Source organism: Hyperoodon ampullatus (genome assembly GCF_949752795.1).
Source record: "Hyperoodon ampullatus genome assembly, chromosome: 14".
In the NCBI taxonomy this organism is placed as follows: Eukaryota; Metazoa; Chordata; class Mammalia; order Artiodactyla; family Ziphiidae; genus Hyperoodon; species Hyperoodon ampullatus.
The window spans coordinates 53,308,427-53,433,965 of NC_136927.1; the positions used below are offsets into that span (position 1 = coordinate 53,308,427).

Here is a 125,539-nt window from a genome sequence, read left to right on the forward strand (position 1 = left end):
AATGTATCATTAAAGAAGTGGTTCTCCCAGTGTGGTCCTGGACCAGCAACATCAGCATCCCCGGAGACAGGTAGAAATGCAGACTCTCAGACCCCACACCTCCTGAATCAGAAGCTCTGAGGATGGGGCCCAACAACCCATTTTAACAAGCCCACTGTAGTTTGAGAACTGCTGCCACTTTGAATGAGAATGTGGACAATGAGATTCGGAAGCCTAGGAGACATCAGAAGCACCTGGAAGCTTGTTAAAAATACAGATTCCTGGCCTCAAAGCCAGAGATTGAGGTGGGACCTGGGAATCTATATTTTAACCTGCAGTTAGTTTGATGTGGGACCCTGCACCAGAGGCTGCCCTGAGGGAAGGTGATGGAAGGCGCTTCGAGTCATAGAAGGCTCCAGCCTGGGGAGCTGAGGGCTTCCCATGGGTGGAGAAGGGGATTTCAAGCTGGAGAAGGGAATTTGGACTTTACCCTAAAGTCCCTGTGGAACGGGGAGGAGTAGTGCCCAGTGAGGGAAGGGCGTGCCCTCTGTGGACACCTGCCCAACCCCGTGACGTCACCCCACGAGCCGGGACCCCTTGCGCTCCGTCCGAAGGGGCGTGGCCTCTGGGAAGTCGGGGGTCTCTCCCGCCTCCGCCCTCGGTCTAGTCGGACCTCCCTCCACGACAGGTGGGTGCGGGTGGGGAGAGGCCTGGCCCGAGGGCACCGAGCGCAGGGTGGGACCTGTGGGGGTGGAGGGGTCAGCGGGGCGGCCTCCGAGCTGGGGCACCTGGAAGACCGGCTGCCTCGCGGTCCTGAGCTCCGGTGCGCTGCGGTGCGCGGACGCCGTTACTCCCGCGTCGGCTCCATGGCCGTCTCGCCGCGCCTCACTGGGCCTCGGGTTTGGGAACTCGCAGCAGCCTTGTGGGGACGGCGGCGGAGATGCGGGTGGCCTCGCGTTGGTGTCCGCGAACAGGGAGGCGTACCGTCGTGAGCCCCTGAGCCCCGATCGAGGGGCCGGCTCCCCCCCTCAGCCCCGAGGGCGTTAGCCGATGGAGGATTATGGACGAGCTCCTACCCCGTATCCTTAAACACTCAGGGTCACCCGTGGTGACACGGGCCATTGGAGACACTGCTTTCACGGGACAGCTAATCTCTAGTTAAAACAACTCCTCAACAAGCTAGTGAAACCATGTCCTTTGGCCTGGAGCAGCCGGCCTCTCTCTCCCTCTTTCCCTCTCTCTGTGTCCTGCTCTTGTTGCCAAGTCCACCACCATCGGGGCACTTACTTCATGTCGAGCGAGATTTGCATCAGCTTCTCATTTAATCCTAAGGGCAGGCCGTCCCTTAGGCCCTAAAGGCATCACCCCCATTTTCCAAGAGGGGTTCAGTAACTCTGGCAAGTTTCCAGTTAGTGCTATGGGGGTGAAAAAATGTCTGCCAGGCCGGTGCCCTTGTCACAGACCACTGCTTTCCCCACCTCTCTGATTGGAGCCAGGGGTCCCTCCTTCTCTCTCCCGGAGCGCCCCTCCTCCATACCTCTGCTTGCTATTGTGCAGGTTGTACACTGCACAACTCCACAATCGACAGATGTATAGAACCATTAGGGCAATTTTCCATCAGATGGCAGTAAAGAGCTTTGAGGAAGGGGCACACTTTTCTCATTTGCACAAAGTAGCCTTCTAGGCTGCCCTGCTGTCCCTGCAGCCATCTCCCCACGTTTCTTTTTCCTCTCCCTGGCACAGAACTTGTTCCTGGTGGGGGATCTGACCTCATCCACCCCTTTAGCTGTCATTGCACCCACTTCATGCTTTTAGGGTTTTCTCTCCTGCCAAGGAGCAGCTGATCTTCAGCATCCAGCATCCCCCAAACCTGCCATTTCTGAGCTGTATCAGGAGACCTGCTGCTTTCTGCTCTGTCTGGTAGGCCTGACTGTTGTGGGCATGCTCTCTCTATGCAGTCATCCTGAGCTGCTGCTGCTGCTGGGAGTGAGGCCGGTGGAGGCTGGATGGGGAGGCTGCCTCGGATGATGGGGAGTGGGGGATGCTGGAGTCCTGGGGAGAAGTGGAAGTCCTGGATAGGAGAGAGGAAGGGGCTGGCTGCAGGAGATGCCAAGGAGAGGGGACTAGCCCCTGGTGGTGGCAAAGGACTGAAATAAGTGTGTGTGTGTGTGTGTGTGTGTGTGTGTGTGGTGTTGGGGAAGGGGATGTATTGTCTGGAACAGAAGGTGCTCAGAGATCAACTAGTATAGCTCCCCTCCCCCCCATTTTACAGATGAGGAGACTGAGGCCCAACGAGGAAAAAGATGGTGTTGCTGGGGGCCCGGGGATCCTCTGATTTCTGGTCCCAGGCCCAGTCCTCTGTGCGATGTGAGTCCCTCCTACTCCTCTCCCTGTCCCCCAGGGGCAGACTTTGGACCTGGGACTGTAGATGTGATCTCAGTGCTGTGGTCACAGCACACTGCTGATTGGTGTCAAAAGGCCTCTTTCTCCACCGAGTTCACTTCCTGCTAGACTACCCAGTCCCCGCCTGCAGCCTCCTCTGTCCCTCCAGCCCAGAATCAACCCAGCCTCAACCCTTTGTTGCCCAGGTAGCAGCCTTTCTTCGGCCTGGGATGCCAGCAGGAAATATGCTGGGCATTTGGGGGTTCTCTCAGGTTGAAGGATTGACACCATGTGTGTGGAGAGTAACTTGCAGGCAGGGGGCTGGTTCCTGATTCCTAGGTCTCTGCTAGCAGCCTACGTTTCCTAAAACTTAGTGTCTAAGGTTTCAGTTTCTTGAGTACCCTTTCTGGTTGCCACGGCAGCCTGACAGTTGCTGAGCATGATTGGTGACCAGCTGGGTGGCCACCCCCAGAAGCTTAAGATCTTGGGGGCCCCTGGGTGGGCATGGCTGGATGTAGACCTACCCCATCAACTTCTCCACACAACAGGCCGCCCCATGGCCACCCCTCCCCCTGTGCTGTCATGGCTCCCGCTTCCTTCTCCCCACACAGAGGGACCCACAGGCGGGCCAGTCATTCCTCTGTAATCCCAACACCAGGCTCCCCTCCCCAGTGCCCCCAACACTCCACCTGTCTCCCACCACCCACCCTTTCTCCTCCTGCCTTTGCCCTGGTTTCCCTTGGCAGCTCTCTGGAGCCTGGAGAAGCCCTCAAAGGAAAGATGGTCCTTCATGGCCAAATCCTTCCCACCACAGGGCCTCCAATCCCAGCCCTCCAAGGATGGGGATGCTGCCAAGGTGAAGGTGTGGGTGAGATCCTGGGGGACATCGTGGCCTGAGCTTGAGGTGCAGCCCGGACCTTTCCTTCAGCTATATTAGTTTTCTGAGGCTGTAGTAACAAATTGCCACCAACTCGGTGGCCTAAAACAACAGAATTTCATTCTTTCAGGGTTCTGGGGGCCAGAAGTTGAAAATCAGTTTCACTGAGTTGAAATCAAGGTGTGAGCAGAGCTGTGCTCCCTCCAGAGGCTCTAAAGGAGAATCCGTTCCTTGTTTCATCCAGCCTCTGGTGGGTGCTGTCACTCCAATCTCTGCCTTTGTCACATTGTCTCTTTTTCTTCTGTATCAAGTGTCCTGCTGCCTCCCTCTCTTAAGGGTAGTTGGGATTGAACCTGACATCTTTGAGAGGTCAGTTATTACACCAGCCTTCTGCCAGATACACACGTAAGTGTTGATCGCTTAATCCAGCGGTCCCCAACCTTTTTGGCACCAGAGACCGGTTTTGTGGAAGACGATTTTTCCACCAGTGGGGGGTGGGATGGTTCAGGAGGTAACCTGAGTGATGGGGAGCGGCAGGTGAAGCTTCGCTCACCGCCTGCTGCACACTTCCTGCTGTGCGGCCCAGTTCCATTACCGGTCTGCGGCCCGGGGGTTAGAGATCCCTGGCTTAGTCTACAAGTTGTGGGAATCAGCCAGGAAAGGAGTTGAGAAGTAAGGAGGAGAGGTCCCAGGACCAGCTCTAGGCCAGACTCTCAGTAGCTTCCAGGTAGGCTCACCTGGGAGTGGGGATGAGGGGCATGAAAGACCAGAAGGGCGATTGCATTTCTCCCCAAGTTGTGCAAAAGGAACTTGCCTAAAGGCCTCCTTCATGCCACCTGCCCTGCTCTTAGGTTAGGAAGCACTAGGGATTGTGGGTAAGAGCCTGGGCAGTCACACAGACCTGGGTGTAGACCGACACCTCACCCCTTACCAGCTGTGGTTCTCAAAGTGTGGACCAGGGGCCAGCAGCATCAGCATCTCCTGGGAGTTTATTAGAAACACTATTTCTAGGGCCCCACTCCAGACATACTGAGTGAGAAGCTCTATGGTGGAGCCCAGCACTGTGTTCAACAAGATCTCCAGGAGATTCTGATGCATGCTGGAGTTTGAGAGCCACTGTCTTAGACTCCTCAAAAATGTGCATGATAGAACCCACAGCAAACACACAGTGATTGGTAGGATTAAACAAAGCTGTGTCCACAGAGGACTTAACTGCAGCCCTAGATTTTCAGAGTAGGTGCTCAGTACATATTTGTGGGATGAATGAAAGAGCTTTACAATGAGTAATGGAATACAAGTGGTGTGGTTTTCATTCACTCAGCAAAAAATTACTGAGTGCTAGGTCCTCCCTGGGGCAGTTTTGAAGGTGATTCACTCCAGCCCGGTACACAGCTGAGAGAAGGTAAATTGATAGTCTCAATGCGGGGTGAGAAATGCCCCAGCTGAGGGATGGTCAGATGTGCTGAGGGAGCCCAAAGATGGAAGGAAGGAAACCATTGCTGACTTAGGTGCTTTCACACATGCATTATCTTTTTAGATCTACGAAAAGAGCCTTAGAGTGTAGTCCCATTTCCTATACCTACTTGCTGTGTGACTTTGAGCAAATCACTTGGCCTCTTTGTATGCGGATGTATTTCCCCATCTGCAAAATGGGGATGATAATACCACACAGGGTTTTGTTTCAAGCAGTTAGCATAACCCCTAGCATATAGTGGGTTCTGACAGATGTTAAATGTCTTCTTGTAATCCTCCCAGCGATCCTGTGATGTAGGTAGGTGTTACATTTACTTTTTAAAGTCTCAAAGGAGCTAAATGTGCTAGAAACCTAGGCCAATATGTCAGTTACTGCAATCTGGCCCAACTTTAGCATTGAGCTCCCTGGCAGCCACAGAAAAGGAGGAAAAGTGATGGTTACCTGGAGAGCTGCTTAATTTACATAACAAAAGGAGACCACCTGGCTCCTCGGGGGACCCTCAGCAGGGCTACCCCCAGGCTGGCTGTCTCACCTGCCCTCCCTCCTGCTCCAGTTCCCAGCTAGTGCGGTGGTTGGCTTGTGGGAAGCAGAGTTGTTTCAGTGAAGGCGCATGTGAGTCAGATTCAAGGGGAGGGGACGTACACTGCGCCTCTCAATGGAAGGAATGTCAAAGAATTTGGGGCCAATTAAAAAAAAAGTCATCATATTAGTCAAATCCTAAATTGTCAGAATCAAGGATAGTGTTTAAAACCTGAAAAGAATACTTTTTTTCTCATTTGGCAAATATTTATCTTCTCTCTCTGTGGTGGGCCTGTGCTGGGCTCTGGGGAACATGGCCACCCTCTTGCCTGAGCATAAATGGCGGGTGGGGAGAGGAAGGCTGGGCACCACACAGAGGAGGGTGCCTTGGGCTCAGGCCCTGGCTCTGCACCTACCAGCTGCTGGCCCTGTGTCAGTTTTCTCATAGACTCTAAGATCCCCTCTGCATTGCAGTTCCTGGGAGAGGGCTCAGTCTGGGCCTGGGCACCTCCTGGGGGCAGCTTAGGGGAGGTGGGGAGAGTGTGGAGGCAGAGACACAGGTTGAGATAAAGGGGAAGAGTTTGGGGAGCTGGGTCAGGCTTTGACGAGGGAGGGTGGTGGTCTGCGGAGGCTGGGACTCCCCATCCCAGTAGTTTTTGGGGAGGAGAGTCCTATTGCCCCACCCAAGCTTCCTATAGCCTCAGCAGCGGTGGACACCAGTGGGCTCTGGGCCAGGGTTCCTTCTCCACCATCTTGGAACCTCCTGCAGCCTCAGGACCAAGGCAGGACCTCAGAGCTTCAGTTCCCTCTCAGGCCTTCTCCCTTTTACCCCCGGCCCTGGTCCCTCCTCAAGTTTTTGCACAGCTGCCCAGGCTGAGGTTATTGCTGGGGAACGTGGCCCCAGCCTCTTAGTCACTTAATGATGTCCCAGCCCCCAATACCTTGTCTCTGCCCCCCTTGACCCCCCGTCTCTCCTCTTCGCCTAGAGCACCTCTCACCCCTACCTGGAAACTTTATGTTTCCCATCCCTTCCAGCATTCCCCCTCCTCTGCTTCCCCCGCCCCCACCCTGTCTTTTCCTGTTGGGTTGACATTTGGCAGATGGTCCTGGGACCACTGCAGAGAGTGGAGTCAGAGCAACTCTGATCCTTCTCTTCCACCAGCCAGCCTCGGGCTGTGCAAAGACCTCACACCAGCATCTCCCTGTTTGACCTAGAGGTTTCTGCGGAATCACCCTTCACCCTAGGGATCCCCCAGCATATCCTGTGTGCCCACCCTCATTGAGTAGCAGACTGCCCCCATCCCATTTTTTTGAGGTGCCGACTCTCAGCCAGGCAGAGATCTGTTAGGACCTGTATCCCAGGTTAAGGCCAGCAGTTTACCATGTGTCCCTCTGCATAGTTAAATTTCCCTTACCCGTGGCCCCATCTTCCTGGTTTATGGCCATACGTTTTGTGGCTCTAACCCCACCCACCTTGCTCATGGCCTCTATCCCCTTTCTTGTAGCTCCAGTGGTTTTTGACCAGCCTCTCCCCAGGCTCTTTTAGGCCCTAACCAATGGGCATCAACTTCTCTTCCCTATGGTGACATCAAGGACATCCCCTCCCCAGCAAGCCCAGGCTCGCAATCCAATACTCTCCCCTTTGCCAAGCCCAGCTCCACTGAATTCTCCATACCTCCAACCCTGAAAATCTGTTTCTCTCTGTTTTCCTAGTTTCATCCAATTTCGCCTTCTTCATTCTCTACCCCACCCAGACTGTGGACAGCTTCTTCCGAATGAGACCTTATTCCCTACCCTCAACTCTCCATCCCAGAAACTGGTCTCATCCCATATCCCTGGAGACTCAGACATAAGGGGTGTCACCCTGGCCCTCCTGTTCCTTTCCCTGCTTCTGGAGGGGCCAGGCCGAGGGGCTCAGAGTCAGTGCATTGGTGGACAGCCGGATCTGTGCCCTCGCCTCCAGATGTCGGTCTGTTCCTTCTGGGTTGGGAGAAAGGAGAGGAGGGCTCAGGCCCTCTGCCGGGGGGTGGTTTACCCTGCCAACCCCTGAGATTAGGTAGGATGGGAAAGTACACTGGGGCTGGGAGCCTGGATGTGTGTGTGGCTGAGGGGTGGGTTATAGCTGTTGAGTGCAAGGTCAGCCACTCCCATCCTCCAGCACCCACTGTGTGACAGGGACACCGTGTGGAAGTGTCTCTGGGTTGACCCCTCGGCAGCAGCCAGTTTGGGAGTGGGAGGCGGGAAGTGAGGGGTCCCTGCACATGGGGTTTGCAGAGGGTGGTGGTGGAGGGTTGCTGCCTCATCTCTTTGACGTGTCTGGGCCCTATTGGAGGGCACTTTCCTGGATGGAAACTTGGCTCTTCCCCTGCCTTCTCAGCTGGGGCGGGTCTTCCTAGCTGCCTGCTGTCATGGTCCCAGTCACACCACTGTGCTGGATGCATGCTGGTGCTACTCAACAGCATGGTCCCTTGAAGGACCTCTGACCCTGTCCTGTCTGCTGTCCCACCTTAGCCCACCTATAGTGTCTGGCCCAGCAGAACCTCAGGGATGACCCTGAATGACCCCTTCCAGCACCTAGCCTTGTCTTCCCCAAGCCAGGATCCGTGTCTGGGATTGCCTGTCCTAGATGACTAAAGGGAGCATCACTACCTGGTGAGTCTAACCCATCAAGACAAAACCCAAGAGCCCGAAGCATGACCTCTTCCTGGGGGTCCTCTTGTGCTCCTTTCCCTCTTCCTTCAGCATTGTTTCTTCTCTCCTCTCCCACCCTCCCCAGGATGGGAATGGATGCAGAGGTGGGACCTCCCCAGCCTGGGGAGTGGAGGGAGGGGCTAGTTGATGAGGGCTCGGGCAGGGCCCCCTCACTTGGCAATCTCAGTTAACAGGGTTCGGGGAAGCTTCTCTGTTTCTCCTCTCCTTTGCTTTGAGTAGGTGGTGGTGGGGGGTCAGTTCCTGGACCACATTTACAATCTCTCTCCTCACTCCCTCCTCCTGGGTTCCCCCTTCACACTTTCTACTGCCCCTAGTCAGGGCTTGGTTTGCTATGGTGTGTAACTGGAATCCATCTTTGCAGAAGAGGGTACAGCTCTAGAACATGCCGCCATGAGGGGACTCTGAAGTTCAGGATAGAGAAGGAATCTTCCTTGCTTATCAGTTCCGTCTTAAAGGGGGGACTTCTTTTTTTAGAGAGGAAGAGCAATATCAAATTGTATTAACATAAATATGTACATGATAATTAAAAAAAAAAAAGAGCACAAGCAATTCCAGCCAAAAAAATCTTAGGCAGAGTGGAGGTTGGACTGAGACCCCTCATTCCCTCACCTCCACTTACCCATCCTCATATTCATATTGTTTCTTTAAAGTTGATCGGTGAACTTTACACTTCTTGGAGGCCCATAACATAAGCTAGCAAACAGAATGGCTTGTTTTTTTTTGGCCCGTGCTGCATAGCTTGCAGGATTTTAGCTCCCCAACTAGGGATCAAACCCAGGACCCTGGCAATGAAAGCGCCAAGTCCTAACCACTGGACAGCCAGGGAATTCCCGGGAATGGCTTGTTTTAATCTCTGTATCCAGGCCTAAGAAGAGGTAGTGGCCAGATTTTTAAAAAATGTTTTATAGTTATTCTTTTTGCTTAAAAATCAATTATTTAATTAATTATTTTTAACGAAATACAGTTGATTTACAATGTTGTGTTAGTTTCAGGTATACAGAAAAGTGATTCAGTTATACGTACATTCATTCTCTTTACATCCTCTTCAATTATAGGTTATTATAAGATACTGAGTATAGTTCCCTGTGCTATATAGGCTATACAGTAGGTCCTTATTGGTTACCTATTTTATACATAGTAGTGTGTATATTTTAATCCCAAACTCTTAATTTATCCACCTTCCTTTCCCCTTTGGTAACCATAAGTTTGTTTTCTGTGTCTGTGAGTCTATTTCTGTTTTGTAAATAAGTTTATTTGTATCTTTTTTTAGATTCCACATATAAGGGATATCATATGATATTTGTCTTTGTCTAGCTTATTTCACTTAGTATGATAATCTCTAGGTCCATCCATGTTGCTGCAGATGGCATTATTTCATTCTTTCTTATGGCTGAGTAATATTCCATTGTGTGTGTGTGTGTGTGTATATATATATATATATATATATATATTTATATATATATACACCACATCTTCTTTATCCATTCATCTGTTGATGGACACTTAAGTTGTTTCCATGTCTTGGCTATTGTAAATATTACTGCTATGAACATTGGGGTGCCTGAATCTTTTTGAATTATGGTTTTCTCCAGGTACATGCCCAGGAGTGGGATTGCTGGATTATATGGTAGCTCTATTTCTATTTTTTTAAGGAACCTCCTTACTGTTCTCCATAGTGGCTGTATCAATTTACATTCCCACCAACAGTGTAGGAGGGTTCCTTTTTCTCCACACCCTCTCCAGCATTTACTGTTTGTAGACTTTTTGATAATGGCCATTCTAATTGATGTGAGGTGAAGTGGCTAGATTTTAAGACTGAGGAATTGAGTTTACTGAATTCATGGCTAGGGTTCCTGTAGGGCATTTATATCCATCATCACAGCCCAGGCCTGAGGGTTAGGGGATAGGGTGCAGTTTCAAGTTTCAGTTCCAACACTTCCTGGGTGCCAAAGCTATCTCAGCCTCCTTAAAAAAAAAAACCCAAAAACCCAAAGGTTTTTTTTTTTTTTTTTCTAAATCATAGAAATGTTCTAATATATACAAAAGTAAAGAAAAATATTATGATAAACCCCCATGTACCCATCACCCAGCTTCAACAATCACCCACATTTGGCTAATCTTGTTTCCTGTATACACCCACCCTCACACACTGCCCTTCTTCCCAGCCCCAGCATTACTTTTAATTAAAATTTTTATTGAGATCACTGTAGATTCACATGCAGTTGTAAGAAATAATACAGAAACATCCCTCGTACACTTTCCACAGTTTTTCCCCATGGTAACTGCTATAGACTGAATATTTGTGTCCCCTGAAAGTTCCTATAATGAAACCTAATCCCCAAAGTGTTGGTATTTGGAGGTGGGGTCTTTGGGAGGTGATTAGGTGATTAGTGCCCTTACAAAAGAGACCCCAGAGAGCTCCCTTACCCCTCTCACCATGTGAGGGCACAATGAGAAGATAGCCACCCGTGAACCAAGAAGTGGTTCCTCACCAGACATGGAATCTGCCAGGACCTTGATCTTGGACTTCCCAGCCTCCAGAACTGTGAGAAATCAATTTCTGTTGTTTATAGCCACCCAGTCTGTGGTATTCTGTTAATAGCAGCATGAACCAACTAAAGCAGTAACATTTTGCAAAACTATACTATACTGTGACAACCAGGATGTTGCCATTCACATAATACACCAATCTCATTAACATTTCCCAGTTTTGTACTCGTGTGTATGTGTGTGTATTAAGTTCTATATAGTTTTTAAATTTTTTTAATTTAATTTTTTTAATATTGGGGTATAGTTGATTTACAATGTTGTCTTAGTTTCAGGTGTACAGCAAAGTGGTTCAGTTATACATACACGTATACACATTCTTTTTCATATTCTTTTCCCGTATAGGTTATTACAGAATATTGAGTAGAGCTCCCTGTGCTATACAGTAGGTCCTTGTTGGTTATCTATCTTATATATAGTAGTGTGTGTGTGTTTATCCCAAGCTCCTAATTTCCACTCCCCCCCACCTTTCCCCTTTGATAACCGTAAGTTTGTTTTTGAAGTCTGTGAGTCTGTTTCTGTTTTGTAAATAAGTTCATTTGTATTATCTTTTTAGATTCCACATTATAAGTGACATCATATGATATTTGTCTTTCTCTGTCTGACTGACTTCACTTAATGTGATAATCTCTAGGTCCATCCATGTTGCTGCCAATGGCATTATTTCATTCTTTTTTTTAATGGCTGAGTAGTATCCTATTGTATATATGTACCACCTCTTCTTTATCCATTCCTCTGTTAATGGACATTTAGGTTGCTTCCATGTCTTGGCTATTGTAAATAGTGCTGCTATGAACATTGGGGTGCATGTATATTTTCAAACTATGTTTTTTTTCCAGATATATGCCCAGGGGTGGGATTGCTGGATTATATGGTAGTTCTATTTTTATTTTTTAAAGGAACCTCCATACTGTTCTCCATAGTGGTTGTACCAATTTTCTTTCCCATCAAGAGTGTAGGAGGGTTCCCTTTTCTCCACACCCTCTCCAGCGTTTATTGTTTGTAAACTTTTTGTTGATAGCCATTCTGAGTAGTGTGAGGTGATACCTCATTGTAGTTTTGGTTTGAACTTCTCTAATAATTAGCGATGTTGAGCATCTTTTCATGTGCTTTTTGGAGCACTGTATGTCTTCTTTGGAGAAATGTCTATTTAGATCTTCTGCCCTTTTTTTGATTGGGTTGTTTGTTTTTTTGATATTGAGCTGCACAAGCTGTTTGTATATTTTGGAGATTAATCCCTTGTCGGTAGCATCGTTTGCAAATATTTTCTCCCATTCTGTGCATTGTCTTTTCATTTTGTTTATGGTTTTCTTTGCTGTGCAAAAGCTTTTAAGTTTAATTAGGTCCCATTTGTTTATTATTATTATTATTTTTTTTTTTTAATTTTTTTTTTTTTTTGCAGTACGCGGGCCTCTCACTGGTGTGGCCTCTCCCGTTGCGGAGCACAGGCTCCAGACGCGCAGGCTCAGCCACCATGGCTCACGGGCCCAGCCGCTCCGCGGCATGTGGGATTTTCCCGGACCGGGGCACGAACCCATGTCCCCTGCATCGGCAGGCGGACTGTCAACCACTGCGCCACCAGGGAAGCCCTGTTTTTATTTTCATTACTCTAGGAGGTGGATCCAAAAAGATATTGCTGTGATTTATGTCAAAGAGTGTTCTGCCTATGTTTTCCTCTAAGCGTTTTATAGTATCTGGTCTTACATTTAGGTCTTTAATCCATTTTGAGTTTATTTTTTTGTATGGTGTTAGGGAATGTTCTAATTTCATTCTTTACATGTAGCTGCACAGTTTTCCCAGCACCCCTTATTGAAGAAACTGTCTTTTCTCCATTGTATATTCTTGCCTCCTTTGTCGTAGATTAATTCTATCCTGTTCCATTGATCTATATTTCTGTTCTTGTGCCAGTACCATACTGTTTTGATTATTGTACTATAGTTTATAGTATATTTTGAAGTCAGGGAGCCTGATTCCTCTCCTCCAGCTCCATTTTTCTTTCTCAGGATTGCTTTGGCTATTCAGGGTCTTTTTTGTTTCTATACAAATTAAAATTTTTTTGTTCTAGTTCTGTGAAAAATGCCATTGGTAATTTGATAGGGATTGCACTGAATCTGTGGTTGCCTTGGGTAGTATAGTCATTTTGACAATATTGATTCTTCCAATCCAAGAACATGGTATATCTTTCCATCTGTTTGTGTCATCTTTGATTTCTTTCATCAGTGTTTTCTAGTTTTCAGAGTGCAGGTCTTTTGCCTCCTTAGGTAGGCTTATTCCTAGGTATGTTATTCTTTTTGATGTGGTGGTAAATGGGCTTGTTTCCTTAATTTCTGTTTCAGATCTTTCATTGAAGTTCTGTGTAGTTTTATCACCTGTGTAGTTTCCTGTATCCATCACCACAGTAAAGGAAATAAACAGTTCCAACACCAAAGAAAAACTCTGGGGTTACACCTTTTATGACCACACCCACCTCCTTCCCACCACCTGCATCTCTTCCACTTCGTCCCTAACACTTGGCAACCACGGAATCTGTCTTCCATTTCTAAATTTTTGTCATTTCCAAAATGTTATATAAATGGAACCATATAGTATCTAATTTTTTTGAGTTGACTTTTTTTGCTCAGCATAATAACCTGGCAATTTATCTAAGTTGTTGCATGTTATCAATAGTATGCACCTTTTGATTGCTGATTAGTATTCTATGGCATTAAGTGAACCATAGTTTAATTCTTTACCTGTTGGAGGACACTGAGTTGTTTTCAGTTTTTGTCTATTATGAATAAAGCTGCTATGAACATTGGCATGTAGGTTTTGAAATGCCCAGGGATATGAAATTAGTTACCACATTCTGGGGGCCAGGGGTGCTTACTGGGTCCATCATTGCTTCTAAGGGCTTTTCAGTAGACAGAATTAGTATATGCTTTTAAATTTAAACTAAAATATTCCATGGGTTCATAAGATACTTCCTAAATTCAAGAGTATAGGGAATTTGCATAACATCATTGATTTTATATTTGTATGTTTTTTCTCCTATGCCAAAATTCCAGTTCTGATAACATCAACATAATTATGTTCTATCCTACCCATTTTCACTTATTCCCAACAATATGACTACTGAATATAATTTAAGATTTTATGGCAGTTAAGATTTTTTTAAACAGCAGTTAATTTTGTCTTTAGGGTAGATCTTTTGGATGTATAACTAAATTACTGTGTTTTTCAAGTCATTCAGAAGAGTTCCCATCTGTGTAGTTAGTTAGTTCCCATCTGTGTAGTAAATATACATTTAGGTTTATTTGTTTCATCTTACTTTCAACTTTTAGGGACTGATTTTTAAAAATTAATTTGTATCATATAATCATGTAAAACATATAAGTTTCCAAAGTCACATATACAAAACGAAGTATACAGATGGTCCCTGACCTGTGATGGTTTGATTTACGATTTTTCAACTTTATGATGGTGTGAAAGCAATGAGCATTCAGTAGAAACCGTACTTCAAATTTTGAATTTTGATCTTTTTCCCGGGCTTGCAATGTATGGTACCATACTGTCTTGTGATGCTGGGCAGAGGCAGTGAGTTGCAGCTTCCAGTCAACCTCGTGATCATGAGGGTAAGCAACGTGATACACTTAAAACCATTCTGTACCCACTTTCAGCACAGTATTCCATACATTACATGAGATAGTCAACACTTTATTCTAAAATAGGCTTTGTGTTACATGATTCTGTCCAACTATATGCTAAATTAAGTGTTCTGAGCACATTTAAGGTAGGCTAGGCTAAGCTATGATGGTCAGTAGGTTAGGTGTATTAAATGCATTTTTGACTTAACGATATATTTCTCTCAACATAACCCCATCATAAGTGGAGAAAGATCTGCAGTAGAGGGAATGGGCATACTTATTCCTGACTTTAGCAGGAAAGCCTCTAGTTTCACCATTGAGATTCTCGAAAACTTTTGTGTAAAATATGGGTAACACCATCCATTCTATCTGATCTTCCACAGCATTTCTTGGAAGATAAAGTATGTGAAAACAAACTGAAAAGTGACACAAAAACACGCCTGTTGACTGTTTACGCATTTTGGGAGAGCCTCAAAAGTCTTGAACCCAACTTAGTACATTTTACAGAAGAAGAAACAGAGGCTCACAGAACTGAGAGGGCCTACCCCAAGGAACATTAGGGAATGAGGCGAGAGCTCCCGTTTCCTGCCCTGCAGTCCGGGATAAATCAACGGAGCCTTTTTAAAAAAAAAACTGTACTTATATGCAGATATTTATTTTTTATATAGATGAATATTTTAGTGGATCTTCGAAGGGTTATAAGTCACAAAAGGCCGCAAGGCTGAATGAGGCTGCTGTCGCCCAGGCAACCACGGTCGCCTAGAAGGGAGCCCGGAGCTGGAGTCAGCAAGCCTCGCCCTCACTCAAACTGGGAAGCTCCGGTCAGAGTTCGGAGGCGACGGAACACCCGGAGATGCTGTGGAGGTACCGAGTAGGGAGGTCCAGTATGGGGACGCTGGACAGTTAATAGGGAGGACTGACACACTCTGGATTCCAGCGGAGGCCAGGTGTTGACGATTGGATAGGAAACGACGCTGTAGCGCAAGTTTCTAAATGAAAATGGTCCTAATGAGGACCCGTAGAGCTTCCAAGGGCTTCAGCTCTAAAACCCCGGTTTGTGGGCGGAAGCCTGCCGGGAGGCGGGGAGGGGGGCAACGGAAATGACGCTTAGGCGCACCAATAGGGCGGGGCGGGCGCTAACGGTTTTCGGTAGCGCCGTCTTAAGAGGGGCCGGGGAGAGGAGGTGGCGAGTCCGTGTCCCCTGACCCTTGGCCCCCAGCGACTCCGCACCCCTGCAGACACCCCAAGATGATGGGCTGTGAGGAGTCAGAGCTGGAGTCGGTGGAAGGGGGAGAGGCCGTGGCTGACCCAGGGCCACCCCCAGAACCCCGAGCCCCCGAGCCCGGAGCCCCAGTGCCGGAGCTCGGCCTGGACCTGAGCCTGAGCCCTCTGTCCGAGAGCCCCGGGCGCGGGCGGTCCAACTGCAGCCCGGGACGGCGGAAGGGGCGGGCGGACCGGCGGGGCGGGGCCCGCAAGGGGCGGCAGGTGAGCTGGGGGAAGGCCTGGCCGCTAGCCCGCCGACGACCCCGCGCCTACCTCTTCACCGCCCCGCTCTCTGCTTCCAGGTCCGCTTCCGCCTGGCGCCGCCCTCCCCGGTACGGTCCGAGCCGCCGCCAGCCGCCGCCGCACCGAGCGAGAAGCCCGCGGCGCCGCAGGACCTGGGGACGCCCGCGCAGCAGAGCAGCCTGGCCCTGAGCTTCGAGCTGCAGGCCGCGCGGGCCGCAGCCGGGGGCCAGTTCGATGCCGCGAAGGCCGTGGAAGAACAGCTGAGAAAATCGTTCCAGACCCGCTGCAGCCTGGAAGAGAGCGTGGCCGAGGGTGAGGGGGGCAGGCGGCCGGCCGGGCGCGGGAGCGGGGGTGCGAGGCGCCGCTCACTTCCGCTCCTCCTGCGATCTCAGGGCTGAACGTGCCGCGCTCCAAGCGGCTCTTCCGAGACCTGGTGAGCCTGCAGGTGCCCGAGGAACAGGTTCTGAACGCCGCGCTGAGGGAGAAATTGGCGCTCCTGCCGCCGCAGGCCCGAGCCCCGCCTCCAAAGGTGAGGGACCTGGGCTTGAGTCTCCCCTACCCCGTCCCCCCTCCTCCCCAACTGCCAGGGGTTCTGTCCCCTCCCCGAGGGTAACCTTGCTTTGTGCTCCAACTCCAACAGGAGCCACCTGGGCCAGGGCCAGACATGACCATTTTGTGTGATCCAGAAACATTATTTTATGAATCTCCACACCTGACCCTGGAAGGTCTGCCCCCTCTCCGGCTTCAACTCCGGCCCCGCCCTTCAGAGGATACCTTCCTTATGCATCGGACACTGAGGCGATGGGAAGCGTAGACCTGGAGGCTCCCTGGATTGCTAGTTCATATTTTTTTTGTTTTTAAACTGTGAGAATAAAGTGGTTTTGCTAACAAATGGGACTCTTCTTGGGAGCCTTGAGACGGGGTCAGGCCTCAGGTTGGAAGCTGCCAGAAAGTCAAGGTTTTGGCCCCCTTTAAAGGAACTTGGTAGTGATGAGAAATAGAGCAGGTGGGTGGTCTGGTCCTAAGAGTGCCTTTTTCTAGTTCCACTTCGACTCCACGGTTAACTTTTCCAAAGTTAGCCTTGTGCCCAAAGCTTACGTAAAAAAATTTTGTCAGTGTTTTTTTGGGGGAGGATAGATGGATTCTTCAAGTTTCACATCAAAGTTCACATACCCCTTTTTCCTGGCCTAGGGTTCTGTACACTTGTGTGTGGGTCTCGTTAGCATTCAACAGTCTTCCCAACCATTGAAAAACCTGCCCTCTTCCTTAAGACTATAGTTTGGGCAGAGAGGAAGCACAGGTTCTACCAGGAGGCACCGTCCCCACCCCCCACCCCCCACCCCCAAACTAGAATGTGCTAGACATAGGTGTGTGGGCCACTGCCCTAAACATCAAGTTTATTGTGCTGTTCTCACATTCCAAACCCAACCCCCTCTCTCAGTGAGGGACAGCAGAGGGAAGGATTTTCACAGTACCTGCATGCCTCCCCAGCAACGTCCCCCTCTTAACCCTCAGTCCATCTATCCGTGGTCCACTGAAACGCAGCTAGGGACAAAGGCCGAGGAGAAATGGGAACCTCTCCTTGGGAGAACAGGAGGAAGAGGCTAGAGAACTTGATACCCCCCACCTCCCATGCCCTCGGAGAACAGAGGGCAGCAAACAGTCCATGCCATCCAGCCCAGTGGGCTAGGGGAGAGGAAGATGATGGTGACTCCAGCGCAGCTGGGCTTGCTGCTTAGGTGCCAGAGGTGTAGGGAAGAGGCTGGGGCAGCAACACAGGAAAAGCTTTCTCTGCAGATCCAGGAGAGGAAACTATTTTTGGAGGCAGAAAGAAAAGACCTTGGGATACTTTCCTCTCCCCCCCCAGGTCCTCTGGAGCAGCGGGCAGCTTCACACTTTCTGTTCAGGGGGCCACTTAGTGGCTGGGGGAATGGGCCTTGTGGAACAGGTACACAGGACGCTGGAAGCCTGAGGGAAGAGTGTGCAATCAGGAGGGGTTTTGGCAGGACCTTAAGACTCCACAGGGTCTGCACCCTGCACCAGGACTGGCCTCCCTTCCTCCCCCAACAAAATAAGCCAGCCTTACCTCTGGAGGTGTTGTGGGGTGTGGCCACAAGCTCATAGCTGGAGAAGCCCACCTCTGGGGATGTCAGGTAGGAAGTGAACTGCTCTGGCTTCAACTGAATTCGATAGTAGTTCTTGTAGATTGTTTCCTAGGGAGGAGGGCAAGGGATCACTTTAGCTCGTTGCCTTCTCTGCTGGTGGAGGATGATGCCCACCCAGGGGCCCTTTTCACCTTGTTCAGAAAGTCCTCTTTCTGCTTCTTTGAGGCCTTCCTTGCCTCAACTAAAGGAAGGATAGGCCCAACTTCCACAGAAACCCCAACTCACCGTGAGAGTCTTTCTCCTGCCGTAGGATGACCAAGGCTGGGGCTCCAGGACCAGGATGCCCCCAGGATGTAGGTGCCGGTAGATTCGGCGAAACATGCGCTTCAGCCCCTCGTCTCCCCAGTTGAGATGCACCCACTTGGTGAGGCTGAGGCAGAGCACCACATCATACTCGGGTTTTTGGGCCTCCACCAGCTCATCTCGATCCAGCACATAGTTACCCTGAGAGCAAGAATCGGGGGTGAGGTCAACAGAGGCATAAAAACCACTGCCCCCTCACAACCCACTCTGCAGCCTCACTTTAGTCCTTGGCCACAATCTGCTTTGACACTCCTCAAAATAACTCCCAAATGGTACCCTGTTTGAGTCTCATTTTCTTGCTTTCTATTGGCGGTAAGCCAATCAAACATAAAAAGGGAGCTTGGGTAACTTTAAATTGAGCAAATTATCCACGAGATCACCAAAGCTGGGGTCAAATTGCACAGAAAGAATGGTGGGGTTCTCCCAAGACCCTGTCCACTACTTGTTCCCACCCCACAGTCATTAAGCTGAGAGATTCAACGTTACGCAAAGGGCTCCAACCCAGGTTTGAAAGGGAGACCTGTGGGTTCCTTCCTTGTAGTTGGGACTGGCAAAGTTTCAGGCCTATTCTTTTTCTCCCAGAGAAATGAAGAACCCCATCCCTCAGGAAACCTTTTCTAGATGATAAGCTCATTACCACCCTCTGCAAAGTCCATTCTTCTAGGTTGTAACCCAACACAATGCCAACTATTCCTGTAGCTGGCCTAACTGGAGCATTTTATGGGAATCCACCTGCAGTCAGGGGACAGACACTGACGACATGGTACTCTCTCCTGCTTCCCCAAGGTACTCTTTCTGACACTTCCCCATCCCACCATCTAGGGTCAGTGTGGAGATGACCTTAGGCCAAGCTGCTTAGGTTCCTGGCCACTGACAATCAATTCTGCATCTAATGCAAATAAGGTCCCTATCAAAGGACAGAAACTGTAATTAGTCAGCCACTACCCTAATCCTCCCCCCCCCATCCCAAGACATTCCATATCTGAAACCCATCCCTTCATGCACCTTCAGTAGGTTGGAGGACAAGTTTTCATCTGGACCACATCCTCTAACGGGGAAGGTGGACAGGTCTGGATTACAGTATTGGCCAAGAGCAGGGCAAGAGGAGTCTGCCCCAATTCTGGGGCTTGCAGTCATGAGAAAGGACTCCAAGTAGAGCCACCGCCCCCGCCCCAGGTTATAGGGGGGGAGACACACCCAGTGGAATCAATCGCAGATTCAGATCCTTCTCTGGAGGATTTGGTTTTCCTAGGGAGGGGTGCATGCACAGACACCCTCTGGGTCATAACCTTTCCCTGCCATGTTCCCATTTAATCTCATCTTCATTCCCGGCCCCTATCCCAAGAGCCTGTGAACCCTCTTACCGTGACGAAGACGACATTGTTGGGGAAGATGGATGTGTCTGCTCCATCCAAGGGCACTTGGGGTGCAGCAATGGGACCCCGGCTGGCTGTCAGTGAGGCTGGGAAGTAGCTTCTCTTTCGGACGGTTGTGGTCCCTTCCTCACTCTCTGCTCCTGGGGCCCCGTCAGAAGTCTGGGGTGGCAGACGCAGCTCTTCGGACAGGTAGTGTCGGATGTTTTGGCGGGCCGAGTGGATGAGCTGGGCATCAATATCCAGGCCCACCATGCGGGACGGGCCCCACTTACAGGCAATGCTCAGGGTCAAATGGCCCACATTGCAGCCCAGATCTAGGACGTCCCGACCCCGAAACCACTCAGGCTTCAACACCCGAAGGCGCCCGTCCTCACAGGAAGGATTGCGGTACCCATAGTACTTGCAAAAATTCCCATACTGGAACTTGCACTGTTGCTTTTTGAAGCCCGCAGCAGGTAGTGGGTGGAGGTGGTGGCGGCCTCCCCCACTCCCTCGGCCCTTTTCCCTGGGACCCTGGCCTCCACCCCTAGCCCCTGCCTCTGACTTGCTGGAAGTCCTGCGACGTTTGCGATGTCGTGAGGAGGAAGACGAGGGTGCAGAGGTAACTGAGGCAGCTGGAGGGGCTGAAAGGGAGCCTGAGGGACCCTGTAGGGCAGATGGAAGGGGAGACACGACCTCATCCCTGCAGTTGATGGCTGTGTTGAGTTCATAGGGTTCGGGGGCGTCCCGGTTCTGGCCTCTATGCTGCTGCTGCTGCTGCGGGGTGCCCTCCCCATGGAGTGAGGAAGTGAGGGGGGCTGTGGGCAGCACGGAGTGGCTATCATTCCCTCCAGCTGCCTGCTGCTGCTGCTGGTGGTGCTGTCCCCGGTGTCTATGCCGCTTCCGACCAGTCTTGAGTGGCGAAGCAAGGACTACTTGGGCCTCATCAGTGCAAGTATTGAGACTGAGAGGGTCTGTAATATCTTTGGGGATGAGGATCTCCACTGGATCTCGCCCCTTGGCCGGAAGTGGGGATGACTTAGGGGTCTCCGCATTGAGTGCGCGGCTCACTTCCTCATCCAGGAGACTATTCAGGTTCAATGGATCAAAGATATTGCCCCCCAGGAGGAAGTTGGAGGGTAAGACAGAGTCACAGTCCGAATTGACCCGCCTGCGCCTCTTGAAGGCCGGATGTTTGAAGCCTCCACCACCTCCCCCTACATTACAGCTATTTCTCCTCTTGCCCCCACCTCCCCCAGGGGGCCGGTGGGGCTGATAGCCATTACGGGGTCGAGGAGGAGCAGGGGGGCCCAGTTCTGTTCCGCCCCCTCCCCGTCGCTCCTCCCCCACGTCCGGGGGAGCGGCTCGCCCGGGGGGATCCGACAAGCGGGCCTCCGCGTGCGACTGCGCCTGGGGGCCGCCCCCTCGTTGCTGCTGCGACTGACCGCCCCGAGGGGTGGATGCAGCCCCGGGGCTCTCCTTGCCGGCCCCAGAAGCCGGGGATCCCGCCGAGTGTGCGCGCGGGCCCGGCCCACGCTGTGTTCCGCCGCGGAGCTCCCCGGAGGCTGCCTCTCGGTGCGGTTGCACAGTGGGGCCGCCCCCTCCGCCCGACTCATCTTTGAGCGGCGGCGGCGGGGCCGGCACCAGAAACGGCTCCTTCTCCGCCGCCATCTCGATCATTTCCTCCCCTTATTCCGTCCCAGTCGAGGGCAACCGGGGGGACCGGGGGCTTAACCCTCCTTCCTAGACCCCGCTCGCTTCCCCCCCCCCCACCTTTCGCGAGTGCGCGCGCAGTTCTGCTCTTCTCCCCTAGTCTCGCGCCCAAGCGCCTCCCCCGAAGCGCGCCCTACTCGCCCGCGAGACCAAAACAAGATGCCCGCGAGACCCGAACAACTCGAGGAATCAACCGCGCGTGCGCCGACCCCTTTCTCCACTACCACTACCGCTTCGCCGCGAGCGCGCACTGCTGGGGCGCGTTCCTCTCGCCCAGGAATCACGCATGCGCACTCCGCCACCACCCTGGTTGCGCGCGCATCGGAGTACGAACCAACTTAACGGCTCCGGGAGTTTAAATATAGCCCCTCTCAGCCCCCCCAAAAGCCCACCACCCCAAACTGACACCCTACTTCCCTTCGCAGCTATGTCCGTCCCTACTGATATCCTTTGTCTCTGCCGCGCGATCCCACCCACCGTAGGCGGGGGACGGGGAGCTGGTGTGAAAAGGTCTCCTTGACACCCGACCCTTGTTCCTGAGGAATGAGTCTCAGCGGTCTCCGCCCGGCTCTAAACCCAGCAACCTCCCCACCCCGCCTCCTTCCTCCCCCTAGCGGGCAGCGCCTGCGCACACCCTTTTGGGCTTGCGCGGGTAGATGCAGCACGTGCTGGAGATGACGCCCCGCCCTCCGCCCTAGGGGCGGGGACCGTTACGTTTCTTCCTCAGGTTTGGTACACGCATCATGCGTCAGCACGACTCGGAGGGGCGTGGCTAAGGAACGGGGCGGCCCTCATGAATTATTCATGGCCTGGTTGCCCCCTGTGTCCACCTACTTAGAAGGGCTTCCGAGGGAGCAGAGGGGTGAACCTAGAAGTAGGGGAGGGGAAGGAGCGGAGCGTACTGCCCGTCTTCCTACTAACTGTTCACAGTATAATACGACAGGTCATTTTAACTCACCCCTGGAAAATATTCTCTGCTGAACTGGAAAAAAAATACTAAAACAGGCAATGTTGTCCAACTTCCTCTTCCCCCGAAATGGCCGAGTAGTTCTCTCGCTCCTCCGCCTTCCCCCAATCGCAATCACCTGGGGATACTACGCCCTCCTCTCCGCCTCCCCACCCACCGCCCGGACACCAACGCCTCCGCCCACCACCCGACGTCTGCGCACGAGCCCCCGAGCCCGCGGAGAGCGACCCCGACGCCCACCACAGCCACCAATAGCAGTACACCCACCACCACCGCCCCCTCGTACGCAGGGCTTTCCGAGCACACGTTGCGGCTTCGCGCCGCCTTATATAAAAACGAATGTGGGCGGAGAAGAGGCTTTGGTCTGCTTTGGGGACCCCCCTGCCTCAGTCAGTGGGGAAGAAGCTACTCGACGGCCTTTCCAGAGGGTGCTTGGTGGCTCGTTCTCCTTGCCAACAGCGCTTGGGGTGCGGGTCCTGTGGCTGAGAAGAGGGAGGAAGAGGCGAGAATGGGGTTAAGGATAGTCTCAAAATAAAATATCAAAATAAGGGCATGAAGGACACTAGGTGGAAGAATGGGAATCAGGGCACGATTCCCAGGGGAAGGAAAAGGCAGTCTGGGGCACAGAGTAAAGTTAGTAAAAGGAAGATGTGCACCTTGAACGATCAGGCGCTATTGCTGCCACCTAAAAAAAAGTGAGGCCATCGAGGATTATGGGATTTGTAGTTTTACAGGGCGGTCTGTTGGAAGATGGCGGAAATAACTCAGCTGCGCAGACGCAGAAACCGATTCCAGTTGCGCATGCGCCTTAGCCCTGCGAGCAGGCCGCCGGTGGGGGTGGAGGTGGAGCTTGTGCGCGGCCTCGCGCCTTTCTCTGGTGGCGGGAAAACTGGCTCGAGGTTCGAGGGGGCTCGGAGAATCTCTGCATTAGCCCATTTTGCTCCTCGCGCTTAGGTTCTCATCTTTCCAGAAGGTAGCTGGTGCTTCTCCGCTTGCAGCTGAAGGTGCTAGGCGTGGCCAATCCTGGCACCTGTCGCCTGAGAAGTTTTCTCTTCAGGGTGCCGTCCAACTCTTAACCTCTGTCCTCAGAATCTCTAACCGTAAACTTACACCCAACAAACAAAAGTAACTCAATATCACGGCGGGCGACGACGGACCTGAGCGAGAATGCGGATCCTGGTGCCTCCGCGGGTTGGGGGTGGGAGCTGAGGGGAAATTCTCTCATGGTGGGGGAGTTGTTCATGGGGAAGAGAGGCTAGAAAGCCACTGTTTTACCCTTTGAGGGGAGTCAAGGACTTTTGGCTCTGTGGTACCTCCGGTCTTAAATGCAATTCTTAAGACAGAATTGGTGAGGGAAGAGAGAGGGAAAAATGTGGGTCCGTCAAAGTTCTTCCCTCTGGTTTATAAGGTGGAATCAGGCCTTTTATTCTAAACATCACCTTGGTGCTCTGTGAGGCAAAATGCTGCCAGAGTCTGGGAGTCCACGGGCATGACCCCTTTAAGCAAAAACAACACAAAAAGGCTAGTTTGAGGTCGGCAATAGTTTGGGGCAAGTATGGAAGCTTTTCGGGAGTTAGATAGCAAGGGTCTGAACCAGGATCAGGGTCCTAAAGAAAGAGTCTGTTCTGGTGATAAGTGCCCGTATCTCTGTGCTTCCTTGCACTCTCTGAGCCGAGAAGCTTTAATCACCGTTAATTTATTTATAAGATTGTGTAAAAGGTTTAGTTTAGGTACTTAGGACAGTAAATGTCTTGTTAGGTAGTCTGCTATGGGCAGTAAGCGTAGCGGGGATCATTTTTTCCTTCTGTCTTGTTAAACGTTTTAAATCGTGCTTGCTGAGTGCACATGAGAGAAAGAAGGAAGAAAGAAAGAGACAGGAAGGAAAGAAGAGAGAAAGAGAAAAAAACCTCTTACGGCGGAATGATAATGAGCAGGGATCTACATACCGTTGGACATTAAGACAAAAAGAAATCAAACTCCAGCTTAAAGGATATTTAAAATATAGTCTTTATTTATTTAAGAGGTTTTTTTTTTTTTTTTTTTTTTTTGTGGTACGTGGGCCTCTCACTGTTGTGGTCTCTCCCATTGCAGAGCACAGGCTCCGGACGCGCAGGCTCAGTGGCCATGGCTCACGGGCCCAGCTGCTCCGCGGCATGTGGGATCTTCCCGGACCGGGGCACGAACCCGTATCCCCTGCATTGGCAGGCGGACTCTCAACCACTGCGCCACCAGGGAAGCCCAAGAGTTATGTTTTATCTGGTGGCCATACTGAGGACTTCAAGCCTGGGAGGCAGCATCTCAAGTAACCCTGAGAAAACTGCTCCCAAAATACAGTCTTTATTTATTTATTTTACAATATATATTTACTTATTTTTGTTTGTGTCTAACTACTCCCACTAGAATGTCAGCTCAGTGAGAACAGAAACTCGATCTTTCTTGTTCTCTGCTCAAAATATAGTCTTTTTTTTTTTTCAAAATATAGTCTTTAAATACAGTTTTTTGAGGCTCAGGGAGTCTGTGTGTTAGAGGACAATTCTAAAGGGTTTCTTTTGTTCTTTTAGACCAAGGATTCCAGGGACAATATAAAGAGGGAATAATTGGATACTTAAGAGGGGAGAAATTTGTGAACATATTCTCAATGGGGGGAAGGGGGAGGAGGATTAATGCTTTTTGAAAAATATTGACAAGACTGAATTTATTTAGCTAGATCAATTCTCAAACATTTTGGTCTCAGAATCCTTTTATACTCTTAAAAATTATGAAGGATTCCAAAGATTGGTTTATATCTATTTATGGATCTATTGATACTAGTATATTAGAAATTAAACTGAGAAAAAAATTAAACATTTATTTATTAATTTTAAAATAACGATAATGAACCCATTACATAATGTTAACGTAGATAATATTTTAATGAAAAATATATTTTCCTAAATGAGAGAAAATTTAGTATGAAGAATGGTGTTTTACATTTCTGCAAATCTCTTTCATGTCTGGCTTAATAGAAAACAGCTGGATTTTCATCTGTTTCTGAATTCAATCTGTTATGATATCTTGTTTTGGTTGAAGAGTATGAGAAAACCCAGCCTAACACAGATAAGTAGTTGAAAAAGGGAGGGGGCCCTCAGGGGTCTTTGGATCACACTTTGAGATCCGCTGAGCTAGGTGATTTCATTCTATAATCAGTGTCATGATTTTTAGTGTTCTAAATGAAAGAAAACTATTTTTTGGAACAGCTCATTCACCTTCCCTTGGTTCCCTTTATTATTTCTAAGTTACTTCCCCCTTCTTATTCACCCTTCTTTCTTATGTCAGTTCAGTAGTTAGGATCTGGTATGGAACTTTCTGTTACTTTCACACTTAAAGCTTTATTGGATTTTTTTGTCTCTCTTTTTTCATCTAAGGTCAGAAAAAAGAAATTAAAACCTCAAATGTTATTCCTGGGTCTAGAGCCCCAGTTCCTGGGTCTAGAGCTCCCAGTCATTTCATAGCTGGCCAGGTGAAAGTTGGTGGTATTTTGTATATTTATTAACTTCCTTAAAATTGTTTTTCTCTCTCTGAAGTAGATTTCAACATTCATTATTGTGGAAGAAAATACTTCGCCTGAAACAGAGGAGCAGAGACTTGACTTGTCAGACGGTGACTACAGATTTTCCCTTCTCTATTGATCAGGTTAGAGATTTTATTTAAAGGTAATGTTCTTCATCACACCCTCACTGTAGATTAAGGAAAACCAGTATTCATTGCTGCTTGTATATTTACTACATCTTATTAACTCAACAATGATCCACAATTGTATCTAGTTGGTTGGGGCTCCAGTAACACACTTTTGCCTAGAGAGGTCAGTATAGGTTTAGATAATGATTTGAACCTAAATATTGGAAAAATTTTGCCTTTTTAAGTTGATTAAAATACTCTTTTTATTTTAAAAATAGAGTTTAAAAAATCACTTTGAAATGGTGGTATATGTATAAAATGCTAGGGTTACACAAGAGGGTACAGTAGAGAGCTCATTTCCACCCCCAGCCACCCGTTTCCACTCTGCTGAGACACTTTTGTCAGTTTCTTGTGTATTCTTCCAGAGATAGTTTACGGATACACAAGCATCTTATATAGATGAACATTTAAAAAAATCAAATTTTGTCATCTCAGGTACACTAATTTTCATTTTGTTTTTCTCATTTAGTATAGTTTTATAATTCTGATTGTCTTCATAGGGACTTCTCAGGATCATTTTTGGAATTCTAGAGTCTGGGAGAAGATATGTTTGTTATTTATTATTATTATTCCTTTTGCAGCCTAATTTTATCCAGTTTCCAGCTTCTATTTAGGATTGTCGTAAAGAAGGGACCAATTTGCTGCAGTGATTCTCCCCCAGTGTCCCACTTGCTTTTTTTCCAGTGTCAAATAAGTTTGGGAGTTGGTGGTGAAAAGTTAAGATGGAAACAATGATAAAATGTGCTCCTTAATATATAAGAAAAGTGGTTACTGCAGAATAGCGCATATCAATTATTTGCATTTATGGAATGAAGAAAAGGAACAGAAAAATACCAAAAAGAAAAAATTAAAAATACTTTATATTCAGCCATGCTGTGGCCACACTAAGTCAAGTCGCCAGTACCTTTTGAATTCATCTTGGGACCTGGAGGGAGGAATTCTACACCCTGAACAACTGAGTGTTTAGCTTGGCCATTTGAGGGTCGTAAAATATTCAGCCCCTTTAGAGGGAAGACTGTATGAACCCAAAGATCCATTTTATGCTGCTTTTGGATCTCTTTATAGTGGGAGATGGCAGAGTTGGAAGATTGAGTTTCAGGTCCAGGGCCTTCAAAGCACTCAAAACCAACAGCCAGAAATAAGATCACCGAGAAGAACAGACATGTTATTAGAATTTAGAAGCCAAAACTTGGGTTCATCTTGACTCTACCATGTATTAACACTGAGGTTTTGGGCAAACCACAGCTGGGTAGAAATAATATTAATGGTGGAAAGTGAAAACTGGAAAAATGTACAAGTTCTTGGAACATCACAAGATGAATCTTGGCCCTGTGCTGGGTCACAGATGACTTATAGCTGTGTAGAGATGTTAACGTCTTCAGCCTGTAGTGTGGCTGGAGGCCCCCCACTCCCATCCCTCAGTTGTATATGGATGTGGGCAGCCTGGTCCTTTTACCCTAGAGTACCTAGAAATATTTTCTGTGTTTCAATGTGTACTTTTAATGTATGCTTTACATGTGTGCTGTGATATTAAAATTATTGTGAAGCACTGAACTACTGAACTAGACGATTGGGATGCAGTGTAGCACAATTCATAACACAAACTTATAAATCAGACAGATTCTAATCCTGATTTTTACCACTTTATCGATTACTTAATGTCTCTAAATCCCTCTAAGCCTCAATTTCCCCAAATGTAAAATGGTATCGATTTCATAGATTTATTGGGAGAATTAAATGAGATGACATATTCAAAGATTATAGTGAGTGCTCAGTAAGTGTTATTCATTATTATTAGTCACAACTTTGGTAGAAATAATGAAGCATGCTGATATTGTGTAGAACATCTGTGAGTAGATAGCTACAGATAAACTATGGATATAGAGTGAATATGCTAGATTCTTATTACTAGCTTCTCTGGGGACCTCTGCTGATTACTAATTATTTCTGAGCCATGAATAGAAATTGCGAGAATCCAGCACATTCGGAAATTTATTAGACTAGAAGATCTAGGTAAAGGGAAGATACATTATAGTGATGTTAATAAAGGGGGTTCTCTATGCATAGGGATGTCTGAATTTGGTAGGAGAATTTATAGGTTATTTGTGTTTTAAGTATTTAGGAGAACCTTGTGAAATGAGGTTATCCCTCTGAAGAAAACTCTCACTGTTTAACTCCCAGGACTGTCCACACCCTACTACCACTACTCTGCTACTATTTATACTTCTGGCTGTTAAAAACGTGTCTTGCTTTAATAAGAGGCACCAAATGGGGTTGCTTATGCTAAGCCCCAAGTCACTAAACCAAGACAACTTAATTACAATGTTAGGTCTCCCAGAAATGGAATCTTAAACCAGTCAGTCAGGAATTGCCTGATCAACACTAGTTGGGTAATCTGCCTGATAGACTCCAGTAGTCCCTTAAAGGAAAGTAACCTTGTATGACCAACCTGCTTTTTTTTTTTTTTTTTCCCCCTAGTATTACTTCCTTGTTCCTGCTCCCTTCTGCCTGTAAAAGTCTTTAATTTTGTATAGCTCCTTGGAACTCCTGTCTATCTGGTAGATTAGATGCTGCCCAATTCATGAATTGTTGAATAAAGCCAATAAGATCCTCAAAATTTACTCAGTTGAATTTTTTTTTAATTTATTTATTTTTGGTTGCATTGGGTCTTTGTCGCTGCACGCGGGCTTTCTCTAGTTGCGATGAGCGGGGGCTACTCTTTGTTGCATTGTGTGGGCTCCTCACTGCGGTGGCTTCTCTTGTTGCCGAGCACGGGCTGTAGGTGCGCGGGCTCAGTAGTTGTGGCACGCAGGCTCTAGAGCACAGGCTCAGTAGTTGTGGTGCACGGGCTTAGTTGCTCCGCGGCATGTGGGATCTTCCCTCACCAGGGCTCGAACCCGTGTCCCCTGCATTAGCAGGCGGGTTCTTAACCACTGTGCCACCAGGGAAGCCCCTGAATTTTGTTTTTTAACAAATCACTACCACTATCATTTCTACCTACTTACAAGTGCCTACCTCATGTTGCACATGGTTCTAGGCACTTAAAACACTAAGGATTGTTGCTGATCTTTAAAACAGCAACTTTTATTATCCTCCAGCATGCTGAGGAGTAGAATTGTAGTCAAGAAGGCAGAAAATGTGGTTCAAGTGTCCCAGGCAAAGAGACCCTGAACCCAAGAAGACAGGGAGGGGAGAAAGTTTAAAATCATGTTCGATCAGCACTGTATAGCACAGGGAACTATATTCAGTATCCTGTGATAAACCATAATGGTGAAGAGTATGAAAAAGAATATATATAAGTTTAACTGAATCACTTTGCTGTGCAGCAGAAATTAACAGAACATTGTAAATCAACTAGGCTTCAATAAAATTTGAAAAATCATGTTCAGAGTAATAGCAGTTCATTTCTTTTTTCTAACAGGCATAAAGAAAAGTGTAGCTTCTGAGCTGAATGATGACAACCTTGCAGAGTAAAGAAGGTGAGTCAAGAGTCACTTTCCTCTTCTTTCTCAGCCCTTGGTCATTTGGACACCTTTCCCCCCAAAGGGAAACTCAATTCACATGTATTTCATGTCCACTTTGTTAAAGTTACTACTTTTCTAGACACTTTGAGTGAAATATATTTGACTTACAAACAGTCTTATTCAAGAAATGTATGAACTTGTAGGGAGAGAAGAGACATTTAGATATTTAAAACATAAATTTGAATGTGGTAAATGCCACAGGACAGGTACAAAGTATTATGGAAGCTCAGAAGAAAGATACATTACTTATACCTGGGAGGATCAGTACAATTTTCATTGCATCGTTTGTAGATTTTGACTAGGTTTTTAAAAATTTCTCTAATTTCCCCTAAAATTTTGTGCAAAGTTAAAACAAGCAAATTAAAAAAAATTTCACATTTGAATAATTCAGTTTCCTGCATACTTATATTTATCACCTTTGACTTACTCAGTGGTTCTTAAACCTGGTAGTGCATCAGAATCATCTAGATAGCCTCGTAAAATTACAGATTCTTGGGCTTCACTTCAAACTACTTCATCAGAATCTTAGGGCAGGGATGAGAGGGTGGGGGACTGGGAGGGTTGGGGAAGGAAGGCCTAGGAATCTGAATTTGTTGAATAATAATTTATTATTTTTTCATATTATAATATTTCATATTATAATATTGTTATTAATATTTCATATCCAGATAATTCTGATATGGTCAATCAATGGCAGTGTTTGGCAATTTCTGTGTTAGATTCTATATTTCATAAATTCCATTTGATGATCAAATTTCTTTCAGTATGTGGGAAGGGACCAAAGAAAACCTTTGCCCCACCTGCACAAAAACTGCATAGCCTGATGCCCTATAACCTTAACTCATCGAAGGAGGAGATCCCGGGAATCAGTTCCCCAGAGGCAGAGACAAGGCCAAGCCTGCTAAAGGCCAGGTTAGAGAAGAAGAAGGAGAAAACAACCAAAGAGAATGGTACAGGCAGTGGCCAGGAGATAAAAGGAAAGGCTCAAGACAACAAGAAAGCAGAGAAGAAAGAAAAGGTAAAAATCACAATGATGGGCTCTAGTGGGACAGTTTCTCCTAGTCACCCAGCCTGGGCAGACAGGATCTTTTCATTTCAGAAGACATTTAAATATTTATAACATAAATTTGAATGTGGTAAATCCCACAGGGAAAATTCATCCTGTAGTTTCAGTTTTTGATTTCTTTTTGGGGCTTCTGTTTTCTTCTCTAAGAGGTAAAAAGTGTTTTGATGAAAGCATTTAGCAGGGCGTACTGGGCAGGGAGGGGCTGAGGTGGGATGGAAGTGAGAGTAGAGGTAGACAGAAATTTTATAAACTTTTTCCTTTTCTTTGACTCCTTTACTCCCAGGAGATCTGGGATAGAATTTATGGAATCCTTAGGTTGAATTTATGCTCTCAGTCTTGTGAACTTACTGCCTCATCTAAAGGAGGCTTCCTTGACTAGTCACAGAGGAGGACTGGGGAAAGATGAGCAGTTTTTCTCCCCTACCCTTCTCTCTGCAGGGAAAATCAACTCTTACCAATACAGAATTTGAGGAGATTGTCCAGATTGTGCTACAGAAGTCCCTCCAGGAGTGCTTGGGTATGGCTTATAGTGGGAGAAAAAGAGTTTCAGTTTGGCAAAGAAACTGTTATCTGAGGGGTAGAGTAAGTCGATAGCTTCTCTCCTTCCCTCCATCTTTCTAAGTAAGGAAATATTAGATGAGACTTTGAAATATTTTTAAATACTTCATCTTCTATCAACAGGACTATAGCTAAACCACCTTAGACAGAGGGTACAGACTTTTAGAAAAGTAGATTACATTGACTTCAGAATATAAAAATAGTCTTATCTAGATTTTTAAAATGTAATTTAAATTTATTTCTATATGTTTACAATCTTCATAGAAAAGATAAATTATTTTCCCAGATTTGAAGAACTTAGTCTCCATCTACCCTTGTATATTTCTGTTTCTAATACTGCTCTAACATATGCTCAGGAATTTGATTTTAGAATAAGGAACTCTATAGCATAGGTCATGAGGCCTTCTCCATAAGGTCATGAGGCTAAGGACAGTGGTTTGACATTTTCAGCTATTCCTAGGTATACTTCCATTCCTAGAGAAAGTTTGAGGAACAAATGATATAAAACATGGTACATAAAATTTCTGTTATGTACACAAAATAAAATTAACATTACCTGGCTATCCTAGAATAGGCAAATCAATCTGGAAAGGCTTGCAGAAGGATACAGATTTGTAGTTTTTCCTGAGAATTAGAAAACTTGAAAGTTGGAACTTCCCTGGTAGCACAGTGGTTGAGACTCCACGCTCCCAATGCAGGGGGCCCGGGTTTGATCCCTGGTTGGGGAACTAGATCCCACATGCATGCCGCAACTAAGAGTTCGCATGCCACAACTAAGGAGCCGGTGAGCTGCAACTAAGTAAACTGTGAGCCACAGCTGAGGACCCCGCCTGCCGTAACTGAGACCTAGTACAACCAAATAAATAAATAAATAAATATTTAAAACAAACAAACAAACTTGAAAGTTCTGTGGTGTGGCAAAAGTCCAAAGGTAAGCTCTTCCAGGCAACTGATGGGAGATATTTTAATGAAAGTTTACAGTTTGGAAATAATGGAGTAGTTGTTTTCTTTAATTGCTTCTCTGCTTATAGTATTTTGTTTTGGGAGGGATGGAATCTAGCCTTGATTTTGCAGAGACTTCCTGTGCCCAGCCTACAAGATGTACCCAGTTAGACAAGGAGCCAGGAATTGCTTCTTCTACTACTACTACTAATAATGCTGATGGGTAAGTTTATCCCAGTGAGGCGAGTTGATCACAGGGTAGGCTTAATATTGATAAATGGTTATCCATCTATCTATCTATCTAGTCATTTTTCATACCTCTATAGCTTTCTCTTATCTCAGGAAAGATACTTGAGTTGAGTTGGGAAAAATAGGCCAGTAGATGGATCAAATGACCTCAGGAGGCCATAGAGAGCTTACAATTCTTCTGTCCTCCTAACTTTTATCCTTGGGTTTTTTCAAAAGAGGGGTACTACAAATTGCCCCTTTATACCTTTTAATTAAAAATCTTATTTGCAGAGAGAGGGTGGTGGTACCGCATATTCTAGAGATTTCAGCCTCTCAGGAAGGTGGAGTAATCCCTGAGATAAAGACATCTAAGCCAGGCCAGCCAGATCCTGCACCTTCTGAGAAGAAATTCAATAAACCCTCCTTAAGCAAAAGAAAGAAGGCCGCTCGTAAGTATAGTCAGATACACTTTGACACCTGGCTCAAGCACTTACTCCATGAAATTAGGGAATTGGACAGTGGGCATACTGAGAATTTTCAGCCCAAGACTTGAAACTATTGAGCTATGATTCTTCTTCCTTCTTTAACTGGCCTTTACTATCTACAAAGATTCTCTTCTTCATTTCCCTACCCTACAATGTTTTCTTTTATCTTCCCAGAAGGTGAGAAAATGGAGAAAGCCCAAAGTGGACATGAGCACAGGCAGAAAGACCAACTGAAGAAAACAGTTCAGGATCATTCTCAGATCAGGGACCGAAAAAAGGGAGAGGGAAGTGGTTTTGGTGAGTTCAGCCATGGTTTGAAAAACCTACCTTGGGCTTGAAAATTGGAGGTGGAGGAGAGAGGTAAGGGTTAGGATGTTAGAGGAAATTCTGCAAAGACTATAATTTATCCCTCACAGCTGCTTGTTAGAGGATATGGTGCTGAGGAAGAGAGAGAACTATTTCATTCATTCAGTTATTAACTCATATAATCCACAGGTGTTTGGTGCTTGCTAAATTCTAGGCATTTTAGGAGGTACTGAGTAAATGCAGAGGAAACAAATATAAGCCTGTCGTGCGAGAGAGAAGCTTGTGAGGAAGGCCAACAAGAAAACTACAAATTGGGAGTAGTCCTGGAAAAGTTTCCAAGAAAAAGATATCACTTGAACCAGATCTTTAAGTATAATTTAGTCAGACGAACTAAGGTGGGAGTGGAGGTCAGAGTGATAATTATTGGCAGAGTAACGGAGGAGGGCTAATGTTTGTAGCTTTTGGGTACTTTGGGGGGTAGGAGGTTGTAGGGATGGGGGAGATAAGGCTAGAGGCAAGTAAGAGCCAGATCTTAAAGGACCTTACAAGTCAGGCTAAGGAAGTTGGATTTTATTTTAAAAGTAAAGAGGAACGATTGACATTAAGTAGGCAAAACTTGATAAGATTTGCATTTTAGAAAGCTTGCTCTGGCACTAGCATGGAAGATAGATTGGCAGGAGAAAGACTAGACCCATAGAAATAATTATCCAGGCAAGGAAGACAGACAATAGCAGTGAAGAGGAAGAGACAAAATTGAGATCTTTAGGACGCAAGATCAATATGATATGATTGCTCCTGGATATGAGAGCTGAGGAAGAGTGAGGCCTCTAGGATGGTCCTGTTTTCCAGCATGAGTGACTGAGTGGATGAAGAATCATGATCTGAAGTGGAAAATATAGAAGAAAGAGCAAGTTGAAGATGATGGATTGAGCTTTGCCTGAGTTAGGGGGTCTGTGATGAGATTTAGAGCTCAAGAAAGGGGTCTGGGCTTTCGGAGATACAGATTCGGGAGTCATCTGCATCAATAGGAATAGATGAAATTTTCCAAGAAGAGGGTGTAGAGTGAAAAGGGAACATTGGATAAAAACCCTGGGGGAGCATAATGTTTAGGGTTGAGCAGAGGAAGAGCTACCCAGGGAGGAAGCTAAGAAGAACTAAGAGAAAGCTCAGAAAGGTAGGAGGAAAACTAGGAGAGTGTGGTATCACAGATTCCAGGGGAGGAGAGAATGTCAAGAAAGAGGGAGTGTTTCGCCGTGTTAAATGCTGCTACAGAGATGATAAAAAGAATAAAGATTTGAAAATCAACAGATACCACAATTAGGAAATCATTAGTGTTGATTAGAGCAACCATAGGGGTTGGTGAGGGTGAATGGCAGGTTATTGTTGGTTGAAGAATAGATACTTTTTTCAATTAGTTTAGATGTGAAAACAAGGAGGGAAAAAATAGTAAATAAAGGGGAGTGGGTATAAAGTAGATGGAAGATTTTTCTTTCTTTTTTTTTTAGCTTTCTTTTATTTATTTATTTATTTTTTTTTTTTGCGTTATGTGGGCCTCTCACTGTTGTGGCCTCTCCCGTTGCGGAGCACAGGCTCCGGACGCACAGGCCCAGCGGCCATGGCTCACGGGCCCAGCCGCTCCGCGGCATGTGGGATCTTCCCAGACCGGGGCACGAACCCGTGTCCCCTGCATCGGCAGGCGGACTCTCAACCACTGCGCCACCAGGGAAGCCCTAGCTTTCTTTTAAAAGAAAGATACTTGACCTCTTTATTGTCAGCATATTTATATGCTGAGGGAAAATTGTTTATGGAGAGGGAGAGATTAAAGAAGAGAACCAGAGGGTTTATTTTGAGTCAGAAAGGACCCAGCCTTTCAGATTGGATGGAGGGAAATAAGGATGCATATAGATTTATTTATTCTTTTAACAATAGCTTTTAATGCCTTATATGCCAGGCATTGTGCTGGGTACTAGAAATATATTAGTGAACAAAATAGATAACCCTTGCTGTCATAGCATTTACAGTTTTAGTGTGCTAGATAGATAACAAACAAATACATTGTGTGAAATAACCTTGGTAATATTGGGAAATTTTAGTATGATAAATAAAATAGATCATACAATATATTAGTATGTTTAAAATTTTGAAAATAAGTAGTCTTAATCAGGGGGAAAACAGGCTTGCACCAAAAAAGAAAAAAACCCAAAAACCAAAAACCAGAACCCGAAGATTAAGGAACAGTGGACTAAACAGTCAGCTGGTGTCTAATAGGCAAGTGTATATATATATATATATATATATATATATATATATAATTTGGATTATAGAAGAATAATATGGTTTGTACATACTGGAAAGAAAACTCTAGGAAGACTATGCAGGTACGAAACAAGGTAGTCTAGGGCAATAAACCACTCCTCATGTTGTAATGACATGGCAGTCAGTATAAAGAGCTGGAGGTATAAGTCTAATTTGGGCAGTCGGGTGGTCTGGGTAGTAGTGTTCCGTCTCCTGTAACTCTCAGTATTAAGGCGAGGGATAGATTTTAGACTGGGAGACAGAAGTTCACTCCTTTGGCAGTGCTTGTGAGTTGAATTGTGGTTGTAGTGACTGTGTAAACCTCTTCCTATTAATGAACCACTCTTCCTGTTTTTCACAGTTGCCAAGGAGAGGTGGGTGCTCCTGGAGCAGGAAGTAGAAAGGGAGTATCCAGTAAATAAATTTGCATTAAGTTCTGTGAAGGGAAGGAAAAGAATGTCATGAGAGGAAATGGTGGAGACCTAATTAAGATTGGGTCAGCTAGGGAAAGCATTTGTAAGGAAATAACATTTAAGCTGAAACCTGGAGCAAGACTAGAAGTTAGCCAAGTGAAGCGTAGGAGAAAGTTTTAGGTAAGGTGAAGATTGTCTTACTCCAGGTACTAAAAGAAAGCTGGTATAATTGGAATTCAGAGAGCAAGGGAAGCAAGGCTGGAAAGTGGCTCTGGATAAATGTAAGGAGGTAGGCAGTGGCTAGATCAAAGACCATGTTACGAAGTGAGAATTTTAAGTGTAGTGGGAAGCCCCTGGTGGGTTTTAACCAGGGAAGTGACACCATCAAATTGATGTTTTAAAAGGATCCCTTTGGTGATTAATTGGAGAATGGAGTATGGGGAGACAAGAGTAGACCAGCTAGGAAGTTAGTGCTAGGATTAGATATTTTGGTGGCTTGGATTAGGATGGTGAAGGAGACAAGAAGTAAATGGTTTTAAGATATGTTTTAGAGGTAAAATTATCAGAACTTGGTAATGAGCTGGATATTGGGAGGTGAGAGAGAGGAGAGGGTTTGTCAAAGATGATTGGCTTCTGGCTTGAGCAGTTATGTGAAAGGAGGTGGGAAAAAATAGTTCTGTAGGATAAGATCAAGCATTTGGGTTTGGGCCCATTAGGTCTGAGATCGTTGTGAGACATCCAGATAGAGAGATCAAAGAGCAAGATGGCTATAGGAAGCGGGAGCTCAGAACAGAGGCTGTTAGCGTACTTCTGTGTGTTGTCAGGTGTGAAAGTGGATTTCAAAGCTGAGGGAGTGGATGAGCCGGCCTCAGGAGAAAGTGCAGCATGGGGAGTGAAGACCCATGATTAGGCTTTGGAACTCCAGCTCAGAGATTTAGAGATTGGACAGAGAGCGAGGAGAATTCAGTAAAGGAGACTGAGGAGGGAGTTACCAGAAAGATGGGATGGGGAAGCGGGAGAATGAGGGATCACAGAACCCAAGGAAGCTAGTGTTTCAAGAATGAGCAGTCATCTCACACCGGTCAGAATGGCCATCATCAAAAAATCTAGAAACAATAAATGCTGGAGAGGGTGTGGAGAAAAGGGAACACTCTTGCACTGCTAGTGGGAATGTGAATTGGTACAGCCACTATGGAGAACAGTATGGAGGTTCCTTAAAAAACTACAAATAGAACTACCGTATGACCCAGCAATCCCACTGCTGGGCATATACCCTGAGAAAACCATAATTCAAAAAGAGTCATGTACCAAAATGTTCATTGCAGCTCTATTTACAATAGCCCGGAGATGGAAACAACCTAAGTGTCCATCATCGGATGAATGGATAAAGATGTGGCACATATATACAATGGAATATTACTCAGCCATAAAAAGAAACGAAATTGAGCTATTTGTAATGAGGTGGATAGACCTAGAGTCTGCCATACAGAGTGAAGTAAGTCAGAAAGAGAAAGACAAATACTGTATGCTAACACATATATGGAATTTAAGAAAAAAAAATGTCATGAAGAACCTAGGGGTAAAACAGGAATAAAGGCACAGACCTACTTGAGAATGGACTTGAGGATATGGGGAGGGGGAAGGGTAAGCTGTGACAAAGCGAGAGAGAGGCATGGATATATATACACTACCAAACGTAAGGTGGATAGCTAGTGGGAAGCAGCCGCATAGCACAGGAAGATCAGCTCAGTGCTTTGTGACCGCCTGGAGGGGTGGGATATGGAGGGTGGGAGGGAGGGAGACGCAAGAGGGAAGGGATATGGGAACAGATGTATATGTATAACTGATTCACTTTGTTATAAAGCAGAAACTAATACACCATTGTGAAGCAATTATACTCCAATAAAGTTGTAAAAAAAAAAAAAAAAAGAATGAGCAGTCAACCGAAATGCTCTTGACCTGTGTCTATGACATCAGCCTTCATTATCACAGAGCCACATCGTGAGCCTCAAACACTGTTTTCAAACACCTCTTCTCTTCTTTCTAAGTTGCTTGAAAGGAAACTTTAAGGAACTGTATGTCTTTAAAAACTGTCATTGGAAAGTTCATCCTAAACCATAAATATCTAGTTTTATAGCATTAGGATGATTTTCCCCCACTCATTTCCTCATTAATATTCATTATTTTTACAACCACCATTTATTTGATTCATCTCTGTTCACTTTTATGGTCCCTGGCCCTTTCCCCCACTCTTTTTTTCTAGTCTTGCCAGGTCACCTCTGTAAACATCCAAAACTATCATTGGAAACTGTCTTTTCAGACTAATATATCATTCTCAACCAGTACTTTATTCTTCAAAATAAAGTAATTGAGAAGGTGATCCATAATATGGGATATTGTGAAGGGACCCAAATGTAAGCCAACTGCTTTTCTGAGGGATGATTTTGGTGGGATGGAGGGCATCCCTTATTCAAGGTAAAATTTGACAGTGGGAGAGTGAACTTACTAGAGAAACATATTGGTTGATATTGTTAGCTGTGAATATATATAGTATACCTAGGTGGCTGGTCAGTGATTTTTCTCTAGCAATGCTCAGTCAAATGAGTATAGGCACAGAAAAAGGAGAGTGGGTTCATTCAGAATTGTGTTTGCTAGCTGGGTGGGAGGAAGGACAGAGGGAAAGGGAGTTGTTGATGTCTGCAGGAGAATCTAAGGAAATCAAACCTGCGTAAGTACAGAGTGAAGAAAAACAACCTTAATTGCTACTAGATTGAGAGAAAGGTAGGGGCCAGTGGATTGGAGATCTAGATAAACTAAAAGTTGCCACAGGGGTCTTGGAGCAAGTAAGGTGGAAGAATGGGGCATTTTTATCAGAGAGGGGTTTAGATAAGTGGTTCAGGGGAGTGCATGGTCCCTGCAGATGACTGGGTGTGGCATGCAGGGTGGGAGTGGGTTCCTGAGGTGAGGGGGTGACCGAGGTGGCATGGAGGAGAACATACGGGGTGCCTTGTGAGTTACCCCTGTGGCTGTAGCCGTCATCTACGAGGGCAGGAGGTGGAGAGGAGAAGTCTGAACCAGATGACAGCATCGTGACAAGGGTGATGAGAGGGCAGTGTAGTCCCATGGCATAGACCTTGAGGGAGGAAGGGTTTTATAGGAGGGAGGATAGTAATGGTCTGCAAGTGTCAATGGGGAGTAAGGATGATGCTGACCCCACTTTCTGGCGTGGGGTATGTGAGAAGGACAGGCTCTTCTTAGAGGGCTTCAGCAGTGGGGTGGGGTTGGGTTGGGGCAGTGTCATTAGCGCATCACCAGATTTCAGAAAGGAGGCAGAATTTCAGAGAAGAGATTGAAGACGTGGACTTTTGTTGCTGTTGTTTGGAATCCCAAAGACTATAGTGGAAGAGTCTGGGAGGGAAAGAGGAGAGGCTGTGTGGGACGTTGGGTCAACTTAGAAGATGTGGGGGTAGAGAAAGGTGGGGATGAGAGTTTGGAAGGTAGTGGATAAAAGGAGTGTTTGGCCATTGAGCGCAGCCTGAAGTAAATAGTTTGAGAAACAATAGGCTTAAACCTGTCTTTTGGAGAGGGGTGAACTCAGGGCTGTGGGTCCCAAAGGCTGCAACTTGGTGATTTGGTGTCAGGTTAATTTGTTGAGGTTGAAACAGGAACTCTGGATGCTGTGCACAAAAGAGGTGCTGGTTAGCCCTTCAGAAGAACTTTTTAGTGACATGCCCTCAGAGAAATGAGGCACTAGCCAGAAATATGCCAGACAACCTTTTTAAGAACTGTCAATACAGGAAACACTCCTTTCTGCCTTAGGGGAGGAGAGATGATAGCGTGGTATAGGAGAAAGATTGAGATGTGAGACCTGGGCTCTAAGTTCAGCTTTGCCACCAATTTAGACTGATCTTTAGCAGTCAGTTATCTCCTCTGAGCTTTTGGTTTTACCATTTATAAGTTAGGGATTGGATGAGTTGATCTCTAAGGCTTTGTGATTCTGGCAGAGGTGGTGGTGGCAGGGAGTATATTGATTTTAATTAAATTGAAGAAGGAAGAACATATTTTTGAGTCTCATATCAGTTTTTTTCCTGTGACAGGTCAATGTCTAGTCTGGGTCCAGTGTTCCTTCCCAAACTGTGAGAAATGGAGGCGGCTACGTGGGAACATTGACCCCTCAGTCCTCCCAGATAATTGGTCCTGTGACCAGAACACAGGTAGAATGGAGTGGAAAATTTTTTTTTTCAGTTTTTATTGTTCGTCCCTTTCTTTGCCTGCTTTCATCCTTTAGATTAAATATGACAAAAGTACAGTTAGGATTCCAGGGGTCCTTGTAGTTAGTGTTTGGGGAGAGGGGGGGATCTTGCTGTCATGTCAAGATGAATCTGGCATAAAGGGCTAGAGGAAGACACCCTGAAGAGCTATGTTGTGAGGAGAGTCCTGGGATCTAAATGTATGTTCTGAGTGAATTCCATCTTCTTCAGCATTGGTTTGAGCCTGTCAATCTGATTAGATTGTTGGTATTGGGTTGGCAGATAGGAAGGGATATGGGATGTATGGGGAAGAGCCAGTGAGAGAGATTCAGTGTCTTAGAATTCTAGAATGTTTGAAGCTACTTGAAAGAGATTATGAAGCTCTAGTCTAGCCCAACTATTTTACAGATGAGAAAACAGAATATCAGAGAAATTACCTTCATGATGTTACACTGATGGAAGCAGGGTCAGACGCGTGGGATGTAGGTAGAAGTTTGGAGTCTCTTTCTATAGAGCGTAACGAGGCAACTCTCCTACTTCTCCAGGCTCTGGCTGCATTTCCTTCATGGGTCTCCCAGGTGTCCTTTAGGTCCTACCTGCTGCATATACCAATTTCTTCTTGTCCTCTCCTCTTCCCTCATCCAGATTTTCACCTTATGAGGCTCTTTCCGTCCCTTCATTCCTCCTCTCTTTTGGCAGATTTGGAGTATAATCACTGTGATATCCCTGAGGAGACCTGGACAGGGCATGAGAGTGAAGTGGCCTATGCCTCCTACATCCCAGGATCCATCATCTGGGCCAAGCAATACGGTTACCCCTGGTAGGGCGCTATGGCAGAGTCAGAGCATCCTTCATGAACTTGGGAGTGGTAGATTCAAGCAGGGAGGGAAGGAAATGGAAGGGATTTATAATGGAAATGGTACCTGCCTTAGAAAGAGCATGGGTGAGGGAGAATATAAAGTGCTCAGCTTGGAGGCTTTGAAAGAACCTGTTTTCTAGAGGTTTCACGATGGATGTGGTATCTCCCCGGAAAAAAAGGTGGGACAGTCCTACCCTGGATGGGTAGAAAGAGAAGAGTGGCTCTAAGATATTTTTTTAGACATTGGGAAATGAGAGATATACAAAGTAAAGAGAACAAGGAAGGGTGGAATAGCTTCTTTTTTGGAGATGTCCCTAGTCAAAAGCTTTTGTTCTCAGGGTTTCCAGAAGGCCTAGAAGGATAAGGTATTTTTACTAGTAAGATTTTGAGCTTCTTTGTACATTGATGGAAGTCACTTCAATCATTTGGTAGCGACCACTGTGGAGGGTTGACAGAGGGGTCTATTTTGGGGGTCCTTTATTTGTGAAACATATTGCCCTTTTATGTACATGTATATTGATGAGTTTGTGTTCTGTTCACCTAACCCCTTCTCTTCCATTCCCTACACCCATCTGTCTTCTCCAGGTGGCCAGGCATGGTAGAATCTGATCCTGACCTGGGGGAATATTTTCTTTTTGCATCTCATCTTGATTCCCTGCCAGTGAGTTCTCCTGATTCAGGGTGGGTAGGTGCTCAGGCCAAAGTAATGAACAAATCCATCCTAACAGATGTACAGAGTTAGAAATACAGACACAGCCAGCAGACACAAGCAGAAACAGATTCTTAGCTAGAGTGACAAAAAGATATAGAAACAAATTTGTATCATTACTAGGGCATTTATGTTTTGATAAGTATGCTTTGGTTAGGACTCCTGAGGTCAAGATTGAAGGACAGTGGAATAAGGTGGGATATGTGGGTCAGTTTAAAGGAACAGAGAAGGCCCAGCCCCTCCTTCCTTGTGAATCCTCAGTTCTTCTCCTGCCTTTTCTGGCTAGAGGGCCAAAGCAAGAAGAAGGACAAGAGGCTATAACAGAACCATCTTTTATTACAGTCCAAGTACCATGTGACATTTTTTGGAGAAACAGTCTCTCGTGCTTGGATCCCAGTCAACATGCTAAAGAACTTCCAGGAGCTATCTCCGGAGTTAGCTGGAGTGGTGAGCAACCCTCAGGGGTCAGTTGTGATATAGGGAACTTGCAAAACAAAATCCTCTCTTTATTAAACCTGATTTCTCCCAGGGGAAGCTGTGTGAGGAGAAAGTACATATCTGACCAAGTATGCAAGGGTGAGGTCATTTATGAGGTACACTTCTTTCTACCAGGATTGCAGCAGGATAATGATTTTTCTTAGTCTCTTTCCCTGTCTGCAGATAGAGGGCCTTCCTAAAGACCATGGTTTTCTACAGTTTAGCCAAAGCAGGTGTGATAGAAATGAAGGCACAGATTAACTTAGGGTTTCTCAGTCTCGACACTTGATATTTTGGGCCACTTGACATAATTTTTTGTTGTGAGGGGATTCCTAGGCATTGTAGGAGGTTTAGCAGCACCCTTGGCATCCTACTGGCATCTAGCCAGTAGGACCCCTAACCCTAGCTATGACAGCCAAAAAATTGTCTCTAGACATTGCCGAATATATTCTGGGGGGGGGGGGTGGACATCTCCCCTGGTTGAGAACCACTGAATTAACTAAATAATATTTTTTCCCTATAATCAGTTTGTCTTGATGAGCCTTGCAAATGAGCAGAGGTTTAGGAGCTCAGGGACCTTAGAAAATCAGGCAGTGAGTACTAAATCAAGCAGCTGGATCTAAAGAAACTTGTGACGAGCTTAGAAGTACAGTCATCTGAACTCCTTTAATTTTGCTTTTACAAATTTCCATGGGCTTTACTTTGGAGAGGACACCAAAATGTTGGTTGAAAATTTTGCTAGAAATTGATGAAAGGTTTGTTTGGGTATAAGACGGGATTGTGTCTCTGAGCTCAAAAGATTAAGAATAGGAGTATCATATCAATACCAGAAACTGGAAATAAGTGTAAAGCTAATGTCTGGTGAGTAGCAGTTTGTTGGAGTCACTTTTCTGAAATCTTCTTTCATTTCAGAAAAATTGCAGGAATAAGGACTGCAGTCAGAAACTGGGGGCAGCCCTGATGATGGCTCAAGAGGCAGAGCAGATCAGTATTCAGGTGGGAAAGTTTGGATCATATACCTGCTTCTCTTTGGGACTTGGGACACAAAGCAAGTTATGCATTTCCTACTGTAGAAAACCTGCTGTCCTTCCCCATTACACAGTCTTAGTCCTAGAACTAGTCTTTTCTTCCCAGGCCAGCTTCCCTTGATGCCTTAAATCATCCATTCTTTTCCCTACCCTTGGACAAATGGGATCTTTTCTCAGTCCAAACAGGGACTGTTGGTAGGGGGAATCCCACCAACCTATTTAACTTCGAGTCTCAGGTGTATGTACCTTATCTTCTCTCTTATGTGGAGTCAGTTTTTACCCTCAAATTCTGCTTTTGGGTGGGGTAGAGAATGACAGTGAATTTCCCCTTCCCAGTTATTAACTGAATTAAACAAACTGGAAAAAGAAGTTATAATAATATTGTATATTATAATATTATAACATATTATAATAGTTAAGCTCTACAAAATCTAGATAGAAAGTACGAAATTTCAAGTGAAAATGGTATGAAATATGAATACAAATTCTGTAACTAAAAACCTTGAAGACAGAGGACAAAAATAGGCCCTGGGAGAGTAGTAGATGATGCTTTTGTTTCTTGGTTCCCTCAGGAGCGGGTTAACCTGTTTGGTTTCTGGAGCCGATACAGTGGATCTGACAACAGTGGGGAAGAAAAAGGTAGGATAAGTAGGAGGTTAAAGACTAGAGAGAGAGGGAAGGGATTCCTTCATGAGGGCAGCAACTGAAGCTTTTATTTTATATCCAATATCATCAACCTAGTTCTGGATTCTATAATAGGATGCTCTCCACGAATGCCATTGACCAAGTGTCCAGGATGGATGGATACACAGATGGGTAGAGAGAGGAATGGAGAAAAAAAGGGAGTAGGGAGGGAGGGTGCATGTTGAATAGTGACGGGACTTTGAAAAGGGTGGAACCATGATAATCTAGGATCAGATTTTGTGGAGAAAATGTGACTTGGACCTGAAAGGCAGAATTAGAAGACTGATTCTCTGGGATCAGCTCCACTAACTCATCACCTATTTTATCAGATAAATTATTTAGCCTTCCCTTCCTATTCCTGTTCTAGCCGTAATGCTCTCTGGGGCTAACAGCTTAGATTCCTGCTTGGAGGGAGAAGAGGAGGAGTTAGAGTTGGAGGAAGAGGAGGAAGAACAACAGAAAAAAGTAAGATTGATCTTGGGGATTCCTTTTAGGAGATTGCTGTAGGGCATCTGGTTAGCATGGATTTATATTTTCTAAGGAACCGTCCTGTTCCTGCATCAGAGTAGCCCTGGCTGGCTGGCTGGTTTTATCTCTTAGCAGGTCTTCAGGGAAGGAGAGTCTCCTCTTTCCTCAGTTATTCTCTCTAATATCTCATATCTCTAGGAACTTATCTTTTGATTATAATCTCAGTTCCTACTGTAGTTCTTTGGTTCCTACTGGAGCAATTTCAGAGAATAGCAGGTTGCCTCTCTTCACTCTCCTTTCTTCCCTGTGTGAACACTTAGGATATTCATTATTTTATTTCCTTAGTCTGTTTTCAGGCATATGAAATACATATATTTTTCATATTTAAAGACTTTTTAAGAGCAATTTTATGTTCACAGGAAAACTGAGAAGAAGGTACAGAGAGTCCCTATGTACCTCCTGCCTCCACACATGTATAGCCTCCTCTGTTATCAACATCCCACCAGAGTGGTGCATTTGGTTACAGTTGATGAACCTACATTGACACATCATAATCACACAAAGTCCATAGTTTACATTAGGACTCACTCTTGGTGTTGTACATTCATTCTATGGGCCTGGACAAATGTATAATGACACATCATATCCATCATTATGGTATCATATAGAGTATTTTTACTGCCCTAAAAATTTTGTGTGTTCCATTTACTCATTCCTTTCCTCCCATACCCCTCAACCACTGACAACCATTGATTTTTTTTTTACTGTCTCCATAGTTTTGCCTTCTCTGAAATACCATATAGTGGGAATCATACAGTATGTGTAACCTTTTCAGACTAGCTTCTTTCGCTTACAACTATGCATTTACTATTCCTCCATGTATTTTCATGGCTTGATAGCTCATTTATTAATTTTTTTTGGCTGAATAATATTGTATTTTTCTGGATATACCACAGTTTATTTATACATTCACCTACAGAAGGACATCTTGGTTTCTTCCAAGTTTGAGCAATTATGGATAAAGCCACTATAACTATGGTTTTGTGAGAACATAAGTTTTTAACTCCTTTGGAGTAAATATCAGGGAGCTTAATCACTGGATTGTATGGTAAGAGTATGTTTTGTTTTGTAAGAAACCATCAAACTGTCTTCCAAAGTGGCTGTACCATTTTGCATTCTCACCAACAATAAATGAGAGTTCCTATTGCTGCACATCCTTGCTGGCATTTGGTATTGTCAGTTTTCTGGATTTTGGCCATTTTAATAGGTGTGTAGTGGTATCTTGTTGTTTTAATTTGCATTTTCCTGATGACATATGATGTGGAGCATCTTTTTATATTCTTATTGGCCATTTGTATATCTCCTTTGGTGAGATATCCATTAAGGTGTGTGGCCCATTTTTAAATTGAGTTGTTTATTTTCTTATTGTTGAGTTTTATGAGTTGTTTGTATGTTTTATTTTATTTTTTATTTTATTGAAGTATAGTTGATTTATAATATGTTAGTTTCATATGTATAGCACAGTGATTCAGTGCCATGTATATATATATATTCTTTTTCAGATTCTTTTCCCTTATAGGTTATTACAAAATATTGTGATATATAGTAGGTCCTTGTTGGTTATCTATTTTATATATAGTAATGTATATATGTTAATCTCAACCTCCTAATTTATTCCTCCCCCCTTCTCCTTTGGTAACCGTAAGTTTGTTTTCTATGTCTATGGGTCTATTTCTGTTTTGTAAATAAGTTCATTTGTCTTTGTTTATTTTAGATAATAGTCCTTTATCATGAGTCTTTTTTGTTGTTGTTGTTTTTTGCGGGCCTCTCACTGTTGTGGCCTCTCCCGTTGCGGAGCACAGGCTCCGGACGCTCAGGCTCAGCAGCCATGGGTCACAGGCCTAGCCGCTCCGCGGCGTGTGGGATCTTCCCGGACTGGGGCACGAACCCGTGTCCCCTGCATCGGCAGGCGGACTCTCAACCACTGCGCCACCAGGGAAACCCTGTAATGCCCTTTTTTATCCCTGGTAACTTTACTTGCTTTGAAGTCTGCTCTGTCTGAAATTAACATATAGCTATTCCTGCTTTCTTTTGATTAGTGTTAGCATGGTATATTTTTCTGCATGCATTTACTTTTACAATCTATATGTGTCTTTATATTTAAAGTGGGGTTCTTGTAGGGAATATATAGTTGGGTCTTGTTTTTTGATCCATTCAGGCAATCTGTGTCTTTTAATTGGTCATTTTAGACAGTCATTTAGACTGTTGATGTTCAAAGTAATTATAATACAGTTGGATTATTATCTACAATATTTGTTACTGTTTTCTATTTGTTGCCCTTGTTCTTTCTTCCTACTTTTGTCTTCCATTCTTTTTCTGCCTTTTGTGGTTTTGATTGAGCTTTTATATGATTCCATTTTCTCCCCTTCCTTAGCATATCAGGTAAGATTTTTTTTTTCCTTTGGCTTCTTTCAGGACTTTAATTTTCTGTAGTTTGAAAATAATATTCGTTGGTGTGGCTGTTTGGCATTTATCCTTCTTGGTGTTCTCTGAGCTTCCTGGATCTGTGGTTTGGTGTCTGACATTAATTTGGGAAATTCTCAGTCATTATTGTTTTCAATATTTCTCTTTTTCTTATCCTTCTGGTATTCCCATTACACATATCTATACATTCTGTAGTCATCCTACAATCTTTGGATATTGCATTCTTTTTTCCAGTCTTTGTTCTCTTTGATTTTCAGTTTTGAAGGTTTCTTTTGAGATATCCTCAAGTTCAGAGATTCTTTCCTCAGCTGTGACCAGTCTACCAATAAGCCCATCAAAGGCATTCTTCGTTTTAGTTACAGTGTTTTTGATCCCCAGCATTTCCTTTTGATTCTTTCTTAGGATTTCCATCTCTTTGCTGACATTGCTCATCTGTTCTTGAATGCTGTCTATTTTATCCTTTAGAGCCCTTTGCATACTAATCATATTTGCTTTAAATTTCCAATCTGATAATTCTCTAGCATGTTTGGTTTTGATACTTTAAAAAATTTTTATTTATTTATTTTTGGCTGCGTTGAGTCTTCATTGCTGCACACGGGCTTTCTCTAGTTGCAGGGAGTGGGGGCTACTCTGTTGCAGCGCGCAGGCTTCTCATTGCAGTGGCTTCTCTTGTTGCGGAGCATGGGCTCTAGGTGCACGGGCTTCAGTAGTTGTGGCACGCGGGCTCAGTAGTTGTGGCTTGTGGGCTCAGTAGTTGTGGCTCGTGGGCTCTAGAGCGCAGGCTCAGTAGTTGTGGCTCACGGGCTTAGTTGCTCCATAGCATGTGGGATCTTCCTGGACCAGGGCTCGAACCCGTGTCCCCTGCATTGGCAGGTGGATTCTTAACCACTGTGCCACCAAGGAAGTCCCTGGTTTTGATACTTGCTCTGTCTCTTCAGGTTGTGTTTTTGCCATTTGATAATGCCTTGTAGATTTTTTCTTGATTGCCAAACATGATGTACCAGGTAAAAAGTACTGCTGTAAATATACCTTTAGTAATGTGGTGGTAAGGTGTCAGGGGAGGGGAAGTGTTCTATATCCTGTGATTGGGTCTAAGTCTATTAATGAACTTATGCCTCTGGACTGTAAACTTCACAGTGTTCCTTAGTTTTTTCCCACCCCCTTAGGTGGGACAGGGTGATTAGAGTGAGCTGAAGTTGGATGTTTCCCTACCCCCAGGACAGTTAGGCTGTGTTAACACCCTAGTAGGTTAGGCTCTGGTTAACTGGTTTCTCCTGAGGGTAGGTTTTGTTAAAAAGAACAGAATGCTCTGGTATATTTCAAAATGTTTCTTTCCCCCTCTCCCTGCTGGAAGCATGAAGGAGTTTTTCTTTGATATTTTCTGTGAGAATCTGGTTGAGCTCCTGGAAGTAAAACTCACAAAAAGTCTGGAAGTCCCCCATGACTGGGTATCCCTGGAGTTTTTAACTCTCAGACTTGTCCACACTGAGCAATTCCTTTATTACTGTTGAGGTTTTCCTATCCTGACACTAGTTCTCTTGGTGGTTTCTGCTTGTGAGTGTATGTTCTGATAAGCATGACTCCCTGTATTTGCCTGTGTATCTTCAGTTTTGAGGGCAGAGGTTTTCCCTGTGTCCTTACCATCCTTATGGATCTAAGAAGAGTTATTGGTATTTCAGTCTGTTCAGCTTTTTAGTTGTTAGAACACAGTTACAGCTTCCAAGCTCCTTGTGTGTAGATCTGGAAACTAGAAGCTCTGAAATGTAGATTTTTCACTTTCTCTTTTAATTTTTAATTTACCAGTTTTTATCATGTTTGTGGCCTAACTTTATTTCCTTCTGTTGTGCATAAAGCCTTACATTGACTAATAACAAATAGAATGGGAAGGATGAACATTTTTATCTTTGTTGTCATTTATTTATATATTTTTAAACATTTAAAAAATTTTAATTTATTTTTGGCTGCGTTGGGTCTTTGTTGCTGCGTGGGGGCTTCTCTAGTTGCAGTGAGGGGGGCTACTCTTCATTGTGGTGCACGGGCTTCTCATTGAAGTGGCTTTCCTTGTTTCGGAGCACGGACTCTAGGCACGTGGGCTTCAGTAGTTGTGGCATGTGGGTTTTAGAGCACAGGCTCAGTAGTTGTGGCACACGGGCTTAGCTGCTCTGCATCATGTGGGATCTTCCTGGACCAGGGCTCGAACTCGTGTCCCCTGCATTGGCAGGTGGATTCTTAACCACTGCGCCACCAGGGAAGTGCTGTCATTGATTTAAATTGTATCAGACTCACAGAACCTAATTTGAACTCCCTTAAGTGCACTCATCATTTCTGTAGCATCCCACTCTATTAAATCACAATTATGTGACTTCATTTATATTTTCCTATTTTTCTCTCCTTATTTTTCTCAGGATCCAACTTTGCCTGGTCCCAAGCCAGCCAAAATTCAGACAAAAAAACCCAAGGCAAGAGGTAAGCAAGTCAGCTGGAAATGAGACATGTGCTACAGTTAAGGCAAGGCAGAAGCAGAGAGTGGGAGGGTCTGCATGTGGCTGGGCCTTACTGATGTCTCAGCTCCAGAACCTGAGAAAATGAGCAAGACTCATGCTAGGGGCTTCCCTGGTGGCGCAGTGGTTGAGAGTCCGCCTGCCGATGCAGGGGACATGGGTTCGTGCCCCAGTCCGGGAAGATCCCACAAGCTGCGGAGCGGCTGGGCCGTGAGCCATGGCTGCTGAGCCTGCGCGTCCGGAGCCTGTGCTCCGCAACGGGAAAGGCCACAACAGTGAGAGGCTCGTGTACCGGGAAAAAAAAAAAAAAAAAAGACTCATGCTAATGTCGTTAGGGAAGCTGTAGCCTTCTCACTTCTGTGAGTTGAATTATAAAATCTTAGGTTAGAGGTGGAATGAATGTTTTAAATTCTTAGCCAAGAAGGATGACTTCTTGGAGGAGGTGGGTTCTGAGGTGAACTATAAAGAGAAGAAGACCCGGGGTGGGGGGGAAAGGAAATATTTGGGGAAAAGAAAGGAACCAAGAGGACTCACTAGATTGAAAATGAGCATAAGATGCAAGGCGGAGAACAAATATGGGGAGTCTATGGACCCTAGCCATGCTGTCACTCAGTGAGAAATAAACCAATGTCCTTCACGGTTGGGGGTTGGGGGTGATGCAGGTGGAGCACATGGACGAGATGGGACCCCGCAAAGGAAGACAACGAAGAGATCTCTGGGAAATGAATCTGCAGCTCCATCTTTACCCATAATGGGAGGGGAAAAAGGGCATGGGAATTCAGAACCTGAGCAGCCAGGTAAGGCTCAAGACTTGGGGAAAACTGTGGGGAAATGAGGTTCATGTCTGCATTTTCCCTCCTTTGATCATTTTTTAACAATTTCACAGCTTTTCATTACTTAAAAAAAAAAGTTTGGCCAAAAGCGTGTCATCCAAATTGTAGAACACAGCACACACTGTAGAAACATTTGGTGGTTATTAATTGATTTGATTCAGGGACATTCAGGGATAGGAGAATGGTAAGGAGGTGGGAATTAACATTTATTGATATTTCCATGGGCCGGCTAGATAGATACTTCTATACTTGTTCCCTTTAATTCTTTCAGTATCTCTATGACTGGATATTTGCCATTTTACAGATAAAGAGACTGAGGTTTAAAGGGTTTAAAGTTTGCTCAAGACCCATGTCTAGCCTGTGGATCCAAGTCTTTCTGACTCCAAACCCCATTTTCTTTCTTTTAAGAAAGGTCATCTTTTCCAGAGATTGTTTTGGTAATAGAAATTTAGGAGTTTGACTTGTAAAAGGTGAGGACAGATGACCCAATAAGTCTCTCAGTTTTATCACTTTTTCATTTAGGCCCTAAGAAAAAATTTAAAGCTCCCCAAAGCAAGGCCCCAGTAAGCAGCTCATCTGAGGAAAAAGAAGCTAGAATACTGCCAGAGGTCCTGACCCCACCAGCTCCTCCCGGGGCCTGTCCCATGGTGGGGAAAGAAGGGCCTGCACCCCAGGAGCCATGGCCTCAGGAGGCTGGAAGTGTCCTCTCTGATGATGGAGCCTCCAGTGACCTGGACCTGGACCAGCTCATGGAGGATGTTGGAGAAGAGCTGGAGCAGAGGGAGGAGCCACAGCACAGAGAGGACGCAGGGGAGCTCGCCGTGTCCTGCTGTGAGGAATAGCTGTGGCCTCGCACCTCCTTCCTGCTCTCTCATCCCTTCTGTGGGAGCAGGAGGCAGAGCCTCTCAGAGGATCCCCGAGAAGCTGATAAATGTTGGGGTTGTTCATTGGCTCTGAGGTTGTTGGCTAAAGTCAGAGTTGTGCAGTTTATATTAATAAACCAGGTTACTGGTTTAGTTGGTTTGGTTCGTCTCAACCACTTGCTTTCTTTTGGCTTCTCTCCCTCCTCCTCCATGTCACTGTGGCACATCATGCTTTCTGGTGGGAGGCCTGTCAGTATAGGGATCTGGGAAGGCGATGACACCTGAGTCCTAGGAGAAGGACACTGAGAAGGGCAGGTCTGGGTTGAAATCCTGCCTCAGCCACTTACTAGCTACATGGCCTTAGGAAAAGCACTGTAACCATTCTGGGTCTTGTTATCCTGCCTCAGATGGTACATCCAGTGCCATATAGGGTGGTTGATGATGCTGAAATTAGGTGATGCACGTAAGGCACTAACACAATACATGCTAGTTATCTTCCTAAGGAAAGCAGAATGGTTAAAGTTGGGGGACAAACCTTTGCTTCCAGACTGACTACCAGTGTTTGGGGATTTATTGGTCCCTGGCCTGAGGCGGTCACTGAACAAAGGTACTAGGGGAGGGATCTTGGGTGTGAGCTATCTATTATGGTTAATATATGGCAAGAAGGACAGAAGTGGAAGGTGATGTCAGCTTTCTCCTTAGATGCATTCAGCCAAATTGTACAGGGACTTTTATTTTGGTGGTCAAGGGCTAGGAAGTTGAAGAGGGATCTGGAGCAGGTGGCTGTGTGTCTCTCAGGTCCTTGGTGGCCTTCAACACCTGCTGGCTTCTGAGTCGTCTGTGTCTGTCCAGGGTGATTATGAGAAACTGAGATCCCTGTGTGCAGCTGACTCTAAGCAGGTCCTCACTCAGTCCCACTCCTTAGGCCTTTAAGACAGAGTATAGGGTCTCTTCCTGGGGGCCCTCTTGGGGAGGCGGGTGGGGAGGCGCTGCTGGTGAGGTCAAGCTGGAGAGGGCGAGGGAGGCATACAAGATGCCGTCATCCTGGGGGAGAATGGAAAGGGGAGGGTGTTAGGCAGCAGAGGCGGAGCTGTCCCTTCTCAGAGCCGCAGTCCCACAGCTGATGCCCTGCCGAAACCACAGTCCCCCTGTTCTTCCACCCCACCTTCTCCAAACTTCCCTTTAATTCTTTCAGGCCCTAATCTGAGCTGCTTACCTTGGTGTCCAGCTTGGGGCCTGTATGTTGTCCTAGAAAAAATCAAGATGTGCCAGGGTTAGGTGGCCTGGCAGCAAGGGTAGAGAAGTGGGCAGGGGGCTCCAGTAGTGAGGTCATCTTTAGGTCAGGAACAGGGTCTGGGGGAGGGTGGGTGAGGTGGGGGAGAGAGGAGGATGCTGAGGGCACGTGTGTAGGGAGGGGGTGTGTGGGGGGAAGGACGGCCCAGGTGGAGAGCGGGGATGATGGCGGCAGGACCTACCTTTATTCCCAGTGTTCTCGTATTTCTCCTCCGGGTTTTGGAAGGATCCCCTGTGTGGGAACAGGAGGGGGGCGATGTGTCAGAGGCTGGGCAGAAAAGAGTTACCACCTGCATCGGACTGGTTCTCTTGGTGGGGGCTCTGTGACCTGCCTGGACACACTCGGAAGATGAAGGCAGAGGATTGAGGCTCTCAGAAGGAGACTGCCTGGACGGGGTTGAGGGGTCATTTGCGGTGTAGCCCTGTCTCTGAGTGCTGACTGAGGTGGGTTGCTCTGGAGAAGCGGCTTTACTGCAGGGGCACAGGGAGGAGAAGCAGGAGGGGGAGCTTCTGTTCGCTCTGCCGCAGCACCTCAGTTAAAACTGGAGCCTGAGAACCAGGAAGCTAATCTCAGGTCCCCTGGGCGGTGCTCAGGCCTTGGTCCCTAGAGGAGATGCCATCACCATGGGGAGGGGTCCGAGGAGGGCAGCTGTCAAGAGTCAGGAGGGAGAGAAAAGAGGGAGGGGCTGAGAGAAGGAAAAGCCTGGAAGTGGAAGGAAAGATGGAGAAAGGGAAGAGGTGGGCCATGAGGAGGGTAAGAGCTCAGGAAAGGAAGAGGAGCTGGGGCCCGAGGAGAGGGAGCCAGGCTGGAAGCCAGGAGGGAAGTTGCTCTGAGAAAAGACAGAGGGCGGAGCAGCTGGAAGTCCCGCGTCACAGGGGAAAAGGACAGATTGGATGAGGGGCAAGAAAGAGGACAGAACGTGGAGGTGGTAGGTGTGTTCAGGAAGGATGAGGTGGAGAGAAACCAGGATGAACAGAGGAAAAGGCTGAGAACTGGGGGTGAAGGAGGAAAGAGGCAGCCAGAGAAAGACAAAGGGAGATGTTCTGGGAAAGAATCAGAGTGCTGGTCCACTGTTCTCGATTTTTTAAAGAGCTGGAGCCTCCGGAAGTGAAGAGCCTGGCCTGTTAAGGGGACTTGGGAGGGTGTGGATGGAGAGTCCAGGAGGGGAGGGGCTGTGAAAGGCTCCCCAGTGCTGTTCCCAGAAGGAAACTTCCTGCTTCACAAAACAGCACCCCCCTCCCCCCTTGGAGGAGAAGCGCTCACCTGGCTGGGGTTCTGGCTTTAGTCTGCAGACCTGTAGGGGGAGCAACAGTGTGTCAATGTGTCATCCATGGAGGCCTGTCTCCTGCCTGCCTTCTCTGCCCCGTCCCACTCTGAGCTCATCCTTGGAGAGACCAGAGCAGCGAAGCAGCTCGGCTGAAACCCACCTGGGAAAGGCCTGGGACTCTGAGCCTGCACCCAGCAGGCACCCTGAGGCTGCCCACTCCTGTCCTGCCTTGTCCTCAACACACATCAGGAGAGCAGCTCTTCCCTGCACCCTGCACCCCTTCACCTTCTGAACACATTGGACTTGCCCACTTCCCCCAACTCCAGTGACCTCTGCTCCACTCAGCCACACCCTGGGCCTCTTTTTTTTTTTTTAATCACTGGAGCTGAGACCTCTGACCTAGTAGATGCTAGTATCATTTTTATGCTACTACAGTCTTTCCTTCCAGCTCTCTTTTGTCATCATCCCTCTGTACCTGTGCTTAACCTCACTAACTCTTGTCTCTTGATGATCCACTTTCTTTCAGGTTATCCAGGCTCCCTGCTGAGTCCTCTCCTCTCCATCTCTGCCCCCTCACTGGCTCCTTGACCTCCTGTGTTCCCCTGTCCTTCTGCCACACTTGCTGACACATCTTCAATCCTGGATGTGTCCTAAGGCAGGGAATGCTATTTGCTTATCCCAATATCCATTTGCTTCTTCTTATTCAGTTACAGAACCTTGATTTTATTTGGAGTGGCAGTGTGCCCCCCTACAGATAGATATGGGACCTATGACTAAATATAGCCAGTGAGATATAAGGGGAAGTTGTAGGTAGGACTTTCAGGAAGGCTCTTTAAAAGGAGGACAGAGAGCTGGGTCATAGTCTTTTTGTCCTTTCCTCCTACATCCTGTTTCCTGTTTAGATTCACAAATAATGCCTGGAGTCCTAGCAGCCATCTTGCACCTTAAAGCAGCCTTCAGGATAGAAGTCAGTATCCAGGACAGTGAGCAGAAAGGTAGGAGCCTGAGTGCCTAAGGACGGTGTCCTCTGCTTTCTGGCTCCAGATCCTTTTAGATGAGGAAAAAAGAAACCCTCTGTGTTACTTAACCCACTGTTACTTCTGTTCTCTGATGCTAGCAGCTGAACACAACTTTTTTTCTTTGGCTGTGGCACGGCTTGCGGGATCTCAGTTCCCCAACCAGAAATCGAACCCAGGCCCTCAGCAGTGAAAGTACAGGGTCCAACCACTGGACTGCCAGGGAATTCCCTGAACATAACTTTTAATCAGCAATTCCTAAAGGTTTCTAAACCTGCATGGTTGAATACTGCTGAAAAAAAACATAGTCATGTGCCATGATGCTTGTACAGCTTTATGGCTTCTCATCTGAGTTGACCCTCAAATACCATCTTGCATTTCCTCAGTGACTATGTCACATTTTCGCTACATCTTGAACGTTCATCCTCACTCTCAGGACACAACCACTGTGGGTTTTGCTCTGCAGAGCTAAAATAACAATTTTAGAGTGACCCCAGCCTGGCCCACCTCTGGCCCTTCCACTGCAGACTCTGTATCTGCAAGGCCAAGCTGAGGTTGCCACTTTGCTTTATCACATTGCTGCTGGGATCAGAGGCTCTGGGGTGTGATTTCCAAGGTCTCCTTCTCTCATCTTCTGCCTCCTCCACAGCTGTGAGCTACTTAGAGTTCCCAGCATGGTTTCCTTCCCCTGGAAGGACAGTGACCTCTACAGCACCCTCACCACCTGGCTAATTCTTTTTCATTCTTTGAGACTTTTTGCAGGCGTCACTTCCTCTGGGAAGTCCTCCTTGATTACCCCTCCTTCCTCCCAACCTACCATAGCTCTTTGCAAATGAGGCCATTAGCCCTTGAGGCAACTGTCTTCCCCATATCCTCCTATCCCCCAGTTCCTTGAAAGCAGGGCCTGTGCTTTATTTACTTTTGCATCTCCAATTATAACCCAGACCCTGGAAAATGGGTGTCCAACCAGTGCTTGCTGAGTGGAGCCACCTTCCTGTCCCTTCTGTTCTGTCCTTACATTTCCCAGGGCAGACCCTCCCTACCCTTGCACCAAAAGGTGAGGACAAATGAGAAATGATTAAGTCAAATGAAAAGAACTGGAAACGATCATATTTGTGGAGAGGGATTGGTCTTGAGCGGTGGTTCCCAAACTTGACACACAAATACCACCTGAGGAGACCATTAAAAATGCAGATTCCCAAGCTCAGATCTCAAGCCCAGCAGGGATCTGCATTTTTAATGGGCACCTATGGTCATTCAGATGCAGGAGTGTTCTGAGAAACACCCAGCTGGGAATCCTGGGTAGAGATTGGGGGTCCCAGCCCACTTACCTTTGATTCTCTTCCACCTGAGGTACACAATCAGTCCCACAATTGCAGTTAGGAGCACAGCGCTGGCCAGTGCCAACCCAACTGTAGCTTCAGTACTCAAGGGCCAAGACCATGAACTCCTTTTGCCCTCTGGGACCCTGAGGCCAGATGTGGTGGTGATGGTGGTGGTGGGGCCTTGAATGTTTGTCTTGGTGGTTGTAGGGCCTTGATTTGTCTTGGTTGCTGGGAAGACATGAGAAATACACAAATTCTTCACTAAAGGGCTGGAGGTATCTGGGTGAAGCTGTCACATTTTGTTCCCTAGTTTGGGGAATGTGGGGGTGTGGGGAGCAAGTCTCTGAAGCTCTCCCACAGGGAGGGGAGTAACAAGGGCAGATGCTGGAAGCTCTGAATCCTCATCACTCTGTTTAAATCCTGACCCTACCACTGACCAGTGCTGTGATCTCAGAACCTCATTTCATCACCTACAAATAGGGACAACTAAGTCACAGGATCAAAAAAAATTATTGTGGTAAAATATATGTAACACAGATTTACCATTTTAACCATATTTAAGTGTATAGTTCAGTGACATCTAGTGTATTCACATTATCATGCAACCATCACCACCATCCATCTTCCGAAATTTTTCATCTTTCCAAACTGAAACTCTGTCCCCATTAAACACCAGCTCCTTATTCCCCCTTTCCCCAGCCCCTGGCACTCACCATTCTACTTTCTGACCCTAAGCATTTGACTACTCTAGGTACCTCATAGAAGTGGATTCAAACAGTATTTGTCATTTTACATGATTGTCTTAATATGTGAGAAAACATCTGTAAAGCACCTAATGTATATTGGAAATATATTATTACGGTTAAATTAATATGTACTGAACTTTAGTTCCTACACACAGATTGTATCTTTGTAGATGTTTAAGGCACCATTAAAAAATTGACATAATACTAAGCCACATACAGAAAATCCAACTCCATTAAAATCTTCAGGTTAGTGTGGACTGAATTTTCTGTCTGCTTGTAGAAATTAATAATAAAAGTGTGAATCCCATCACTCAGTTGAGATAAAAAATTTTAAGTTCTTAGTCAAAGAAATATATATAATGACATGCTATTTAGAAAATAAAAACAAGAGCAAGGTGTATTTTTTAAAAACTCCTGGAATATGACTAAACCACACTCTAAGCTAAATTCATAGTATTAAATGCTGTAATTATTTAAAATGGGAAGAAATTTTAAAAATGAATGAAAAGTCAATTTCCAAAGAAAAAAATTACCAAACAGAGAGAAGCCAGCTCTAAGGAAACTCATAGTTTGAAAGTAATGAAAACCTGTGTTGGAATAAACGTTTTTATGAAACAGAACAGCAGAAGGAGTAACAAATACAGGAAGTGGTTAGAGAAAAAACAAACAAGAAGACAGGTAAGACTCCTGCAAATCTAACAACCACAAAGAGTCTGTTGAAATCATGAGTGAGTGTGTGCTCAATCATAGGCTGATAATTTTAAAAATTTTCTGTGAAATTGATGATTTTCTGAGACAAATAATAATTTGTGTGTGTGTGTGTGTGTGGTACGCGGGCCTCCCACTGTTGTGGCCTCTCCTGTTGCGGAGCACAGGCTCCGGATGCGCAGGCTCAGCAGCCATGGCTCACGGGCCTAGCCGCTCTGTGGAATGTGGGATCTTCCCAGACCGGGGCACGAACCCGTGTCCCCTGCATCGGCAGGCGGACTCTCAACCACTGCGCCACCAGGGAAGCCCCAAATAATAATTTTTAAAAATGGATTTAAGAGGGACTTCCCTGGTGGCGCAGTGGTTAAGAATCCACCTGCCAAAATGTAGGGGACACGGGCCCAAGTCCTGGTCTGGGAAGATCCCACAGGCCACGGAGCAACTAAGCCTGTGCGCCCCAACTACTGAAGCCTGCGTGCCTAGAGCACGTGCTCCACAATAAGAGAAGCCACCACAATGAGAAGCCCGCACACTGCAACGAAAAGTAGCCCCTGCTCACCGCAACTAGAGAAAAAGCCCGTGCGCAGCAACGAAGACCCAACACAGCCCAAAATAAATAAATAAAATAAATTTAGAAAATTTATTTTAAAAATGGGTTTAAGAAATAGTAAACTTTAACTTATGGGTAGACAAAGAAGAAATTGAGAACACTATTAAAGAACTACCTTTCGTAAAGATTTCAAGCTCAGGAGATTTAATGGGAAAATTCTTGTGAAAATTTAAGGAACAGATAATTCCCAGATAGATGATTCTAGAACAGAAAAATATGGAAAAGTATGCAATTCCAATTCATTTCGTAAAAAGATAACCCTGATGCTAATATCCATTCATAATTTTTAGAAATGTAGATTAAAAGAATAAAAGGCTGTTTTTGTTTTTGCGTTTAACTGACCTGAGTGGGGGAAAATACCCAGTATTGACACAATGGGACACAATTGACACAAAGGCACAACTTTTGGGAATGCATTTCGGAATATCTATCAAAATGTAAAATGTGTGTGCATGCCCTTAGACCCAGTGATTTCTGTGCTAGGAAATTATCCTATGGAAATGCTGGTACAAGTGTTCAAAGGCCTGTGTTTAAGGGTATTCTCTGCAACTTTGTGATATGACAACAACCTAAATGTCTTTAAATATGAGAGTGATTAAATAAATTATGATCCATTGCTACAGTGGGAGACCATGCAGCCATTTAAAAAGATAGGTGTAGGGGGTGCCCTCAAGATGGTGGAGAAGTAAGATGTGGAGATCACCTTTCTCCCCACAAATACATCAAAACTACATCTACATGTGGAACAACTCCTACAGAACACCTACTGAATGCTGGCAGAACACCTCAGTCTTCCCAAAAGGCAAGAAACTCCCCACGTACCTGGGTAGGGCAAAAGAAAAAAAGGAAAAACAGAGACAAAAGAATAGGGACCGGACCTGCACCTCTGGGAGGGAGCTGTGAAGGAGGAAAAGTTTCCACATACTAGGAAGCCCCTTCACTGGCGGAGACGGGGGTGGGGGTGGGGGCGGGGGGGAAGCTTTGGAGCCATGGAGGAGAACGCAGCAACAGGGATGCAGAGGGCAAAGTGGAGAGATTCCCACACAGAGGGTCGGTGCTGACCAGCACTCACCAGCCTAAGAGGCTCGTCTGCTCACCCGCCAGGACAGGCTGGGGCTGGGAGCTGAGGCTCGGGCCTCGGAGGTCAGATCCCAGGTAGACGACTGGCATTGGCTGCATGAACACAGCCTGAAGGTGGCTAGCGCACCACAGCTAGCCGGGAGGGAGCCTGGGAAAAAGTCTGGACCTGCCTAAGAGGCAAGAGACCATTTTTCAGGGTGTGCAAAGAGAGGGGATTCAGAACACCGCCTAAATGAGCTCCAGAGATGGGCGCGAGCCACGGCTATCAGCACAGACCCCAGAGACAGGCATGAAATGCTGAGGCTGCTGCTGCAGCCACCAAGAAGCCTGTGTGCAGGCACAGGTCACTATCCACACCCCCCGGGAGCCTGTGCAGCCTGCCAGTGCCAGGGTCCCGTGATCCAGGGATAGCTTCCCTGGGAGAACACATGGCACACCTCAGGCTGTTGCAATGTCATGCTAACCTCTGCTGCCGCAGGCTCACCCCGCATTCTGTACCCCTCCCTCCCCCCTGGCCTGAGTGAGCCAGAGGCCCCTTATCAGCCGCTCCTTTAACCCTGTCCTGTCTGGGTGGGGAACAGATGCCCTCAGGCGACCTACACACAGAGGCAGGGCCAAATCCAAAGCTGAACCCAGGAGCTGTGTGAACAAAGAAGAGAAAGGGAAGTTTCTCCCAGCAGCCTCAGGAGCAGCAGATTAAATCTCCACAATCAACTTGATGTACCCTGTATCTGTGGAATACCTGAATAGACAACGAATCATCCCAAAATTGAGGCAGTGGACTTTGGGAGCAACTGTAGACTTGGTGTTTGCTTGCTGCATCTTATTTGTTTCTGGTTTTATGTTTATCTTTATTATTTAGAGCTTATTATCATTGGTAGATTTGTTTATTGCTTTGGTTGCTCTCTTCCTTTTTTTATTTTATATATATATAAATATTTTTTCCTTTTTCTCTTTTTGTGAGTGTGTATGTGTATGCTTCTTTGTGTGATTTTGTCTGTATAGCTTTGCTTTTGTCATTTGTCCTAGGGTTCTGACTGTCCATTTTGTGTGTGGGGTTTTTTTTTTTTATTTTTTAGTATAGTGTTTAGTGCTTTTATCATTGGTGGATTTGTTTTTTGGTTTGGTTGCTCTCTTCTTTCTTTCTCTTTTTTTAATTTTTAATAATTTTTTTCTATTTTAATAACTTTATTTTATTTTTTTCTTCCCTCCCATCCATCCTTCCTTCCTTCCTTCTTTCCTCTCTCTCTCTCTCTTTCTTTCTCTTTCTTTTTCTCCCTTTTCTTCTGAGCCGTGTGGTTGACACTGTCTTGGTGGTCTGGCCGGGTGTCAGGCCTGAGCCTCTGAGATGGGAGAGCTGAGTTCAGGATATCGGTCCACCAGAGACCTTCTGGTCCCACGTAATATCAAATGGTGAAAGCTCTCCCAGAGATTTCCATCTCAACGCTAAGACCCAGCTCCACTCAACGACCAGCAAACTACAGTGCTGGACATACGCCAAAAAACTAGCAAGACAGGAACACAAATGCACTCATTAGCAGAGAGGCTGCCTAAAATCATAATAAGTTCACAGACACCCCAAAACACACCACCGGACATGGTCCTGCCCACCAGAAAGACAAGATCCAGCCTCATCCACCAGAACACAGGCACCAGTCCCCTCCACCAGGAAGCCTACACAACCCACTGAACCAACCTTACCCACTGGGAGCAGACAGCAAAAACAACGAGAACTATGAACGTGCAGCCTGCAAAATGGAGACCCCAAATGCAGTAAGTTAAGCAAAATGAGAAGACAGAGAAATACACAGCAGATGAAGGAGCAAGGTAAAACCCCACCAGACCAAACAAATGAAGAGGAAATAGGCAGTCTACCTGAAAAAGAATTCAGAGTAATGATAATAAAGATGATCCAAAATCTTGGAAATAGAATGGAGAAAATACAAGAAACGTTTAACAAGGACCTAGAAGAACTAAAGAGCAAACAAACATTGATGAACAGCACAATAAATGAAATTAAAAATTCTCTAGAAGGAATTAATAGCAGAATAACTGAGGCAGAAGAACGGATAAGTGACCCGGAGGATAAAATAGTGGAGATAACTACCACAGAGCAGAATAAAGAAAAAAGAATGAAAAGAATTGAAGACAATCTCAGAGACCTCTGGGGCAACATAAAATGCACCAACATTCGAATTATAGGGGTCCCAGAAGAAGAAAAGAAAAAAAAAGGGACTGAGAAAATATTTAAACAGATTATAGTTGAAAACTTCCCTAATATGTGAAAGGAAATAGTCAATCAAGTCCAGGAAGCACAGAGAGTCCCATACAGGATAAACCCAAGGAGAAACACGCCAAGACACATATTAATCAAACTATCAAAAATTAAATACAAAGAAAAAATATTAAAAGCAGCAAGGGAAAAGCAACAATTAACATACAAAGGAATCCCCATAAGTTTAATAGGTGATCTTTCAGCAGAAACTCTGCAAACCAGAAGGGAGTAGCAGGACATATTTAAAGTGATGAAAGGGAAAAGCTTTTGATTTCTCCATCGACAGATGAATGGATAAAGAAGATGTGGCACATATATACAATGGACTATTACTCAGGCATAAAAAGAAATGAAACTGAGTTATTTGTAGAGAGGTGGATGGACCTAGAGACTGTCATATAGAGTGAAGTAAGTCAGAAAGAGGAAAACAAATACTGTATGCTAACACATATATATGGAATCTAAAAAAAAAAAAAAGGTTCTGAAGAACCTAGGAGCAGGACAGGAATAAAGATGCAGACATAGGGAATGGACTGGAGGACATGGAGAGGGGGAAGGGTAAGCTGGGACTAAGTGAGAGAGTGGCATGGACATATATACACTACCAAATATAAAACAGATAGCTAGTGGGAAGCAGCAGCATAGCACAGGGAGATCAGCTCGGTGCTTTGTGTCCACCTAGAGGGGTGGGATAGGGAGGGTGGGAGGGAGACGTGAGAGGGAGGAGATATGGGGCTGTATGTATATGTATAGCTGATTCACTTTGTTATACAGCAGAAACTAACACACCATTGTAAAGCAATTATACTCCAATAAAGATGTTTAAAAAAATAAATAAATAAAAAGATAGGTGTAGATGTATATGTGTTGAAGTGGAAAGATACTTGAGGTCCATGAAGTAAACATAGCAAGCTGAAGAGCAGAAAAGTATGCAGTTTGATTCTGTTGTGTTCCATCTCTATATATCTGTAACTATATCTACATCTGTAGAGACAACATTTCTGCAGAAAGAGATAATGGCTGAGAGATAAAGTGGAGAGAGGAACTTGTTTTTCATTTGATTCCCTCTGTGTGTTTGACCATTTTTAAAACTATGCACAAGTATGTATTACCAGTACTTTTATTATTTTAAAACGTAATATTTATTTTTATATAAGTTGTATAGGCACATAATTTAAAGAATCAACAAATTCCCTACAGGTTATAAAAACAGCACCCCCTGCATAAGCCTCCTCACTCCTTTCCCACTCCCCAGATGGAACTATTTTCAGCAACTTTAGCTATTTTTTGTCATTAACCTCATATTTCTAAGTCACTGGCTTTTACTGCTATTGTTTGACCTTGTTGTTTTAGGTAGTATCTAGTCCTTCCTACTATTGAAATCCAGGATTTAGATCTCTTACACCCCCTTTTCTTCATCTTACTCAACATCTCAGCGTTTGATATACTCCCTTTCATGAAACATGTTCTTCACGTGGCATCTGGGACACCATCTCTCTTTGTTCTTCTCCTGCCTCACTAGCAGCTCCATCTCAGTTTTCCTTGATGATTCCTCCTTGTCTTCCCACCTGTAACCATCAGCGTTCAGTGCTGGGACCTCCTCTCTCTACACTCACTTCCCAGATAATCTCATCCTGCCCTATGGCATTAACCACCAGCCATACACAGAAAACTCCTGAACTTACACATCCAGCCATCTCTCCCCTTGCACTTGGAGTCATATATATCTCACTGCCTCCTCACACCTCCTCTTGTTTGTCTGGTAACATCTCAAATTTAAGATGTTCAAAACAGAGCTCTTCATTTCTTCTCAAACCTGTTCTTCCCTCAACTCCCCCTCTCAGTAAATGGAACCCCATCCTTCAAGATGCTCAGGCCAAAGGCCATAGAGTCATCCTTGCTTCTTTCTTTCTCTTCTCCCATCATCTGCAAATCCTGTCTGCTCTGTCTTCAGAATATAACCAGCATCTGGCAACTTCTCACCTGCCATAGCTGACACCCTAATCAAGCCTCACCATCTCTCACCAGTCTCCCCGCTTTGACCTTGGTCATCTGTGCAGTCTTATTCTCCACACAACAGCCGGAGGGACACTTTTACAATGTAAATCCAATCACGGCGCTCCTTTGCAGGAAACCCTCACCTGCTCCCATCACTCTTGGAGTCAAAGCTCTCTCCTTGGCTTTCAAAGCCACACGAGACCTGCCTGTTCTGCCCTCACCTCCTGCCACCCTCAACCTCTTCCTCTGTTGCAGATACACTTGTCCCACCTCACGGCCTTTGCCCTTGCTGCTCCCTCTTGACTGGAACCTTCTTCTCCAGACCTCTCCCTCACTTCCTGCACATCTGTGCCTAGGCTGGATTTTTTTGCTCATTTCTTCAGATCCCTCCCCAGCTCTTCTCCACCCTGCTTGGTGCCTTTGGAGGCTGGTCTTAGTGGACTCCAGCCATGGGCTCAGGGGGAGAGGAGAGTGAGTCAGGGCATAGCCCTTGGGTCCCTCCCTGATGGGCATTGTATTAGTCAGTGTTCTCCAGAGAAACAGGAACCAACAGGATATACAGAGAGAAATAGTTTTAACATGAGGGATTGCTTCTTCAATTATGATGGCTGAGAAGTCCCACGCTCTGCCATCTGCAAAGGGGAAGGTTCAGAAAGCTGGTGGTGTCGTTCCAGTCCAAACCCAAAAGCCTGAGACTACGGGGGCAATGGTGTAAGTCCCAGTCTAATTCCAAAAGCCCGAGACCATGAATTCTGATGTCTGGGTGCAGAAGAAGATGGATGTCCCAGCTCAAGTGGAGAGCAAGTTGGTCCTTCTCCTACTGTTTTGTTCCACTCAGGCCCTCAAGGGATTGTCTGGTGCCCACCATCTGCTAATCTCCTCTGGAAACATCCTCACAGACACACTCAGAAATAATGTCTTAGCAGGTATCCAGTCAAGTGGACACAGAACTAACCATCACGGGCATGTGGACTCTCTCTCCCCAGAGGCCACAGCTCCTCTCTGGGTCCCAGTACCTACTTACTTCCCTGCTTCTTAGGCCTGTGGCTGGTCCCAGGTGTCTCACTGTCCCTGACTGGTTCCCTACCCTGTGCCCCCCTTAAAACTCTCCTCAGTTACCCTGTTTGAGGAGCTGCCTCCTGCCGGGACTCTGACAATGTCCCCATGGCCTTCCGTGTTCCATCTGAATAAAGCAGCACCCCCAGCCCCTCTATCCACAGATTCTACTCCATTTTCCTGCTTTTCTCTTCTCACCACCACCTGACACACAGAATAAATTTGTTTGCTTTTTTTGTTGTATTCTCAAGCGTAAGTTCTATTGTTAAGGACATTTTCATTTTGTTTTGTCTTAACTGCTTTATCCCAGTGCCCAGATTAGGACTTGACATATAATAGGCACTCAGTCAGTACTTGTTATTTCATTTGTTAAATGAATAAATGAAATAATTTTCCCTTGGAATTTCACAACATTCAACCTCTGTCTTCCAGCTTCCTCTATTGCTACTGAGAGAGTCAAGCCACTCTGATTCCTAAATCTCTTTATGTGGCCAGTTTATTTCCTCCTTGGAAATGTATTGTATCTTCCTTTATCCCTGGTGTTTTGAAATTTCATGTTGCAGTGGCCCAGGGTTGGTCGCTTTATTTTTATCCATTTTGCTGGGTTCTTTCATTCTGGAAAATTTCTAGAGTAATTTTGTTGATAATTTCTTCCCCATGGGCTTCTTTTTTCTCTGTTTTTAAAACTCTATTATTCAGGGGTTGGAACTCTTGGACCATTTCTCAATTTTTCTTATCCTTCCTTATAATTCCTATATTAAATTTCTATGGCTGCTATGACAAATTGCCACAAACTGGGTGACTCTAAACAACAGAAGTTTACTCTCACAGATCTGGAGGCCAGAAGTCAGAAATCAAGGTATCAGCCACGCTGCACTCACTCAGGAGGCTCTGAAGGGGAATCTGTTCCTTGCTTCTTCCAGCTTCTTGGGGCTGCTTCATTACAGTCTCTGCTTCTGTGGTCACACTGCCTTCTCTTCCATCTGTGTCAAATCTCCCACTGCCCCTCTCTTATAAGGACACTTTTATTAGTATTTAGAGCCCACTCAGATAATCCCAGATAATCTCATCTCAAATTCCTCAACTGAATCACATCTCCAACAGTATAAGGCAGTATTCACATTATTCAGTATAAAGTTCTGGGGATTAGGATGTGGACATGACCTTTGGGGGCTGCTGTTCACCCACTACAATATCCAAATCTTTGCATTTTTTTCTACCTTCTGAGACATTTCCACAAACTTCATCTTTCAATTATTTATTGAGTTTTCCATCTTTGCTAGTATACCTCTAATTTCCAAGATCTTTTTTTTTTGTTTCAGAAGCTCCTTTGTAAAGCACCCTTTTGTGTTATATACATGAAATTCCTTAACTTTCTGAGGATGATAGTTATTTGAAAATTTTAATCTCCTTTCATTATTTTGGATTCTTCCAGATGCCCTTTCCCCCCAGATTGTTCTGTTCTCTGCATTTCATGGGAAAAGCATTCTTTAAATGTTTAGTTCAGTCATTTTTAAAACAGCTTCTGTAGCCTCAAGCAACCTGGGCACAGCTGAGGTGAGGGTACAATCCTTCATGCAGGGGATTTGGTGCAAGGCCGAGACCCCAATCACCTTACCCCTTTGGCTCCCAGCACGCAGGAAGCTGTGTGTGTTATAGCAGAAAAGGCATGTCAGTTAGTGGGCTGTAGAGTGTGATCTGTTAGATTTCTAGATCTTTTCAGGCCCATCAGATAGATATCCCAGAGAAGAGTCTCCTAATATTCTGCCCTTGGTGGGTGGGTTGTGGGTACCAGCCTGGCTACCTGCATCCTGGGAGGCTCCCACAGGGGTCAAGTTGTTTAAGGTCTCATCAGTTCACCAAATCTCCAGATTTAAGAAATAAATCCTTGTCGCCAGTTAGGCCCCAGGGTACTCCCCACAGGCTCCTTGTGGATTATCGTTTCTAGAAAGCAAATAACCACTCTTTGGCTGGGGTGGTGGGTGGGGGTATGGAGGTGTCTCTGCTTCTTAAATACATTTCAACTAGTCCTCTAGTTTTCAGACCCCCTTCCACCCCCAGTTTCACGAGTACTAGGAGCTGCCATTCCTGACCCTTTAAAGGGTTTTGCAGTGTAAATCGCCTTCCTTCTGGGTGTCGCTGCTGGTGGCTTAGGGTTTAACTCCTCTGGTCTCCTGAGCCAGTTACATTAGTCTATCTGTTTCCAGCGTCCTCAGTTTTGTTTTTGTTCACCTGGATTGCAAATACTTTGTCCTTGTGGGTTTTTGTCTTAAAAAATTCCCTTTGCTGTCATTTTAGTAGATTTTGGGAGGGAGTGGAGGTAAACATGTGCATACAACCCAGCATCTTGGCCAGAATTTATGCATTACTTTTAAAATGAAACATAACAAGTATACATTTTTTAAAATGTTGCACATTAATAATAAAAGTAGAGAATAGGAAAAAGTCTTGTGAGGTATTTACATGATCTTTGGAAGAACATTACAAAGGTTTACTGAGGGATATAAAATAGGACCCGTTCCTCAGTGAGAAGATTGCACATCATACTGATTTCAGTTTCTGTCAATTGCTTTATAGGTTTAATGCAATTCTTATTTAAAAAATCAACATAAGCATTTTTCTAGGTACTTGGCAAACTTATTCTAACAGTTATGTGGAAGAATAGGTGGGCAACAATAATAAAGTTTTTGAGGAAGAAATATGTGGTTGTGATGGAAAAAGTCTTAACAGTCATTGAAACATGATAAAGTTATAATAATTAAAACAGTGTCGTACTAATATAAGAAAACACAGACTAGTGAAACAGAATAGACAGACCAGAAATGGATGCTATTCTACAAAAGAACTTAAAAGCTAGGCCTATGAATCAATGGAAAAAAGAAAAAATATTCAATAACTGAAGTAAAGACAACTGATTTGTTTCTTGGCATAAAGATCAACTTAGTTCTTTATCTCACACCATATACCAAAATAAATTCTCACTATGTTGAAGAATTTTATTATGAAAAGTAATCAAATCTTACAAAAATTAGGAAAAAATATTTTCATTCCAAGTGGGATGTGGGGTTTTCAGCTTAGAAATAAAAGAGAAAAACTACAAATGAGAATATAATTAGATTTGGCTACAAAAGTAAACCGTTTGTAAAAAAAAATTAATAAGCCAATCTCAAACTTATGAGATATGTTTGCTACAGATATTCCTTTGGTGTGATTTTTTGCATGGTGGTACTTCACTGGGATTAAAAACATTTCTTTTTATTACTTTCTTGTATCTTTTAAAAAGTAATGAGCATGACCATCCAATTAATTGAATTAATTGAAAAAAATTAACTTATTGATGAAAAAACTCAGAGTAAGTGTGACTGAAACACAGAAATGAGAAAAAGAAGGAAGAATTAGGAAAGGAAGAAGAGGGATTTAAGGCGAGACGAAGTCCCTCAGAAAAGGCCATTTAAGGAAATACGGACGAGGTGCAGGAAATATTAATCCAAGGCTGTCTTGCTTAATTCAGGTTGTGAGTCACTATCTATTTGCTTTAAAACGAGCATAGTGGTCAAGAAGGGGCAATGGTTTTCTGAGGGGGAGACACGGGGAGTGTCCATCCCAGCCGGGAGCAGAAATTCATCACTGATGCTGCTTAGAATTGCCAGCACAAGTGATTATAAAAATCAAACAATCGTAGATGATTTTCAAAAAAAATAATCTACAGACAACACACCTCTTTATTGTCTGTGCCTGGGGGAGAACCCCTCACCTCTGCCCTGGAGTCAGATACACTGAGGTTCAAGTTCCAACGCTCCACTGAATGACAGAGGGAGATCCGTTGATGCTACACGTCCATTATTAGGTGAAAAATAGTCAAAACAAGATGATCAGGTCAGTACCTGAGGCCAAGCGGCTCATGGTTAAGAGAAGAGGCTCTGGGGTTAAACTGGGGTCAAACCCCACCTGCACCAGGAGTGACTTCGGGCAGGTGTTTGCTGTGCGAGCCTCGGTCTCCCTTCCTGTAACAGGAGGATGGCAGAAGGGCCGACTGTTACCGGGGTCGTGGGGAAGGTTAGCTGGGGTTCAGCTGGGGTGACGCTGCCAAGGTGTCCAGCCGGGACGCAGGGCACAGTCAGCAGGAGCTGCCGTTACCGCTGCTGCTGCCTCGTCATGACCAGGACAGAGGAGCAAGATCAGGGTGAACGACGGGGACAGTGTGACTAGAACCACACAGGGAGAGGTGGAGGGAGGCAAAGAGGTAAAGAGGATGGAAGCGGGGCAAGAGGAGATGGGAACGAGATGGGATGGGGGTGGGAGCGTTGAGGGCCACGTTCTGGGGAGCAGAGCAGCAGAAGGAAGGGGGAGATGGGAAACAGGTGATGGGGACACGGGACGCCTCGGGCCACCATTGGTGGCCACCACACACCTACTGTGTGTGTGGGCTGAGCTCATGGCCGTGGGGAGACAGACATGGGGTAGCTGAGCCTCCACACATGGACACACGACAAAGGGGAGGCGGCCACATCCCAAAGATGTCAAGTCACCTGGAGGACATGGGGTGAGGGCAGGGGAGCGTGCAGCCCCAGCTTGGAGCAAGAAAGGAGAAGAGCTGGGAGCCCAGAGGGCGGAGGCCTGAGGATGAGGGAGGGCGCTGGATCTGGAGGGCAGAGAGGAGGATGGGCAAGGGAGGCAGCCCAGGGCTGGGGTAGATTAAGGTGAAAAGGGGTTGAGAGAGGCCTGGGGAGGAGTAGAGGGGGCAGGGAGAGGAGTTTGAGAGAAGAGAGGAAGAGGGGGCCTGGGCCAGGCCTGGGAGACAAGACCCCAGTGGCCTCCAAGAGCCTCAGGCAGGACAGCTGGACTCACTGGGGGTGATGGTGAGTGTGGTTCCCTCGATGGACTGCCACATCTGCTTGCCTTGTCTCAGTGTGCGCACCTCCACCCGGCAGAAGTATGTACACTCATCCTCCCTCCGCAGTTTCGAGATCTGAAGGGAGCCGTTCTTCCCACCCTTTTTCCAGTTCAGGAGGAGCCGGTCCTTGAAATCCTTATGGATGAACAGCGGGGTCGTGTTGTAGATGAACTCCCCATGGAAGTGTTTCCATCTCCAGGATAGTCTCACGTTGGGAGCCTTGTTTAATTCCCAGGAGTAATAGAAGGAGAAGGGGATGTGGATGGAGCCATCCTTGGAGGCTGAGAGTTTCTTTGGTTGGTTTATCCCATAGTCAGTGTTTGGATTGGGTTCTGCCAAGTGACCTAGAGGAGAGAGGGAGAGGGAGAGGGAGAGACTTTGAAGGTGACCCCAGACCGTCAGCCACCCTCACCTACAGGGGGATGTGTGACAGGTGGTAGGACTGGCCCTCTGGCCTGGGTGAGCCCCTCTCCAGGCTTGGGGCGGGGAGGAGGGTGCGGGGTTGGTGGGACCCGGCACTGTGGGACCAGCTCTTTGTTTGTTGGGGGTGGGAGGCCTGGCCGGCTACCCCAGGGGACACTTCTACAGACACCCAGCCATAGCCCCCCCCCCGGGGGGGTGGTCCCTGCGGCCCTGGGCAGACAGGACAGTCCCGGCCTCTCACCTGCCTGCAGAGATGCCAGGGGCAGCAGCAGGGGCAGCAGCAGGGGCAGACCCATGGCCTTGCCCTCCTCCCGGGATGAGAAGACAAGCAGAGCCTTCAAGGCCAGAGGGGAGGCCTGTGGAGGGGCCGCCTGTGGGGAGTCTCAGCACCAGGAGAGCGAGGACCAGGCTCCTTCAGAGGACTGAGGAGGGTAGGGGCCTTCCCCAAACCCACCCACCCCTGCCGTGACTGGCAGTTCCTTTATCAATCTGGCTTCTTTTCCTATATTGCAAAAGGGCCTCTCTGTGGTCAGTGCAAAGGGAACCATGACCTAGGGCTCCCTGCCCTCCTCTGCACACTGAGGGGCTGGTCCTGACCTGGGCCAGCTGGGGCCTCTCCTCTCTCCCTCAGCTCCCTGCCTCTGCCACCCCCTTGGCATCTCCTTAGGAGTCAATCTCTGTGTCTCTGTGTGTCTCTCTCTCCTTTTCTCTGCTTCTCTGAGTGTCTCTCTCCTCCCAGGGAAAGGGGTGACAGCAGGACCAGTTCAGGCTCCTTCAGGGAGAGGTCCACGGCCCTGAGTCCCTGCCCAGCTACAGCCCCTTAGAGAGAAGGAGGAGGAGGGAGCTGCTGGTGCTCAAGCCTCAGCCCCCAGCCCAGGCACCAGGGGCACCCAGCATGCTGGTGGTCTCTCTCTGCAGGTAGGGGACACTGCAGTGCCCGCTTCAGTCTCCAGGCAGAACCAAGGCCCAGCAGGCCCCTCCCGCCCTGCTCTGCTCCCTGCAGTCTCTCACCCTCCCTGAGGTGAGGAGGTGAGGGTGGGCGCAGGTTCCCAGCTACCCAGAGGGTGGGCCTTCTGGAGGCCACGCCTCCACCCAGAGATGCAGGACTGCATCTGCAGGGCCCTCTGTCCCCACACTCTACAAGGAGGACACCGGGGCTCAGACACGCCCTGCCCCACGCCCAAGACTCTGAGGTGGCGGGTCCAGGACTTCAACTCCAGTGTTTCTGAGCCCACAGAGCCTTCTGCTCCTCTGGATGCTTCCTCCTGGCTGCACCACAGAATCTCTGGGCCTCACCCTGTGAGTGCAGAGCTCTGGGGGCTGAGCCTGGAGGCTGTTTTTTTTTTTTTTTTTTTTTTTGCGGTACGCGGGCCTCTCACTGCCGTGGCCTCTCCCGTTGCGGAGCACGGGCTCCGGACGCGCAGGCTCAGCGGCCATGGCTCACGGGCCCAGCCGCTCCGCAGCATGCGGGATCTTCCCGGACTGGGGCACGAACCCGTGTCCCCTGCCTCGGCAGGCGGACTCTCAACCACTGCGCCACCAGGGAAGCCCCTGGAGGCTGTTTTTAATAACGCTTCTCAGGGGGTTCCATCAGCACCTGTGCGACCCTGGCTCATCAGGAGCCTTCCCTGGACAGAGGGGATGAAGGTCAGAGCAGTCATGATCCACCCTGGTGACAGTCCCTGGGACCCTCTCTGATGGAGGCCCTGCCCGCCTGTGACTGGTAGTGGGCGGGGTGAGAGACTGGGGGCTGGGAACTTTGGTGGCCCCCCAGGGCTGGCTGGGATGGAGGCTCTGCTCACCCGCTCTCCAGGATGGCATTGGCATTCGTTCACAGAATGGACCATGAGGGTGGGAGGACATGATTTGAACTTCCTTTTTCCTTTTCTCAGTTTTTTTCCCAATCCTAATAGAGTTTTTGCACAGTTCTCTCATGGCCAGCCAGGTAGTCCTGGCTTTTTCTCTATGTGCCTGCAGTTATAGGCCGCAGAGGACAGATTCTGCCCTTTCATGGAACCCTCTTGTCTGAGTCAAGCCCTAAACCTGCGTTTTCTCATTTTCAGCTTTACAACATTCTGTGGTGATGTATCCTTATGTCCATTTTACCCAGGAAGAAACTGAGGCCCAGAGCCTTAATGTCATGGAGAGTCCTAAACTCCCCCATTCCTGTTGGGGGAAGGGAGGATGAACTCCTGTCACCAATTCAGCCCAAGCGTCTTCCACAGTCCACAGGGAGGTGACCTCACTTACTCTGGTTCCCTCCAGGTCTGGATTTGGACCGCACTCAGGTCTGTCTGCCTCGTGAGTTTGGCACTTACCCAAGATTGCCCCTCCCCCACCAACCACCCCCATTAACCTCCCTCACTTCCCCTTCCTTCCACAGCCCATCCTGGGGGGTCATTCACTGTGCTTCATTCAGCTGGCCACTTCTCAGGGTCTGGGGAAACAAAGGCAGGAGGGATGTAAGTGTGGCCCCTAAGGTGAGGCAGGACACACGAGGCAAAGAAAAGAGCACAGGGAAGGGGGAGGGACAAAGGGCAAGGTCTTGGTCTCTGCTCTTTCCCATGGGCTGTCCATGGGCCTCTGCTGACATCAGCACTCTGTTTACTTCCTCTTGTTTTCCAGGCAGGGAGGGGCCCAGAGAAGGCTTCTCCTGCCCTGGTGGGTGCAAGCGTGCAGTGAGCCCTCCAGGAACTAGAGTCCAGCTGGGAAGGGAAGACTCTCAGCTTACTTCACTATGTGAAGCAAGTAGAGGGAGACCCAGGCCCCACAAAGTTGAAACAGGCAGGGATGACATCTCCCACTTCCTGTGTGTCAGGTGCTTTGCACTCGTGTTGACCATGTTTTCTTATTTGCTGTATTCTTGATGCTGTGACATCTGGGGCCTCACTGACCAGGGAGATACTGTCCCTCCCAGGCCTGCCAGTTCTTAGAAGAGCAGTGGACGTGCCCAGGAGCTCACCTGTCATATGCAAACCAACCAGTCCAGAGCCCACACTCCCCACCACCTCCTCCATCTGGCTCTTATGCTCCAGGAGGCCCATGTTCTTCTGCCGTATTCATCCCAGGGCCAGGTACCAGGCAACTAGGGACAGCCCCTAATCCCCAGAGCCCGCAGACATTATTCATACCAGCTGATCCTAAACCTGCCTGCTCTCCCTTGCCTTGTCTTTCTCACAGAACCTACAACAAAGGCTCCTGCCCATGTTTCCCCCTCCCTCCCTCTGCCTCCTGACTGACCCTGGTGCCTCCCTGCATGGCCCTGCGTGGAGTGCTGGGCATCTTGTTTTTATGGTTTTGTGAATATAAACTGCTTCCTTCATAACAGTCATTTGCATGTGTCACTTACCATACCTGATTAAAACAAATCCAGGTTATATTTTAAAATAGCTCTTAACTCTCCCAACAACCCCAGGAGGTAGGCAGGGTTTATTTTGATCCTCATTTTTATGCAGGAAGAAACTCAGGTCCCAAGTGAGATTATGAGATTCAACTGAGGTCGCATCGCATGTAAATGTCCGCTGCGGCGTTGGGTCTGAGCCCAGAGCCCGTGCTCCCTACCACTTCCCCACGCAGTGACGAAGGTCAACAGCCCTCTGGCCCCATTAACAGCCAACGCTTCCCTTTTCTGTGTTGTCTTCCTGCTACACAGGGAGAAGCTTGAGGACTGACTGGGACACTGGCGCAGGGGGCTTTGGGTCCTTGTCAGGTGGCACAGTGAGTGGGGCAGTCAGTGCTGACTGAATGTTTATGGAAGAAGGAGAGATCTTTAAAAGATGGGTATCTGTGTGATGATCCATGTAGCTTTCCAGGCCGTGTGCAGGGTCCTCAGTGTTACCTCATCCTGTCCTCACTGGGACCCTCCAGGGGAGGTACTGTTACTACCCCCACTTTACAGATGAGAAACCCGAGGCTCAGGGAAGGGAAGTCATCTACACCACAGTCGACTCCAGAGCCTGTGTCTGTAGTTCCTGCTTCTGTCATATTCACAAGTTTCATCTTTGTGGGACCGAGACTTCCTCTCTTGTCAGCCTCCTTTTCATGCCACCAGGATGCATTTCAGCTCCTGGTCAATCTGACAAATGCTGATTGGGCTTCTAGGAGATGAGAGCAGAGGGATGAGAACTGGGGATCAAAGGTTGACCCCCAACCTTGCTGAGCTCCCAGGCTGGGAGAAGTGAAGGATACCCAGAAGAATGGGACCAGGAGATCATTGTCTGCACTTCCCCTCAGAGCAGTGTGCTGGTACGTGTTCACCAAACCATCTCCAGAAAAGGAGTCCTGACTTGTAGGCTTTTCCAATTTCCAAGTGTCAAGTTAACTGTTGTAGGACTGACTGTTTGTGTGCCCCTCTCACCCCATATCCATATGTTGAAGCCCTAACCCCCAGTGTGGCTGTATTTGGAGATGCGCCCCTAAGGAAATGCTTAATGTTGAATGAGGTCATGAGGAGGGGGCCCTGGCCCAATAGGAGTAATGTCCTCATGAGAAGTGACCCCAGAGTGCCCCCTCTGCCTCCTCCACGAGTCTGCACTCAGAGGCCATTGTGAACACAGGGCAAGAAGGCAGCCGCCTACAAGCCAAGGAGAAGAGGCCTCAGAGTGAAACCTACCTTGTCAGCACCTGGATCTTGGGCTTCCCACCCTCCAGAACTGTGAGATATAAATTTCTGTTTTTTAGCCACCCTGTCTGTGCTATTTTTCTCTGGCAGCCTGAGCAGATAATACGGCTACCAATGTGAAATCACTGAATGTGAGTCAGGAGGAAATGTACAGTATGTGTCATTGTACAGCCTTCCCATCATGTGGATACAATAGCACAGTAATCTCGAGAGCATACGTAGTAGTGAAATATGGTGAAATAAGTAGGAAATGATGAGCTTCCCTCATTTTTAATATAATTTATTTAATTGTAAGTTTATATTATTTTATTTTTTCTTGATTAATATTTTTTGTTGTGTAAAATATACATAACATAAAATTTACCATTTTAACCATTTAAGTGTACAGTTCACTGGCATTAAGTACACTCACACTGTTGTCTACGTATTATTTAATTTTTAATAATGGCTGTGTTTAACAACTGGCTTGCAACATTCCTCCAAATTTAACAATCAGCTCTAGCACATCCCTGTCTGTGGGGTCTCCCCAGCAATCCTCAGGTTGCTTGGCAAATTTAGGATAAAAAGCCACAAAATTGTCTTATTTATGTGTATTTCACAGAATTCAAATTTATGATAAATTATGATTGATATATAAATCCTCCTTTTTCTTTCTCTTTCCCCTCACTCCCTCCCCTTCCTCCCTCCCTCCCTCTCTCTCTCTCTCTTTGTAATACCTTTTTAGTAATCTCTCACTCTGAAAGGCTGATAATTTGCTTCCAAGTCCTGAATTGGCAAATGGATCTCAGTTAAGGTCCTGAACACTGGATGCAGTTCATCACAGCCCACAAAACTTCACGTCATTGCATGTCACTGGTCCCTGGTATTTATCTGTTTTTGGTTTAAGACAACAGAAATTTATTCTGTCACAATTCTGGAGGCCAGAATCCACCATCAGGATGTCATCAGGGTCATATGCCCTCTGAAGCCTCTCAGAGAGGATGCTGCCCTGCCTCTTCCAGCTGCTGGTGCTCCTGGCAATCCTCAGCATTCCTTGGCTTGTAGACGCATCGCTTCAATCTCTACCTCCCCTGTCTATTTTTTAGTGTTACTATTGGGCTTCATTACATTCCTGATTCACAAAACTGGACCAATGGCTCTAGAGTGATCCACTGAAGGACAAAGCAAAATTGTGATGAAAAGAGTTAACACTGAAATGAACACAAGCATGTGAGGGCAGATGAGACGCCAGGGGAGCAGGGAGGGAGTTTGTATCTGCAGAGATGAGTGAGTGAGGGTGGTGACACCAAGGACCGAAGGAGAGAAAGGCATCTCCAAAATCCAGGGATGATATCTGAAAATTGGGAGTGGCCCACACCTCCGGTGCTTGTGCCCAGGACACAGTCTGTCATGGGACTTTATTAAACTGTGATCTCTGTAGAAAATTAATTAGGTACAAACAAAAAACAATGTTCCTCAGTACAAATTGGTGAATTTTGTTTCTAAAGGTGAAGAAGGTGGGACTTCCCTGGTGGCACAGTGGTTAAGAATCCGCCTGCCAGTGCAGGGGACACGGGTTTGATCCCTGGTCCGGGAAGATCCCACATGTCGCGGAGCAACTAAGCCCACATGCTGCAACTACTGAAGCCCACACACCTAGAGCCGGTGCTCCGCAACAAGAGAAGCCACTGCAATGAGAAACCTGTGAACTGCAAGGAAGAGTAGCCCCCGCTCGCTGCAACTAGAGCAAAGCTTGTGCGCAGCAATGAAAGATCCAACGCGGCCAAAAAAAAAAAAAAAAAAAAAAGGTGGAGAAGGTACCAAACCTTGAAGCATTACTCAGCTGTGCTTCCTGTAGCCTAACAGGGTAAAGTCCTCCTGTTGGGCCTCTGATGATAAGGCTGCCTCAATGTGCCGGATGTCTCCCCTTTTCCCTCCCGCGCCTACCCTGTGTGCTTGTCACCCTTGCCCTTACCCGGGGGTTGATGGACTATTGCCCCATTGTGCTCAGACAATGGGAGCAGCAGAAGGATCCTGATCAGAGGGAGGGAGGACAGTGAGGTCATTGAGGGGGTGTCTCCTGGCCCCTCCTGGGTGTGGCCCCCAGGGTGTGGTCAGGTTCACTGCGGGCTGGTCACCTTCCTTGTGGACCATAGGTTTGTCCCTACCAGTCATGGGTCCCTGGCCCAAGCACAACCAGAGGCCCACATGCCTTATGTCAAAATATTTGAGTCTGCTCATAATTTGCTTAGTGAGAGATGTGCTCTATCTCTGCCTTTCGAAGTAGATCATCTTAATACAAAACTAAGAAATATGTCTTTGTACCAGTGAAAGTTAGCAAAACAGAAACAACTGTATTTAAGTGTTATTGCGTGAGCCTCCAGTTTCTGTTAATATGTTGGTGATATTTGCAAGACTTTTAAATTAAAGACATACGGAATTCTTAAATTATTACATATTTATTTTGTGAAATTTATTTTTTTTCTTCTCCCAGTAAAATCACTAATTATGTTGTTACAATCAATACTTCACATAATTTGTTTTCCATTAACAGTAATGCCAAATTAGACAACACTTCTTGAATCATTGTAGTTCGGAGTTGGTTTTGGTTTATTCATTTCCGTTTGGAGAAACTTCTCTCTGTTGTGGCAGCCCCAACTAGGATCATCAGTACTTTTCTTAAAGGAACACTTAGATTGGGAAATGTCACACATTTAATGCGATATGTTCATGTGGTGCGGTGTGGTCACATATCAGAAGTTATTATTGCAGAAAATATTACAAAGTGTTTTTATTTCATGATCTAAATTATCAATTATGCCATGATTTTAATCACTTTAAAAAGCAACATTGGTAGTTTGCTTTATACATATGTCAAACCCATATATATTATATATTTTATATATGTATATATATACTGTATATATATATGTTCACACCCAGGCATGTATATAGATATATAATAGGACTTGTTTTAAGTTCTTCCATGCCATGTACAACTGTTATGCACAGCATGTTAATTCGTGAGCATCTCTGGAGCCAGGAATTGGAACATGGAAAGAAGAAGGTAGGTAGTGGGTGTTTGGCACGGTTGGGGGGCAGTTACTTGTTATACAAAAATCGATTGCCTGCAAGTTATCTGAGGGAAAGACTTCACAAGTTAATTTGTCTTTTCTGTCAGTTTGTACTCCTCTGCTGTTTCCTTCACACAGGCCCATGCACTGACAGTCCTCAATGTCAACAAGGGCACGACCCCCAGGTCCTTACAGCATTTGGGTCCTGTCCCCTTTGCGTCAGGACATGGGGTGAGCTATGGGGAGAAGTACTTCTCTGGGCCCAGAAGGGTGTTAGTCATGAGTTCCCTCTTCACAGCTCCCAGGTTGCCCTGGGCCAGCAGTGAGGGGCTGGATCCCAGTGACCCAGGTGTTCATGTGTCTTCTATGAATTCACTTGTGTGTTTGTTTGTTTATTTATTTATTTATTAAAAAATATTTATCGGGACTTCCCTGGTGGCGCAGTGGTTAAGAATCCACCTGCCCATGCAGGGGACATGGGTTCGAGCTCTGGTCCAGGAAGATCCCACATGCCACGGAACAACTAAGCCCATGCAACACAACTACTGAGCCTGTGCTCTAGAGCCCGCGAGCCACAACTACTGAGCCCACATGCCACAACTACTGAAGCTCACATGCCTAGAGCCCGTGTTCTGCAACAATGAGAAGACTGTGCAATGCAACTAAGAGTAGCCCCTGCTTGCTGCAACTAGAGAAAGCCCGTGCACAGCAATGAAGACCCAATGCAGCCAAAAAATTAATTAATTAATTAAATTTTTATTTATTTATTTGGCTGCACTAGGTCTTAGTTGTGGCATGCGGGATCTAGTTCCCTGACCAGGGATCAAACCCTGGTCTTCTGCACTGGGAGCTCGGAGCCTTAACTACTGGACCACCAGGGAAGTCCCTCACTTGTGTGTTTATGTTCAAGGCTTTCCAGAGCCTGGGGCCAGGGTAGGATCCCTCTTGCCTGAATGAAGCAGCCTTCTCCCCACAACACACACTCTCCCCCTCCCCCTCCCCCTCCCCAGGACTGCAGGTATAAAAGCAGACTTGTTGGACTGGCCTGAGGCCACCACCCTGTCTCTTAGCGTGCTTCTATACCCTGCCACCCCTTTCTCTCTAAGCATCCCTTTCTTCAGCTCTGTTCCAACTGCCTTCATCTGAGAGAGCCACCTGTTTCCAGCCAAGACCCACCCGCTTCATGTCCGAGTCTGAATCCACTGTTGGCAAATGTGTGGTAGATAGAAAGGGAGACATGATCAGCAGATTTTTTTTAATATATTTATTTATTTATTTATTTATTTGGCTGTGTTGGGTCTTCATTGCTGCACACAGGCCTTCTCCAGTTGCAGCAAGCGGGGGCTATTCTTCATTGTGGTGCGTGGGCTTCTCATTGCGGTGGCTTCTCCTGTTGCGGAGCATGGGCTCTAGGTGTGCGGGCTTCAGCAGTTGTGGCTCGTGGACTCTAGAGCGCAGGCTCAGTAGTTGTGGCGCACTGGCTTAGTTGCTCCACGGCATGTGGGATCTTCCTGGACCAGGGCTCGAACCTGTGTCCCCTGCATTGGCAGGTGGATTCTTAACCACTGCACCACCAGGGAGGCCCTGATCAGCACATTTTTGTCCTATTTTTTGCTGAAAAACCCCCGCTGCATGATAGCTGAGCTGCAATGTAGACTGGAAAATGTAGACAGGAAGGAAAGGGGTCTACAGTCAACCAAAGAAATGGCAACTGTATTTCTTCATTCTTGGATCTGAAGTGTACCGGGTAAAGTAAATCCTTACGACTGTGTAACAAACAGCCCAAGATGCCAATGGTTGAGCACAATGAAAGTTCCGTCCTGGATCCTATAACATTCCAGTGTGGATGTTCCTGGTCAAAGGCTTCCTGGGCATCTCTCCTCCCATCAGTGATTCTGGGACCCGGGCTCCTTCTGTCTCACAGCTTCACCTCCTCTGGTTCCTTAGGGTCCTCTCCATTCACCTGGCAAATGAGAGACAGAGCTTGGAGGATTGCACAAGAGGGTTTTACAGCACTTCTTGTGGAGGTTACATACTTCACTTCCTTCTACACTGCATCGGCCAGAAATCAATTGCCTGACCCACCCCCATCTGTATGAGAGGCTAGGAAATGTGTTTAGATGTGGAAACAGTATTAGAGTGAGGCAAGCGAGGCACTCATCTCAGACTGAAGGTTTCAGGGGATGCCAAAAAAACTCAGTAGGTTTTGAGTGTCTTGTTGATGTTTGCTTCCATTAAAGCCAGGAAGGTAAAATTATAATAAATTCTGGTTTTGGTATAAATAAAGTCTTTAAACTTAAAATAGTGTTGTGAGTTTTAATAGACCTCCTTTTCAATTTTTCAATATTTTTGCCAACTCTTTAGTATTCTGTTAAAAATTATCCATTAAAAATACATGTAAGCATGTACATAGGGGCCCACACTTCTCTGTGTCTGGTAGGAAATGTATCTAGATCTTGAGGAACACGTAAGAGTCTCTGCCAAATCCCCATACTTTATTCTCATCCTTTACTTATTTTATTCTTCATCTTTCTTCTTTAATAATGAATGCCTTTAAGCAGGACACTTTCCTCTGCATACATGCTCATTGTGTCCAAGGTTTTGGTGTTGTGTTTTCCTTCTTATTGCTTCCTAAGGGGTTTGTTATTTCTCTTTTGATTTCTTTTTGATCCAAGAGTTATTTAAGAGTGCATCTCTTTATCTCCCAGTGTATGTAGTTAAGATTTTTTGGTCCCATTAAAATAAATCAGCCTTATTGAGCTATGAGTCACATACCATACGGTTCACTCATTTGTTTTTTATTTATTTCAAAAATTTTTTTGTCATTCAACAAGTGTGCCTGCTGTCTTTATTTTTCTTAATTAATTTTTATTGGAGTATAGTTGATTTACAATGTTGTGTTAGTTTCTGCTGTACAGCAAAGTGAATCAGTTATACATATACATATATCCACCCTTTTTTAGATTCTATTCCCATATAGGTCATTACAGAGTATTGAGTAGAGTTCCCTGTGTAGTAGGTCTTTATTAGTTAGCTATTTTATATATAGTAGTGTCAGTTCACTCACTTCAAGTGTATAATTCTATGGTTTTGGTATACATTATTAATTTTTAAAACTTGTGGTAAAATATACATAACAAAATTTTCTGTTTTAGCCTTTTTTTTAGTGGCATTACTTACACTCACAATGTTGTACAACCATCACCACTATCTATTTACAAAACTTTTCCACTACCCCAGACAAAAACTTCTTTCTTTTGCATGTAGATATCCAATTCTCCCAGCACCATTTACTGAAGGAAACTTGTGTAGTTTTTTAATCGTTGCTCTAGGGATTATAATATATGTACTTAATTTTTCAGTTCAGTTAAAATTAATATTTTACCACTTCAAGTGACATGAAGAAAACTTACAACCATAGAGTTCTCTTTACCCTTCACTTTATGTTGTAATTATCATATGTATTAAACTTATAATCATGGAAAATCTCACCAGTAATGTTATAATTTTTGCTTTTGATAGTCATATATATTTTAAAGAATTTAAGGGGAGGGCTTCCCTGGTGGCGCAGTGGTTGAGAGTCCGCCTGGCGATGCAGGGGACACGGGTTTGTGCCCCGCTCCGGGAAGATCTCACATGCCACGGAGCGGCTGAGCCCGTGAGCCATGGCTGCTGAGTCTGTGCGTCCGGAGCCTGTGCTCCGCAACAGGAGAGGCCACAGCAGTGAGAGGCCCGCGTACCGCAAAAAAAAAAAAAAAAAATTTAAGAGGAGAAGATAACCTCTTCTATTCACCTAGATAATTACCATTTCTGTTGCTCATCCTGCATCCCTGAAGTTCCAAGTTTCCCTGGGGTATCGTTTCTCTTCCCCGTGAAGAACTTCCTTTAGAATCTCTTTTAGAGCAGGTTTGCTGGCCATGAGTCCATTCAGTTTTCCTTCATTTGAGAATATGTACTTCGTCTTCATAACTGAAGGATGTTTTTGCTGGATGTAGAATCTGGGTTGACAGCGCTTTTCATTCAGCACTTTAAACATGTAGTTCTGCTGTCTTCTTGTCCTCCAGGCTTTCTGATGAGAAATCTGCATGTGTTTCAATTATTGTCCCCTGTGTGTCATGCTTTGTGATTCTCTGGCAGCTCTCAAGATTTCTCTCTTTATCTTTAGTTTTCAGTGGTTTGATTATGATGCGTATGGAGATGGTTTTGAGTTTATCCTGTCTGGAGTTCACTGAGCTTCTTAAATCTTTAAATTGATCTCTTTTAAGTATTTGAGAAGTTTGCAGCCATTGTTTGTTCAAACATTGTTTTCTGCATTGATCTCTATCTCCTCTTCTTCCAGAATTCCGATGACACATATGTTAGACCTTTTTATTTTGTCCCCTGGGTCTCTAAGGCTCTGTTCATTTCTATAAATCTTATTTTTCCTGGCTGTTCAAGTTGGATAGTTTCTTTTGATCTGTTTTTAAGTTTACTGACTCTTTCCTCTGTCATCTCAATTCTGCTACTGAACTCTTCCAATTAGCTTTTTGTTTCAGCAAGATCATGTCTGTCAGCTTTAAAGTTTTCATTTGACTCTTTCTTATGGGTTATATTTTCTGCTAAGATGTTTGTCTTTCCATCCATTTCAAGACTGTTCACCTTTATTTCGTGGAACAAGGTTGTCATCGCTGTGTTAAAGTCTTTGTCTAACAATTCTAACAATTGTGTCATCTCGAGGTGTGCGTCTTTTGCCTTGTGGGTTGTTGAGATTTTCCTGTTTCTTTCTATCTCAAGTAATTTTGGACTACATCCTGGACATTTTAACTATTGCTCTATGAGATGCTGGGTCCTATTACAATCTTTGGAGAGTGTTGATTTCTCTGTTTTGGCAGCAAGTTGAGCTGACTAACTTCAGCTCAAAGTCCCAACGTGCCTTCCGTGGGCTGTGATTCTAAAGCCATTTCCATTTTCAAAAACTTGGCTGTGGAGTTTGGATCTGCCCTGTGTGTGCATCCCACCCCCTTCCTCTCCTTCTCCGCCTGCCCCTCCACTGCCCATGGGCCACCCTGGGACTGAGTGGGGATCTACAGCACAGTTTAGTTCTTGAAGCCTTTAGTATGTTTTTAGGATCAGTTCCATGTATGTGTATCTTGGACATGGGTTCCATATGCAGCTGATGGAATTCCTCTTTCAAGCTTCCTCCTCTTAAAGACAGAAAGCCGAGATTTTAGCTTCCTCATCACTTCTTGCATGCACTTCTTGTAACTACATCTGCCTTTAGGGGAAGCAGTGAGAGGGAGGGGAGAGAGAAAAGCAAGGGGGGTGCCTCCCAGGCTCTTTCAACAACAAGGGCTCTCTTTCCTAGTTTCTGTGGTCAGGGAGAAGGATTTTTTTCTCTCTCCTAGTTTCTGTCAGGGTGAGCATGGCTGCCGCTGCAGCTGGGTTGCGTGAGAGTGCATCTTTGGGTCTTACCTCGGGGCAGAGCTGGGTAGGATCACAAAATAAAGCCAGGGTTCTCCTCCTACTCTCTCTGTAGTCATCCTCTGATTGGAGAAGGAGGGTTTTTGTTGGAGCTTTTTCTTCCTGTGCATGCTATGCAGTTCTGGGATTCAGGATGCTCTGAGTCTGAGCTGAGAGATATGGGAGGAAATCAAACCAAACCAAACCATAAACTCACTGCCATACCTTTCCATGAGTTTTGTTTTCTCTCTCCAATCTGTCTGCTATTCCTTACTTTTCAGGGTCCTCCAATTGTTGCTTCATGTATTCGTCCAGGGTTTTAGTTGTAATCAGTGGGGGAGATATAGGGTGGAGTGTATTTACTCATCTTAACCAGACCTGGGACTCCTACCTTGATATTTTCTTTTTTTTTTTTAACATCTTTATTGGAGTATAATTGCTTTACTACCTTGATATTTTCAATCCCACAAATTAGACATCGTTGGTACTGTTTTATAAGCTCAGTATTACTTTTTTTTGAATTTTATTTTATTTTTTTAATTTAATTTAATTTTTTTATACAGGTACTTTTTTTATACCACCACCACTCCCCCCCAACCGTTTGCCCTTGGTGTCCGTACATTTGTTCTCTACATCTGTGTATCTATTTCTGCCTTGAAAACCGGTTCATCTGTACCATTTTTCTAGATTCCACATACATGCATTAATATACGATATTTGTTTTTCCCTTTCTGACTTACTTCACTCTGTATGACAGTCTCTAGTCCATCCTCGTCTCTACAAATGACCCAATTTCATTCCTTTTTATGGCTGAGTAATATTCCATTGTATATGTGTACCACATCTTCTTTATCCATTCTTCTGTCGATGGGCATTTAGGTTGCTTCCATGACCTGGCTATTGTGAATAGTGCTGCAATGAACATTGGGGTGCATGTGTCATTTTGAATTATGATTTTGTCTGGGTATATGCCCAGTAGTGGGATTGCTGGGTCATATGGTAATTCTATTTTTAGTTCTTTAAGGAACCTCCATACTGTTCTCCATAGTGGCTATATCAATTTACATTCCCACCAACAGTGCAAGAGGGTTCCCTTTTCTCCACACCCTCTCCAGCATTTGTTGTTTGTAGATTTTCTGATGATGCCCATTCTAACTGGTGTGAGGTGATACCTCATTGTAGTTTTGATTTGCATTTCTCTAATGATTAGTGATGTTGAGCAGCTCTTCATGTGCCTCTTGGCCATCAATGGAACAGGATAGAAAGCCCAGAGATAAACCCACGTACCTATGGTCAATTAATCTATGACAAAGGAGGCAAGGATATACAAGGGAGAAAAGATAGTCTCTTCAATAAGTGGTGCTGGGAAAACTGGACAGCTGCATGTAAAAGAATGAAATTAGAACACTACCTAATACCATACACAAAAATAAACTCAAGGGCTTCCCTGGTGGCGCAGTGGTTGAGAGTTCGCCTGCTGATGCGGGGGATGCGGGTTCGTGCCCCGGTCTGGGGGGATCCAGCGTGCCGCGGAGCGGCTGGGCCCGTGGGTCATGGCCGCTGGGCCTGCGCGTCTGGAGCTTGTGCTCCGCAACGGGAGAGGCCACAGCGGTGAGAGGCCCGCGTACCACCAAAAATAATAATAATAATAATAAATAAACTCAAAATAGATTAAAGACATAAATGTAAGACCAGACACTATAAAACTCTTAGAGGAAAACATAGGAAGAACACTCTTCGACATAAATCACAGCAAGATCTTTTTTGACTCACCTCCTAGAGTAATGGAAATAAAAACAAAAATAAACAAATGGGACCTAATGAAACTTAAAAGTTTTTGCACAGCAAGGGAAACTATAAACAAGATGAAAAGACAACCCTCAGAATGGGAGAAAATATTTGCATATGAATCAACAGAAAAAGGATTAATCTCCAAAATATATAAATAGCTCATGCAGCTCAATATTAAAAAAACAAAGAACCCAATCAAAAAATGGGCAGAAGACCTAAATAGACATTTCTCCAAAGCTCTGTATTACTTCTGATTTACCTACATCCTTGCTTCTTTTTTCTCACCATTCCCTTTTGCACCTCAGACCTTACTTCTTTCTGTTACTTTTATTTTGTCTGTAAATGTGTTTATTTTGCTAGTGTTCTTGAAAATAATTTATCTGTGTAAATACTTCTAGGTTGACTTTTTTTTCTTAACAGTTTAGAGATAACACTGTACTTTCTTTTGGGTTCCAGTGAGGAGGTAGCTGGCTCATTCTGTAGATACTGATTTTTCATTTTGCCTGCTATTAACATCTCCTCTTTGTCTTTGGTATTTTACAGTTGGACTAGAATGTTTATAGTTGTGGACTTCTTTTTATTTATTATGCTTGCTTGGTGAATTTATTGGGCTTCCTGAAAATTCATTGTCTTGTCAAATAGTGCATATTTCCTATTTTCTCTAATCTCTCTTTCTGAAGTCGTATTATTAGACACAGCAGAATTAAAAAAAATTTTATTGGAGTATAGTTGATTTACAATGTTGTGTTAGTTTCAGGTGTACAGGAAAGTGAATCAGTTATACATATACATATATCCACTCTTCTTTAGATTCTTTTCCCATATAGGCCATTACCGAGTATTGAGTAGTGTTCCCTGTGCTATACAGTAGTTAGACACATCAGACTTTTTTACTCTTTTATGTTTGACTTTTTTTTCCTTCATATTTTCCCTCCCTGTGCATCCATGCTGCATTCTGACAATGTCTTTGGACCTATCTTAAGCCAACCCACAAATTTTATCTCCAGCTGTATTTAATTTGCTGTTTAATGTACCCATTTACTCTTTTATTTCAATTTTTATATTTTACATTTGTAGAGTTTCTATTTGTGTTTTTTTCCCCCAAATATGCCTGGTCAGTTTTACATTCCCTTGTTTCATCATACTTCCAATATCTTCTTTTATTTCTTTAAACCTATTGATTTATGAACAATGCCATCTAATACTAATATCAGCAGTCTTTGAAGACCTAACTTTGCAGTTGTTTCTGTAGTTCTTTTGCTCATGATCACTTGTTTTGTTGTGTTTTTAAATTGATATTTCATCTTACTTGGAACTTAATCTGTGGGAATTCTTTGAGACCTAGATGTAAGTGCCTTCCTCCAGAGGGGATCTGTGTTTACATCGCTGGGTGCAGGTATACTACCTATTGAGGGTCACTTTAAATGAAAATTTCAGCTTTGTATTTTTTAAGGCTCACAGGCATTGTGAATTCTGGCCTAAACCCTTGAGAGTGTGGGTGAAGGTTAGGGACGCTCTGGAAGACATTTTTCATGCTTTTCTCTAAAGCTATGCCTGAAGAATCAATCTCCACTACCTCCCCCTTCATGGCAGTTCTTTTTCTTCTGGCTCACTGTCAGAGGGTCAGTGATTTAGGGGTCCTAGCTTTATGCAGAGGTCTCGTCTGATCTCCATCCTGCTCTGGCCCAGGCTTTGTCTCTTGTCATCAGAGATTTGGAGGCTGGCTAAAGCCCAGGCTTTACCTTTGGGCCCCTGGGGTCTGGATGATTGATGCAAGGTATCTTCCAGGATACATTCATTTGCAACTTGCCTCTTATTCTTGCGATATTGTGATTGATAAGAAATATATATATTTGGTGATTGGGATGACCAAAACATATTTCTCATATATATGTGGTTTTCCTCCACAGTTCCTGACTCACAGCTCCCAAAACCCTTGGAAATTCCTGAGCCATAAGAGCAATAGGAGCATTTTTTGTTATAATATTTGGTCTCTTATCCTCAGTTCTTGAAATTGTTTCAGAGCCATAAAGGTGAAATGGGCATCTTGTTATTCATAACAAGCCCCTTTTCACCACAGCTGGGTTTATATTAATGAGGTGACTTTTAGAAAGCACCACAGGATGGGGGCCGGTTGCCAGGGGAATGAACCATGACCTCACCCCCTGATTTCTGTGGCGAGCAGAGGGGTTGGAGGTTGAATTAATCACCAATAACCAAAATTTAATCATACCTATGTAATGAATGCTCCATAAAACCACAAAAGGATGGGGTCTATAGGGCTTCTGGGTTGGTGAACATGTGGAGGTGGATGGGAGAGTGCTCCAAGACAGCATGCGAGATACCTGTCCTTTCCCCTACCTTGCCCTAGCATCTTCTCCATCTGGCCATTCCTGAGTTATATATCCTTTGGTAATAAACTGGTGATCTGGGAAGCAAAATGTTTCTCTGAGTTCTGTGAGCCGATCTAGCAAATTAATCAAACCTGAGGATGTTGGCGCCTCTGATCTATAGCTGATGGGTCAGGAGCCCAGGTGACAACCTGAACTTGTGATTGGCGTCTGAAGTGGTGGTATGGTGGGAGAGGTAGTCTTGCAGGACTGAGTCCTTACCCTGTGGAATCTGACCTTGTCTCGAAGTAGATAGTGTCAGAATTGAGTTATTCTCAGCTGGTGTCTGAACATTGCTTGGTGTGTGGGGAAAACCCTCACACCACACTCATTGGAATTGGGGTCAGAACCATTTTTAACTTTACACCATGATTTTCAGAGGTTTATCCAGTGTTGATAGATGAACTGGAGTTCATTCATTTTAAATGCTGTTAAGGGGCTTCCCTGGTGGCGCAGTGGTTGAGAGTCCGCCTGCCGATGCAGGGGACACGGGTTCGTGCCCCGGTCCGGGAAGATCCCACATGCCGCGGAGCAGCTGGGCCCGTGAGCCATGGCCGCTGAGTCTGTGCGTCTGGAGCCTGTGCTCCGCAACGGGAGAGGCCACAACAGTGAGAGGCCCACGTACCGCAAAAAAATGTTAAAATAAATAAATAAATAAATGCTGTTAAATATTTCAATGTGAATATTTACCATGATCCACTTATTCATTCTCCTATTGATGGGCATTTACATTATTCTGAGTCTTTGACTATTGTAAATAATGCTGTAATAAACATTTTTTTCCATGTTTCTTTGGGTATGTGTGCAAGAGTTTCTCTAGTGTATATACCTAAAAGTGGAATTTCTAGGTCACAGAGTATGTGCACTTTGAAATTTTGGAGATTATATTTAATTGTTCTCCAAGCAATACCAAGACACACACCCACCACTGTTCACTTTGCCTCCAACATTTAAATTTTTACCAATCTGATGTGTGTGAAAATGACGATTTTCATTGACATGTCCTTGATTGCTAGAGAGAAGAGCATGTCTCATGTTTCGCTCATTTTGGTTTTCTCTTCTGTGAACTGCCTCTTTGTATTTATCTTGTGAATATTGGAAACCAAGGGTAATCATTAGTTAGATCCATTACACCTGTAACCTGCACTCACTGATCAAGCTCACTTTAACTGTTGCTGCAGAAGGTTTGCATGTCTTCCAAGCTTCATGCAGCCTAAATAATAAAGATATTTGCCCAAGTTGTTTTTCAAGTAACTTGGAGTCAGCTGTGTCCAGTTCGAGCTTGAGCCAGATGAAACTGACTACTGACCCTCCAACTGGGCATGCGTGAGTATCCACTCAGGGACCTTTAGATGCCAGAGGGCCCAAAACTCCACCATCAGAGCATGGTAACACCATCATTTTCTGAACATGTGTCCCATGAAGAAGCCACAGCTTAGCTGCACCTGTGCAGAAGGACAATTGCCTCACTTTTTCTTTTCTCCAATCACCTTATCACCATTCCCTGTGCCCTCCATGCCTCAGCTTTATCCCATCAATATCCTGTGCCCCTCCCCTTCCGGGAGACAGATTTGAGATCCATTCTCCCCTTTCCTGTCTTGGCCGCCTCGTGAATACAGTTTTACTCTGCTGCAAACTTTGGCATCTCAGTGTTTGGCCTGTTGCCTGTCCAGCGAATGAGCCAGGTTTGGTAACATAGTTTCCTATTTCTAAATTGGTTTGCCATTCATTAGATATTTGAAATTCGAATTCTTTGTCAATCATATATGTTACAAACGTCCTCTTTCTGTCAGTGGCTTGTTATTTCCCTTTACTTTTGAACTATAGAAATTTAAATCTGATCTCAGACTCATCAAACTCTTTATGTCTTTTTAAGAAATCCTGTCCTCTTTTTTTTTTTTTTTTTTTTTTTTTTTTTGTGGTATGCGGGCCTCTCACTGTTGTGGCCTCTCCCGTTGCGGAGCACAGGCTCCGGATGCGCAGGCTCAGCAGCCATGGCTCACGGGCCCAGCCGCTCCGCGGCATATGGGATCCTCCCAGACCGGGGCACGAACCCGTATCCCCTGCATCGGCAGGCGGACTCTCAACCACTGCGCCACCAGGGAGGCCCCCTGTCCTCTTTTTTTAAAATTTATTTATTTATTATTTTTGGCTGTGTTGGGTCTTCATTGCTGCACGCGGGCTTTCTCTAGTTGCGGCGAGCGGGGGCTACTCTTTGTTGCGGTGCGAGGGCTTCTCATTGCGGTGGCTTCTCTTGTTGCGGAGTACGGGCTCTAGGCACGCGGGCTTCAGTAGTTGTGGCTCGCGCGTTCTAGAGCACAGGCTCAGTTGCGGCGCACGGGCTTAGTTGCTCCGCGGCATGTGGGATCTTCCCGGACCAGGGCTTGAACCCGTGTCCCCTGAATTGGCAGGCGGATTCTTAACCACTGCGCCACCAGGGAAGTCCCTGTCCTACTCTTAAGGTCATAAAGACAGCCTCCTGTATTTTATGTTAAAAACTAAAAGTTTGCTTTTCATATTTAAGTTTTTCATCCAGTTAGAACTGTTTTTTGTGTAAGGTGTAAAGTTGGAATTTAACTATTTCCAGATGGATAGCCACTTCTCCTTGGCATCCTTCCCCACTGAATTATAATGCCATCTCTCTAATATATAAAGTTTCCATTCCTAGGCTCTCTTCTCATTGCTCTATTTGTGCCAAAGCCACATTTTCTTAATTTCAATAACTTTTTAATTAGTATCACTATGTGAGAACTGGTATGTGAAACCCTCATCTAATTTTGGTTCTTCAAAATCTCATTTAGTCTAGGTGTTTTTCTCCTCCATTTGCATTTTAGAATCTGCTTGCCGATTTTCATGACAAAACCTGTTGGGATTTTTATTGGAATGGTATGCATTCATGGACTAATTTGAGGAGAATTGACATATTTATGATATTAAGTCTCTATCCATGACCATGGTGTAAAATTAAATAAATTTCAATAGTTATACAAATTTTTCAAGAAGGTCTTACATATCTTTTGTTAGATTTATTCATTTATTCCCTATTAGCATATTGCTTGTTTTGTTGGATAATTGTACTTTAATTAATTCAGGTCTATTGAGGTATGATTTACATACAGCAGAATTTATCTTTTTTTAGGTATTACAGCTCAACGAGCTTTTAAAAGGTATAAGGTTCCGTAGCCACGATCACAATCAAGACACAGTATTCCACTACCCCGAGTTCCTTCATGTCCCTTTATAGTCAATCCTTTCCTCCCATTTCTAGTCTTTGGCAATCACTGCTCTGAATTCTGTCCTTATACTTTTGCTTTTTCCAGAACATCATATAAATGGAATCATACAGTATGTAGCCTTAGTTTGGCTTCTTTCACTTAGCAAAATATTTTTGAGGTTTGTCCACATCATTATGTGTATTGGTAGTTGATTCCTTTTTACTGCTGAGTCATATTCATTGTATGGATGTACCATGACTTGTTGACCCACTCACCAGTTGATCAGTTGATGGACAATTTCTTCCCTCCGTTTTGGATGATTATGAATAAAGTTGCTATGAACGCTGGTGTACAGATTTGCATGAGAACATGTTTTCATTTCCTGGGGTAAATACCTAGCAGTGGGATTGTTGGGTCATACAGTAATATGTATTTACATTGATAAGAAATTGTCAAAATGTTTTTCAAACTGGTTATGCCATTTTTCATCCCCATCAGCGAAGGGTGAGAGTTTTACTTCCTCTGCATCCTGACCAATTCTTGGTATTGTAGTGGTATCTCACTGTGGTTTTCTTCTGCATTTTCCTAATAAATAATAATTTTGAACTTCATTTCATGTGATTATTTGTCATCTGTGTCTCTTCTTTGATGAAATATCTGTTCAAATCTTTTTCCAATTTTTAAAACTTGAGATTTTTGTAATTGAGTATTGAGACGTCTTTACATGTTGTGTTGCAAGTTCTTTATCAGATGTGTTTTACAAGTGTTTTCTCCAGTCTGTAGGTGATCTTTTTATTTTCTTAATAATATCTTTTGAAAAGCAGAAGTTAATTTTGATAAAGTCCAGTTTGTCAATGTTTTTCTTTTATGGGTCATGGTTTTGGTGTTGAATCTAAGAAATCTTTGCCTAACTCAAAGTCACAAAGATTTTCTATTTTTCCCTCTAAAAGTTTAATAGTCTAAGTTTTTACATTGTCTATAATCTATCTTAAGTTTTTAAAATATATAATGGAAACTATGGGTCAAGGTTCATTTTAATTTTTTTGCACATGGATACCCAATTGTTTTAGCACCACTTGTTAAAAAGATTATTCTTAACTTATTTAATTACCTTGGCTCCTTTGTGGAAAATCAACTGAATATACAGTCCCTTGGTGACTGTGAAGGGGATTGGTTCCAGGACCCTTTGTAAATACAAAAAACCCAGGATGCTCAAGTCCCTTATATAAAATGGCATAGTATTTTCATATAAGCTACACAACCTTCTCATACAATTTAATTTTTAATTATTTATCTTTTATTGAAACATAACTGACATACAATATTAGTTTCAGGTGTACTGCATAATGGTTTGACATTTGCATATATTATGAAATGATCACCATACGTCTAGTAACAATTTATCTCCATGTAAAATTATTACAATATTATTGACATATTCCTTATGCTGTATATTACATGCCCATGACTTATTTATTTTATAAGTGGAGGTTTGTACCTCTTAATCACCTTCACCTATTTTGCCCCCACTCCCAACCTTCTCTGGTAACCACCAATTTGTTTTTTGTATCGATGAGTCTTTCATTTTGTTGTTTTTTACATTCCACATATAAGTGAGTTCATATGGTATTAGTCTTTCTCTGTCTGACATATTTCACTTAGCATAATACCCTCTTCATACATCCATGTTGCCAAAAATGGCAAGATTTCATTTTGTTATGGCAGAGTAACATTCCATTGTTTAAATATACCACATCTTCTTTATTCATTCATCTATTGATGGGCACTTAGGTTGCTTCCATCTCTTGGCTACTGTAAATAATGCTGCAGAGAATATGGGGGTGCAGATATCGTTTCCAATTAGTGATTTTGTTTTCCTCAGTAAATACCCAGGAGTGTAATTGCTGTATCATATCCAGTTCTATTTTTAATATTTTGAGGAACCTCCACACTGTTCTTCACAGTGGCTGCACCAATTTACATTCTCACCAGCAGTGCACAAGAGTTCTCTTTTCTCCATGTCCTCCCCAACACTTTTTTTTTTTCTTCTTGATGACAGCCATTCTGGCAGATATGACGTGTTATTTCATTGTGGGTTTTATTTATTTATTTATTTATTTATTTATTTATGGCTGTGTTGGGTCTTCGTTTCTGTGCGAGGGCTTTCTCTAGTTGCGGCAAGTGGGGGTCACTCTTCATCGCGGTGCGCGGGCCTCTCACTATCGCGGCCTCTCTTGGTGCGGAGCACAGGCTCCAGACGCGCAGGCTCAGTAGTTGTGGCTCAAGGGCCTAGTTGCTCCGCGGCATGTGGGATCTTCCCAAACCAGGGCTCGAACCCGTGTCCCCTGCATTGGCAGGCAGATTCTCAACCACTGTGCCACCAGGGAAGCCCCTTCATTGTGGTTTTGATTTGCACTTCCCTGATTATTAGTGATGGTAAGCATTTATTCATGTGTCTGGAGGCCATCTGTAGGTCGTTTTTGGAAAAATGTTTATTCAGGTCTCCTGCCCATAAAAAAAATTTTTTTAATTGGGTTGTTTGATTTTTTGATGTTGAGTTGCATGAGTTCTTTGTGTATTTGGATATTAACCCCTTATCAGATGTATCATTTGCAATTATCTTCGCCCCATTCAGTAGGAGATCTTTTTGTTTTATTGATAGTTTCCTTCACTGTGAAAAAGGTTTTTAGTTCAATGTAGTCCCATTTGTTTATTTTTGCTTTTGTTTCCTTTGCCTGAGGAGACAGATCCAAAAAAAAAATATTGCTAAGACTGATGTCAAAGAGTCTAATGTCTATGTTTTCTTCTAGAAGTTTTATGGTTTCAGGCCTTTCATTTAAGTCTGTAATCCACTTTGTGTTTATTTTTGTATATGGTGTGAGAAAGTAGTCCAGTTTGATTCTTTAGCATGTTGCTGACCAGTTTTCCCATTACCATTTATTGAAAAGGCTGTCTTTTCCCCATTATGTAGTCTTGCCTCCTTTGTTATAGATTTATTGCCCATATAAATGTGGGTTCATTTTGATCTCTATTCTCTTCCATTGATCTAGGTATCTGTTTTTGTGCCAGTACCTTACTGTTTGGTTACTGTAGCTTTGTATTACAGTTTGAAATCAGGAAGTGTGATACCTCCAGCTTTGTTCTTACTCAAGATTGCTTTGGCTATTCGAGGGGTATTGTGTTTCCATACAAATTTTAAAGTTTTTGTTCTAGTTCTGTGAAAAGTGTCCTGGGTATTTTGATAGGGATTGCACTGAATCTGTAGATTGCCTTGGGTGGTATGGTCATTTTAACAATATTAATTCTTCCATTCCGTGAGCACAGTATATCTTTATATTTGTTTGTGTCATCTTAAATTTTTTTCATCAGTGTCTTAGAGTTTTCAGAGTACAAGTCTTTTACCTCTTTAGTTAAATTTATTCCTAGGTACATTATTCTTTTTAATGCAATTGTAAATGGGATTGTTTTAATGTATTTTTCTGTTAGTTCATTTTTAATATATAGAAATGCTATATTTCTTTGTATTAATTTGGTATACTGCACTTCACTGAATTCATTTATTCTAGTAGGTTTTTTTGCTATCATCTTTGGGATTTTCTATATATAGTATCATGTCATCTGAAAACAGTGACAGTTTTACTATTTTCTTTCCAATTTGGATTTTTTGTTTTTCTCTACTGGCTCCTGTGGCCAGGATTTCCAATATACTGGGTTGGCCAAAAAGTCAGCTCGGGTTTTTGTAACATCTAATGGAAAAATCTGAACGAACTTTTTGGCCAACCCAATACTATGTTGAAAAAAAGTGGTAAGAGTGGGCATACTTGTCATTTCTGATCTTAGAGGAAATGTTTTTAGCTTTTCATCACTGAGTGAAAAAATTGGCTGTGGGTTTGTCATATATGGCCTTTATTATGTTGAGGTATATTCCCTCTGTAACTCACTCTGGAGACTTTTTATCATACGTGAATGTTGAATTTTGTCAAAAGATTTTCCTGCATCTATTGAGGTGAGCATATGATTTTTATTCTTCAATTTGTTAATGTGGTATTACACATTGATTTGCTGATATTGAATCATCCTTACATCCCTGGAATAAATCCCACTTGATTTTTGTGTATGATCCTTTTAATGTATCATTGTGTTTGGTTTGCTAATATTTTGAGGACTTTGCATCTATGTTCATCAGGGATATTGCTCTGGAATTTTCTTTTTTGTGGTTCATGTGTCTGGTTTTGGTATCAGGGTGATGCTGGCCTTCTAGAATGAGTTCAGAAGCATTTCTTCCTCTTCAATTTTTGGGAATAATTTGAGAAAGATAGGTTTAACATTTCCTAAATGTTTGGCAGAATCCACTTATGAAGCCATCTAGTCCTGAACTTGTGTTTGTTGGGAGGGTTTTTTTGCTTTTATTACTTATTCAATTTCATTACTGGTAATGTATTCATGTTTTCTATTTCTTCCTGATTTACTTTCTAGGAATTTATCCATTTCCTCTAGGTAGTCCACTTTATTGACATAAGTTGTTCATAGTAATCTCTTTTATGGTGTCAGTTGTAACTTCTCTTTTATTTATGATTTTATTTATTTGGGACCTCTTTTTTCCTTAATGAGACTGGCTAATGGCTTATCAATTTTTTATCTTTTCAAAAAACTAGCTCTTTTTGGTTCTTTTTAATTTTTTTAAAGTCTCAGTTTCATTTACTTCTGCTCTGATCTTTATTTCTTTTATTCTACTAACTTTGAGTTTTGATGTTCTTCTTTTTTTAGTTCCTTTAGGTGTAAGGTTAAATTGTTTAGTTGAGCTTTTTCTTGTTTTCTGAGGTAGGCTTGTATTGCTATAAACTTCCCTCTTAGAAGTGCTTTTGCTGTGTCCTGTGTATTTTGGATTGCTGTGTTTCCATTTTTATTTGTCTCCAGGTATTTTGTGATTACTCTTTGATATCATCAGTGACCTACTGTTTCATAACCTATTGTTTACCCTCCATGTGTTTGTTTTTTGTAGTTTTTTTTCTTATAGTTGATTTCTAGTTTTATACCCTTGTGTTCAGAAAAGATGCTTGATATGATTTCAATCTTCTTAAATTTATTGAGACTTCTTTTGTGGCCTATATATCCTGGAGAATGTTCCATGTGCACTTTAAAAAAATGTGTATTCTGCTGCTTTGGATGAAATGTTCTGTATGTATTAATTCCATCTAAAATCTACTGTGTCCTTTAAGGCCAGTGTTGCCTTCTTGATTTTCTGTCTGGATGATCAGTCCATTGATGTAAGTGTAATGTTAAAGTCCGCTACTATTTTTATGTTACTGTCATTTTCTCCCTTTATGTTTGTTTATATAGAAATTTTTTTGTTTTTTTATTTTTATTTTTAAAAATTTTGGCCGCACCATGCAACATGTGGGATCTTAGTTCCCCCACCAGGTATCGAACCTGTGCTCCCTGCAGTGGAAGCGTGGAGTCTTAACCACTGGACCACCAGGGAAGTACCATATGTTTGTTTATATTTTTATTAAAATTTTAAAATTGAAGTTGATTTATAAAGTTATATTAGTTTCAGTCGTATAACAGTGATTCAGTATTTTTATAGATTATACTCCATTTAAGGGTATTACAAAATAATGATTATACTTCCCTGTGCTGTATAATATCCTTTTTGCTCATTTATTTTATACATAGTAGTTTGTATCTTTTAATCCCTTAGCCCTATCTTGCACTCCCCTTCCCCCTCCCCACTGTTAACCACTAGTTTGTTCTCTATATCTGTGAGTCTACTTCTGTTTTGTTATATTTATTTGTTTTATTTTTTTAGATTCCTCATATAAGTGCTAACATACAGTATTTGTCTTTCTCTGTCTGACTTATTTCACTAAGCATAATACCCTCTATTTCCCTCCACGTTGTTGCACATGGCAGAATTTCATTCTTTTTTATGGATGAGTAATATTCTGTGGTATATATATACCACATCTTTATTTATTCATCAGTTGATGGACACTTAAGTTGCTTCCATATCTTGGCTATTGTAAATAATGCTGCTATCAACATTGGGATGCATGTATCTCTTCAAACTAGTGTTTTCATTTTCTTTGGATATATACCCAGGAGTGGAATTGCTGGATCGTATGACAGTTCTATTTTTGTTTTTTGAGGAATCTCCATACTGTTTTCCATAGAGGCCAAACCAATTTACATTCTCAGTAGCAGTGTAGGGGGTTTTCTTTTCTCCACATCCTCGCCAACGTTTGTTATATGTAGACTTTTTGATGATAGCCGTTTTGACAGGTGTGAGGTGATATCTCATTGTGGTTTTTATTGCATTTCTCTGATTAGCTACATTGAGCATCTTTTCATGTTCCTATTGGCCAGTGTATGTCTTCTTTGGAAATATGTCTGTTCAGGTCTTCTGCCCATTATTTAACAAACAACCTTCTGGCCAGGTTGCTTGTTTTTTTTGATTCTGAGTTGTATGAGCTGTTGATATATTTTAGATATTAACCCCTTATCAGTCATGCCATTTGTAAATATTTTCTCCCATTCAGTAAGCTGTCTTTTTTTTGTTGATGGTGGTTTCCTTTAGTGTGCAAAAGCTTTTAAATTTAATTAGTCTCATTTGTTTATTTTTGTTTTTATTTCCTTTGTCTCAGGAGACTGATCCAAAAAATATCGCTACAATTTATGTCAAAAAGTATCCTACCTATGTTTTCTTCTAGGAGTTTTATAGTTTCAGGTCTTACATATAGGTCTTTAGTCCATTTTGAGTTTATTTTTGTAAATGGTATGATAAATTGTTCTAGTTTTATTCTTTTGCATGTAGCTGTCCAGTTTTCCCAGTACAACTTATTGAACAGACTGTATTTTCTCCATTGTATATTCTTGCCTCCTTTGTCATAGATTAGTTGACCATAATTGCATGGGTTTACTTATGAGCTCTCTATTCTGTTCCATTGATCAATGTGTATGTTTTTGGGCCAGTACCATTCTATTTTGACTATTTTAGCTTTGAAGTATAGTCTGAAGTTAGAGGGTGTGATACATCCAGCTTTCTTCTTTTTCTTCAAGATTGCTTTAGCAATTTGGGGTCTTTTGTGGTTCCATATAAATTTTAGGATTCTTTTTTCTAGTTCTGTGGAAAATGTCATGGGTATTTTGATAGGGATTGCATTAAATCTGTAGATTGCCTTGCTAGTATGGACATATTAACAATATTCTTCCAGTATATGAACATGAGATATCTTCCCATTTCTTTGTATCACCTTCTGTATCCTTTATCAGTGTTTTATAGTTTTCAGAGTATAGGTCTTTCACCTCCTTGGTTAATTTTATTCCACCTATTCTTTTTGATGTGATTTTAAACAGACTTGTTTTCTTGCTTTCTCTTTCTGATAGTTCATTATCAGTGTATAGGAAAGCAACAGATTTCTGAATATTAATCTTGTGCTCCACAACCTTATTGAATTTATTTATTAGTTCTAATAGTTTTTTGGAGACTTTAAGGTTTTCTATATATAGTATCATGTCATATGCAAATAAGTGACAGTTTTATTTCTTCCCTTGCAATTTGGATGCCTTAAAAAAATTTTTTTATTGAAGTATAGTTGAATTGCAGTGTTGTGTTAATTACTGCTGTATAGCAAAGTGACTCAGTTATACATATATATACATTCTTTTTCATGTTTTTTCCATGATGGTTTATCAGAGGATAGTGAGTATAGTTCCCTGTGCTATACAGTAGGACCTTGTTTACCCATTCTATATATACCAGTTTGCATCTGCTAATTCCAAACTGCCAATCCAACCCTTTCCTACCCCTTGGCAACCACCGGTCTATTCTCTATGTCCCTGATTCTATTTCTGTTTCATGAATAGGTTCATTTGTGTCATATTTTAGATTCCACATATAAGTGATATCATATGGTATTTGTCTTTCTCTTTCTGATTTACTTCACTTAGTATGGTAATCTCTAGTTGTGGGTGCCTTTTCTTTTTCTTGTCTGATTACTATGGCTAGGATTTCCAACATTATGTTAAATATAAGTGGCAAGTGTGGGCATCCTACTCTTTTCTTAATTTTAAAAGAAAAACTTTCAGCTTTTTACCACTGAGTAGGATGTTAGCTGTAGTTTTCTCATAAATGGCCCTTTTTATGTTGAGATATGTTCCCTCTATACCAACTTTGAGAGATTTTATATGAATGGATGTTGAATTTTGTCAAAATTTTTTTCTTCATCTATTGAGATGATCATGTAATTTTTATCCTTCCCTTTTTTTTTTAAAATAGTGTAATGTAGGGCCTCCCTGGTGGCGCAGTGGTTGAGAGTCCGCCTGCCGATGCAGGGGATACGGGTTCGTGCCCCGGTCTGGGAGGATCCCATATGCCGCGGAGCGGCTGGGCCCGTGAGCCATGGCTGCTGAGCCTGCGCATCCGGAGCCTGTGCTCCGCAACGGGAGAGGCCACAACAGTGAGAGGCCCGCATACCACAAAAAAAAAAAAAAAAAAAAAAAAAAAAAAAAAAAAAAAAAAAAAAAAAAAAAAAAAAAAAAATAGTGTAATGTATCATATTGATTTTTTGTAGATATTGAGCCACCCTTGCATCCCTGGCATAAATCCCACTTGATCATGGTTATCCTTTTTATATATTGTTAAATTTGGTTTGCTAATATTTTGTTGAGGATTTTTGCACCTATATCAATCAGAGATATTGTCCTGTAATTTTCTTTTGTAGTGTCTTTTTCTGATTTTGGTATCAGGGAAATAGTGGCCTCGTAGAATGAATTTGGGAGTGTTCCCTCCTCTTCAATTTTTGGGAGTAGTTTGAGAAGGATAAGAATTAGCTCTTCTTTACATGTCTGGTAGAATTTCCCTGTGAAGCCATCTGGTCCTGGACTTTTGTTTGATGGGATTTTTTTTTTTAAATTACAAACTCAATTTCACTACAAACTCAATTTCATTACTAGTGATTGTTTTGTTCAGATTGTCTATTTCTTCCTGATTCAGTCTTGGGAGGTTGTATGTTTCTAGAAATTTGTCCATTTCTTCTAGGTTGTCCAATTTGTGGGCATATAACTGTTCATAGTATTCACTTATGATTTTTTTTGTATCTCTGTGATATTGGTTGTTATTTCTCCTCTTTCATTTCTTATTTTGTTTATTAGGTCCTCTCTTTTTCTTGATGAGCCTGGGTAAAGGCTTATCAATTTTGTCTTTCAAAAAAAAAACAGCTCTTGGTTTCATCTTTTCTTTTTTTTTTACTTTTTTTTTTTTTTTTTTTTTGGTCTCTATTTCCTCTCTGATCTTTATTTCCTTCTTTCTGCTGACTTTGGGCTATGTTTGTTCTTATTATAATTCCTTTGGATGGTAAGTTAGGTTGTTTGAGAGTTTGTTTGTTCCTTGAGGTAGGCCTGCAGAGCTATAAACTTCCCTTTTAGAACTGCTTTTGCTGCAACCCATAGATTATGGAAAGTTGTGTTTCCCTTTTCATTTGTCTGGAGGTATTTTCTGATTTCCCTGTTGATTTCTTCATCAACCCACTTTTTTGCTTTGTTTTGTTTTGTGGCATGTTGGTTAGTCTCCATGTGTTTGTGCTTTTCCCATTTTTCTTCCTATAGTTGTTTTCTAGTTTCATACCTTTGTGGTTGGAAAAAATGCTTGATGTAATTCCTATCCTCTTAAATTTGTTGACACTTTTTTGTGGCCTAGAGTGTGATCTACCCTGGAGAATGTTTCATGTGTACTTGAAAAGAATGTGTATTCTGCTGTTTGGGGATGGAATGTCCTATAGATATTTATGAAGTCTAACTGGTGTAAGGTGTCATTTAAGACTGTTTCCTTATTGATTTTTCTGTTTGGACAGAATGTCCATTGATGTGAGGTATTAAAGTCTCCTACTATTATTGTATTTTCAATTTCTCCCCTTATGTTTGTTAATATTTGCATTATATAATTAGGTGCTCTTTTATTATGTGGATATATGTTAATGAGTGTTATATTCTCTTGTATTGGTCCCTTTATCACTATATAATGCCCTTCTTTGTCTTTTGTTATAGACTTTGTTTTAAAATTTATTTTGTCTGAGTATTGCTATGCTATCTTCATGTCATTTCCATTTGCTTGAAATATACTTTTTCCATTCCCTCACTCTCAGTCTGTGTGTTTTCAGCTCTGAAGTGTGTCTCTTGTGAAGAGCATATAGATGAGTCTTTTTTAATCTAATCTGCCACTCTGTCTTTTGATTGGAGCATTTAGTCCATTGATATTTAAAGTGATTTTTGATATGTATGTACTTATTGCCATTTGTTACTTGTTTTCTGGTTGTTTTTGTAGTTCTTCTCTGTTCTTCTTTTTGTTTCTTCCCCCTTTGGTTTGGTTTTCTTTAGTGGTGTGGTTGTGTTACTTTTGCTCTAGTTTTATATATCTATTGTAGATTTTTGACTTGTCGTTACTGCAGGGTTCATATATGTTGACCTATATCTATATTTACTTATTTTAAACTGGTAGTCATTTAAGTTCAAATGAATTCTAAAAGATCTACATTTTAAAAATTCCCCCACCCACATTTTGTTTTTGGTGTCATATTTTATACCTTCATGTTTAACCCTTTACTGTTTATTGTACTTATAGTTGATTTTACAATGTTTTTTCCTTTAATCTTTGTACTAGCTTATGTAAGTGATTGATCCTCAGCCTTTACTATATATTTGCCTTTACTAGCTAGATTTTCCCATTTCTATAGATACTTCTTGTTATAGCCTTTTCTTTTCCACTTAGGGAAGATCCTTTAACATTTCTTTTAGGGTAGGTTTACTATCAATGAACTCTTTTAGTTTTTTACTGTATGAGATGTTTTTTAAAATCTCTCCTTCAATTCTAAATGATAATCTTTTTTTATAGAGTATCCTAGTTAGCAGGTTTTTTTCTTTCAGAACTTTAAATATATCATGCTACTTCCTTCTAGCCTGCAAAATGTCTGCAGAAAAATCGGCGGATAGCTTTATAGGGATTCCTTGTATTTTAGTCTTTGTTTTCCTCTTGCTGCCTTTAGAGTTCTCTCTTTAATTTTGCCATTTTAATTATGATATATCTTGGTATGGGTCTGTTTTTTTTTTTTTTTTTTTTTTTTTGTGGTACGCGGGCCTCTCACTGTTGTGGCCTCTCTCGCTGCTGAGCACAGGCTCCGGACGTGCAGGCTCAGCGGCCATGGCTCACGGGACCAGCTGCTCTGCAGCATGTGGGATCCTCCTGGACTGGGGCACGAACCCGCGTCCTCTGCATCGGCAGGCAGACTCTCAACCACTGCGCCACCAGGGAAGCCCCAGTCTGTTTGGGTTCATCTTGTTTGGGACCGTTTGTTCTTCCTGTACCTTGTTCTCTATTTCCTTCTTCAAATTTGGGAAGTTTTCAGCCATAATTTCATCAAATATATTTTTGACCTCTTTCTCTCTTCTCCTTCTGGGAGCCCTATAATGTGAATGTTGGTACACTTGTTGTTGTCCCCTAGGTCTTTTAACTGTTCTCATTATTTAATTTTGTTTTCCTTTTTGCTGTTCTGATTGGGTGGTTTCCATTATTCTATCTTCCAGGTCACTTATGCATTCTTCTGTATCTCCTAATATGTGTTAATTCCTTCTAGTGTGTTTTTCATTTCAATTATTCCTCAATTCTGACTGGTTCTTTTTTATATTTTCTAGTTCCTTGTTAAAATTCTCACTGTTTTCATCTATTCTTTTCCCTGATTCAGTTAGCATTCTTATTAATAATAGTTTGAACTCTTTATCTGGTAACGTGTTTCATTAGTTGTCCTTTCAGGGTTTCTCTCTCTCTCTCTTTTAATTGAAACAAATTCCTCTGTCTTATTTTGCTTAACTTTCTCTCTCTCTATGAACTTGCTTGAAACAGTTATCTATTGCAATCTTGAAGGAGTGTCCTTGTGTTGGAATATCCCTATACAGTCTGCATGTACCCAGTGGCTTTGGTGGGAGAGCTGCATCTGACATGAGCACGAGTCACATTTTCACCAGGGTGTGCTTGCAACTATCACCTTGGTAGAAAGTGGGGCTGAAGATAGAGGGGCTAGAGCCTGATCCAGATGTGAGCCAGGGCTTCTTTTCTGCTCATTGTCCAACACCACCCTATTAGGGGCAGGACTGTGCCCCAAGTTGCTGGAGCAGAAGCCCTGAGGGTTGGTACGAGCTGGCCCTGTTCCCTCTAAGTGTGTGCTCTCTCTCCTCCCAGCACTAGCACCCTTGCCCAGAGTGTGGCCATACTGGAACTAGAGGGCCTGGAGCAGGTGCTTAGAATGGATCTGGGCATGAGCTGTGGCAACCCTGGCCCCAGTCATAGTCCCAGACTGATTCTGATGTGCTGCCTCTGTAAGCCCCAGTAATGCCTGCCCTTGACCCGTTCAGATGCTGTCCTGGTTCTGGGTTGGCTCTGCCTCTCAGAACTGAGCACTCCCCTTGGCCACTGCAGCCTTCACTCTAGTGTGGAGCTGCACCATGTAGCAAGCAGGACTGGTGCAGACATTCACCTCAGGCTGGAGCCCACTCTGGGGTGGCCATGGGAAACTGGCTAGAGTCCCATGTATTGATAGTCTCAATGTGCTTTCTCTGCCTTGTTTTGGGAGCAAGCAAGTGTGTATGCGTTCTTCACAAGAGGAGTCTAAGTTTCTTACAGCCCTCCTGTAGTCACACTGATTTTCTAAGTAGCTAAGAAGACTTGTCTTCCCAGTGCTGGTATCCAGGGCTGGGGTGCCCAATATATGGCTTGAACCATTCACTCCCCTGCGTGTATCCCCCTCCTCTTTTGTGTCCCCTCCCAGGGACACAGGTCCCGACCTGATAGCTTCTCTTCCCTTCCTACCCAATTCTGTGTGGATGTTTCTTACAGCTTTGGTTATATAAGAGTCTTTCTGCCAGTCTCCAGTTAGTTTTTGGTGAGAATTTCTCCCCATGTAGATGTAGTTTTGATGTGTTTGTGGAAGGTGAGTTCTGCATCCTACTCCACCATCTTTTTTTTTTTTTTGCAGTACGTGGGCCTCTCACTGTTGTGGCCTCTCCCGTTGCGGAGCACAGGCTCCGGACGCGCAGGCTCAGCGGCCATGGTTCACAGGCCCAGCTGCTCCACGGCATGTGGGATCTTCCTGGACCGGGGCACGAACCCATGTCCCCTGCATCGGCAGGCAGACTCTCAACCACTGTGCCACCAGGGAAGCCCATACTCCACCATCTTGATCTTAATCTTCCCTTTTATGTTTACTAATGTTTGCTTTATGTATTTAGATGTTTCTGTGTTGGGTGCATATGTATGTACAACTGTTATATATTCTTGTTGGGTTGATCCCTTTATCATGATGTAATATTGTCTCTTGTTACAGTTTTTGTTTTAAAGTTTGTTTTGCCTGATACAAGTATTGCTACTCTAGCTTTCTTTTTGTTTCCATTTGCATGGAATACCTTTTTGCATCCCCTTACTTCCAATCTGTTTGTGTCTTTAGATCTGAAGTGTGTCTCTTGTAGGTGACATATATAGGGGTCTTGGCTTTTATCCATTCAGCCACTCGTGATTAGAGCATTTAGTACATTGACATTTAAAGTAAATTGACATTTAAAGATAGTTGATAGTTATTGCCATTTTGTTCATTGTTTTCTGGGTTTTTTTTTTTTTTTTTTTTTTTTTTTTTGCCGTACACGGGCCTCTCACTGCTGTGGCCTCTCCCATTGTGGAGCACAGGCTCCGGACGCGCAGGCTCAGCGGCCATGGCTCACGGGCCCAGCCACTCCATGGCATGTGGGATCTTCCCGGACCGGGGCACGAACCCGTGTCCCCTGCATCGGCAGGCAGACTCTCAACCACTGCGCCACCAGGGAAGCCCTTCTGGTTATTTTTGTAGTTCTTTTTTGTTCCTTTCTTCTTTTGCTCTCTTCCCTTGTGATTTTATGACCCTCTTTAGTGTTTATGTTTGGATTCTTTTATCTTTTTGTGTGTGTTATCTATTATTGATTTTTGGTTTGTGGTTACCTTGAGGTTCATATATAACAACATATGTATGTATGATTTATTTTAAGTTGATCTCTTAAGTTTGAGTGTATTCTAACAATCCTGCATTTTTCACTCCCCCTCTCAATGTTTAATGTTGTTGACATCATATCTTATACTTTTTGTATATCCCTTCCTTAACTACATATTGTGGATATAAATGACTTTACTACTTCTGTTTTTAACCTTCCTTCTAGCTTTGTAAGTGGTTTACCTACTTCCTTTACTGTATGTTTGCCTTTACCAGTAAGATATTATAATTTTCATCTTTTTAATTGTGATTTTTTTTTCTTTTTTTTTTTGCTTAGAGAAGTCCCTGTTAACATTGGTAAAGTTGGTTTCATGATGCTGAACTCTTTTATCAATAGCTTTTGCTTGTCTGTAAGACTCTTATCTCTCCTTCAAGTCTGAATGATAACCTTGCAGAGTAGAGTTTTCTTGGTTGTAGAATTTTTCCTTTCATCCTTTTGAACGTATCATGCCACTCCCTTCTGGCCTGCAAAGTTTCTGCTGAAAAGTCAGCTGATAGCCTTATGAGAGTTCCCTTGTATGTAACTAGCTGCTTTTCTCTTGCCATTCTTTTTTTTTTAAATAAATTTATTTATTTTATATACTTATTTTTGGCTGCGTTGGGTCTTTTTTGCTGTGCGCGGACTTTCTCTAGTTGCGGTGAGCGGGGGGTACTCTTCATTGTGGTGTGCGGGCTTCTCATTGCGGTGGCTTCTCTTGTTGCAGAGCACGGGCTCTAGGTGCACGGGCTTCAGCAGTTGTGGCTTGCGGGCTCTAGAGCACAGGCTCAGTAGTTGTGATGCACAGGCTTAGTTGCTCCACGGCATGTGGGATCTTCCCAGACCAGGGTTCGGACCCATGTCCGCTGCACTGGCAGGCGGATTCTTAACCACTGCGCCACCAGGGAAGCCCCATCTTTTGCCATTCTTAAGATCCTCTCTTTAATTTTTGCCATTTTCATTGTAATGTGTCTCGGTGTGGACCTCTTTGGTCTTGTTTGGGACTCTGTGCTTCCTGGGCCTGGATGTCTGTTTCCTTTACCAGATTATGAACGTTTTCAGCTATTATGTCTTCAAAATAAGTTCTCTGCCCTGATCTCTCTCCTCCTGGGACCCCCTATAATGGGAATGGTAGTGTACTTGACATTGTCCTAGGGGTCTCTTAAACTGTCTTCATTTAAAACGGTTTTTTCTGGGAATTCCCTGGCAGTCCAGTGTTAGGATTCCACACTTCCACTGCAGGGGGCATGGGTTCCATCCCTGGTCAGAGAACGAAGATCCTGCAAGCCTCACAGTGAGAGAGAGCGAAAGAAAGAGAGAGAGAGAGAGAGAGAGGAAAAGGAAGAGAGGAAAAGAAAGAGAGGAAAAGGAAGAGAGGAAAAGGAAGAGAGGAAAAGAAAGGTTTTTTCTTCCTTTTCTTTTTTGTTCATCTTGGGTGATTTCCACTACTCTGTCTTCTAGATTGCTGACTCATTCCTCTGTATCATCAAATCTATTGATTCCTTCTAGTGTATTCATTATTTCAGTTATTGTATTCTTCAGCTCTGTTTGGTTCTTTTTTTTTTTAATGTATTTCATTTTATTTTTGGCTGCATTGGGTCTTCATTGTTGCATGTGGGCTTTCTCTAGTTGCGGCGAGTGGGGGCTACTCTTCCTTGTGATGCATGGGGTTTTCATTGTGGTGGTTTCTCTTGTTGCGGAGCACGGGCTCTAGGCGCACGGGCTTCAGTAGCTGTGGCTTACAGGCTCAGTAGTTGTGGCTCGCAAGCTCTAGGGCTCAGGCTCAGTAGTTGTGGTACACGGGCTTAGTTGCTCCACAGCATGTGGCATCTTCCCAGACCAGGGATCAAACCCATGTCCCCCACATTGGCAGGTGGATTCTTAACCACTGTGCCACCATGGAAGCCCTGTTTGGTTCTTTATATTTTCTAACTCTTGTTGAAATTCTCATGGTGTTCATCCATTCTTCTCCCAAGTTCAGTAAACATCTTTATGATCATTACCATGAATGCTTTCAGGTAGATTGCTTATCTCCACTTCATTTAGTTCTTTTTATGAGGTTAAGTCTTGTTCCTTCATTTGTAACACTTTATGTCCTCATTTTGCCCAATTCTCTGTGTTTATTTCTGTATTAGGTAAGTCAGTTACCATTCCCAATCTTGGAGAAGTGGCCTTATGTAGGAGATGTTCTATGGGGCCCAGCAGCATGCTCCCCTCTGGTCACCAGAGCTGTATGCTCTAGGGGTGCCTCCTATGTGTGCTGCATGGGCACTCCCACTACAGCAGGACTGACTACTATGGGTGTGCCTGTAGGTGGGGTTGGCCCCTGGTCCAGTTGGCTACAAGGCCATGCCCTGTGTGGTGGCTGTGGGACCCCTGGAGGGTGGGGTAGACTTCCACTCTGGTTGGCTGTGCAGCCTGTGGTGGGGCATGAGGCTGCTGCTGGCCTATTCCTATTGGCGGGCAGGGCCTTGTCCCCAGTGCTACTAGACCAGAGGGAGGATTCCAAAATGGTGCTTGCCAGTGCAGGTGTTATCATGGTAGAATGAGTTCCCAAAATGGCTGTTGCCAGCATCTCTGTCCCCAGGGGGAGTCCCAGTTGCCTTCTGCCTCTCTAGGCTGTTCTCCAATATCAGCAAGTGAGACCGACCCAGGTTCCTCTCAAGCTACTGCCTCTCTGCTGGGACTCAGAGTGTGTGAGGTTTTCCATTTGCCCTCTAATAGTGGAGCCTGTTTCCTCTAGACCTCTTGCTCTCCTGAACATAAGCCCCACTGATTTTCAAAGCCAGGTGTCCTGGGGTCTTGTTTTCCCAGTGCAGGACCTCTGGGATTGGGAAGCTTGATGTGGGGTTTGGACCTCTTACTCCTTGGAGAGAATCTCTAGGATTGTGATATTCCTCCCATTTGTGGGTTGCCAACCTGGGGGAGGGGGTCCTGACTATACTGTGTTTCTGCCTCTCCTATCCATCTCATTGTGGTTCCTTCTTTGTCTTTAGTTGTGGGAAATCTTTTCTGCTAGTCTTCAGGTCATTCTCATAGATAGTGGCTCGGTAGGTACTTTTAATGTTGGTGTATTTGTGGGAAGAGGCGAGTTCAGGGTCTTCCTTCTCCACTGTCTTGGCCACCTCCCCCCATATACATTTTTTTTAACATCTTTATTGGAGTATAATTGCTTGACAATGGTGTGTTAGTTTCTGCTTTATAACAAAGTGAATCATCTATACATATACATATATCCCCATATCTCTTCCCTCTTGTATCTCCCTCCCTCCCATCCTCCCTATCCCACCCCTCTAGTGGTCACAAAGCACTGAGCTGATCTCCCTGTGCTATGCAGCTGCTTCCCACTAGCTATCGGTTTTACATTTAGTAGTGTATATATGTCCATGTCACTCTCTCACTTTGTCCCAGCTTACCCTTCCCCCTCCCCGTGTCCTCAAGTCCATTCTCTAGTAGGTCTGTGTCTTTATTCCCATCCTGCCCCTAGGTTCTTCATGGCCTTTTTTTTTTTTTAGATTCCATATATATGTGTTAGCATATGGTATTTGTTTTTCTCTCTCTGACTTACTTCACTCTGTATGACAGACTCTAGGTCCATCCACCTCACTACAAATAACTCAATTTCGTTTCTTTTTATGGCTGAGTAATATTCCATTGTATATATGTGCCACATCTTTATCCATTCATCTGTTGACGGACAGTTAGGTTGCTTCCATGTCCTGGCTATTGTAAATAGAGCTGCAATGAACATTGTGGTACATGACTCTTTTTGAATTATGGTTTTCTCAGGGTATACGCCCAGTAGTGGGATTGCTGGGTCGTATGGTAGTTCTATTTTTAGTTTTTTAAGGAACAGCATTAAACGCACCAACATTCTAATTATAGGGGTCCCAGAAGAAGAAGAGAAAAAGAAAGGGATTGAGAAAATATTTGAAGAGATCATACTCGAAAACTTCCCTAATATGGGAATGGAAATTGTTAATCAAGCCCAGGAAGCACAGAGAGTCCCATACAGGATAAATCCAAGGAGAAACACACCAAGACACATATTAATCAAGCTATCAAAAATTAAATCAAAGAAAAAATATTAAAAGCAGCAAGGGAAAAATAACAAATAACATACAAGGGAATCCCCATAAGGTCAACAGCTGATCTTTCAGCAGAAACTCTGCAAGCCAGAAGGGAGTGGCAGGACATATTTAAAGTGCTGAAAGGGAAAAACCTACAACCAAGATTACTCTACCCAGCAAGGATCTCATTCAGATTCAATGGAGAAATTAAAACCTTTACAGACAAGCAAAAGCTAAGAGAATTCAGCACCACCAAACCAGCTTTACAACAAATGCTAAAGGAACTTCTCTAGGCAGGAAACACAAGAGAAGGAAAAGACCTACAATAACAAACCCTCCTGTATACTTTAAATCATCTCTAGATTACTTATAATACCTCATACAATGTAAATGCTATACAAATAGTTGCCAGCGTGTAGCTAATTCAACTTTTGCTTTTTGGAATTTTCTGAAAAGTTTTTTCCAAGTATCTTTGATCCACGGTTAGTTGAATCTGCAGGTGCAGAGGGCCGACTGTGTGTGTGTGTGTGTGTGTGTGTGTGTGTGTGTGTGTGTGTGTATACAGATGTGTGGGGCTCTATTTCCAGACTCTATTCTTTTCCATTGATCTACATCTATTCTTCACCCCTATACCTCACTGGCTTGATTACTTTAGCTTTATGTAAGTTCTGAATTCAATAGTATGAGTCTCCAACTTTGTTCTTTTTCAAAATTGTTTTGGCTTTTCCAAGTACTTTTGTTTTTCCATATAAGTTTTAAAATCAGCTGGGCAGTTTCTACAACGCAGCCTGCTGGCATATCAATTAAGAATGCTTTGATTCTTTTGATCCATTTGGTAGAATTAATCTCTCAACAATGAGCCTTCTGATCTATAAACATGGTATATCTCTCCATTTACTTAGAACTTTGATTTCTCTTTTCGATGTTTTGCATATAGTTCCTGTCCCTTTCTAAGGTGCTGCCTGGGCTCTAAGGAGGCACTGACATGCCTGCACCTAGTTTGTTCTCAGACATCTCAACTTAAGCTTTTATTGGCCCCTTGTCACCCCTTCTTTGGAACATGCTGCTGTCAATCTTCCATCTCAGTGAATGACATCTCCCCCTACTTAGTTGTTCAAGCTGGATAACTGGGCTTCACCACTGAGACCATCCTGATCCCATCTCCCCACAGCCAGAAGCAACTCTGCCTCCAAAACACATTTTGAATCCATCCGCTTCTTTCCATCTACATTTTACCATCCTTGACCCAGACACCCCATTTTGGATTATGCAGTAGCTCCCTAATTGTTCTTACTTCTACTCTTAGTCCCTCCCTCTCATGCAAGTGTTCTCTACCCAGAACCAGACTGATGTTCTTATAATGTAAATCTGACCATCTTACTGCTCTGCTTAAAGCCCAACAAGGGTGACTACTCCCCTTGCAATAAAACCCAAATCCCTTTTTATGGGCTTTGCCTACTGCTCTCACTCAACTTGTTTCATGACCTTCCTTGGGCCTTGCCAACACCAAGCTCTTTTTAATGTTGGGGGCTTTGTACATATCTTTTCCTGCCTGGAATAGTCTCCCCACAATCTTTGCCTAAAGAACTCCCGCTCATGTTCAGGTTTTATTTTAAATGTCATCTTGCAAATCAAAACCATGATGAGATACCACTTTATGTCTGTCCAAATGACTGTCACCAAAAAGACAACAAATAACAAGTGTTGTTAAAGATGTGGGGAAAAGGGAACACTTGTACACTGCTGGTAGAAATGTAAATCGGTGCAGCCACTGTGGAAACATTATGGAGGTTCCTCAAAAAATTAAAACTATAACTGCCATATGATATAGGAATTTTTTACTTCTCGGTATTTACCCAAAGAAAATAAAAACATTAATTTGAAAAAATATACCCACCCCAGTGTTCACTGCAGCCTTATTTACAGTAGCCAAGATCTGGAAGCAACCTAAATGCTCATCAGTAGATGAATGGATAAGGAAGATATGATATATATATATATATATATATATATATATATATATATATATATATATATATACAATGGAATATTACTCAGCCATTTAAAAAAATGAAAATTTTCTATTTGTGACAAAATGTGTGGATCTAGATGGTATTATGCTAAGTGAAATAAGTCAGAAAAAGTCAAATACTATATGATCCCCTTTATATGGGGAATCTTAAAAAAAAGAAAAGAAAACAGATTCATAAGGGGATGGTGGGGGCAAAATAGGCGAAGGGGATTAAGAGGTACAAACCTACAGTTATAAAATAAGTCATGGGATGTAATACACAGCATAAGGAATAGAGTCAATAATATTGTAATAACTTTGGAGACAGATGGTTACTAGACTTAATCATGGTGATCATTTCATAATGTATGCAAATGTCTAATCACTATGCAGTATACCTGGAATTACCATAATATTGTTCCTCAACTGTCTTTAAATTTTTGTCCCTTAAAATTTACCACCTTAACCATTTTTCTGTGTATTTTGCCGCAATAAAAAAAAATTGGGGAAAAAAAGGTCATCTCAGAGAGGCTTACTACTCAGAGCACCCTGATCTTTTTCTTTTAAAGTCTGTAATGTCTGTTTATTTACATTTATCCAAATAGCTTTCTGACCCACTTCATGGATGCTGAAATGAAGCTGTTTGAGGGCCCAGTTATGGAAATTCCAGGTGTCGCTGCTCCCCCACCCCGACCAGGGTTTGCGTGGAACCTGAGGGCGAGAGCTCCCGCCCATGGCTGGGCCGACAGACCTAGCGTCCTGTGCTTTTTGTGTCCCCGTGCTGGCAAGGGAGGCAAGAGGCTCTCCTGGCCCCTCAACTCTGGCCCCTTCCAGCCCCCAGCTCATCCTGCCCTGCCTTTCCTTCTGCGTCCTGCTGGCGGAGCCCTCAGACACCCCTGGGACCGATTTCTTCTCCCTAGGTCCCAGGCGCCTCCCGTTCACCGATAAGGTCAGCCCCAGCTGGTGGGCGCCCCGACTGGGGGCGAGGCCGTGACGTTGCCCCACCTCTGCAGCCAACCCAGCAAGGGTGTGAGGCTCCCCGGACGCACAGGCGGCCCGAGGTCACACACCCGGCGGGTGGTCGTGATGCCTAGGGCCCCGAACTCCGTGTGGGCGCGCATCACGACTGGGCAGTGGCAGCCGAGAGTCCTAAGCCTAGAAAAGCCGACCGTCGCGGGCTACCGTGGGAGCAGGCGCTGGTCTGCGGAGGCCGGGCGGGGGCGCAGATGAGGAGCTTCAGGCCACGGGGACAGGCGGCGGGACCCGGGTGGGGCGGAGGGCTCCGGCGGGCTGGGAGTGGGGACTGTGTCAGAGTTGGGCCAGGGGGCGAGCCCGAGGGTGGGTGCGGACTGGACGGCAGAAGGAGGGCTCCGGGGCCGCAGAGGGGTGGAAGACTGGGGTGGGCGCGTTCTCAGGGACCCCCTGCTGGACCCGCAGTGGGGTGGGGAGGGCAGGAGCAGCTGACCCGGGCTGGGGTGAGTCACGGGGAGGGAGAGTCCTGAGGCTGGTCTGGGGAGCGTTGAGCTTGGGTCCCGGGCTCCGGGGTGGGCTCCTGGGCCAGCTGCGGTGGGACCCTTTAGAGGGGGTGGGGGGCGGGTTGGTGGCGCCACACCTCCCCTCCTCCCCACTAAAAACATCTCTGCCTCCCAGCTGCGTGACCTTGGGCTCTGTTAAATGGGCTTGTTACACGCCGAAGTGGTAGGTGTTTTCAAAGTAGTAAATAAGATACTTCGTGCTGTACTAAGCTGCTTAGTACTTGGTCCTGGTTTACAATCTCCACCTCCCCTCAGGCCTTACCTCCCCTTATGTGTGGAGCAAAGTGAGCCTCTTAGAGACTAAGTAAACCACTCGGGGACCCACAGCCGGGGAGTGGCCCCTGGGATTCCAAGCCAGGTCAGCTCAGACCACAAGGCTTTTGAGGGATTCTGGCTGAGGGCGTGTCCTGGATGCCTCGTGGAGGTGCTGGGGCTGGTTCAGTCCTGTCCCCTTGGGCCAGTTCTCTCCCTCTTGGGCCTCAGTTTCCCCATGTGTTGAATGAAGGAATAGCAGAGCATGATCTCCACGGCTGGGTTCTGAGGGGGGGCCTGGATGCTGCTCTTGGGGGCCGTGTGCAGCCACACCTCCAGGTGTAGGGCCACAACTCGGCTCTCTCAGCTGGTCCCTTCACTGCTGCTGGTTCTGGCACTTGGGACTGGGCAGTGGGGGGCAGGCCAGCTGCGGAGACTTCCTGGGTCCCGAGGATTTTGGTTTCATGTAGTGCAGGACCAGGCTGGGCTGTGGCCTCCTGAGCTTGTGGAAGGTGGGCTCAGGCCCGGGGTGGGGGTGGGGGATGGAGTGGGGCCTCTCTGCTGACACTCTGATGGGCAAGTGGCTAGGCTGAGGGCCTGGGAGCCCTAGAGCCGCGCCCCCGTCCCATGAATAGTCTCTTCCTAGGGAAGTGAGGCTTCCTCCAAGGCCTCCCCTGAGCCCTGTTGCCCACACACCCCTGTGCTTGGTCTTGACGTGGTCCCAAGACTGCCTGACCCTGAGCTACCCCCTCCCTTACATCTCTCTACCTTCCTTGGGGACTTCCGCAGCAGCCCCACCTCTCTCCCTTGAACCCCCAGCCCTGCAGGGACTACTGAGCTGCCCAGGCCAGTGCTGAGGGCTCCTCAGAAGATGACGATGCCCACGGGCCGAGGAAGGCAGTCCTGATGACCCTTAGCCACACCCTCGCCCTGTCTGGATCACCCTCTCCCCTGCGTGGTGTAGAGCTGGTGGCTTGATGGGGATGGGTTCTGGGAGCACCATGTCTGAACAATGCCTGCAATAGTAAGCTGGGTTTCTGGAAGATTCTGTGGTTGAACATAGACTCTGGGCAGGCCCTCCCTGAGCCAGGCAGAAGGAATGGTTCCTGGGATAGCAGGTGGCACTGCCTGGGACTTTCCACATGCAGGACCAAGGAAGGGGCTGAGCGACAGCTGTCTCCCCCAACACCCCCCACCCCCCAGTATTCACCCTGGTTGGGTGCTGCCTTAGCCTGGTTCCAGGCCCAGGCCTCCCCCTGTCACCGGAATCCATCACGTTCTGTGGAGGCTCGCAGCTTACAGAGCTCTCTCAGCATGTTGTCTCATGTGGCAAAGGTGCGATGAGGCCCAGGCTGCTGGGCCTGATTACAGAAGGAGGGCTGCTGCCGGATGGGGAGCTGAGTGGGCGGGGGGAGCGTGGGCTCAGTCCCTGTGTCTGAGCGGGCATCTGCCTCCCCCTGACTGGCCACTGGGGAGTAGTCCTGGTGCCCTAGTAACAGGAGAGGAGCCGGAGGAAGCCACTGTGGGCAGATCTGAGGTGGGTCCCCTGCCTCTGAATGTCCACTCTGTGGAGGGAGGGCATCAGGGCCCCACCCCCAGGCCATCTCAGGGAGCCCCTGTCCCAGGGACTTTTCTGGGTTGAAGCTCCAGAAGCCCTTGCTGCTGTCCTAAGGCATAGTGGGATTTGAATATGGGCCATCTTGTCTGGGGGCCACCAGACCCCCAATCCTGTCTTCCCACCTGGCATCCCTCAGCAAGGTCTTCAGGGCCAGGAACCCCCCTGTCCCCTGTCAGGCAGAGGAGAGATCCCCACGCTGAGGCACCCTCCCCCTCCGGGTCTAACCTGGCCCCTGCCTCCCAGGGGGTTGAAACCCCTCTAACATCTTAACCACCCCCCACCAAAGAAAAAAGGCCCAGCCAAAGCCCAGGTCAGAGAAACCATTCTTGTTGGTTTAGTTATCAACCTCATCTGGGAGGGTTGGGGAATTGAAAACAGGAAACGACCTGGGATGGGGTTTTGTCACTTCACATACATACACGTGCGCCCACACATGCACACGTGCTGACCACATCCACAGCAAGTGGGCCCTGGAGGGGTATGTGTGGAGACACTTACTGGAAGCCTGAGAATAAAACAAGCTGTGCAAAGACAGTGGGCCACCAGGACACACACCCAACAGAAGGGGGTTCCAGGGGCCCAGGAGAGGAGAAAGGCAGAGTGGACTTGGGGTCCCTCTCATCGAACTCCTAACGCCCCTCCATGGCTCTGCGCTCCAGACAGTCCGGGAGCGGGATGAGGTCGGTGCCGGCGTGGAGAGGCCCCTTTTCTGCTTGAGCGTAGAGTCGGTTCTCAACAGAGATGAAGCTGCTGCGAGCGGAGGCCGGCAGGGGCGCCCAGGGGACGGGGCTCTGGCTGGGGAGCGGCGCCCACCTGGGCAGGGGCTGAGGTGGGAGGACCCGGTGCAGAGTTGCCGGGCTGAAGTAGCTAGTGTTGATGGTGGCATAGGGGATGTGGAGAGAGGTCAGGGAGGCTTGGCCGGCTGCCTGCAGGGGAGACGGGGAAGGAGGCTCAAGTGAGGCTCCACCTTGTGGTCCCCCACCTCCAGCCCCCTCCATTCCCCTCTCCAAAGCCATCCCCCGATCCTCACACTTGCTCTCCTCTGTGTCTGGGGGTTGCTGTGGCTGGGTGGCTGAAGCTTCATGACAGACCTGGGAGAGAGTTAGGAGGGTCAGAGGCAAAGCATGTGGCTGGCCCAGCGTCGTGGGCACTTGGATCAGCAGGGGCTGGGTCTCACCAGTGCCTTTGCCGACACAGGAGGTAGAGGAGGTAGACGCAGCCAAAGAGAAGGACCCCCGAAACCCCCAAGATCCCAGCCAGGTCAGCTCGCAGCATGGTGGCTGGAGTAGGAGCAGGGAGCCCTGTGCACAGAGAGAGACATACTGGTTAGGTGCCTGGCACCCTCGAGTCCCTCCCTGTCCTCCTGGGGCCCCCTCTCCTCATCAGCCCCACCTTGGTCTGGGCTGAGGGAGACGTTCCCACAGGCCTCCTGGGAGCCCTCGGGGAAGGAAGTAAACTTGCAGCAGAAGGTGGTGTTGGGACTGGAGCTTCTCCCCTCGGACCCTTCCAAGGTGAGGGAGATGCTGGTTCTGGTTTCCCAGTGGGCCCGGCAGGCAGGGTTCCAGTGCTGGGTGCCGAGCTTTGGGTGCAACACAGCCAGCGTGGTCCCTCCGGCACCATCGGGGCCCCCGTAGCTCACAGTCACCAGGGAGATAGAGCCAGATCCCAGGAATCCACAGCGGACAGTGAAGGACGGGGACTCGGTGGCCTCCATCTGAACCTGCACCCACACCTCGGGAGTCCCTGTGGGATTTGGGCACAGGAGCTAGGACCCGGGCCTGGGTCTCTGCCCCATCCCCATGGCCTCTGCCTCTCTCTGGCCCCCACTCACCAGCAGTGATGCAGAGAGTCAGCAGCGCCAAGAGCAGGCTCAGGGCCCGGGGCCTGTCCATGGCTCCCCTCTGGCCCAGGCTCTGGGGGCTGCCGTGGTGGGGACAGCACCTGTGTTTCCGGTCTCATCGCAGGAAGTTTTTACGTGTGAGCAGGCCCTAGGAGCGCTGCTTGGTGCTCTCCGCAAACCTGCCCCACTTCCTTCTCTGTCTTCCTCAGGGCGGTGAATCCAGGGTCGAGGACCCCCTCCCTCAAGAGACTTAAAGTGACAGTGACAAGGTTTTTCCTGTCCCCAGGCTGTGCTTTAGTGTGAGCAGGACGGTGGCTCAGGTTCCCTTCCCAGCCCTGCCTGTGGGTACCAACCCTGGGCAGGCTCTGGGGAAGGGCGGGAGGGGTAAGGGAAGAGATGCCACAGGGGGACCTGAGATGTCCTTCCCGTGGGAGGGAGGGGCCCCCCCGGTTTCTCCTTAGGAAGAAGGCTCTGACAGCCCCCCTCATCCCCAGCTAAGGGGTAGGGAGGTGGTGGAACTTGGGAAGAGGAAGACCTGTAAGCAGGAGAACCAGCAGGGGAGCTACCTAAGAGGCAGGCACAGCCTGACCGGTGGCTTGCCTACGGAACTCTGCCCCATCTGCAGCCTTCCTCCCCACAGCTGAAGGCAACTGGTTTCCAGCTGCGAAGGCCAAAGGCGCATAGTCACCTGTGACTCTTCACGCATCTCCAGCCCATCAGGAAGTTCTGAAGGCTTCCCGTCCTGACCACCTGACCTCTTCTTACCACTCCCACCTCTCGGACACAAGAGTCTTTCCCCACAAAGTGTTGCTGTAAATTGCTTTCCTGTGTATGTTCGTTTACAGAATGAAAATTGACAAGCATGCTGCTGTAAGCAGTGACAAGTGATCAGAAGCCTTTGTGTCCTGTCTTATCCTGTGCTGAGCTTGCATCTGGAGTGAGAGTAGCTTGGTTGAGCTCAAGCTTAGAGCCACGGGTCTGTGTTGAGGACTCCTGTCCAGGGTGTGGTGAGAACTGAGAGGTGGCCCCACCTCAGGGCTGTGGTCCCCTGAGGCCTGCCCTGCACACATGCCCCTGACTCAGCATCTCTTCTAATCCTGTGGTGTTAGCCAGTCGGCCTCTTAAGTAAACTCTACCACCCCATCCACACCTGAGAGGCTGGATAAGCAGGGCCTCCAGGCCAGTCACTTCACTGCTCCCAGCCCAGGTAGCACTCATTCTCTCAACCCTTTGAACTTCTCTCAGGCTCGGTGTGCCAACCTCCAAACCTGACTCTGACCCACTCTCACCACTTCCTCCACTACTGTTCCCGACACAGGAGAGGCCTGTGCAAAACTCACCCACTTCAAGGAGGCCCAGCCCAGCGTGGGTGCCGAGCAGCTGGGCACGTGGGGCTGCTGACCTCAGTCTCCCTAGCCTGGAAGACCCTTATCTTCTCCCCATTTTGCAAGGGCCAGATCAAGTCCCACCCACTCCAGGAAGCTGAACTGAGTGAGCTTTTCCTTCTTGGACAACCATTACACAGATAGCGGGCCCTAGGTGGTGGCTCTTTTATTAACCTCCACACAATCCAAGTACACATAGAGGAGCTCAATACTGGGTGATCAATGGATGAATGAAAAACCATGGCACGAAGTTAACTGCTCACAAAAATTTCCGGTTTTTTTTAGTTTTGTAAGCCACGTTGTCCCCAGTAAGTTCTCATTGTACAAGATTCAAAAAACACAGAGTAGAAAACATTACTGTTCTTCACCAGCCTGCCCATTCCCTTTTCCCTCCTCATTTTAATTTTCAATAAGGCTAAAATTATCAATCTTTTTTTGTTTCTGGATTTTGTGTATTGCTTAGGAGGGCCAAATTATAAAAATAATTTTATAGTTTTCTTTTTATGCTTAACTCTTATGAGGGTTTATTTTTAGCCCATGAATAATTTTAATTTGGAGGTGGTGTTATTTTACAATTTAGGTGGACAGCCAGATGCCTTCAAACCACTTTTTGAATAGTCACTTGCCATCTTTTTAATCTATTATTATTATTGATGTATAGTTGAGTTACTACTTTCAGGTGTACAACACAGTGATTCAAATTTTTAAGTAGATTATACTCCACTTAAAATTATAAAATATTGGCTATATTCCCTGTGCTGTACAATCCTTGTAGGCTTATTCTTCTTTTTTAAAACTGAGGTATAATTAAGGTACAAAATTATACAAGTTTCAGATGTACAACACAGTGATTCACAATTTTACAGGTTATATTCCATTTATAATTATTATAAAATATTGGCTATATTCCCTGTATTACACACTAGGTTGTTGTAGCTTATTTATTTTATACATAGTAGTTTGTACCTCTTAATCCCCCACCCCTATCTTGCCCCTCCACACTTCCCTCTCCCATTTGGAACCACTAGCTTGTTCTCTATATCTGTGAGTGCTTCTTTTCTATTATATTCACTAGTTGTATTTTTTAGACTCCACATATAAGTAATAACATAGAGTATTTGTCTTTCTCTTTGTTTATTTTTGGCTGTGTTGCGTCTTCGTTGTTGCACATGGGCTTTCTCTAGTTGCAGCGAGCGGGGGCTACTCTTTGTTGGGGTTTGCGGGTTTCTCATTGCAGTGGCTCCTCTTGTTGGGAGCACGGGCTCTAGGTGCATGGGCTTCAGTAGTTGTGGCGTGTGGGCTCAGTAGTTGTGGTTCGCGGGGTCCAAAGTGCAGGCTCAGTAGTTGTGGAGCATGAGCTTAGTTGCTCCACAGCATCTGGGATCTTCCCGGACCAGGGCTCAAACCCATGTCCCCTGCACTGGCAGGCGGATTCTTAACCACTGTGCCAGCAGGGAAGTCCGTCTGACTTATTTCACTAAACATAGTACCCTCCAGGTCCATCCACGCTGTTGCAAATGGCAAAATTTCATTCTTTTTTATGGCTGAGTAGTTTTCCATTGTATACATGTACACCACACTTCTTTATCCATTCATCTGTTGATGGACACTTAGGTTGCTTCCATATCTTGGCTATTGTAAATAATGCTGCTATGAACATTGGGGCGCTTGCATCTTTTCAAATTAGTGTTTCATTTTCTTTGGATATATGCCCAGGAGTGGAAACGGTGGATCATATGGTGGTTTTATTTTCAGTTTTTTGAGGAACCTCCACACTGTTTCCACCAATTGGCTGCACTAATTTACCTTCCCAACAACAGCGTACAATGGTTCCCTTTTCTCCACCTCCTCACCAACATTTGTTATTTGTGGTCTTCTTGATGCTAGCCATTCTGAAAAGTGTGAGGTGATAACTCATCGTGGTTTTTATTTGAATTTCTCTGATGATTAGCATCTCTTCATGTGCCTGTTGGCCAATATCTGTCTTCTTTGGAAAAATGTCTATTCAGGTCTTCTGCTAATTTTTTAATTGTTTTTTAAAAAAATATTGAGTAATGGGACTTCCCTAGTGGTCCAGTGGTTAAGACTCTGTGCTCCCAACGCAGGGGGCCTGGGTTCGTTCCCTGGTTAGGGAACTAGATCCCGGATGCCGCAACTGAAAGATCCCGCATGCCACAACGAAGACCTTGCACGTGGCAATGAAGATCCCGCGTGCTGCAACTGAGACCTGGCACAGCCAAATAAATAAATAAATATTTTAAAAACAGTATTGAGTTATACAAGCTGTTTATAAATTTTGGATATTAACCCCTTATCAATCATATCATGTGCAAATATTTTCTCCCATTCAGTAAGTTGTTTTTCTGTTTTGTCAATGGTATTTTTTGCTGTGCAAAAGCTTTTACATTTAAATAATTCCCACTTGTTTGTTTTTACTTTTATTTCCTTGGCCCTTGGCAAAAGATTTAAAAATTACATTGCTATGATTTATATCAAAGAGTGTTCTATGTTTCCTTCTAGGAGCTTTATGGTTTCCGATCTTACATTTAGATCTTTAATCCATTTTATTTTTGTATGGTGTGAGAAAGTGGTCTAATTTCATTCTTTTACATATAGCTGTCCAGTTTTCCCAGAACCACTTATTGAAGAGACTGTTTTTTCCCCACTGTATATTCTTGCCTCCTTTGTCATAGATTAATTGACTGTAAATGTATGGGTCTATTTCTGAGCTCTCTCTTCTTTTCTATTGATCAATGTGAATGTTTTTGTGCCAGTACCATACCATTTTGATTACTGTAGCTTTGCAGTATAGTCTGAAGTCACAGAGCGTGATACGTCCAGCTTTGTTCTTCTTTCTCAAGATTGTTTTTGCTGTTTGGGGTCTTTGTGTTTCCACACAGATTTTAGAATTATTTGTTCTAGTTCTGTGAAAAAAATGCCATTAGTATTTTGATTGGGATTGCACTGACCTTATAGATTGCCTTGGGTAGTACGATCATTTTAATAGTATTCTTCCAACCCATGAACACGGTATATCTTTCCATCTGTTTGTGTCATCTTCAATGAATTTCTTTCAGCAGTGTCTTAGTTTTCCAAGTACAGGTTTTTTATCTCCTTAGGTAGATTTATTCCTAGGAATTTTATTCTTTTGATAAGACTACAAATGGGATTATTTCCTTAATTTCTCTTTCTGATAGTTTGCTGTTAGTGTAGAGAAATGCAGCAGATTTCTGTATTTTAATTTTGTATCCTGCAATTTTACTGAATTTTATGAGTTCTAGTAGTTTTTTGGTGGCATCTGTAGGATTTTCTACATATAGAAAATCAGTAATCATGCCATCTGCAAACGGTGACAATTTTACTTCTTCCTTTCCAATTTTGGTGTTTTTATTTATTTTTCTTTTCTGATTATTGTGGCAAGGACTTCCGATACTATTGTTGAATAAAAGTGGTGACAGTGGGCATCCTTGTCTTGTTTCTGATCTTAGAGGAAGTGCTTTCAGCTTTTCACTGTTGACTATGATGTTATTTGTGGGCTTACCATATATAGCATTATATCAAAGTATATTCTTATACCCATTGTGGAGAGTTTTTATCATAAATGGATGTTGAATTTTGTCAAAAGATTTTTCTGCATCTATTAAGATGATTATATGATGTTTATGCTTTAATTTGTTAATGTGGTATAACACATTGGTTTGTAGATACTGACCCATCCTTGCATCCCTGGGATAAACCCCATTTGATCATGGTGTATAATCCTTTTAATGTATTGTTGGATTTGATTTGCTAGCATTTTGTTGAGGATCTTTGCATCTATGTTCATCAGTGATATTGGCCTATAATTCTCTTTCTTTTTTTGTGATATCTTTGCTTTTGGTATCAGGGTGATGCTGGCTTGATAGAATGAGTTCAGAAGCATTGCTTTCTCTGCATTTTTTTTGGAATAGTTTGAGAAGGATAGGTGTTAACTCTTCTCTATATGTTTGGTAGAAGTCACCTGTGAAGTCACCTGGTCCTGGTCTTTTGTTTGTTGGTAGTTTTTTAAATTACTGATTCAATTTCATTAGTGATCATTGGTCTGTTCATATTTTTTATTTCTTCCTGGTTCAGTCTTGAGAGATTGTACATTTCTAGGAACTTGTCCATTTCTTTTAGGTTGTCCATTTTAGTGGCATATAGCTGTCTAGTAACTTTTTTTTTTTTTTTTTTTTTTTTTTTTTTTTTTTTTTGTGGTACGCGGGCCTCTCACTGTTGTGGCCTCTCCCGTTGCGGAGCACAGGCTCCGGATGCGCAGGCTCAGCAGCCATGGCTCACGGGCCCAGCCGCTCCGCGGCATATGGGATCCTCCCAGACCGGGGCACGAACCCGTATCCCCTGCATCGTCAGGCGGACTCTCAACCACTGCGCCACCAGGGAGGCCCTAGTAACTTTTTATAATCCTTTATACTTCTGTGGTGTTGGTTGTAACTTTTCCATTTTTGTTTCTGATTTTATTGATTTGAGCCCTCTTTTTTCCTTGATGAGTCAGGCTAAAGGTTTATCAATTTTGTCTTTTCAAAGAACCAGGTTTTAACTTCACTGATCTTTTCTATTGCTTTTTAAATCTCTATTTCATTTATTTCTGCTCTTTATTTCCTTATACCAACTTTGGGTTTTATTCTTCTTTTTGTAGTTTTAGGTGTTAGGTCAGGTTGTTTGATATTTGTTTCCTGAGGTAGGCTTACATCACTATAAACTTCCCGCTAAGAACTGCTTTTGCCATGTCCCATAGATTTTGGATTGTTGTGTTTTCATTTCCATTTGTCTCCAGGTACTTTTTTTCTCTTTGATTTTTTTTCATTGATCTATTGATTATTTAGTAGCATTTGTTTAGCCTCCATGTGTTTGTGCTTTTTGCAGGGTTTTTTTTTTTTTTTTTTTTTTTTTTTGCTGTAGTTGATTTCTAGTCTCATAGCATTGTGGTTGGAAAAAATACTTGATATGACTTCAATTTTCAAAAATTTGCGTAGACTTGTCTTGTGGCCTACCATGTGATCTAAACAGGTGAATGTTCCATGTGCACTTGAAAAGAATGTGTATTCTCCTGCTTTTGGATGGAATGTAATATATATATATAAAGTCCATTTGGTCCAGTGATTCCTTGATTTTCTCTCTAGATGATCTGTCCATTGATATAAGGGGAGTGTTAAAGTCCCATACTATTACTGTTACTGTCAATTTTCCCCTTTATGTCTGTTAATATTTGCTTTATGTATTTAGGAGTTCTATGTTGTGTGCATATATATTTTTATTCATTGTTATTGGATTGATCCCTTGATCATTATGTAATGTTCTTGTCTCTTGTTCAGCCTTTGTTGTAAAGCCTGTTTTGTCTGATACAAGTATTGCTACCCCAGCTTTCTTCTGATTTTCATTTGCATGCAATACTTTTTTTCCATTCCCTCACTTTGTGTGTCTTTAGATCTGAAGTGAGTCTCCTATAGGCAGCATATATACGGGTATTATTTTTGTATCCATTCAGCCACTGTATGTCATTTGATTAGAGCATTTAGTCCATTTACATTTAAAGTAATTACTGATAGGTATGCACTTATTGCCACTTTCTTAATCGTCTTCTGGTTGTTTTTGTAGTTCTTTTGTTCCTTTCTTCTTCTTTTGTCCTATTCCTTTGTGAATTGATGACTATCTTTAGTGTTACGTTTGAATTCCTTTCTATTTTTTTGTGTATCTATTACAGATTTTTGGTTTGTTATTACCATGAGGTTTACATATAGCAGTCTATATATGTGATTAAGTTGCTGATCTCTTGATTTCAAATTCATTTTAATATCTTTTTGTTGTGTTCCCTTTAACTACTTATCGTGAGCATACATGATTGTACTACTTTTGCCTTTTAACCTTCCTAATAGCTTGTATGTGGTTAACTTACTACCTTTCCTGTGTATTTGCCTTTACCAACGAGCTTTTTCTTTTTGTAATTTTCATGTCTCTAGTAGTGGCTTTTTTTTCTTTTTTTTTTTGCTTAGGCAAGTCCCTTTAACATTTCTTGTAATGCTGGTTTGGTGGTGCTGAACTCTTTCAGCTTTTGCTTGTCTATAAAACTTTTGATCTCTCCATCAAATTTGAATGAAAACCTTGCCGAGTAGAGTATTCTTAGTTGTAGGTTTTTCCCTTTCATCACCATACCATGCCACTCCCTTCTGGCCTGCAGTTTCTGCTGAAAAGTCAGCTGATAGCCTTATGGTAGTTCCCTTGTATGTACCTTGTTCCTTTTCCCTCACTGCTTTTAACATTCTCTAATTTTTTCCATTTTAATTACAATGTGTCTTGGTGTAATCCTCTTTGGGTTCATCCTGTCTGGGACTCTGTGCTTCCTGGACCTGAATGTCTGTTTTCTTTCCCAGATTATGCAAGTTTTCCACCATTATCTCTTCAAATGTTTCCTGCCCCTTTCTCTCTTCTCCTTCTGTTCTGGGACCTCTATACAGTGTTAGTGTGCTCCAGATGTACTGTCCTCACCTCTTTTTATTCTTCTGCAGCAATTGCCACTACTGTCTTCCAGCTCACTGATCCATTCCTCTGTATCACTTTAATCTACTGTTCTTTCTGGTGTATCTTTCATTTCAGTTATTAAATTCTTCATCTCTATTTCATTCCTCTTTGTATATTCTTTCTTAAAAACTTCTAACTCCTCACTGTGTTCATCCATTCTTCTCTGAATTTCTTTGATCATCTTTACAATTGTTACCTTCAACTTTTTATTGAATAAATTGCCTATCACCTCCACTTCACTTATTTCTTCTTCTGGGGCTTTATCTTTTTCCTTCATTTAAAACATGTTCCTCTGTCACCTCATTCTGCCTGATTTGCTGTTTTTATTTCTATGTAACTGCTAGATTGGTTACATTTCCTGACCTTGGAAAAGTGGCGTTTTGTAGGAGACGTCCTATACATCCCAGCAGTGCACTCCCCTCTGGTCACCAGGGCTACATGCTCTAGGGGTGCCCCCTATGTGGGCTGTTGTGGCTAGCTAATTACCATGGGCAGTCTGGTAGGCAGAGCCGGCCCCCAGTCCAGTTGGCTTCTAGACCCTGCCTTGCACAGAGCCCACCATCAACTAGTTGGGGCTGGGTCACAAGGCAGCTGGTTGCAGAACCCCAGGGGGCCCCAGGAATCCTGATGTTGGTGTCAGCCGGCTAGCTGGGTGGTGCTAGATCCTGGGTTCTCTGGCTAAGAGGCCCAAGGTGTCCCAGAGCTGAAGTTGACCTGCTTGTCGGCAGGGCCAGGGCCTGGGGGATGCTAGGGCTGGTGCCTACCTGCCTGCTGATGGGTGGCCTAGGTCCTGCCATGGCATGCTGTGGTCTGAGGCTAATATCTACCTGCTGGTGGGTGGGGCTGACCTGGACCCCAATCCGGCCCACCAGTGGACAGACACCAACCCCAGGACCACCACAGCCCTGCAGTTTGCTATGTCAGGACCCAGCCAACATACCAGCAGCAGATGGGTACCAGCCCCAGGACCCCCTGAGCCCTGGCTAGTTGCTTGGCCTGAGACACCCCGAACTGGTGCCTACAGGCTCTTGGGTGTGAGGAGCAGTGGTGGGGCTAGGTCCCAAGGCTAACGAACTGGAGGGAGGATTCCAAAATGGTACTTACCAGCACCAGGGTCCTTGTGGCAGAACAAGCTCCCCAGAATGGCTGCTGACAGCGTCTATGTCCCCAGGGTGAGCTCTAGTTGCGTTGCCTCCTGCCTCTCCGGGAGACTCTCCAAGATCGCAGGTGGCTCTGACTTGGGCTCCTTTCAAATTACTGCTTCTGCCCTGAGTCCCTGAGCGTGTGGATTTTGGGTGTACCCCCTAAGAGTGGAGTCTCTCTTTCCCACAGCCCTCTGGCTCTCCCCAAAGTAAGCCCTGCCAGCCTTCCAAGCCATTCTGGGGGGCTCATTTTCCCAATGGCTGGGGAGCCTGATGTGGGCCTCCGAGCCCTTGCTCCTTGGGGACAACCTCTGCAACTGTAATTACTTTCGTGTTTGAGGGTTGCCTGCTCTGGCGTGTAAGTCTTGACTATACCTCAACTCTGCCCCCTTACCCATCTTGTGGTTCCTTTTAAATATCTTTAGTTGTAGAAGATCTTTTCTGGTAGATTCCAGTCTTTTTCACCAACAATTGTTCTGTAAATAGTTGTAATTTTGGTGTGCCCATGAGAGGAGGTGAATTCAGCGTCTTCCTACTCCATCTTGGTCAAATTCCCTCAGTCTCTTGGTGTCTTAATCATAAATTCTCACAAATGGGTCTACTTCTGGATTCTCCTTCCTAATCTATCCATTGATTTATTTGATTATTCCTGTGTCACTATCAAATGGTCCTAAGTAGAATGCTTTTACATTTTGATATTGAAGGTACTCATCCTTTCTCAGAATTTTCTTGGCTATTCCTGAACAGTATCCAGAATTTTGAGCTCTAGAGACACAAAAGGTCATTAAATCTAACTACATGAGCCCTGTATTCATCGTTGTTGGCCTCTTTCCTCTTTTGCCTGGAGGTACAGGTTAGACAACACAGGTCTGGTTAATGGCCACCTCCTGCTCTAACATTTCTTGGTGAAACCCCTGCAGCCACAGCCCAAGTCCTGCTGCAGAGAAAACAGCCCTTGTGGTCAGTCTCTAGAATTAGGCCCTTGAGGCTTTGAACTGGTGCCAGAATTTCACAGCTCTTCAAGATTAGGTAAAGCAGGAATAGCCCAACAGGGGACCACACTCTGCTTGAGTGTAAC

At 44.7% G+C, this 125,539-nt stretch overlaps 5 protein-coding genes across 7 annotated transcripts; 2 read left to right on the top strand and 3 right to left on the bottom strand.

The window, feature by feature from the left end:
- Positions 1-15,361: 15,361 nt before the first annotated feature.
- PPP1R35 (protein phosphatase 1 regulatory subunit 35) lies at positions 15,362-16,511 on the top strand (the record flags this gene model as incomplete). 2 transcript variants are annotated; one of them, XM_079719296.1, is made up of 4 exons in its annotated part: positions 15,362-15,598; positions 15,679-15,931; positions 16,012-16,148; positions 16,260-16,511. In XM_079719296.1, 4 exons carry the CDS (start codon positions 15,362-15,364, stop codon positions 16,431-16,433), a joined length of 801 nt encoding a protein of 266 aa, XP_079575422.1. In that variant the 3' UTR covers positions 16,434-16,511. The 2 variants fall into 2 exon arrangements, with proteins under 2 accessions (XP_079575422.1, XP_079575423.1); XM_079719297.1 differs by lacking the exon at positions 16,012-16,148.
- Positions 16,512-16,993: 482 nt separating this feature from the next.
- MEPCE (methylphosphate capping enzyme) lies at positions 16,994-21,122 on the bottom strand (the record flags this gene model as incomplete). 2 transcript variants are annotated; one of them, XM_079719399.1, is made up of 4 exons in its annotated part: positions 16,994-17,431; positions 17,706-17,832; positions 18,010-18,228; positions 19,452-21,122. In XM_079719399.1, 4 exons carry the CDS (start codon positions 21,120-21,122, stop codon positions 17,355-17,357), a joined length of 2,094 nt encoding a protein of 697 aa, XP_079575525.1. In that variant the 3' UTR covers positions 16,994-17,354. The 2 variants fall into 2 exon arrangements, with proteins under 2 accessions (XP_079575525.1, XP_079575526.1); XM_079719400.1 differs by having other exon boundaries at positions 16,994-17,587.
- Positions 21,123-25,735: 4,613 nt separating this feature from the next.
- Positions 25,736-50,958, top strand: ZCWPW1 (zinc finger CW-type and PWWP domain containing 1). The gene is made up of 17 exons (XM_079719719.1): positions 25,736-25,794; positions 29,261-29,318; positions 30,128-30,381; positions 30,868-30,946; positions 32,035-32,152; positions 32,449-32,606; positions 32,817-32,939; positions 39,754-39,870; positions 40,606-40,726; positions 41,351-41,426; positions 41,817-41,921; positions 42,864-42,947; positions 43,552-43,618; positions 44,031-44,128; positions 49,021-49,081; positions 49,779-49,913; positions 50,472-50,958. The coding sequence occupies exons 2-17, from the start codon at positions 29,291-29,293 to the stop codon at positions 50,789-50,791; spliced, it is 1,944 nt and encodes a 647-aa protein (XP_079575845.1). The 5' UTR covers positions 25,736-25,794; positions 29,261-29,290; the 3' UTR covers positions 50,792-50,958.
- A 759-nt stretch (positions 50,959-51,717) lies between these two features.
- Positions 51,718-69,800, bottom strand: LOC307063591 (paired immunoglobulin-like type 2 receptor alpha; the record flags this gene model as incomplete). The annotated part of the gene is made up of 7 exons (XM_079719808.1): positions 51,718-51,856; positions 52,029-52,060; positions 52,288-52,337; positions 53,370-53,400; positions 55,721-55,942; positions 69,036-69,425; positions 69,746-69,800. 7 exons carry the CDS (start codon positions 69,798-69,800, stop codon positions 51,734-51,736), a joined length of 903 nt encoding a protein of 300 aa, XP_079575934.1. The 3' UTR covers positions 51,718-51,733.
- Positions 69,801-114,168: 44,368 nt separating this feature from the next.
- On the bottom strand, positions 114,169-115,529 carry PVRIG (PVR related immunoglobulin domain containing; the record flags this gene model as incomplete). The annotated part of the gene is made up of 5 exons (XM_079719640.1): positions 115,371-115,529; positions 114,932-115,282; positions 114,717-114,840; positions 114,570-114,630; positions 114,169-114,465 (listed from the first exon to the last, which is right to left on the bottom strand). Exons 1-5 carry the CDS (start codon positions 115,429-115,431, stop codon positions 114,169-114,171), a joined length of 894 nt encoding a protein of 297 aa, XP_079575766.1. The 5' UTR covers positions 115,432-115,529.
- Positions 115,530-125,539: the final 10,010 nt, after the last annotated feature.

Coding starts and splice junctions, on each gene's coding strand:
- ZCWPW1 (XM_079719719.1), top strand. CDS start 29,291: ATGATGACAACCTTGCAGAGTAAAGAAG. Junction 29,319..30,127: donor AACCTTGCAGAGTAAAGAAG/GTGAGTCAAGAG, acceptor AATTTCTTTCAG/TATGTGGGAAGGGACCAAAG. Junction 40,727..41,350: donor AAGCAATACGGTTACCCCTG/GTAGGGCGCTAT, acceptor TGTCTTCTCCAG/GTGGCCAGGCATGGTAGAAT.